The following is a 144,179-nucleotide window of genomic DNA, read 5'->3' on the forward strand; positions in this document are numbered from 1 at the left end:
AAATAGATTCTGTGTGGGTTGTATGTAAAAATACTGGCTGTCAATTTGACTGTGGCTATTTTATTGAAAATGAGCTGCCTCTGGAAATGTCTTAAAATTCATTAAAATTCATAATTTCTTGACAGTATACATAAAGGGGCAAAAGAGATAACATATTGAATTCACAGTAGAAAAATGAACCATCTCTGAATTGTCACTATCATTAACCCTCATCGCTTGTGGCTTTGATCCAGTGAAGTGTCTGGGGCAGTGGTTTCCGTATTTGAACATCGCTGGCTGACATCATGGGACCACGATTAGCATTTTAAATGATCCCCGGAACCTCCTGCCTCATCTCGGGGCTGCTCCGGGGATCATTGCTGCAGTCACACTCATTAAGGGAGCGAGAGTAAGTGGTGATGGTGTCACTTTGAAAACACTACCCAAGTATATCAATAGCTTTGGCTGTAAGGCAGGAGAAATCTTGCAGGTGCTATATGGAGACCTTTGGCAGATATCCAGTTAATGGCAGTCCACCACAGCCAATCTCTTGCCATTCATCACATTGTGCCAACACCAAATGGATAATGTTAAAAAAATGGGGGAAACACAATGCATTGTCTCCCACACATTTAAAATAAAACCTGCACACAGCACAGCATACAAGCACAAACATTGCCATTATTTTTCAGTTAATAATATAATTTTCAATAATTTTACTGTACATGAAGATTGACACTGACTCAAAGTGAAATCAAAAGTAACTAATTTATTAATGTGCAGCCACTAGGAAGGTAAGCACATCGAAACAGCTCATTGCAGTCAGAGCTAAAAATATTTCATTAATGATATGTAAGATCAATGAACAATGGTGAGCCACAACTTGGTTTATGTAGAACAACCTGAAGCCAAGATATGGCAGGAAGCATGTGATCATAACCAATAAGAACAACAGTGTCTTTGTCTGAGCTCCAAACTGCTGCTGTTTTCGAAAGGTACTTGCATGCTTGGCTGCTAGTCTTATTATTATACACATCTGAATGGCAAGCAAAACACAGTTTGTCGTTGATACAACAATAACAGAAAAATAGTTCACAACCAGCACAAATCGGTTAGTAATTTCAGCCTGGAACTGAAAACACTGCATTTTGTTATATTTCTTTGAAGTGCCATAGAATCCCAGAAATAACGGTAAAACAGCGAGAAGCACCAAGCCCCAGATAGCCAGGCTGGCAACACTCGCGTGCCACGGCTGGTAAAACTGCATTGTCTTCTTTTCTCGAAAGAAACTGATCATCCTTATGACAACTATAGTCACATAGAACACGAAGCTCAGATACATGTGAGCATGAATCATCGCACTCACCAACTTACAAAATATTGCACCGAACTTCCACTCACCGAGAGCGTAATAGGAGATGCGGAACGGCACAGTTAGGAGAAATATTATGTGCACCGATATAAGATTGATCACAGCAGTGGATGTCACTGACTTTCTGTCAGTTTTTATTTTCCAAGTCATGATGAAGGCTCCAGCAGAACCTCCCACTAACACGATGGAGTAAATTACTATTAAAGTTGCATTGTAAGCAGTTCCAGGTGAATCGCAGGTAAGTGAGACATTGGAGGTGGAATTGTTGTTTGTGAATGTTCCTGGTGAGGATGCTGTATTATTCATTGCTGAGTTGTTCATTTTTTCTCCTTTAAATCCTTTAAGAAAAAAAACGTGTTGACAACTAAAAGCAAAAAGTTCTCTGCAAAAAATAACAGAAAATTATTCACACATCTTTGGAAGGCATATAGAATAACATGGTGCTGTATAGCATGGATAATATGGTGTATGTGTTATCCAACAGGTATGAGGTTCTTGCTGCCTGTGTGGATGAAGGAAAAGCCTGCAGGCCTGTAGGAGGAGCGGCGGTAATAAAACAGTGGGAGAGAAGGCCTCAGGCAGAGCAGAACTGACGGCAAGAGGAGGAGCAACGGTACATTCAAATTCCAAAAGAACAGCAAAAGCAAGAAGTGACATCACAGACTGCAGGTAGGTGATTGGTTGGTGAGTACTACAGTATTTTTAGTCTCAAAGCTAGCTAAGAAACTGTAAATTGCTATAACTTTAAATTGCTATAACTTTACTTTATTAAATTAGTAACTAAACTAGATAAACCAATTAAGTAATAAAACTCAAATAATTGATAAAAAAATAAATAATTAATCAAATAAATAAAGAAGATTAGATAGACATGGAAGGGCAGGTGTATGCCGAAACTGCAGCATGTGGAAGTTTGTGGAGAGCATCGTAATTCTGAGAAACCACAACTCTTTTGGGGAAAACCATAATAAATTAAATCAAGTGTTCCCCGGGGACACTCCAAACACTTTTCACGTGCCCTTTTTTGGGTTTTTTTTGGGGGGTTTTTTGGTGATTTTTGTGGGGGGTTTTTTTGGGCAGTAAAACCATAATTTACAAGTGCCCCCTATAAAAGGGGAAGGGGACACTAAAACCCGGCAATTAAAACAAATTAAACTTTAAAACATATAAAATCAAATTAAAATTTGGTTGCCGGGGGTAACAATGCACTCCAGTCCCTCCGGCGCCCACCTCTCGCGGAAGGCTGCGAGCGTACTGGTGGACACCGCGTGCTCCATCTCTAGGGACACCCTGGCCCGGATGTAAGCACGGAAGAGAGGCAGGCAGTCAGGCTGAACGACCCCCTCGACCGCCCGCTGCCTGGACAGGCTGATGGCACCCTTGGCCGTGCCCAGGAGCAGTCCTACGAGGAGGCCTTCGGACCTACCCGCTCCCCTCCGCACAGGGTGCCCAAAGATCAGGAGAGTGGGACTGAAGTGCAGCCAGAATTTCAGGAGCAGCCCCTTTAAATAGTTGAACAGGGGCTGCAACCTCGTGCATTCAATAAAAACATGGAACATGGACTCCTCCAGACCCCGAGAAACCACATCAGCAATAAGTGTCTGCAGCTGAAGGAACTTACGCTCAGAGTTGTTGAGCTGGAGTACAAGGTGCAGTTATTGTGGGGTATTAGGGAGGGGGACAGTTACCTGGATACTTTGTTCCAGGAGACAGTCACACCCTTTAGTACTTTAGAGTTCATCAATGATCAGGGATAGGAGGGTATGATTGCGAGTGAGGCAGGTATGGGGACCCAGGATGTAGTGATGGATGAGTCTCAGCCCTTGACCTTGTCCAACAGCTATGAAGTACTTGCTGCCTGTATGGGTGAGGAAAAGGACTGCAGGGAGGATGTGCAAACTGACCATGGCACCGTGGTGCAGGAGGCCATTCAAGTGGTGGAAGTAAAAACGAAAGTGGTAGTGGTAGGCGACAGCATAGTCACGGGGATAGATTCTGTTCTCTGCAGCATGACAGGGAGTTCCGGAGGTTGTGTTGCCTACCCAGTGCCAGGGTTAAGGATATCTCCTCAGAGCTGGAGAAGAACTTGGAGTGGGAGGGGGAGGATCCAGATGTCGTGGTCCATGTAAGAACCAATGACATAGGTAGAACCAGGCATAAGGTTCTGCTGAAGGTGTTTGAGGAGCTAGGATCCAAATTAAAAAGCAGAACCTCAAAGGTAAGAACATTTGATTGTTACCTGAGCCATGTGCAAATTGGCATAGGGACAAACAGATTAGAGGTTTAAATGCATGGCTGAAAGAATGGTGTGGGAGGAAGGAGTTTCTGTTCATGGGGCACTGGCAGCAGTACTGAGGAAAGAGGGAGCTGTTACATTGGGACGAGCTCCACTTAAACTGGGCTGGGACCAGTGTCCTGGCGAACTGAATAACTAGGGTATTAGATGGCTTTAAACTAATGAAAGAAGGGGGGGGGTGTGGGCGGATTCAGGAAGGAGTACATTTAAAAGCAGCAAGAGAAATGTCAAGGCTCTAGAGTAGCGTTTTGGATAAAAATAAGCAGAGTGGCTCAGGAAGGGACAGAGAAAGTAACAAAGGTAATAGAGCATCAGCGACTAAAGTGACATCAGGGAAGAATAGAAATAAGTCAAAGCTAAAGGCAACTATATCTGAATGCGCAAAGCATTCGCAACAAAATAGATGAATTAATAGTGCAGTTAGAAATTAATAGGTTTGATCTAATAGCCATTACGGAGATGTGATTGCAAAGCGCCCAAAATTGGGAACTAAATATTCCAGGATACATAACTTTTAGAAGAGATAGGCAAAATGGAAAAGGAGGAGGGGTAATCCTGATACTAAAGGATGGGCTAAAGACAGTAGAGAGAAAGGATCTTAGCTCCGAAAATCAAGAAGTAGAATCCGTTTGGGTGGAGCTCAGAAACAGCAAAGGGCAGAAAACATTGATGGAATTTGTTTATTGGCTCCCGAACAGTAGTTGTAATGTAGGGCAGAGTATAAATTTGGAAATTAGAAACGGATGTAATAAGGGTCATACAGTAATCATGGGGGACTTTAATCTACATACAGACCGGGCAAACCAAATTTGCAGTAATCATGTAGAGGATGAATTCATGCAGTGTATACAAGATAGTTTTCTAGATCAGTATGTTGAGGAATCATCTAGGAAACAGGATAAGAACATAAGAAATATGAGCAGGAGTAGGCCATTTGGCCCCTTGAGCCCGCTCCGCAATTCAATAAGATCATGGCTGATCTGATTTTGACCTCAACTCCACTTCCCTGCCTCTACCGCTTTCTGGGGTAGAGAATTCCAAAGATTCACAACCGTGAGAGAAGAAATTCCTCCTCATTTGCATTTGAAATGGGCGACTCCTTATTCTGAAACTATGCCCCCTAGTTCTAGATTCCCCCATGAGGGAAAACATCCTCTCTGTATCTACCCTGTCAAACCCCCTCAGAATCTTATACATTTCAATAAGATCACCTTTCATTCTTCTAAACTCCAATGAGTAAAGGCCCAACCTGCTCAACCTTTCTTCATGACAACCCCTTCATCCCAGGAATCAATCTGATGAACCTTCTCTGAACTGCCTCCAATGCAAGTATAACTTCCTTAAATAAGGAGACCAAAACTGTATGTAGTACTCCAGATGTGGTCTCACCAAGTCCCTGTACAGTTGTAGAAATATTTCCCTACTTTTATGCTCCATCCCCCTTGCAATAAAGGCTAATATTCCATTTGCCTTCCTAATTACTTGCTGTACCTGCATGCTAACTTTTTGTGTTTTATGTACAAGGACCCCCAGATCCCTCAGTACCTCAGCATTTTGTAATCTCTCCTCATTTAAATAATAATTTTTTTTTTTATTTTTCCTAGTGAAGTAGATAACCTCACATTTTCCAACATTATACTCCATCTGCCAAATTTTTGCCCACTCACTTAGCCTATCTATATCACATTGCAGATTATTTGCGTCCTCCTCACAACTTGCTTTCCCACCTATCTTTGTATCATCAGCAAATTGGGCTACATTACACTCGCTCCCTTCATCCAAGTCATTAATATAGATTGTAAATAGTGGAGGCCCCAGCACTGACCCCTGTGGTACCCCACTAGTTACAGTTTGCCAACCTGAAAATTACCCATTTATCCCAACTCTCTGTTTTCTGTTAGTTAGCCAATTCTCTATCCATGCTAATATATTACCCCCAACCCTGTGAGCTCTTATCTTGTGCAGTAACCTTTTATGTGGCACCTTATCGAATGCCTTCCGGAAATCCAAATACACGACATCTACTGATTTCCCTTTAACCACCCTGCTCGTTACATCCTCAAAGAAATCCAGCGAATTTGTCAAATATGATTTCCCTTTCATAAAACGATGCTGACTCTGCTTGACTGCGTTATGATTTTCTAAATGTCCTGCTATTACTTCCTTAATAATCGACTTCGGCATTTTCCAAATGACAAATGTTATGCTAACTGGTGTATAGTTTCCTGCTTACTGTCTGCCTCCTTTCTTAAATAGGGCCATTACATTTGCAGTTTTCCAATTGCTGGGACCTCTCCAGAATCCAGGGAATTTTGGTAGATTACAACCAATGTATCCACTATCTCTGCAGCCACTTCTTTTAAGACCCTAGGATGCAGGCCATCAGGTGCAGGGGACTTGTCCACCTTTAATCCCATTAGTTTGCCTCGTACTTTTTCTAGTGATAGTGATTGTTTTTAGTTACCCTGCACCGCCCCCCCCCCCACCGCCAATAGCCCTTGATTATCAATTATTGGGATGCTTCTACCGTGAAGACCGATACAAAATATTTGTTCAAAGTCGGTGCCATTTCCCTGTTCCCCGTTATTAATTCCCCAGGTCGGCAAACTACAAGACAGCACGAGAGTGGGAGGAGTGGCAAACTACAAGAGAGCTGGCCGGAACAACACCAACCGACCCGGGAGGGTAAGAAGTAATAAGAAAGCCAGGTATTACGTCATAGGAAAGCAGGGAAGTGATTGGTTGGTCAGTATTTATTTTTTTTTCTTGGGCATTGGTTTATATTAAGAGTCGGGATTAAAATCTAAACATTCAAAACTTCAAAATTGAATTAATTAAATAAAGTGGTAAATTTACCACTTTGGTGGTAAAAACAGAGAGACAGACTATTCTCTGAATGGTGACAGATTAGGAAAAGGGGAGGTGCAACGAGACCTGGGTGTCATGGTACATCAGTCATTGAAGGTTGGCATGCAGGTACAGCAGGCGGTTAAGAAAGCAAATGGCATGTTGGCCTTCATAGCGAGGGGATTTGAGTACAGGGGCAGGGAGGTGTTGCTACAGTTGTACAGGGCCTTGATGAGGCCACACCTGGAGTATTGTGTACAGTTTTGGTCTCCTAACCTGAGGAAGGACATTCTTGCTATTGAGGGAGTGCAGCGAAGGTTCACCAGATTCCTGGGATAGCGGGACTGACCTATCAAGAAAGACTGAATCAACTGGGCTTGTATTCACTGGAGTTTAGAAGAATGAGAGGGGACCTCATAGAAACGTTTAAAATTCTGATGGGTTTAGACAGGTTAGATGCAGGAAGAATGTTCCCAATGTTGAGGAAGTCCAGAACCAGGGGTCACAGTCTAAAGATAAGGGGTAAGCCATTTAGGACCGAGATGAGGAGAAACTTCTTCACCCAGAGAGTGGTGAACCTGTGGAATTCTCTACCACAGAAAGTTGTTGAGGCCAATTCACTAAATATATTCAAAAAGGAGTTGGATGAAGTCCTTTCTACTAGGGAGATCAAGGGGTATGGCGAGAAAACAGGAATGGGGTACTGAAGTTGCATGTTCAGCCATGAACCCATTGAATGGCGGTGCAGGCTCGAAGGGCCGAATGGCCTACTCCTGCACCTATTTTCTATGTTTCTATGTTTCTATGTTTCGAAAATACATTAGAGATGGCAGGGGAGGCGATGTGTTACTGCTGTTGCATGTGGGAGATGGCGGACATCATTGAGGTACACGACAACCACATCTGCAGTGAGTTTTGGCTGCTCGAGGAATGTCGGTTCCGTGCTGATGAGCTGGAGTCTGAGCTTCAAACACTGCGACACATTAGGGAGGGGGAGAGTTACCTGGACGCTTTGAATTATTTAACCTCTTAGGTTAAATAATTCAAATTTGGTCTGTGGTCAGGGACAGGTGGGTGTGACTACCAGCCCAAGGCATCCAAGAGTTGTACACTTTCTCTCTGCATTGACGTATCGCTGGCGACTGCTTTATGAAAAACTATACCCTTTGGGGCTGTCTGTCATCAAACAGCTTGCTGCTACTCAATGGTCAGCAAAGTAGACTTGGAAGAAGGGACTGAGTGTAATGTAACCACATTTGCTGATGATACAAAGCTGGGAGGAAAAGCAATGTGTGAGGAGGACATAAAAAAGCTGCAAAAGGACATAGACAGGCTAAGTGAGTGGGCAAAAATTTGGCAGATGGAGTATAATGTTGGAAAGTGTGAGGTCATGCACTTTGGCAGAAAAAATCAAGGAGCAAGTTATTATTTAAATGGAGAAAGATTGCAAAGTGCTGCAGTACAGCGGGACCTGGGGGTACTTGTGCATGAAACACAGAAGGATAGTATGCAGGTACAGCAAGTGATCAGGAAGGCCAATGGAATCTTGGCCTTTATTGCAAAGGGGGTGGAGTATAAAAGCAGGGAAGTCTTGTTACAGCTGTACAGGGTATTGGTGAAGCCACACCTGGAATACTGCATGCAGTTTTCATTTCCATATTTACGAAGGGATGTGCTTGCTTTGGAGGCAGTTCAGAGAAGGTTCACCAGGTTGACTCTGGGGATGAGGGGGTTGAGTTATGAGGAAAGGTTGAGTAGGTTGGGCCTCTACTCATCAGAATTCAGAAGAATGAGAGGTGATCTTATCGAAACGTATAAGATTATGAGGGGGCTTGACAAGGTGGATGCAGAGAAGCTGTTTCCACTGGTGGGGGAGACTAGAACTAGAGGGCATGATCTTAGAATTTAGAACTGAGATGAGGAGAAATTTCTTCTCTCAGAGGGTTGTGAATCTGTGGAATTTGCTGCCTCAGAGAGCTGTGAAAGCTGGGACATTGAATAAATTTAAGACAAGAGTAGACGGTTCCTTATACAATAAGGGGATAAGGGGTTATGGGGAGTGGGCAGGGAAGTGGAGCTGAGTCCATGATCAGATCAGCATGATCTTATTAAATAGCGGAGCAGGCTCGAGGGGCCATATGGCCTACTCCTGCTGCTATTTCTTATGTTCTTATGTTCTTATGTATGAAGCAGTGTCAGCCTTGCTCAAAGGTTACACTCCCATATACGAAGTGTTGGAATCCCTGGCAACTGGAATATAATGTTGGAAAGTTGAAAAATGAAGCTCAGTTGATCCTTGACAAACTGGGTGAACTGGATTCAGCAATTCTCATTGTTATTTGGAACACAGTCTTGAAGCACTTTCACCTGAGCAATCTCTTGCTTCAAGAGACCGGCTTAAATCTGAATGTCATGGTGTCCTTAATTGAGTCCCTTGTCGATTTTGTCAACACCCAGTGGACAGAGTTTGAGTACTTCGAAGACCTAGGGATTAAACTGTGTGGTCACAACGAGTACAATTCAGCTCAGATGCGTGCCCGGGTACACAACCACCATTATGACGATGGAGATGCTGAAAACACAGTGCTGTCACCCAAGGAGAAATTCAAAATTGAAGTGTTCCTTGTTATCATCGATCAACTAATTAATACCTTGAAGCATACAAAGAGATCAACTGTAAGTTTGGATTCCTGTCCAAGCTAGCCGCTCTCTCGACTCATGAGATCAAGCAAGTCACAGCAAATCATGCCCGCTCCTATCCCAAAGATCTGGAACCTATGATTGAAAGTAAATTCATTCAATTTTCTAGCTTGGTGGCATCCTCAACAGAGCTTCAAACCTCAATTTGTATCAAACAAACTAAGTCAGCAGAGCTGAGAATATACCAATTCCTCCACATACATGCCCTGACCCAAACCTTTTCTAACATTGAAATAGCTCTTCGAATATATCTGTCGATGATGGTATCAAATTGCTATGGTGAGCGGTCCTTCTTGAAACTAAAACGCATCAATGATGAGGTCATGAAAAAAAAGGGACAAGATCGACTTAATAGTCTTTTAATTATGAGCATCGAGAGCGAAGTACTGAGAGGACTTGACTTCTCGAAAATCATTGACAAGTTTTGTCATGTATGTAACCTTCATGTAACTGTAACCTTCATGTAACAACACTGCATACCTAAGAAATGCACACCTTGGCCACAGGGGGTGAACTTGTGGGAGACACTCCTCACCTGGTCATCTAGGTATATAAAGGGAGGTCCCACGCAGGGTCATCACTTCTTGGTCCTGTGAATAAAGGTTCGGGTCACAGAGTGACCTTGTCTGCAGAATGTGCCTTGTGTGAATTTATAGAAGTGTGTAAGGACATTACATTTGGCAACGAGAAACGGGAATCAATAACTCACGAGGATGGCCACCGGTAGCACAGAGGAACGGTATTGTGTGGGTGAGGACTGGGACGATTTAGTTGAGAAGCTCCAGCAGAGCTTTGTCATGAAGGACTGGCTGGGAGATGCAGTGGCTAACAAGCAAAGGGTGCATCTACTGACCAGCTGTGGACCTAAGACGTACACGCTGATGAAAGACCTGCTCGCACCCGAGAAGCCGGCGGACAAAACCTTTGAAGAGCTCAGCAAACTGATCGGTGAGCACCTCAAACCGGCGAGCAGTATACACATAGCCCGACACCGATTCTATACACACCGACATCGGGAAGGACAGAGCATACCGGACTTCGTTGCGGACCTTTGGCGCTTGGCCAGCCTCTGTAAGTTCACAGATGCCTGCAGGGGGGAGATGTCAAGGGATTTCTTTATTGAGGGCATTGGTCATGCCGGGATTTTTAGAAAGCTAATTGAGACCAAGGACTTGACCTTGGAAGCGGCGGTGTTGATGGCTCAGACCTTCATGGTGAGGGAGGAGGAAACCAAGATAATATATGCGCGCAACTCTGCTTCCAACATGGCGATGGATCAGGGAGTTAACATTGTAAACGCAACTCAGAACCCCGCAGGCAGGCAAGGGCAATTCGACACCACCCAGGCAGCAACAGACTCTAGAGTGGGTCCTCAACAGAGACAATAGCAGGTTGAACGGACATTTATGCCATCACAGTGGATAATGCGTCCCGGGATGGGGCCATTGACACCCACTAACAGAGTGCTCAAGAGTAATCAAAGAGACAATCAGAGAGGAATGCCTGGTAACAGCTCTTTTGTTCACAACAATCTCAGCTCATGCTGGAGGTGCGGGGGCAGACATGCTGCGAAAACCTGTAGGTTTCAACAATTTATCTGTAGAAATTGTAATTTCAGTGGACATTTAGCCAGAATGTGCAGGAAGCCCACAGCGAGGCTAATTTACGAGGCAGATGAACCAGAAGAGGGTTCTGCAAGGCAGGTTGAAGCTTGGGACAAAGCAATAGACGCTGAAGTTCAGCGGGTTCATGTGGCAAACATCCACAGCTCATAAACCAAAACGCCACCTATGATGATAAAAGTCGTATTAAACGGCATCCCGGTACGCATAGAGCTGGACACAGGGGCCAGCCAGTCCAACAATTCAAGAAACTATGGCCACTCAGAGCTAGCAGACCCAAACTAGAGCACATTGACACGCAATTAAGGACGTACACCAAAGAGATCATCCCAGTGCTAGGCAGTGCAATGTTGGTGGTCACACATAATGGATCAGAGAACCGACTGCCACTCTGGATTGTCCCGGGAAATGGTCCCGCGCTTTTGGGGAGGAGCTGGCTAGCCGAGATGAACTGGAAATAGGGGGATGTGCACGCCATTTCATCTGTGGAGCGAAGTTCATACTCACAGGTCCTACAGAAATTTGAGTCACTATTTCAACCTGGTGTCGGGACTTTCAAAGGTACCAAAGTAGTGATACGCATCACCCCGGACGCCAGACCAGTGCACCACAAAGCCAGAGCTGTGCCGTATGTGATGCGGGAGAAAATTGAGAGTGAGTTGGACAGGTTGCTGAGAGAGGGCATAATTTTACCCGTTGAATTCAGCGACTGGGCAAGCCCCATCGTCCCTGTCCTAAAAACGGATGGCTCGGTCAGGATCTGTGGCAACTACAAGGCCACTATCAACCGAGTGTCACTACAAGGTCAATACCCGCTTCCAAGAGCGGAGGATCTTTTTGTCATGCTGGCAGGTGGCAAGCAGTTCACCAAGTTGGACCTCACTTCAGCCTACATGACCCAGGAACTGGCCGAAGAATCCAAGCTACTGACCACCATCACCACGCACAAGGGGCTGTTTGTCTACAACAGGTGTCCGTTTGGCATTCGATCAGCGGCCGCTACCTTTCAAAGGAACATGGAAAGCCTGCTCAAATCCATCCCTGGGACAATCGTATTTCAGGACGACATCCTCATCACGGGTCGAGACACCGAGGAACAACTCCACAACCTGGAGGAGGTGCTACGCCAATTGGACCGGGTAGGCCTGCGACTAAAGAAGTCCAAGTGTGTGTTTTTGGCCCCAGAGGTCGAGTTTTTGGGCAGGAGGGTTGCCGCAGACGGGATCCGGCCTACCAAATCCAAAACGGAGGCGATTCGTCGTGCACCCAGGCCCGGCAACACATCAGAGTTGCATTCATTTCTGGGACTCTTGAACTGTTTCGGGAACTTTCTGCCGAACTTAAGCACATTGTTGGAGCTGCTACACGTGCTCCTGCGTAAGGGTTGCGATCTGTTTTGGGGGGACTGTCAGGAACGAGCTTTCAATCGGGTGCGGAACCTGCTTTGTTCTAATCAGCTGTTGACCCTGTACACCCCTGTGAGAAATTGGTTTTGACATGTGATGCATCATCCTATGGGGTTGGGTGCGTGTTCAGAGTAATGATAAGGGCCAACTCCAACCTGTGGCTTATGCCTCCAGGTCGCTCTCCCAAGCAAAACGGGGATTTGGGATGGTTGAAAAGGAATCACTCGCATGTGTCTACGGGTGAAAAAGATGCACCAGTACCTTTTTGGCAGAAGGTTCGAGTTAGAAACGGACCACAAGCCGTTAATATCCCTGTTGTCAGACAGCAAAGCTGTCAATGCTAATGCGTCAGCTCACATACAGCGATGGGCTCTCACGCTGGCTGCGTATGACTGCACCATACAGCACCGGCCAGTCACCAAAATTTGCGCTGACACGCTTAGCAGGCTTCCACTGGCCACCACTAAGGGGGCAGCGGAGCAAAGCGCTGAGATTGGTTTTAGAGGGACTGTCAGGAACGGGCTTTTAATCGGGCACGGAATCTGCTTTGTTCTAATAAGCTGTTAGAAACATAGAAACATAGAGAATAGGTGCAGGAGTAGGCCATTTGGCCCTTCGAGCCTGCACCGCCATTCAATGAGTTCATGGCTGAACATGCAACTTCAGTATCCCATTCCTGTTTTCTCGCAATACCCCTTGATCCCCCTAGTAGTAAGGACTACATCTAACTCCTTTTTGAATACATTTAGTGAATTGGCCTCAACAACTTTCTGTGGTAGAGAATTCCACAGGTTCACCACTCTCTGGGTGAAGAGATTTCTCCTCATCTCGGTCCTAAATGGCTTACCACTTATCCTTAGACTGTGACCCCTGGTTCTGGACTTCCCCAACATTGGGAACATTCTTCCTGCATCTAACCTGTCTAAACCCGTCAGAATTTTAAACGTTTCTATGAGATCCCCTCTCATTCTTCTGAACTCCAGTTCAAGCCCAGTTGATCCAGTCTTTCTTGATTTGTCAGTCCCGCCATTCCGGGAATCAGTCTGGTGAACCTTCGCTGCACTCCCTCAATAGCAAGAATGTCCTTCCTCAAGTTAGGAGACCAAAACTGTACACAATGCTCCAGGTGTGGCCTCACCAAGGCCCTGTGCAACTGTAGTAACACCTCCCTGCCCCTGTACTCAAATCCCCTCGCTATGAAGGCCAACATGCCATTTGCTTTCTTAACCGCCTGCTGTACCTACATGCCAACCTTCAATGACTGATGTACCATGACACCCAGGTCTTGTTGCACCTCCCCTTTTCCTAATCTGTCACCATTCAGATAATAGTCTGTCTCTCTGTTTTTACCACCAAAGTGGATAACCTCACATTTATCCACATTATACTTCATCTGCCATGCATTTGCCCACTTATTTAACCTATCCAAGTCACTCTGCAGCCTCATAGCATCCTCCTCGCAGCTCACACTGCCACCCAACTTAGTGTCATCCACAAATTTGGAGATATTACATTTAATCCCCTCGTCTAAATCATTAATGTACAATGTAAACAGCTGGGGCCCCAGCACAGAACCTTGCGGTACCCCACTAGTCACTGCCTGCCATTCTGAAAAGTACCCATTTACTCCTACTCTTTGCTTCCTGTCTGACAACCAGTTCTCAATCCACGTCAGCACACTACCCCCAATTCCATATGCTTTAACTTTGCACATTAATCTCTTGTGTGGGACCTTGTCGAAAGCCTTTTGAAAGTCCAAATATACCACATCAACTGGTTCTCACTTGTCCACTCTACTGGAAGCATCCTCAAAAAATTCCAGAAGATTTGTCAAGCATGATTTCCCTTTCACAAATCCATGCTGACTTGGACCTATCATGTCACCATTTTCCAAATGCGCTGCTATGACATCCTTAATAATTGATTCCATCATTTTACCCACTACCAATGTCAGGCTGACCGGTCTATAATTCCCTGTTTTCTCTCTCCTTCCTTTTTTAAAAAGTGGGGTTACATTGGCTACCCTCCACTCCATAGGAACTCCAGAGTCTATGGAAAATGACTGTCAATGCATCTGCTATTTCTAAGGCTACCTCCTTAATACTCTGGGATGCAGTCCATCAGTCCCTGGGGATTTATCGGCCTTCAATCCCATCAATTTCCCCAACACAATTTCCTGACTAATAAGGATTTCCCTCAGTTCCTCTTTCTTACGAGACCCTCTGACCCCTTTTATATCCGGAAGGTTGTTTGTGTCCTCCTTAGTGAATACCAAACCAAAGTACTTGTTCAATTGGTCTGCCATTTCTTTGTTCCCTGCTATTACTTCTCCTGATTCTGACTGCAGGGGACCTACGTTTGTCTTTACTAACCTTGTTCTCTTTACATATCTATAGAAGCTTTTGCAGTCCGTCTTAATGTTCCCTGCAAGCTTCCCTGATAGGTACTCTATTTTCCCTGCCCCAATCAAACCCTTTGTCCTCCTCTGCTGAGTTCTAAATTTCTTCCAGTCCCCGGGTTCGCTGCTATTTCTGGCCAATTTGTATGCCACTTCCTTGGCTTTAATACTATCCCTGATTTCCCTTGATAGCCACGGTTGAGCCACCTTCCCTTTTTTATTTTTACGCCAGACAGGGATGTACAATTGTTGTAGTTCATCCATGCGGTCTCCAAATGTCTGCCATTGCCCATCCACTGTCAACCCCTTAAGTATCATTCGGCAATCTATCCTAGCCAATTCACGCCTCATACCTTCAAAGTTACCCTTCTTTAAGTTCTGGACCATGGTCTCTGAATTAACTGTGTCACTCTCCATCCTAATGTAGAATTCCACCATATTATGGTCATTCTTCCCCAAGGTGCCTCGCACAATGAGATTGCTAATTAATCCTCCCTCATTACACAACACCCAGTCTAAGATGGCCTCCCTCCTCATTGGTTCCTCGACATATTGGTCTAGAAAACCATCCCTTATGCACTCCAGGAAATCCTCCTCCACCGTATTGCTTCAAGTTTGGTTAGCCCAATCTATATGCATATTAAAGTCACCCATGATAACTGCTGCACCTTTATTGCATGCACCCCTAATTTCCTGTTTGATGCCCTCCCCAATATCACTACTACTGTTTGGAGGTCTGTACACAACTGTTGACCCTGTCCAACCCCTGCAAGAAATTGGTTTTGACATGTGATGCATCATCCTATAGAGTTGGGTGCGTGTTCAGACTTATGCCTCCAGGTCGCTCTCCCAAGCAGAACTGGGATATGGGATGGTTGAAAAGGAAGCACTCGCATGTGTCTACAGGGTGAAAAAGATGCACCAGTACCTTTTTGGCAGAAGGTTCGAGTTAGAAACGGACCACAAGCTGTTAACATCCCTGTTGTCAGACAGCAAAGCTCTCAATGCCAATGCGTCAGCTCGCATACAGCGATGGGCTCTTACGCTGGCTGCGTATGACTACACCTTACGTCACCGGCCAGGCACCGTAAATTGCCTTGATGCGCTCAGCAGGCCACCACCGAGGGGGCAGCGGAGCAAAGCACTGAGATGGTCATGGCTGTTGATGCCTTTGACAGCGCAGGCTCCCCCATCACAGCCCACCAGATTAAAATCTAGACCAATAGAGATCCCCTCCTATCCTTGATTAAGAAATGTGTCCTGACTGGGCGCCCGCACACGGAGCATGCCCCGAGGAGGTCAGACCATTTCACAGACGGATGGATGAGCTCTCCATCAAAGCCGACTGCCTACTATGGGGCAGCCGGGTAGTCATGCCCCAGAAGGGAAGGGAAGCATTCATTAGGGAACTCAACAGCGAGCACCCAGGCATCGTGCTGATGAAGGCCATTGCCCGGTCACATGGTGGCCGGGAATTGACTCAGACCTGGAACACTGTGTTCGCAGGTGCACGACGTATGCCCAGCTGGGTAATGCCCCCAGGGTGGCCCCACTCAGCCCGTGGCCCTATCCCACCAGGCCATGGTCACGTATTCACGTAGACTACGTGGGCCCATTCATGGGAAAAATGTTGCTCGTTGTCGTTGATGCGTACTCGAAATGGATCGAGTGCATCATTTTGAATTCGTGCATGACATCCACCACTGTGGCGAGTCTGCGTGCGGGATTTGCGACCCACGGCTTGCCGGACATCCTGGTTAGCGACAACGGCCCGTGTTTCACTAGCTATGAATTCCGAGAGTTCATGTCGGGTAATGGCATCAAACATGTCAGGACAGCACCATTCAACCCGGCTTCCAATGGCCAGGTGGAACGTGCGGTCCAAATCATAAAACAGGGCATGCTCCGGATTCAAGGACCCTCCCTTCAATGCTGCCTATCGCGCCTCCTGCTGGCCTATAGGTCCCGACCGCTTTCGCTCACGGGAGTCCCGCCCGCGGAACTACTCATGAAACAAACACTTAAGATTCGGCTGTCCATCATTCATCCAGTCCTATCAGACATTGTTGAGGGCAAGCACCAGTCCCAAAATGAGTGCCATGACCGTAACTCAAAGGGGAGATGTATAGAAATCGCTGACCCTGTATGTGTTCTTAATCACGCTTTGGGGCCCAAATGGCTTGAGGGTACTGTAATTGGCAAAGAGGGGAATAGGGTCATAGTGGTCAGACTTAACAATGGGCCGATATGCCGCAAGCATCTGGACCAAGTAAAAAAAAGGTTCAGCATGGACACTGAGGAACCTGAGGAAGATCATGAGATGTTGCCCACACCACCGCCTGTGAACGAGCAACAAGAACTTTCAGCAGCATGCACAGTCCCTGCGGCCAGCCCGGACAAGCCGGAATCACCACAGGTGACAGAGACGCATGCCAAGCTCAACAACCAGAGCCTCAACTGCGGCGCTCCATGAGAGAGCGTCGACCGCCTGAAAGACTTAATCTTTGACCCCATAAGATGTTTGGGGGGGAGGTGATGTCATATATGTAACCTTCATGTAACTGTAACCTTAATGTAACAACACTGCAATACTGTACATACGTAAGAAATGCACACCTTGGCCACAGGGGATGAATTTGTGGGAGACACTCCTCACCTGGTCATCCAGGTATATAAAGGGAGGTCCCACGCAGGGTCAGCACTTCTTGGTCCTGTGAATAAAGGTTCGGGTCACAGAGTGACCTTGTCTGCAGAATGTGCCTCGTGTGAATTTATAGTAGACACTACAAGTTTAGCCGACAAATATCTAGGAAAAGACCAATATAATGTTATACTTGCAGTTGCCTCTGTGGAGAAAATGGAATGCAAATGACAAATGATGGTCTTCCAAAAAATTTCGCTGTCTTGTTCTAAATTGTTGTCATTGTCAATTTAGTTTCAAAATGTAAGGATTTTTTTTATTAAAGCATTGTTGTTTACTGCTTATACAAGGTATCAGCTTGATTGTATGGAAACATAATAAAATATTAAATGAGTGTTGTCATAGTATCAATGAGAACATAATCTGAGATGTAGACCTGACCTGACCTTGACATGATGCATACTCAGTATGTGCCCTGTGACTTAGCTCACCAATGTCATTTACTGCAGGATGTGAATAGGAGTTGGGAGCCAATGGCCGGGGTACTACCCGGGGCCCGAAGCATCCTTAATCCGTCCCTGGAGTGCGACCACAACTGCAAAATCATGGCAGTTGATGCCCGGTAACCTGGCAGACCGGTGTGCCAGGCATCTTTGCTGCTCCAAACAAAGATTGAGGCTGGTTCCTTAGAGACAAGGGCTAGCCACTCTGCACTTGACTGTTGACTCCCCTTCACCACCTCAGGACTGCTGTGCAGCAATCGTACAATGACTGTCATTCAGCCACCAGGTGCACCATTGAGCAACCATCAAAATCCTTAAACTGAGGTTCCGATGCCTGGATCACTCAGGAGGAGTGCTGCAGTACTCGCCTGAACGGGTGTCTCTATTTGTCGTTGTCTGCTACATGCTTCACAACCTGGTAATCATGAGGGCACGACCATTGGAGGATGAGGCAGCAGTACCACCTGAGGAGCAGGACCAGAAGGAGGAGGCGCAGGATCATGATGCACAGGAGGAGGAGGAGGGGCAGGATGCGGGTCGCCCTTGCAGGAGGCAGCGTCACCATCCAGACACTGCAAGGGAAGTTCTAAACTGTCTCATTTCTGCTTTTTTCCGCTGAGTTCATCCGCACTTTAGCCTTCATCTGTGCATTGCCATGGGAAAACCTATGAGCCCTTTCACACATCATTTGCCACAGTGAAATGAGAGACCTGCACAGATATTGATGGACCCAGTCACGATGACAGCAGTCAGAACTCGCATGGCATCCAGCTGAGACGGCATGAGAGCAGATACAGTCTCGATGCCACCAGACACGACAGCAGTAAGGTGCTTTGTGGTCTTTGCTGAGAGTGCATGAGAGCATTCTGAGCTTCCAGGCCAGCGGCCATCCTCTCCAATAAAGCACTGAGACGTTGGTTCCCTTCCGCCTGTGCTGCAATGGCAGCTGTCACATTGCCCATGACATGCCTCATCACATCTGGAACCGCATGGTCACTCTGGGAGTCCACCATCGTCTGCACACTGGCAATGATGGGCTTCGTGGTGTGCGCAGACCTGTCCGCAATGCGGAAGGCAGACTCCGCCATGTGCCTGACCACTTGCGACAGGCTCTCGGGCAACCTTGCCATTGCCCCCAACATTTGGGAATGCATGGCCTGCACCCTTGTTTCAAAAGCCACCACATTGAGGGGCTCGTCTGGGTCCTCTTCAGCAGAACTTGCGTTTGATCTTGCCCCCCCGGAGAGCTGATACCTGAAGTTCCCTTTGTCCTTCACCATGCTGCAGCCTGTGAGTCCCCAGTGCATCATCCAGTGCAGACCCCTCTCCTAAATCTAACTGCAACGAATGCATACTCCAGTATCTGAACTGGCGCGTGCAAGTGTAGGAAGCAGTGACGCGGTGCTCACAGCAGTGTACCCCTCTTCATCGGACATGCCACCAATCTCTGCACTCGGCTCAAGTGTGTCGGTCTGACTCGGGCTCGCACTCGGCTCAAGGGTGTTGGTCTTACCCAAAGCAATGACGGCAATGGAAGCAGTGCCGCAGAAAAATCAACGCCGGGGCACTCAAAGTCACTGCCTCACTGCTAACCTGGCGACCCTTGATGACCCCAGAGACGCTTGGTCTGCCCTCCAGGCCTCCATAATCAGTGCCTGCAAAGAGATGCTCGGTCACTCAACCAGGAAACACCAGGACTGGTTTGATAAGAATGATCAGGAGATCCAAGAGCTAATAAATCGCAAGCGCAGGGCATTTCTGAACCTAAAACAATAACCACACTCGGGAGCAGCAAAGCAGCTTTACAGACGGCTTAAGGCCGAGGTCCAACAAAAATCCCACAACATAAAGAACAGATGGTGGATGGAGAAAGCACAGGAGATTCAGCAACTGGCCAATAGCCATGATGTGTGAGGATTCTTCACTGCAGTCAAGTCCATCTATGGCCCAAGCAGCCAAGGCACCATCCCACTGCTGGCCAAGAATGGGGAGACACTCATCAAGGACACCGAAGCAGTCAGGACCCGTTAGAAGGAGCACTTCGAAGATCTCCTTCATCAAGACTCTGCCTATGACAAGAGTGCCGTCGACTCCATCCTGCAGCATGCTACCTGCCGCCATCTCAGCAAAACCCCAGCCCTGCACGAGGTAGAAAAGGCCATCCGTCAGCTCAAGAACAACAAGGCAACAGGAGCGGATGGAATCCCCGCTGAGGAACTAGAGTATGGCGGAGAGGCACTATTGGCATGAATGCATGACCTCATCTCTCTCATCTGGAAGGAGGAGAGCATGTTGGGCAATCTGAGAGATGCAGTAATCGTGACCACCTTTAAAAAAGGGGACAAGTCCGACTGCGGCAACTACACAGGAATCTCCCTGTTGTCAGCCACTGGGAAAGTCATTGCTAGAATCCTCCTCAACCATCTTCTCCCTGTGGCTAAGGAGCTCCTCCCGGAGTCACAATGCAGATTCCGTCCATTACGGGGTACAACGGACATGAGCTTTATGGCGCGCCAACTGCAAGAGAAATGCAGGGAACAGCACCAACCCCTGTACATGGCCTTCTTTGACCTTATAAAGGCCTTTGACACTTTCTGCGGCTGCAAACGAGACTCCAGGATGGTATGTTGCCTCCCTGGTGCTAGGATCAAGGATGTCTCGGAGCGGCTGCAGCGTATTCTGGAGGGGGAGGGTGAACAGCCAGCTGTCATGGTGCATATAGGTACCAACGATATAGGTAAAAAACGGGATGAGGCCTACAAGCTGAATTTAGGGTACTAGGAGTTAAATTAAAACGTAGGACCTCAAAGGTAGTAATCTCAGGATTGCTCCCAGCGCCACGTGCTAGTCAGAGTAGGAATCGCAGGATAGCTCAGATGAATACATGGCTTGAGGAATGGTGCAAGGGGGAGGGATTCAAATTCCTGGGACATTGGAGCTGGTTCTGGGGGAGGTGGGGCCAGTACAAACGGGACAGTCTGCACCTGGGCAGGACCGGAACTGATGTCGCAGGCAGAGTGTTTGCTAGTGCTGTTGGGGAGGGTTTAAACGAAAATGGCAGGGGGATGGGAATCAATGCAGGGAGGCAGAGGGAAGTAAAAAGGGGGCAGAAGCAAAAGGTAGGTAGGAGAAAAACAAAAGTAGGGAGCAGAGAAATCAAGGGCAAAAATCAAAAAGGGTCACATTACAACATAATTCGAAAAGGACAAAGAGTGTTAAAAAAACAAGCCTGAAGGCTCTGAGCCTCAATGTGAGGAGCATTCGTAATAAGATGGATGAATTAACTGCGCAGATAGCTGTTAACGGATATGATGTAATTGGGATTACGGAGACATGGCTCCAGGGTGACCAAGGCTGGGAACTCAACATCCAGGGGTATTCAATATTCAGGAAGGACAGACAGGAAGGAAAAGGACGTGGGGTAACATTACTGGTTAAAGAGGAGATTAATGCAATAGTAAGGAAGGACATTAGCGTGGATGATATAGAATCTATATGGGTAGAGTTGCGAAACACCAAAGTGCAGAAAACATTAGTGGGAGTTGTGCACAGACCACCAAACAGTAGTGGGGGGGTTGGGGACAGCATCAAACAGGAAATTAGGGATGCGTGCAATAAGGGTACAGCAGTTATCATGGGTGACTTTAATCTACATATTGATTGGGCTAACCAAACTGGTAGCAATACTGTGGAGGAGGAGTTCCTGGAGTGTATAAGGGATGGTTTTCTCGACCAATATGTCAAGGAACCAACTAGAGAGCAGGCCATCAGAGACTGGGTCTTGTGTAACGAGAGAGGATTAATTAGCAATCTGGTCGTGCGACGCTCCTTGGGGAAGAGTGACCATAATATGGTAGATTTCTTCATTAAGATGGAGAGTGACACAGTTAATTCAGAGACTAGGGTCCTGAACTTAAAGAAAGGAAACTTCTACGGTATGAGACGTGAATTGTCTAGGATAGACTGGTGAATGATACTTAAAGGGTTGACAGTGGATAGGCAATTGCAGACATTTAAATATCACATGGATGAACTACAACAATTGTACATCCCTGTGTGGCGTAAGAATAAAAAAGGGAAGGAGGTTCAACCGTGGTTAACAAGGGAAATTAGGGAAAGTGTTAAATCCAAGGAAGAGGCATATAAATTGGCCAGAAAAAGCAGCAAACCTGAGCACTGGGAGAAATTTAGAATTCAGCAGAGGAGGACTAAGGGTTTAATTAGGAAGGGGAAAATAGAGTATGAGAGTAAGTTTGCAGGGAACATAAAAACTGATTGCAAAAGCTTCTATAGATATGTGAAGAAAAAAAGATTAGTGAAGACAAACGTAGGTCCCTTGCATTCAGAATGAAGTGAATGCATAATGGGGAACAAGGAAATGGGAGACCAATTGAACAAATACGTTGGTTCTGTCTTCAGTCATCATTATCATGGCAGTCCCTTGGAATCAAGGCGGACTTGCTTCCACTCCCAAAGTGAGTTCTTTGATGGCTGAACAGTCCGATACGAGAGCCACAAACACTGTTACAGGTGGGACAGACATTTGTCCAGGGAAGGGGTCGGTGGGGCTGGTTTGCCGCGCGCTCCTTCCGCTGCCTGCGCTTGGCTTCTTCATGCTCTTTGCATTGAGATTCGAACAGCTCATAGAAACATAGAAACATAGAAACAGAGAAAATAGGTGCAGGAGTAAGCCATACTTTCTCTCCATACCCCTTGATCCCCTTAGCCGTAAGGGCCATATCTAACTTCCTCTTGAATATATCCAATGAACTGGCATCAACAACTCTCTGCGGCTGGGAATTCCATAGGTTAACAACTCTCTGAGTGAAGAAGTTTCTCCTCATCTCAGTCCTAAATGGCCTACCCCTTATCCTAAGATTATGTCCCCTGGTTCTGGACTTCCCCAACATCGGGAACATTCTTCCCGCATCTAACATGTCCAGTCCCGTCAGAATCTTACACGTTTCCATGAGATACCCTCTCATCCTTCTAAACTCCAGTGAATAAAGGCCCAGTTGATCCAGTCTCTCCTCATATGACAGCCCAGCCATCCCTGGAATCAGTCTGGTGAACCTTTGCTGCACTCCCTCAATAGCAAGAACATCCTTCCTCAGATTAGGAGACCAAAACTGAACATAATATTCCAGGCGAGGCCTCACTAAGGCCGTGTACAACTGCAGTAATACCGCCCTGTTCTTGTACTCAAATCCCCTAGCTATCAAGGCCAACATACCATTTGCCTTCTTCACCGCTTGCTGTACCTGCATGCCCACTTTCAGTGACTGATGAACCATGACACCCAGGTCTCATTGCACCTCCCCTTTTCCTAATCTGCTGCCATCCAGATAATATTCTGCCTTCCTGTCTTTGCCCCCAAAATGGATAACCTCACATTTATCCACATTATACTGCATCTGCCATGCATTTGCCCGCTCACCTAACCTATCCAAGTCACATTGCAGCCTCTTAGCGTCCTCCTCACAGCTCACACCGCCACCTAATTTAGTGTCATCCGCAAACTTGGAGATATTACATTCAATTCCTTCATCTAAATCGTTAATGTACATTGTAAAGAGCTGAGGTCCCAGCACTGAGCCCTGCGGCACTTCATTAGTCACTGCCTGCCATTCTGAAAAGGACCCGTTTATCCCGACTCTCTGCTTCCTGTCTTCTAACCAGTTCACTATCTGCATCAGTACATTACCCCCAATACCATGTGCTTTGATTTTTCACACCAATCTCTTGTGCAGGACCTTGTCAAAAGCCTTTTGAAAGTCCAAATACACCACATCCACTGGTTCTCGCTTGTCCACTCTGCTCGTTACATCCTCAAAAAATTCCAGAAGATTCGTCAAGCACGATTTCCCTTTCATAAATCCATGCTGACTTGGTCCAATCCTGTCACTGCTTTCCAAATACGCTGCTTTTTCATCCTTAATAATTGATTCCAACATTTTCCCCACTACTGATGTCAGGCTGACTGGTCTATAATTACCCGTTTTATCTCTCCCTCCTTTTTTAAAAAGTGGTGTAACATTAGCTACCTTCCAGTCCATCGGAACTGATCCAGAGTCAATAGACTGTTGGAAAATGATCACCAATGCATCCACTATTTCTAGGGCCACTTCCTTAAGTACTCTGGGATGCAGACTATCAGGCCCCGGGGATTAATCGGCCTTCAATCCCATCAATTTCCCGAACACAATTTCCCACCTGATAAGGATATCCTTCAGTTCCTTCTTCTCACTAGACCTACTGTCTCCTAGTACATTCGGAAGGTTATTTGTGTCTTCCTTCGTGAAGACAGAACCAAAGTATTTGTTCAATTGGTCTGCCATTTCTTTGTTCCCCATTATAAATTCACCTGAATCCGACTGCAAGGGACATACGTTTGTCTTCACTAATCTTTTTCTCTTCACATATTTATAGAAGCTTTTGCAGTCAGTTTTTATGTTCACTGCAAGCTTCCTTTCGTACTCTATTTTCCCCCTCTTAATTAAACCCTTAGTCTTCCTTTGTTGAATTCTAAATTTCTCCCAGTCCTCAGGTTTGTTGCTTTTTCTGGCCAAATTATATGCCTCTTCCTTGGCTTTAACACGATCCTTAATTTCCCTTGTTAGCCATGGTTGAGCCACCTTCCCCGTTTTACTTTTACTCCAGGTAGGGATGTACAATTGCTGAAGTTCATCCATGTGATCTTTAAATGTTTGCCATTGCTTATCCACCGTCAACCCTTTAAATATCCTTTGCCAGTCTATTCTAGCCAATTCACGCCTCATACCGTCGAAGTTACCTTTCCTTAAGTTCAGAACCCTAGTTTCCGAATTAACTGTCAGTCTCCATCTTAATAAAGAATTCTACCATATTATGATCACTCTTCCCCAAGGGGCCTCGCACAACAAGATTGCTAATTAGTCCCTTCTCATTACACATCACCCAATCTAGGAAGGACAGCTCTCTAGTTGGTTCCTCGACATATTGGTCAAGAAAACCATCCCTAATACACTGCAGGAAATCCTCCTCCACCGCATTGCTACCAGTTTGGTTAGCCCAATCAATATTTAGATTAAAGTTGCCCATGATGACTGCATTACCTTTATTGCACACATCCCTTATTTCTTGTTTGATGCTGTCCCCAACCTCACTACTACTGTTTGGTGGTCTGTACACAACTCCCACTAGCGTTTTCTGCCCTTTGGAATTACGCAGCTCCACCCATACCGATTCCACATCATCCAGACTAATGCCCTTCCTTACGATTGCATTAATTTCCTCTTTAACCAGCAACGCCATCCCACCTCCTTTTCCTTTCTGTCTATCCTTCCCAAATGCTGAATACCCTTGGATGTTGAGTTCCCAGCCTTGGTCACCCTGGAGCCATGTCTCCATGATGCCAATTATATCATACCCGTTAACTGCTATGTGCGCAGTTAATTCGTCCACCTTATTCCAAATACTCCTCGCATTGAGGCACAGAGCCTTCAGGCTTGTCTTTTTAACACATTTTGCCCCTTTAGAATTTTGCTGTCATGTGGCCCTTTTTGTTTTTTGGCTTAGGATTCTCTGCCCTCCACTTTTACTATTCTTCTTTCTATCTTTTGCTTTTGACTCCATTTTATTTCCCTCTGTCTCCCTGCATAGGTTCCCATCACCCTGCCACATTAGTTTAACTCCTCCCCAACAGCACTTGTAAACATTTCCCCTCGGACATTGGTTCCGGTCCTGCCCAGATGCAGACCGTCCGGTTTGTACTGGTCCCACCTCCCCCAGAACTGGTTCCAATGTCCCAGGAATTTGAATCCCTCCCTTCTACACCCACTGCTCAAAAAACGTATTCATCTGAGCTATCCTGCGATTCCTACTCTGACTAGCACGTGGCACTGGTAGCAATCCTGAGATTACTACTTTTGAGGTCCTACTTTTTAATTTAGCTCCTAGCTTCCTAAATTCGTCTCGTAGGACCTCATCCTGTTTTTTACCTATATCGTTGGTACCAATATGCACCACGACAACCGGCTGTTCACCCTCCCTTTTCAGAATGTCCTGCACCCGCTCCGAAACATCCTTGACCTTTGCACCAGGGAGGCAACATACCATCCTGGAGTCTCGGTTGTGGCCGCAGAAACGCCTGTCTATTCCCCTTAAAATTGAATCCCCTATCACTATCGCTCTCCCATTCTTTTTCCTGCCCTCCTGTGCAGCAGATCCAGCCACGGTGCCATGAACTTGGCTGCTGCTGCTTCCCCCTGATGAGTCATCCCCCTCAACAGTACCCAAAGTGGTGTATCTGTTTTGCAGGGGGATGACCGCAGGGGATTCCTGCACTACCTTCCTTGCACTGCTCTTCCTGTTGGTCTTCCATTCCCTATCTGGCTGTGTACCCTTCTCCTGCGGTAAGACCAACTCACTAAACGTGCTATTCACATCATTCTCAGCATCATGCATGCTCCAGAGTGAATCCACCCGCAGCTCCAGTTTCGCAACATGGTTCGTCAGGAGCTGCAGGCGGATACACTTCCCACACATCTGGTCGTCAGGGACACCGGAGGCGTCACTGACTTCCCACATAGTACAGGAGGAGCATAACACGTGTCCGAGCTCTCCTGCCATGACTTAACTCTTAGATACACTTAAATTGGCAACAACAGTGCTAAAAGTTACTTACTGATAGAGAAAAGAAAAAAGAAAAGCTACTTACCAATCACCAGCCAATCACTTACCCCCTTGGCTGTGACGTCACCTTTCGATTTCTTTCTACTTCTTTTTAGCCTTCTTCCTGTAGCTGCACAAGCATGCCTCTCCATGCACCTCCGCAACGCTGCTCCCCGGATTCCCTGCTGTGCCTTTTATAGGCCTCTCACCGAAGTCCCGACTGCCTCTGCACGCACCTCCCAGATGTACTTTCTCCACCTCGGGTGGTCTTCGGCCAGGGTCTCCCAGGTGTCAGTGGTGATGTCGCACTTTACCAGGGAGGCTTTGAGAGTGTCCTTATAACGTTTCCACTGTCCTCCTTTGGCTCGTTTACCACGAAGGAGCTCCACATAAAGCATTTGCTTAGGGAGTCTCGTATCTGGCATGCGTACCATGTGGCCTGCCCAGCGAAGCTGATCGAGTGTGGTCAGTGGTTCAATACTGGGGTTGTTAGCCTGGTCGAGGACACTGATGTTGGTGCGCCTGTCCTCCCAGGGATTTGCAAGATCTTGCGGAGACATCGTTGGTGATATGTCTCCAGCGACTTGAGGTGCCTTCTATACATCGTCCATGCTTCAGATCCATACAGGAAGGCGAGTATTACTGCAGCCCTATAGACCATGAGCTTGGTGGTAGATTTGAGAGCCTGGTCTTCAAACAATCTTTTCCTCAGACGGCCGAAGACTGCACTGGCGCATTGGAGGCGATGCTGAATCTCCTCATCAATGTCTGCCTTTGTTGATAAGAGGCTCCCGAGATATGGGAAATGGTCCACGTTGTCCAGGGCCGCACCATGGATCTTGATGATTGGAGGGCAGTGCTGTGCAGTGGTGACAGGCTGGTGGAGGACCTTTGTCTTACGGATGTTAAGCATAAGACCCATGCTTTCATATGCCTCAGTGAATACGTTGACTATATCCTGGAGTTCAGCCTCTGAATGTGCACAGACGCAGGCGTCGTCCGCATACTGCAGCTCAACGACTGAGGTTGGGGTGATCTTGGACCTGGCCTGGAGGCAGCGTAGGTTAAACAGCTTTCCACTAGTTCTGTAGTTTAGTTCCACTCCAGCAGGGAGCTTGTTGATTGTGAGGTGGAGCATGGCGGCGAGGAAGATGGAGAAGAGGGTTGGAGCGATGATGCAGCCCTGTTTGACCCCGGTCCGGACATGGATTGGGTCTGTAATGGATCTGTTGGTAAGGATCACGGCCTGCATGTCATCGTGAAGCAGGCGAAGGATGTTGACAAACTTTTGGGGGCATCCGAAACGGAGGAGGACGCTCCATAGACCCACACGGTTGACAGTGTCAAAGGGCTTTGTAAGATCGAAAAAGGCCATGTATAAGGGCTGGCGCTGCTCCCTGCATTTTTTCTGCAACTGTCGCACTGCAAAGATCATGTCCGTTGTGCCCCGTAGGGGACAAAATTCGCAATGTGATTCCGGGAGGAGCTCCTCAGCCACAGGGAGAAAACGATTGAGGAGAACTCAAGCGACAACTTTCCCAGTGGCTGAAGCAGGGAGATTCCCCTGTAGTTGCCGCAGTCAGACTTGTCCCCTTTTAAAAAAATGGTCACAATCACTGCATCTCTCAGATCTCCCGGCATGCTCTCCTCCCTCCATGTATCCATGCCAAAAGCGCATCTCCGTCACTAAGGAAGACATGAATAACCTCCCCAAAATACTAGGGGACCGAGGATCTAGCGAGAAGGGGGAACTGAGAGAAATCCTTATTAGTCAGGAAATGGTGTTATGGAAATTGAAGGCACTGAAGGCCGATAAATCCCCGGGGCCTGATAGTCTGCATCCCAGAGCACTTAAAGAAGTAGACCTAGAAATAGTGGATGCATTGGTGATCATTTTTCAACAGTCTATCGACTCTGGATAGGTTCCTATGGACTGGAGGGTAGCTAATGTAACACCACGTTTTAAAAAAGGAGGGGGAGAGAAAATAGGTAATTATAGACCGGTTAGCCTAACATCAGTAGTGGGGAAAATGTTGGAATCAATTATTAAAGATGAAATAGCAGCACATTTGGAAAGCAGTGACGGGATCGGTCCAAGTCAGCATGGATTTATGAAAGGGAAATCCTGCTTGACAAATCTTCTAGAATGTTTTGAGGATGTAACGAGCAGAGTGGACAAGGGAGAACTAGTGGATGTGGTGTATTTGGACTTTAAAAAGGCTTTTGACAAGGTTCCACACAAGAGATTGGTGTGCAAAATTAAAGCACATGGTATTGGGGGTAATGTACTAACGTGAATAGAGAACTGGTTGGCAGATAGGAAGCAGAGTCAGGATAAATGGGTCCTTTTCAGAATGGCAGGCAGTGACTAGTGGGGTACCGCAGGGCTCAGTGCTGGGACCCCAGCTATTTACAATATACATTTATGATTTAGATGAGGGAATTGAGTGTAATATCTCCAAGTTTGCAGATGACACTAAGCTGGGTGGCAGTGTGGCAGTGTGAGCTGTGAGGAGGACGTTAAAAGACTGCAGGGTGACTTGGACAGGTTAAGTGAGTGGGCAAGCGCGTGGCAGATGCAGTATAATGTGGATAAATGTGAGGTTATCCATTTTGGTGGCAAAAATACGAAGGCAGAATATTATCTGAATGGCGGCAGATTAGGAAAAGGAGAGGTGCAGCGAGACCTGGGTGTCATTGTAAATCAGTCATTGAAAGTTGGCAGGCAAGTTCAGCAGGCGGTGAAGAAGGCAAATGGTATGTTGGCCTTCATAGCTAGGGGATTTGAGTATAGGAGCAGGGAGGTCCTACTGCAGTTGTACAGGGCCTTAGTGAGGCCTCAACTGGAATATTGTGTTCAGTTTTGGTCTCCTAATCTGAGGAAGGATGTTCTTGCTATTGAGGGAGTGCAGCGAAGGTTAACCAGACGATTCCCGGGATGGCAGGACTGACATATGAGGAGCAACTGGATCGACTGGGCCTGTATTCTCTGGCGTTTAGAAGGATGAGAGGGGATCTCATAAAAACATATAAAATTCTGACGGGACTGGACAGGTTAGATGCAGGAAGAACGTTCCCAATGTTGAGGAAGTCCAGAACCAGGGAACAAGCCATTTAGGACTGAGATGAGGGAGAACTTCTTCACTCAGAGAGTTGTTAACTTGTGGAATACCCTACTGCAGAGAGTTGTTGATGCCAGTTCATTGGATATATTCAAGAAGGAGTTAGATATGGCCCTTATGGCTAAAGGGATCAAGGGGTATGGAGAGAAAGCAGAAAAGGGGTTCTGAGGTGAATAATCAGCTATGATCTTATTGAATGGTGGTGCAGGCTCGAAGGGCAGAATGGCCTACTCCTGCAACTATTTTCTATGTTTCTATGTTTCTCTGTTTCAGTTTAGCCAGGAAAATAATCTTCAACTGTCATCAGTGACAAGCAGATCACAGGCTGCACATAATGTGAGGCAAAGCTGGTCAATCAACAATCAAAAGATGCATCTGGCAGCTTTTGCGCTGAGCAAGGCCAGCCCGAGTGGTCCAGGACTTAGGAATGACGATATGTGTCATGTATGTAACCTTTATGTAACAACACTGCAATACTGTATATACGTAAGAAATGCACACCTTGATCACAGGGGGTGAACTTGTGGGAGACACTCCTCATCTGGTCACCCAGGTATATAAAGATAGGTCCCACGCAGGGTGATCACTTCTTGGTCCTGTGAATAAAGGTTCAGGTCATGGAGTGATCTTGTTTATAGAATGTGCCTCGTGTGGATTTGTGGTATTGTGTAAGGACTTTACATTGGCGACGAGAAACGGGAATCAACGACCCACGAGAATGGCCATCGGCAGCACAGATGAACGGCACTGTGTTGGTGAGGACTGGGACGATTTCATTGAGAGGCGCCAGCAGAGTTTTGTCACGAAGGACTGGCTGGGAGATGCAATGGCTGACAAGCGAAGGGTTCTTCTGCTGACCAGCTGTGGACCTAAGACTTATGCGCTCATGAAAGACTTGCTGGCACCCGAGAAGCTGGTGGACAAAACCTTCGAAGGGCTCAGCAAACTAATCGGTGAGCACCTCAAACCGGCGAGCAGCATACACATGGCCTGACACAGATTCTATACCCACCGACGTCGGGAAGGACAGAGCATACCGGATTTTGTTGCGGACCTCCGGCGCTTGGCCAGACTCTGTAAGTTCACAGACGCCTGCAGGGGGGAGATGCTAAGGGATTTCTTTATTGAGGGCATCGGTCATGCTGGGATTTTCAGAAAGCTAATTGAGACCAAGGACTTGACCTTGGAAGCGGCGGCGTTGATGGCTCAGACTTTTATGACGGGGGAGGAGGAAACCAAGATAATATACGCGGGCAATTCTGCCTCCAGGGAGTCAATATCATAAACGCGACACAGAGCCCCACAGGCTGGCAAGGGCAGTTAACACACCCCAGGCAGCAATAGACCCAAGAGTAAGTCTCCAATAGAGACAATGGCAGGCTGAATGGACATTTACGCCCCCCCCCCAGTGGACAATTCGGCCCGGGATGGGGCCATTGACACCCACTAACAGGGTGCTCAAGAGCAGTCAAAGGGACAATCAGCGAGGAATGCCTTGTAACAGCTCTTTTGTTCACAACAATGGGAATCTCAGTTCATGCTGGAAGTGTGGGGGCAGACATGCTGCCAGTACTTGCAGGTTTCAACAGCTCGTCTTCAGAAATTGTAACCTCAGTGGCCATTTAGCCAGAATGTGCAGAAAGCCTGTAACCAGGCTAATATACGAGGCGGATGAACCAGATGAGGGGTCTGTGAGGCAGGATGATGCTTGGGGCAAATCAATGGACGCTGAAGTTCAGCAGGTTCATGTGGCAAACATACACAGCGCATATATCAAAATGCCACCTATGATGATGAAAGCCCTATTAAACGGCATCCCTGTACACATGGAGCTGGACACGGGGGGCCAGCCAGTCACTCATGAGTGTTCAACAATTCGAAAAGCTGTGGCCACTCAAAGCCAGCAGACCCAAACTAGAATGCATTGAGAAGCAATTACAGACGTACACCAAAGAAATCATTCCAGTGCTAGGCAGTGCAATGTTGGCGGTCACACACAATGGATCGGTGAACCGGCTGCTGTTCTGGTTTGTCCCGGGCAATGGTCCCGCAATGTTAGGGAGGAGCTGGTTAGCTGAGATGAACTGGAAATGGGGGGATGTGCACGTCATGTCATCTGTGGAGTGAAGTTCATGCTCACAGGTCCTACAGCAATTTGAGTCACTATTTCAACCTGGCATCGGGACGTTCAAAGGTACCAAAGTAGTGATACGCATCACGCCGGACGCCAGACCAGTGCACCACAAAGCCAGAGCTGTGCCGTATGTGACGCAGGAGAAAATTGAGAGCGAGTTGGACCGGTTGCTGAGAGAGGGCATCATCTCGCCCGTTGAATTCAGTGACTGGGCAAGCCCCATCGTTCCCGTCCTAAAAGCGGATGGCTAGGTCAGGATCTGTGGCGACTACAAGGCCACTATCACCGAGTGTCCCTACAATACCAATACCCGCTCCCGAGAGCGGAGGACCTTTTTGCCACGCTTGCAGGCGGCAAGCAGTTCACCAAGTTGGACCTCAATTCAGCCGACATGACCCAGGAACTGGCCGAAGAATCCAAGCTACTGACCACCATCACCACGCACAAGGGGCTGTTTGTCTACAACAGGTGAGCGTTTGGCATTCGATCAGCGGCCACTACCTTTCAAAGGAACGTGGAAAGCCTGCTCAAATCCATTCCTGGAACAATCGTATTTCAGGACGACATCCTCATCGTGACACCGAGGAACACCTCCACAACCTGGAGGAGGTGCTATGCCGACTGGACCGGGTAGGCCTGCGACTCAAGAAGTCTAAGTGTGTGTTTTTGGCTCCCGAGGTCAAGTTTCTGGGCAGGAGGGTTGTTGCAGACGGGATTCGGCCTACCGAATCCAAAACGGAGGCGATTCGACGAGCGCCCAGGCCCGGCAACACATTGGAGTTGCGTTCATTTCTGGGACTCTTGAACTATTTCGGGAACTTTCTGCCGAACTTAAGCACATTGTTGAAGCTGCTACATGTGCTCCTGCATAAGGGTTGTGATTGGATTTGGGGGGACTATCAGGAACGGGCTTTCAATCGGAACCTACTTTGTTCAAATAAGTTGTTGACCCTGTACGACCCCCGTAAGAAATTGGTTCTGACATGTGATACATCATCCTATGGGGTTGGGTGCGTGTTGCAGCAGGGTAACACTGAGGGCCAACTACAACCTGTGGCTTATGCCGCCAGGTCGCTCTCTCAAGCTGAATGGGGATATGGGATGGTTGAGAAGGAAGCACTCACATGTGTCTATGGGGTGAAAAAGATGCATCAGTACCTTTTTACCAGGAGGTTCGAATTAGAAACGGACCTGATGCTCCAGAGTGAATCCACCCTCAGCTCCAAGTCCGCAACGCGGTCCGTCAGGAGCTGGAGGCGGATACACTTGACGTGTCCCTGAGTTCCCACATGGTACAGGAGGAGCATATCACGTGACCGAGCTCTCCTGCCATGACTTAACCCTTAGATACGCTTAATTTGGTGACAACAATGTTAACAGGTTACTTACTGATATAAAAAAGAAAAAGAAAAGCTACTCACCAATCACCAGCCAATCACTTACCCCTTTGGCTGTGACGTCACCTTTTGATTTCTTTCTACTTCCTTTTTGCTTTTTCTCCTGGCTGGAGCTGTACAAGCTGGGCCTTTATAGGCCTCTCCACACACCCCGGACTCGCGCTGCTCGAATTGCCGCTCCTCCTCCGACGTTGGGCCTTTGTAGGCCTCTCCACGCACCCCGGACTCGCGCTGCTCGAACTGCCGCTCCTCCTCCGACATTGAGCCTTTGTAGGCCTCTCCACACACCCCGGACTCCTGCTGCTCGAACTGCCGCTCCTCCCCCGACGTTGGGCCTTTATAGGCCTCTCCACACACCCCGGACTCGCGCTGCTCGAATCTCTGTCCTTCTTGGGCAGGACTACGCAATTGCCCCACAAAATGTAGTCGGTCTGGAAGGATAACTCGTCCTTGCGCCAGTGAAATGATTTAAAATCACTATGCATCTCTCCATACGTGGTTGCCCAGTTTCCACTTAATACAGTGTTTCACCTGGGACAGCAGTAGGTCTTGGCTGGTCCAGATTCTTATCTGGCGCTCCGTTACGGGTGACCCTTCGTCCTCAGAGGCTTCCATGGCCAATACCAGTTCCACCGGCTGCTCTGCTTCACCCGGCTGAGCGCATCTGCGTAGTTATTGGTGCCTGCTCTGTGGCGGATCGTGTAGTCGTAAGCGGACAGCGTTAATGCCCACCTCTGAATGCGAGCTGAGGCTTTGGTATTAATGCCTTTGCTCTCAGAGAATAACGACGTGAGCAGCTTGTGGTCGGTTTCTAGTTCGAACCGCCAGCCAAATAAGTACTGGTGCATCTTTTTTACCACGTACACACAAGCTAGGGCCTCCTTTTCGACCATGCTGTACCCCTTTTCAGCCTTGAAAAGGCTGCGGGATGCATACGCTATAGTTGGAGCTTACCCGACACATTCGCTTGCTGAAGCACGCACCCGATCCCGTAGGATGATGCATCGCACGCTAAAACAAGATGCCTTCAGGGATCATACAGCGCCAGTAGTTTGTTTGAGTACAATAAGTTTCTGGCCTTCTCGAAGGCAGTTTCTTGATTTTTACCCCAGACCCAGTCATCGTCCTTATGGAGCAGTACATGTAATGGTTCAAGCAAAGTGCTCAGCCCAGGGAGAAAGTTACCGAAGTAGTTCAGTAGTCCTAGGAACGAGCGCAGTTCCGTCGTGCTGCGTGGTCTCGGGGCCTTCTGGATCACCTCCGTCTTGGAGTCTGAGGGTCTGATGCCATCTGCTGCGATTCTCCTTCCCAGGAATTCCACCTCTGGTGCCAAGAAGATGCATTTGGTTCATTTCAACCTTAGACCTACTCGATTTAGTCGGCGTAGCACCTCTTCCAGGTTATGGAGGTGTTCATCGGTGTCGAGTCCCGTGATCAAGATGTCGTCTTGGAAAACGACCGTTCCCGGGACAGATTTCAGCAGGCTCTCCATGTTTCGTTGGAAGATCGCAGCTGCTGAACGGATCCCGAAGGGGCACCGGTTGTATATGAACAGCCCCTTGTGTGTGTTTATGCACGTTAGCTTCTTGGACGATTTTGCCAGCTCCTGGGTCATATACGCCGAGGTGAGGTCCAATTTCGAAAACAGCTTTCCGCCCGACAGGGTCACGAACAAATCTTCCGCCTTGGGTAGTGGGTACTGGTCCTGTAACAATACTCGGTTTGTGGTTACTTTATAATTTCCACAAATTCTAATTGCCCCATCACTTTTAAGAACGAGGACAATGGGACTGGCCCAGTCATTAAATTCCACTGGCGATATGATGCCTTTGCGCTGAAGCCGATCTAGCTCGACTTCTACTTTCTCCCGCATCATGTAAGGGAGCGCTCTGGCTTTGTGGTGAACGGGTCTCACGTCTGGGCTGAGGTGAATTGTCACCTTGGCCCCTGTGAAGCTGCCGATGCCAGGCTGGAACAGTGACGGAAACTTGTCTAAGACCTGCGCAAACGTGGCTTTCTCCACCGACAATAATGCTTTTACATCGCCCCATTTACAGTTAAAATTCCATAGCCAGCTTCTGCCAAGCAGCATGGGCCCATTACCGGGAACAATCCATAGTGGTAATTTATGCACAGAACCATCATACAGCACCTGAACCATTGCACTTCCGAGGACCGGGATAATCTCTTTGGTGTAGGTGCGCAGCTTCGCGTCGATCGGGCTCAGCCTGGGCCTGTGCGTCTTGTTTGCCCATAACTTCTCGAAGGCCTTCTGGCTCATGATCGATTGGCTCGCACTCGTGTCCAGTTCCATCGGTACCAGTATGCCGTTCAGTTTAATGTTCATCATTATCGGGGGACTCTTGTTGGTAAAGATGTGCACTTCCTGCACGTGCACCCCATGTACCTCCTCCTCCTCGGTCATCTCTGCGCGATCCTCAGGATCTACGCTTGACCTCCCATCCTCCGCTACATATCGAGTTGTAGCACGCTTACACATTCGTTGGAGGTGCCCCATCATTGAGCAACTCTTGCAGACATATTGTTTGAACCTGCACTGGTTTGCGCGATGAGCCCCTCTACAGTGCCAACAGCTTGCTGATGGACTTGCATTCACAGGTACTGATCTCTTCGCATTAGTCCATTGTTGTGGTGAGTGAGTCAGCTCAGGTCGAGCAGAGGTTGCATTAGCTCAGCTGGGGGCACTTCTCCTCTCTGCCGACGAATTTAGCTTATTCATAGTGTTTGGCCCCGGGTGTTTCCGAAGTTGTGAGTAGAGTGGCTTTGTTTCTTCCTTTCTGGCCATGTATGCCTGAGCAATTAGAGTGGCTTTGGCTAGGTCCAAGTCTTCCTCCGCTAGCAATTTGCAGAAAATCCCTTTGTACCCGATTCCCAAAACAAAGAAGTTTCTTGAAATCACTTCAAGAACTGTCCCGAATTTGCTTGGCCCAGCAAGACGCCTTAGCTCAGTGATGAACGCTGCCACGTCCTGGCCTACTCCTCGCCGGTGGGTGTAGAAACGGTACCCTGCCATGAGCGCACTGCGTTTCGGCTTTAGGTGATTTCGAACTAGCTCGCACAGTTCTTCGTAACTTTCCTCAGCGGGTTTCGTTGGGGCCAGTAGGTCCTTGATCAATGCGTATGTCCGTGATCCACAGACCATGAGGAGGACGGCCCTGCGTTTGCTGCCATTTGCAGCTCCCTCTAAGTCTTTCGCGACAAAGCATTGATCCAGCCCGTCAATGAAGTCATCCCAGTCTTCCCCAATGCAATATCGCTTGATGTAGTCAACGGTGGCCATAGCTGCGTGTTAGTTCCTATTCTCGTCGCCAGTTGTTACATATGCTTATCACTATAATAAATCACACATGGCCCATGCTGGAGCTGATCAATCACCTTGTGACTTTTAGGTTTAATGTAAACTCCAAAAGTGAGCACTGCAGGGGGAGCCTGCTTTATATAGGGAGGCAGCATGAGGTGCAGTTATGTGTGCCTCCCGGGCTATTCCCATCTGTTGGCTATTACATGTAATTACATGGTACAATGCATGGTACAGAGTATGGCTGCAAATACATCACAACTTGGTTCCACACACAAAATAGTCCCTTGGCCTTCACTAGAGCACCCAGCTCTGACGTCACTGGCCACGAGCAGGTTAGTGATTTGAACAGCCCTAGCTTCTCTCACCAGGTTCTGTGGGAGAGATCTGCCCCTACGTGATTCGCCCGGCAACATGTTTCTTCCTAATCCAGACCAGCCATCTTGTGTCATAGTATTTCAAAAGTCCTTTGCAGGATGTACAACCAACAGAGATATAAACACAACAGACCAGAGTTGACTTTGTTGACTTACAGCAGTGTGTTCCAGACCCACACCATCCTCTCGATGAAAAAAAGTTCTCCTCAACTCCCCTCTAATCTTCTACCAATTACTTTAAATCTATACCCGCTAGTTATTGACCTTTTTGCTAAGGGAAATAGGTCCTTCCTATCCACAATATCTATTCCCCTCATAATCTTATACACCTCAATTAAGTCTCCCCTCAGCCTCCTTTGTTCCAAAGAAAACAACTCCAGCCTATCCAATCTTTCCTCATAACTAAAATTCTCCAGTCCTGGCAACATCCTTGTAAATCTCCTCTGTACCCTCTCTAGTGCAATCACATCTTTCCTGTAATGTGGTGACCAGAACTTTACGTAGTACAACAGCTGTGGCCTAACTAGTGTTTTATACAGTTCAAACATAACCTCTCTGCTCTTATATTCTATGCCTCGGCTAATAAAGAAAAGTATCCCTTATGCCTTCTTAACCACATTATCTACCTGTCCTGTTACCTTCAGGGATCTGTGGACATGCACTCCAAGGTCCCTCTGTTCCTCCACACTTCTCAGTATCCTACAATTTATTGTGTATTCATTTGCCTTGTTAGCCCTCCCCAAATGCATTACCTCACACTTCTCCGGACTGAATTCTATTTGTCACTTTCCTGTTCACCTGACTAGTCCACTGATATCTTCCTGCAGTCTATAGCTTTCTTCCTAACTATCAACCACATGGCCAATTTTTGTATGATCTGAAAACTTCTTAATCATGCTCCCTACATGAAGTCTAAATCATTGATACATACCACAAAAAGCAAGGGACCTAGTATTGAGCCCTGTGGAACCCCACTGGAAACAGCCTTTCAGTCACTAAAAAACCCATCGACCATTACCCTTTTCATCCTGCCACTGAGCCACATTTGTATCCAAATTGCCATTGTTCCTTGGATCCCATGGTCTTTTACTTTTCTGACCATGTGGGATCTTATCAAAAGCCTTGCTAAAATCCATATAGACTACATCAAATGCACTACCCTCATCAACCCTCCTTGTTACCTCCTCAAAAAATTCAATCAACTTAGTCAGATACAATTATCCCTTAACAAATCCATGATAACTGTCCTTGATTAATCCATGCCTTTCTAAATGATGATTAATACTGTCAAATTGGACAGCTTGTTCAAAGAGTCAGCACAAGCATGATGGGCTGAATGGCCTCCTTCTGTGATGTGGGATTCTATTTCTGTATGATTTGAATGTGATAGAATCCATTTCAGTCACAGGAATGTTTATGCCAACAGACTTATAGCAAATAATAATATTGGCACCTAACATTCTGTCCTGAGTGGCACTCCCAGTGTAACGTGCAAAATTAACGCAGTAAAACAGCGAGGTAAAGAATGAGAAAATGAGCTGGGACCGTACTATCTATTTCCTTATATCAAAATCTTCCCCTGTAAATGCTAGGTCTGCAGCTGCACCCCTTTTAACTTTCACATTTGCAGCACTTCCTGTTGATTTCTCATTCAGTTCATCAGCATTAGAAGTAGAAAAACTCACACTTTGATTTCCACATTTTACATTCAAATATTTGGCTTACCTCAAAATCTGGGATCAAAGCTGATGAGGTGAGCCTAACATTAGCTCTCTGGCAGCAAACTGGCCAAATGAAAACATGTAAATAGATCATCAGTTAAAACAGGAACAGATTTTTTGCAGTCAAGGTAAGAGGAAGTAAGTAATCTAAAAATGTGTATTGGTTTTTACACATGCCAAAATGACTATTTTTTGTAGGTGGAAGAGAGTGGTCTGAAAAGCATGATGCTAACTGTCATGTATCTCACACTACTGTATATAACTGTATCTTACCATGCTATACATGGCTTTAACTAGATATAATCTGTAACCACAAGCATACTTTACCACCAGGGGTGCACTTGCAGGAGACACTGCATACCTGTTCCACAAAGTATATAAAGGCAGGTCTCAGGCAAGTGTGACACTCGAGAGCTGTGAAATAAAAGTGCAGATCCAGAGTGACCTTGACTTCAGCATGTGCCTCGTGTAAGTCTGTACTGCAGGGTCAGGACTTTACACTAACTCTCACATTTTTACAGTGATAATATTCAGAGATACGCTGGTTCATATCAAAGAATAAAACACTGCAGCAGGTACTTCTGGAGTAGAATAATTCCTAATGGACCCTTATTGCTTTTTCTAATGTTCAATGACTGTTATAAAATTTTGACATAAATGAAGTCCTCAACTTGCCCCTGGGGGCTCGCATTGGATCTGATTACTGTAGGGGCATTCCTGGGCTCCTGTTCCTTTCTCAGATAAAGTCATAGAGTATTTGTGGCACAGAAGGAGGCCATTTGGCCCATCGAGTTCATGCCGGCTCTCTGTAGAGGAATCCAGTCAGTCCCATTCCCCTGCTCTATCATAGCCCTGCAAGTTTATCTCCCTCAAGTGCCCATCCAATTTCCTTTTGAAATTATTGATCATCTCCGCTTCCACCACCCCCGTCGGTAGTGAGTCCCTGGTCAATATCACTCGCTAACGAAGTTCTTCCTCACATCCCCCCTGTATCTCTTTCCCAAAACCTTAAATCTGTGTCCCCTAATTCTTGTCCCCTAGTCCCATCAGCTAATGGGAGCAACCTTTCACTGTCTACCTTATCCAAACCTGTTGTAATCTTGTACACCTTTATCAAATCTCTCCTCAACCTCCTTTGCTCCAATAATAACAACCCCAGCTTCTCCAACCTAACCTTGTAGCTAAAATCCCTCATCCCTGGAACAATTCCGGTAAATCTCCTCTGCACCCTCTCAAGAACTTTCACATCTTTCCTAAAGTGTGGTGACCAGACTGGACGCAATACTTGCTATATTAAATTCCATCTGCCACTTGTCTGCCCATTCTGCTAGCCTATCTATGCCCTGTTGCAGTCGATTGGTATCATCCTCACTGTTTGCCATACCTCCAAGTTTGTAGCATCAGCAAATTTTGAAATTTTACTCTGTATTCCAATATCCAAGCACTGTCCCTTGGGGAACACCACAGCTTACCATCCTCCAGTTTGAAAAACAACCATTTACCACGACTCGCTGTTTACTGTCCCTAAGCCAATTTCTTATCCAAACTGAAACTGATCCTCCTATTCCATGAGCCTCAATTTTGTTAACCAGCCTTTTAAGTGGTACTTTGTCAAATGCTTTCTTACAATCCATATAGACAACATCCACTGCATTACCTTCATCAACTTTCTCTGTTATTTCATCAAAAAATTGAATTAGATTAGTCAAACACAATCTGGGTCCTCCCGAAACGGGTCGCAACTACCGCTTTTGAAGTGATTTCGCCGCCACGGCAGATGAGGTGGCCTCTTTCACGAAATTCAGCTCTTTGTCTTTTTCTTTGAAGCGGGCTGGAAGTCGGTCATAATGGGGTCGGCAGTGCGGCGGTGAGCACTCTAGAGGGGCGGAAGTGGAGGCGGGACGGAGTCTCCGCCACAGTCAGTCATCAGCCTGGCGCTGATGACGTCGTGACGCCCGTGCATCACAACGTCTCTCCCGTTCACTTAAAGGGGAGAGCCGCTGCGAGCTCTGCCATTATTTGAATTAGGTCCACTGGGCCACCAGGGCGGGTTTCGGCAGGGCCAGCAGCCTGGCAGCCAAATGGGGGTGCCAGGCTACCTGTTGGCGGCCCGGCCGAACCCGAGGGAATAATTATCGGCCGACCTGGCAGTCGGCCAACAAAGAAAATAAAATGACAGCTGCAGCAGTGCGCTCTCCCCTTGAAGAAACATCACACACACTTCCAACACAGTGCACCGACAGAAAAAGCTGTCTGGGGCACCGCTCGGCGGCCCGAAGATTTTAGGAACTAAATTTTGCTGGAAGTGCGGGAGATTGGCGGTGCACTCTTTGATGACGCACTTAGAAGGGGTCGGCAACAGCAGGGCGGAAATGGGAACCGCCGGAAAAACCACTGAGGTGAATTTCACTAGCGGCGGACATTCGACCGCAAATCAGCAGCCACTGGACTCCGCCGCTTGGCTGCCGCTTTCTGGCGGTAGAAGGCCTTTTCGGGAGGCTGAATTTTGGCCCATCTGCTTTTACAAATCCGTGCTGGCTCTCCTTATTTAACTTAAACCTCTCCAAATGTTTATACATTTTTTCCCTGATTATTGTTACGAAAACCTTACCCACCACTGATATTAAACTGATTGGCCTGTAGTTACTGGGATTTTCCCACACCCTTTCTTGAACAAGGGTATCAGCTTGCCATAATTCTCTGACACCTCCCCCATATCTAGGGAAGATTGGAAGATTATGGCAAGCCCTTCCGCTATCTCCATCCCCACTTCCCTTAGCAATCTGGGATGTAAGCCATCCGGACCAGGTGACTTATCCACTGTAAGCATAACCAGCCTTTCCAGTACATCCTGCATATCAATTTTCACTCCATTCATTACCTCTTCCCCCAATATTTTGTCAGCATCCTCTTCCTTAGTAAACACTGATATCAAGTATTCATTAACTATTCAAGCCCAGTCCTATGCCTCTAAGCATATATGACCTTTTTTGTCCCTAATAGGCCCCACCACGCCGTTTCCTAACTGCTTACTACTTACATGCCTGTATAAGATTTTGGGGTTCCCTTTTATGTTAATTGCTATTCTATTCTCATATTTTCTCTTTGCTAGTTTTATTTTCCTCTTCACTTCCCCTCACAACTTATTGTTTTTGGCCTGATTTTCACTTGAAGAATTCACCTGACACGCACCTTACATCCTCTTTTTTGTTTCATCGTATTCTCTATCTCCCTTGTCATTCAAGGAGCCCTGGCTTTGGTTCCCCTACCTTACCCTCTTGTTGGAATGTACCCAGCCTGTACCTGAAATATCTTCACCTTAAAGATCACCCATTGTTCTGTTACAGTGTTTCCTGTCAACTTTGGTTCCATTTTACCCTAGCTTGATCCCCTTTCATCACATTGAAGTTAGCCCTCTTCCAATTTAGAAGTTCTACTTTAGATTGTTCCTTGCTCTTCTCCATTACTAATCTAAACCTTATGATACGATGATCACTCATACCCAAGTGTTCTCCCACACTTGGTCTGCTTGGCCCACCTCATTCCCCAGCACCAGATCCAGCAATGCCTCATTCCTAGATCTCCTGAACACATTTCAGAAATTCCTCCCCCTCGTTATCCCAATCGATATTTGGGTAATTAAAGTCCCCCAGTATCACCACTTTATAGTTCTTGCACATCTCTGTGATTTCTCTGCAGATTTGCTCCTCTATCTCTTTCACTATTTGGAGGCCCATAGAATACCCACAATAGCATGATTATAGATTTTTTGCTTCTCAACTCTAACCAAATGGATTCCGTCCTTGCCCTCTCAAGGAGATTCTCTCTTTCCAACACTACAATGTCTTCCCTAATCAGTACTGCCACCCCACCTCCCTTTTCTCCTTCCCTATCTTTTCTGAACACCTTGCAACCATGAATATTAAGCACCCAGTCCTCACCATTTTTAAGCCACATTTACGTTATTGCCACTACATCATATTTCCACATGAATAATTGTGCCTGGAGCTCACCAACCTTATTCACTACATTTTGTGCATTTACATATATTCATTCTAAATCAGTCTTTGTATTCTTCGTAGTCCTTTTTAGTCTGATCCTATCTAATATGGTACTACTTCCTTCTCTAGTACTATCCAACACTCTCACTCTTGTATGCACCTTATTCTTCTTTTCTACTTCTATATGCTGGCGGCCAACCCCTGTCAATTTAGTTTAAACCCTCCCCAACCACACAAGTGAACCTCCCCAGGAGGACATTGGTCTCAGTCCTGTTGAGGTGCAACCCCTCCCTTTTGAATAGGTGCCTCCTGCCCCAGAACAAGTCCCAATGCCCCAAGAATCTGAAGCCCAACCTCCTGCACCATGCCTCAAGCCACGCATTGATCCTCCTTATCTACTTACTTGTAATCTCACTGGCACGTGGCACTGGGAGTAATCCAGAGATTACTAACTTCAAGATTCTACTTTTTAACTTCCTCCCTTGCTCCTGAATGTCTGACTGTAGGACCTCAATACCTGCCATCTCTATGTCATTGGTACTGATGTGTATCACAACTTCTGACTCACTCCCTTCCCCCCTGCAGAATATTCTGCATCCTCTCTGTGATGTCCTTTACCCTGTCACCAGGGAGGCAGCACACCATGCGGGATTCATGATGATGGTTACAGAAACGCCTGTCTGTCCCCCTAACTATGGAATCTCCTATAACGACTGCTTTTCTACACTTTTCTGTTCCCGCCTGTGCAGTCCCTTGCCTACTGGTGCCATGGTCTGGCTTGCACTCCTTCAAGGTGTCGTCACTCCCAGCAGTCTCCCATGCTGAGTACCAGTTTGAGAGTGACACATACCCCGAAGACTCCCACTCTTCCGGATGACCACCCATTTACTATCCTGAACTCTCTCTACCTGTGGGATGGCCACCTCCTAGAACCTATGGTCCAGGAAACTCTTAGCCTCCCTGATGCTCCGCAGTGACTCCAGATGCCCCTCAAGCTCGGAAATCCTGAGCTCGAGCTCAAGCTGCTGGAAACACTTCCTACACACATGGTCCCCTAAGACACATGTGTTGAAGTTCCCACGTGATGCAGGAATTGCAAACAACAGATCTCAGCCGCCCATTCATGGGCCTAGAACCTCCACATTTTTTGCATGCTTAACACCCACTTAATGCCCATTTTACCGCTGAAATGACGCATAATGCCCAGATATCACCCAATTAGCCACAAAATAGAAACTGACGCCCATTTTTAGGAAACTTATTGCCGAGGTTACTTTCCCCATGTGCTTAACACCAGGGAAAAATATTACGGCCCGCCCACTTTTTTTGGGCGGAATCATCAGAATGGGCGAAATCAACGGCCACAATATCGCCCAGCGTTAATTTCTGCACTGATTTAATGCCGAGATTCAATGATACCGCCTGCCTACTTTTTTTTGTCGTGTAGAGCATATTTACCAAAACTAACGCCCAGCAGATCGCCCAGCGTTAATTTCACCACCTGCACACATATCGCCCACAATATCGCTCACCCAAAAATCCGCTCACAAAAAGTGGAACTGTTCTGAACGAATGCCAGCGGTGTGGTTGGCATTTTTAAAATCCCACTCTTACGTGAGGAGCTGATAACTGAACGATTTGCCTGAAAGAACGTTGATGTGAGTGACAACGTTGACACACTGCTGTGTGTGTGCAGTTCAGACATCAATGGTGCCCATCACCATGGTGCCAGTTAAAGTTTACGTTGATTGATGTTAAGTTGTATTTAACCCTGTCATGTTAAGGAATCACCAGTGTGTAACAGTGCAGCTTTCTGAGACAAGGCACAACAAGGTTATGTTCAATAACAAAAATTTTATACCAACATTGGTCTGAAATCATAAGTATCACAGCCAATAACACCCAACCCCCGTCCACACCCCACTTTTTCCACCGTTGACATAATCACATGTTCAACACAGAGTACAATGGCAAAGCAGGAGCGTGGTCCCAGCTCTCATACATTGCAACAAATTGCATACACCCAGAGGGAGATATACCACAGCCAACACCTGCGGACATGCGCCTCACTTTCCTTTCCCCTTCCTCTTCTTCACCCCACCTCTACCCCTTCCCCTCCTCGCTCCATGGCGCCTGGCCGAGGAGCTCCTCAAGCGGTGCCTTTCGGGGGGGATGAAGGCAGATGTACTCGTTGGACGGGTACGGGAGCGGTGGGTGTCAAGGGGGCAACATTCTCTGATGCAGAAGCAGGATCTTGGTCCTTGCTCTCATCTGTCCTTCACAGTGGTGGTGCTTAACCTACGGGTGGAGTGCCACGTCGAGGACCACTAGGAGGCCTGTGGCAGCAGTGTTCCTGGCTAGCGCATCCAGGGACTCCGCCATCCGTGGAATGTATTCGGTCATGGTGCCGGAGGTGGTGGCCAGCTGTTGGGATATGCCCCCCAATGCTTCGATGAGCTGGTCACCAATGTCTACAGTCCTCCTGGACAACTGTACCATCTCTCCATTGTCATGTGGCACTCGTGGAACAGATCTGCCGCGTCCACGGGACCTCCGCGGGGTCGGCACCATCCGGAGGACAAATGGGGTGCCCTGTGGCGAGGTGCTTGGGACCGGTACCTCCAGAGTGAAGGTGGGAATGACCAGAGGACCACTAGATGGCCTTGGGGTGGAATGGCTTCTGGAGCATGGTGATGCAGGTTCCTCGAAGACCGCGTTCTCATCCGTGGAGAACAGACCCAGTGGATTGACGGGGGAGAATCGGAGCTCATCAGCAACAGACTCCGCCGACTCCTGCCCCGCACCACCACCTTCTGGCCTCTGTAGCCTTGCCTGGGGCCGCACTGCTGGCTGAGCTGCAAAACACAAATGAGGTTATTAGAGGAGAAGGAGGTGCCAGGGTGACAAGGTGAGTCCAGCGCTACACACAGCATATGCACAACAAAAGCACCACTGCTCTCAAAATCATCGCAGACATCACATTTCATGACCGTCAACACATTTGCATTCCAATGATTTTCATTAGGCCAGCATTATTTCTAAGACAATTTTAGAAATCATCTATCATATATGATTGTTTGGATATGAGTGGGTGTGGAATCTATTGACTTTACATCACGCAATGGTGTAAGCTTTACTCACATGGCATCACTTCAGGGTCTGCAGATGCGTCCATGGCTATCCGGGTGTGCTTCCCCATGAGTGCGAGCACACGCTCCTCCATCTCAGTGATGTCGCTGGGGACTGGTGGTCCCCCACCCGTTCGCCTCTGTATGGACCTCATCGTCAATAGTTTCGTCTGTAAAAGATGACAGGACGACATGGCATGAGATCATTGCGTGATATCATTGCTAGGTACTGTCACAGAGACTGATACAACACATAACCGACAGATGTAATCATGATTATTATGATAATTATCATTCTTTACTTAAAGACATGCACCGTGACCGCAGGCTTTGAGTAAAACATTCCCGGTAAAAGTGAAAGACCTCACATCTGATGATAGTCACTCAAAACTGTTACAAATCAAATTATATAAATACATAAGTACATGTAAATCAATATTATACTTACTCTTGCGGATCCCACAAGGTCGTTCCATCGTTTGCGGCATCGGTTGCCCTCACGCACCTCGTTGGTCGCCGACGAGACCACTTCTGCTATCTCGGTCCATATCTTCTGGTATGCCTTTGGGGTGGACTTTCCACACCCTCCCTTTGTCAAATCACCCCAGCGTAACTCGACCTCCTGCAGGAGGGAGGTATTTGCCTCGTCCGAGTACCTCCTGGCTCTTTTGCACCCTCCAATGTGCTCCTCTCCCACCTCACTGCTCTCTCCAGCATCAATCTCCACAGCGTGCTATGATGCCTCCTCCTCTCTCTCCATTATAGGCCAGATTCGGTCAAATATGTCGCTGGTAACATATTTTTTGTTTGCCTACTTGCTGTGAAGCTCTAAAGTCTCCCTCCTTCCTCCCAAAGCAGCCACACCATATCCAAACACGCCTTCAATCCCTCTGAGCTCCCTCTCTCTCTGTCTCCTCATCTGCGCATGTCATGATAACCCTCGACCTCCAGAATCATGGGAATCGAGCGTTGCCATGCCGTTGCTAAGGACGGCCACACTTTACGGCAGAAGGTCAAAAAAATTTAACGCTACCGCCCATTTTATATCGCTCGTGGTAACGCCCATTTTCAAAAGTGGAAACTAGGTGCTTTGAGAATGGGTGAGAAGCCAGCGATCTGAAAACCCTTTTTTAACGCCCACGCTGGAAATAGCGCCCATTTTTGGGTGATAACCACAAAAGTGCAGGTTCTAGCCCATGATCTTAAAAATCTCTATTTTCTCTTTTAGAATCTAGTTGGTATCTTATTTAAACTATTAATTTGAATTAATGCCTCCAGACTTCAGCTCTCAGGACTTGCTATCTCACGCTCCCTCTCTCGGACCACACCTTGTTTTTTAAAATATCAGAACAGCACCACTTCCCTTAATGCACCAAATTCCCTCACTCACCAAATGCCGAGTTTAGTATTCTGTACAGTAGTACTCTATCAAATTGGACCCCATGCTACTTTCTCTGTGCGTTAATAAAAGCCTCTTGTAATTATAGTAGCAGAAATTCCAGAAAAATTCCAGATCAGCGCAATACTACTCTAATGTACAAAACATTGGGGGGGAAATTGCGGTCAGAGGCTTCCTTTGTACGAACGCCTCCGACCCGAACAAAATCTACGAATGTACCTCGTGATCCTGGAGGAACATAGGATTACAGTCAAAGGCCTAGATTCGCTGCATAGCATATAGGGAGATGTCTTTCAGGTATGTATGTACAAGCTGGAGTCACATGGGCCTGGACCACCACTCACTATACGGTATTCTTATAGATAAAAATGGGAGCTATGTTTATACGGGCTCCAATTATTATCAATGATAAAACCCCCTAAAACACCAAAACACAACATAATAAATAAATAAAACACCTCACATATTTAAAATTAATTGTTAAATGTTTTGGAAAAGAAAATTGAATTTTATTTAATGCGTTTTAATAGGGTTAAAAATAAACTTCCCTTAATGGACAGGGTTTTTAATATAAAAATGAGTGTTTAAATGTAATTTTTATACGTTTTAAAAGTGTTACGCTGGTAATAGTAGACTAGAAAGCAGCACAACAGAGGGAGAGCAGGTTCAGTTTCAAAAGACAAAAAAGAAGTAGAAAGAAATCGAGTGTGACATCACAGCCAAGCGGGTAAGTGATTGGCTGGTCGATTGGTGAGTAGTTTTTGTTTTTGATTTATCTTTTTCTTTTCTTATCAGTAAGAAACCTTTGGCATTGTAACCAATTAGGTTAATTTAGGGTTAAGTCATGGCAGGAGAGTCCAGGCCCATGTCATGCTCCTCCTGTGCTAAGTGGGAAATCACATGTGCAGGACACGTATCCAGCTGCAGCTCCTGACAGACCGCATTGCGGCACTGGAGCTGCGGATGGATTCACTGTGGAGCATCCGCGATGCTGAGGATGTCATGAATAGCACGTTTAGTGAGTTGGTCACACTGCAGGTAAATGTTACACAGCCAGATAGGGAATGGGTGACCATTAGCCAGAGCAATGCAACGAAGGTAGTGCAGGGGGCCCATGCGGTGATCTCCCTTCAAAACAGATACACCACCTTGGGTACTGTTGGGGGGGATGGCTCATCAGGGGAAAGCAGCAGCAGCCAAGTCCATGGCACCAGGGGTGGCTGTGCTGTACAGGAGGGCAGGAAAAAGAATGGGAGAGCTATAGTGATAGGGGATTCTATTTTAAGGGGAATAGATAGGCATTTCTGCGGCCACAAACGAGAATCCAGGATGGTATGTTGCCCTCCCTGGTGCAAGGGTCAAGGATGTCTCAGAGCAGCTGCAGAGCATTCTGGAGGGGGAGGGTGAACAGCCATCTATCTTGGTACATATAGGTACCAACGATATAGGTAAAAAACGGGATGAAGTCCTACAGCTGAATTTAGGGAGCTGGGAGTTAAATTAAAAAGTAGGACCTCAAAGATAGCAATCTCAGGATTGCTACCAGTGCCACATGCTAGTCACAGTATGAATTGCAGGATAGCTCAGATGAATACGTGGCTTGAGGAATGGTGCAAGGGGGAGGGATTCAAATTCCTGGGACATTGGAGCCAGTTCTGGGGGAGGTGGGACCAGTACAAACCGGACGGTCTGCGCCTGGGGAGGACCGAAACCGATGTACTAGGCAGAGTGTTTGCTAGTGCTGTTGGGGAGGGTTTAAACTAAAATAGGAGGGGGATGGGAATCTATGTAGGGAGGCAGAGAGAAGTAAAAAGGGGGCAGAAGCAAAAGGTAGGAAGAAGAAAAGCAAGAGTGAAGGGCAGAGAAGTCAAGGGCAAAAATCAAAAAGGGCCACAATACAACATAATTATAAAAGGACAAAGAGTGTTTAAAAAAAGAAGCCTGAAGGCTCTGAGTCTCAATGCGAGGAGCATTCGTAATAAGGTGGATGAATTAACTGTGCAGATAGCTGTTAACGGATATGATGTAATTGGGATTACGGAGACATGGCTCCAGGGTAACCAAGGCCGGGAACTCAACATCCAGGGGTATTCATTATTCAGGAAGGATAGACAGGAAGGAAAAGGACGTGGGGTAGCGTTACTGGTTAAAGAGGAGATTAACGCAACAGTAAGGAAGGACATTAGCATGGATGATGTAGAATCTATATGGGTAGAGCTGCGAAACACCAAGGAGCAGAAAACGTTAGTGGGAGTTGTGTACAGCCCATCAAACAGTAGTAGGGAGGTAGGGGAGGGCATCAAACAGGAAATTAGGGATGCGTGCAATAAGGGTGCAGCAGTTATCATGGGTGACTTTAATCTACATATTGATTGGGCTAACCAACTGGTAGCAATACTGTGGAGAAGGATTTCCTGGAGTGTATAAGGGATGGTTTTCCAGACCAATATGTTGAGGAACCAACTAGAGAGCTGGCCATCCTAGACTGGGTCTTGTGTAATGAGAGGGGATTAATTAACAATCTTGTTGTGCGAGGCCCCTTGGGGAAGAGTGACCATAATATGGTAGAATTCTTCATTAAGATGGAGAGTGATACAGTTAATTCAGAGACAAGGGTCCTGAACTTAAAGAAAGGAAACTTTGACGGTATGAGACGTGAATTGGCTAGGATAGACTGGAGAGTGATACTTAAAGGGTCCACCAGTGGCTAGGCAATGGCAGACATTTAAAGATCATATGGATGAACTACAACAATTGTACATCCCTGTGCAGCGTAAGAATAAAAAAGGGAAGGTGGCTCAACCCTGGCTAACAAGGGAAATTAGGGAAAGTGTTAAATCTAAGGAAGAGGCATATAAATTGGCCAGAAAAAGCAGCAAACCTGAGGACTGGGAGTAATTTAGAATTCAGCAGAGGAGGACTAAGGGTTTAATTAGGAGGGGGGAAATAGAGTATGAGAGTAAGCTTGCAGGGAACATAAAAACTGACTGCAAAAGCTTCTATAGATATGTGAAGAGAAAAAGATTAGTGAAGACTATTGTAGGTCCCTTGTAGTCAGAATCAGGTGAATGCATAATGGGGAACAAGGAAATGGCAGACCAATTGAACAAATACTTTGGTTCTGTCTTCACTAAGGAAGACACAAATAACCTCCCAAAAATACTAAGGGACCGAGGGTCTAGTGAGAAGGGGGAACTGAGGGACATCCTTATTAGTCAGGAAATGGTGTTAGGGAATTTGAAGAGACTGAAGGTCGATAAATCCCCAGGGCCTGATAGTCTGCATCCCAGAGTACTTAAGAAAGTGGCCCTAGAAATAGTAGATGCATTGGTGGTCATTTTCCAACATTCCATGGACTTTGGCTCAGTTCCAATGGATTGGAGGGTAGCTAATGTAACCCTACTTTTTAAAAAAGGAGGCAGAGAGAAAAACAGGGAATTATAGACCGGTTAGCCTGACATCGGTGGTGGAGAAAATGCTGGAATCAATTATTAAAGATGTAATAGCAGCGCATTTGGAAAGCAGTGATACGATCGTTCCAAGTCAGCGTGGATTTATGAAAGGGAAATCATGCTTGACAAATCTGCTAGAATTTTTTGAGTATGTAGCTAGTAGAGTGGACAAGGGAGAACCAGTGGATGTGCTGTATTTGGACTTTCAAAAGGCTTTTGGCAAGGTGCCACACAAGAGATTAGTGTGCAAAATTAAGGCACATGGTATTGGGGGTAATGTATTGACCTGGATAGAGAACTAGTTGGCAGACAGGAAGCAAAGAGTGGGACTAAAGGGTCCTTTTCAGAATGGCAGGCAGTGACTAGTGGGGTGCCACAGGGTTCAATGCTTGGACCCCAGCTATTTACAATATACGTTATTGATTTAGACGAAGGAATTGAATGTAATATCCCCAAGTTTGCAGATGAAACTAAGCTGGGTGGCAGTGCGAGCTGCTAGGAGGATGCGAAGAGGCTGCAGGGGGACTTGGACAGGTTAGGTGAATGGGCAAATGCATGACAGATGCAGTATAATGTGGATAAATGTGAGATTATCCACTTTGGTGGCAAAAACAGGAAGGCAGATTATTATCTGAATGGTGACAGATTAGTAAAAGGGGAAGTGCAACAAGACCTGGGTCATAGAAACATAGAAACATAGAAAATAGGTGCAGGAGTAGGCCATTCGGCCTTTCAAGCCTGCACTGCCATTCAATGAGTTCATGGCTGAACATGCAACTTCAGTACCCCATTCCTGCTTTCTCGCCATACGCATTGATCCCCCTAGTAGTAAGGACTACATCTAACTCCTTTTTGAATATATTTAGTGAATTGGCCTCAACAACTTCCTGTGGTAGAGAATTCCACAGGTTCACCACTCTCTGGGTGAAGAAGTTTCTCCTCATCTCGGTCCTAAATGGCTTACCACTTATCCTTAGACTGTGACCCCTGGTTCTGGATTTCCCCAACATTGGGAACATTCTTCCTGCATCTAACCTGTCTAAACCAGTCAGAATTTTAAACGTTTCTATGAGGTCCCCTCTCATTCTTCTGAACTCCAGTGAATACAAGCCCAGTTGATCCAGTCTTTCTTGATATGTCAGTCCCGCCATCCCGGGAATCAGTCTGGTGAACCTTCGCTGCACTCCCTCAATAGCAAGAATGTCCTTCCTCAAGTTAGGAGACCAAAACTGTACACAATACTCCAGGTGTGGCCTCACCAAGGCCCTGTACAACTGTAGTAATACTTCAATGCCTATTCCATGATCCACAGCCACCCTCTGTGCCTCCATTTGCATTCCTCGTCACATCCATCGTGATACCGGTCACTCGTTCTCCCAAAGCAGCCAGGCCAATTATTTCATTCTTGTATCCCAGGGGTTAGCCTCTCTAACTTCCGCCATGCCACCCACCCCACAATCAACAAATACTCTGCTCCACTTCACCATCACAAATATTTGTTCGCTGGCAAACAAGGCTGTCACCATCAATGACTGCATTATGGATGAATCTATGGCTATCCAAGCACTGACATATCTAAACAGGTTCACAGTTTACAGACAGCTGTAAAGCACCAGCAACAACTTGCATTTATACAACATCAGTCATTGAAGGTAGGCATGCAGGTACAGCAGGCAGTAAAGAAAGCAAATGGCATGCTGGCCTTCAAAGCGAGGGGATTTGAGTATAGGAGCAGGGAGGTCTTACTGCAGTTGAACAGGGCCTTGGTGAGACCACACCTTTAGTGTGTGCAGTTTTGGTCTTCTAATCTGAGGAAGGATGTGCCTGCTATTGAGGGAGTGCAGCGAAGGTTCACCAGACTGATTCCCGGGATGGCAGGACTGACATATGAGGAAAGATTGGATCAGCTAGGCTTATACTCACTGGAATTTAGAAGAATGAGAGGAGATCGCATAGAAACTTATAAAATTCTAACGGGACTGGACAGGTTAGATGCAGGAAGAATGTTCCCAATGTTGGGAAAATCCAGAATTAGGGGTTACAGTCTAAAGATAAGGGGTAAGCCATATAGAACCGAGATGAGGAGAAACTTTTTCACCCAGAGAACCTGTGGAATTCTCTGCCACAGAAAGTTGTTGAGTCCAGTTTGTTGGACATATTCAAAAGGGAGTTAGATGTGGCCCTTATGGCTAAAGGGATCAGTTGGGTATGGAGAGAAGTCAGGGTTGGGGTACTGAGTTTGCATGATCAGCCATGATCATATTGAATGGCGGTGCAGGCTCGAAGGGCCAAATGACCTGCTCCTGCACCTATTTTCTATGTTTCTATATCTATGTTTCTATACATCTGCTTTTACCAGGCATAAAAGCTTGAAGGACATTCGCTGGGCATGAGTTGGGCAAATAGCCCAATCTCTGCCCCATGAATGTCCTTCTCCCAGGGATGCGTAGGATCTGTATGGAGAAATATTGACACATCGGAAAAGCCAATTCTCGGCGCATGCGCATTGCATGCCGAGAATCGGCTTTTGCGAGGCCTCGCTGGGTGCATACGCATTTTGTACGGATCTGGCGAGGCCACAATTTCTGGGCCATTGTTTTATTTTCCATCTAGGTTAGGCTACATATTTATTTTTGCCAATTTTTCTCCCTTCCTGCTTCATGCTGCACTACAATTCCACCAGCCATCCAGTACCTTACCTAAGGCGCTCAGAGAAAGGCCTGGATTTTACCGGCGTTCAGAGGGCGGGTTCAGAGGCAGGTCCTCTGTCAAAATCTAAAAGATTGACAGTGAGTCCAGATCCCGCCGTGACCTCGCCTCAGTTTCAGTTTCCAAGTTCTGGGTCTGCCTGCGCTTTACAGACCTGACAAAAAGTGATGGTTGAGCCAATTGAAATAGTTAAGAGGGTGTTTAAAGGTACTTAAACAGCATTTTACCATCTACTTATCATTTTTCCAGCTTTTTGATGAGTTTCACGGTGCACGGGGATCACATCAGATTAGTAGGTCAGGTTTTCAACGACTCTCCATTGCTCTGAATAGGCTGCAAAAGTGGTATAAAATCTATCATTTCACAGCCATTCAGTTTCCAATGTCAGAAGCTCGAGCCTTCAGGCTTTGGAATACAGTTTTGAGCATTATGCAGTTTGGAAATGTTTGGAGTAAACTCTCTATCCATTGTCACCTTCTTGGAACAATCCCTCTCACCATTGACACATCACTTCTGTCATCTCAATTTCAGCTGCCATCTATTCCATCAGCATCGGTGCCTTTGAAAAAAATCTCACCTTGATCTTCAGAATCCCACCACGATCAGCCCCAAACAGCAATATCACCAGGCACAACAGCAACACCAACAACAACATCAAACTTCTTTGCAATCACCTGATGCTGGAAAGGACACAGGGCATCAGCACCTGACCACATTGCTGCCCAGGAGGTCAGGGATGCCCTCACCATAGCAAGATTTACTTCACGTGATGCCATACACTCTGGCTGTCACATGATGCGCGAGGTTGACACCACCCCATACCAGCACCATAAAGCATCCTTGCAATGCCCAAGCTATTCCTTTCACGCTCATCACCATTGCAGGGGGTACCCTTATGTGTCACCATTCACTACAACTCACTAAGCCACTTCTAAAGGTGCACACAAATCTGTCCAAGAAGGCAGTGTCGAAAATAAAGATTTCAATGTCTGACAAAAAATTAACAGAAACTTTAAATGAACATTGGGCAAAAGACTCAAATGCCTACCCTTGTGTACTGTTACTTGGTATTATTGGACAAGGATGAGGGTGAGTGTGAGGGGTGGCTAATAAGATGGGGAAGTGATAATGTAGATAGAGAGGGATGGGTGGAGGTGCAAGACAAGTTCGTGTGAGTAAGGGTGTGCAACAACAACAACAACTTTTATTTATATAGCATCTTTAATGTAGTAAAACATCCTAAGGCGCTTCACAGCAGTGTTATAAGACAAAACAGATAAATTTGATACTGAGCCACATAAGAAGAAATTACAGTAGACGACCAAAAGCTTGGTCAAAGAGGTAGGTTTTAAGGAGCGCCTTAAAGGAGGAAAGAGAGGTAGTGAGGCAGTGAGCATTAGGGAGGGAGTTCCAGAGCTTAGATCCAAGCAGCTGAAGGCACAGATTAGGGTAGGGAAGGCAGAGTGATGGGATGTGATGAGTGTAGCTTTACAGTAACGTTTCGTGATCTACTGAGGCAATTGAAAGGTTTGCGCCACTGCAGCCAGGCCTTCCTGACGACATCCCTGCTTGTGCCCTCCAGTACAATGTGCAACCAGGATGTGTTGGTGTCCTGGAGAGGTCTCTTCTACCCATTGGAAGGGAAGAGAACCTCCCTGCATGCTGTGACTGGGTGACTCCCTGTGATGGGAGAGCCTGGGTGCAGCCGTGCACCTTTGTGCAGTGTTTGTCAGTGTTTGCAGCACCTCAATGCTGTAGAACACTGACACCACAACTGTCAAAGTAAAGTTGGCCATGGTCCCTTTAAGGAAACTGGCTGATGATGCGTCATCAAATTACATCGTCAGACCCGCTTTCTTTTAATTGACCGGGAACCTTGCAGGGCGGGCCCAATCAGGGGAAAGTCGTGGGAGAAGCTGACATGGAGCCAGGAGCGGGGTTGCAGTCCGCCATGTCCCTTGGCTGCACTGGGCCTGCCTCGGTAGGTGAAGTCACAGCCAAAGAGTTTCAACAGGCCATTGAACATTCAACAGCATCACAGCTAAAGCCAATTCTGTCCTCACCGAACATCCTCACATTTGCAAAGGCGATTGTATAGCAATCAGGACCAGGAAGCTTGACTGATTCGCTACCCCAGGAGCATTGTTATATTTTTAGATTTTTCTGTTAGATATTTTCTCAGTTTCGGCATCATGGGCCACTGACTTTTCTTGCCCTACAATCCGGAATATGCTATAACATGGTATCATAGGTAAGTGACAGTCAGACCTAGGGAATACAACAGTGAATCCTTACTCTATACATGAGCTAGTGGGATGTACCACGTGATGCCACACACAACTTTGCTCTTGGCTAGAAAACTCGAACCTGACTTTTTGGTAAGCAGACTTCCAACCAAATTCCAATCCAACCCTCTATGAAGTTTCACTGAAACAAACATCTGCATCTCCCATAATCACATTAAATAATTCAAAGATAGCTACCTTTCACAATCTTCTAATCTTCCTTAGATACAGGGTTGATGACGGGAGGATCGCAAATGTTACACCCTTGTTCAAAAAAGAGGAGAAGGATAAACCTGGTAATTACAGGCCTGTCAGTTTAACATCGGTGGTGGAGAAGCTTTTAGAAACAATAATCCGGGAGAAAATTAACTGCCATTTGGACAAGCATGGACTAATAAAGGAGAGTCAGAATAGATTTGTTGAGGGCAAATCGTGTATGACTAACATGATTGAGTTTTTTGATGAAGTAATATAGAGGGTAGATGAGGGCAGTGAGGTTGAAGATGTGTGTATGGACTTTCAAAAAGCGTTCGATAAAGTAGCACATATTAGGCTTGTTAGCAAAATTGAAGCCCATGGGACAAAAGGGGCAGGAGCATCATTGATACAAAATTGGCTAAGAGATAGAAAAGAGAGTTGTATTGAATGGCAGTTTTTCGGACTGGAGGGAGGTTTCCAGCGGAGTTCCCCAAGATTCAGTACTAGGGCCACTGCTGGTTATGATATACATTAATGACTTGGACTTGGAGTACAGGGCACAATCTCAAAATTTGCAGATGACACAAAACTTGCAAGTGTAGTAATGGGCGGACACATGGCAGATGAAATTCACGCAGAGAAATGTGAATTAATTTTGGTAAGAAAAATAAGGAGAGACAATACATGCTAAATGGTACAATTTTAAAGGGGCTGTAAGGAGAGAAAGACCTGGGGGTGTTTGTGCACAAATCTTGAAGGTGGCAGGACAGGTTAACAAAGCAGTTAATAAAGCATATGGGATCCTGGGCTTTATAAATAGAGGCATAGAGTACAAAAGCCAGGAAGTTATGCTAAACTTATATAAAATATTAGTTCAACCCCAGCTGGAGTACTGTGTCTATTACTGGATACCACACTTTCTCACTCTCTCACAGGCAGTCCCTTGGAATCGAGGAAGACTTGCTTCCACTCCTGAAGTGAGTTCTTTGGTGGCTGAACAGTCTAATACGAGAGCCAAAGACTTTGTCACAGGTGGGACAGATAGTCGTTGAGGGAAGGGGTGGGTGGGACTGGTTTGCCGCATGTTCTTTCCGCTGCCTAATTTCTGCATGCTCTCGGCGTTGAGACTCAAGGTGCTCAGCACCCTCCCAGATGGCATTTGACAAGGTGCCACATAAAAGATAGAAGTTCACGGGGTTGGGGTTTCCATATTTACGAAAGGATATACTTGCTGCAGAGGCAGTTCAGAGAAGGTTCACTAGGTTGATTCTGGGGATGAGGGGGTTGACTTATGACGAAAGGTTGAGTAGGTTGGGCCACTACTCATTGGAATTCAGAAGAATGAGAGGTGATCTTACAGAAATGTATAAGATTATGAAGGGATTTGACAAGGTGGATGCAGAGAAGATGTTTCCACTGATGGGGGAGACTAGAACTAGAGGGCATGATCTTAGAATAAGGGGCCGCCCATTTAGAACTGAGATGAGGAGAAATTTCTTCTCTCAGGGGGCTGTGAATCTGTGGAATTCGCTGCCTCAGAAAGCTGTGGAAGCTGGGACATTAAATTAAATTAAGGCAGAAATAGACAGTTTCTTAAACGATAAGGGAATAAGGGGTTATGGGGAGCGGGCAGGGAAGTGGAGCTGAGTCCATGATCAGATCAACCATGATCTTATTGAATGGTGCAGCAGGCTCGAGGGGCCTTATGGCTTACGCCTGCTCCTATTTCTTATGTTCTTATGTACTTCATAAGGCGCTCTTTGGCCAGGGGCTCCCAGGTGTCAGTGGGGAGTCACACTTTATCAGGGATGCTTTAAGGGTGTCCTTGTAACATTTCCGCTGCCTACCTTTGGCTCATTTGCCGTGAAGGAGCTCCGAGTAGAGCACTTGCTTTGGGAGTCTCGTGTCTGGCATGCGGACAATGTGGCCTGCCCAGCGGAGTTGATCGAGTATGGTCAGTGCTTCAATGCTGGGGATGTTAGCCTGGACAAGGACGCTGATGTTGGTGAGTCTGTCCTCGCAGGGGATTTGTAGAATCTTGCGGAGACATCGTTGGTGGTATTTTTCTAGTGATGAGGTGTCTACTGTACATGGTCCTTGTCTCTGAGCCATACAGGAGGGCAGGTATTACTACAGCCCTGTAGACCATGAGCTTGGTGGCAGATTTGAGGGGCTGGACTTCAAACAATCTTTTTCTCAGGCAGCCGAAGGCTGCACTGGCACACTGGAGGCGGCGTTGGATCTCGTCGTCGATGCCTGCTCTTGTTGATAGGAGGTTCTCAAGATATGGGAAGTGGTCCGCGGTGTCCAGTGTGATGCCATGGATCTTGATGACTGGGGGGCAGTGCTGTGTGGCGAGGACAGGCTGGTGGAGGACCTTTGCCTTACAGATGTTTAATGTAAGGCCCATGCTTTCGTACGCCTCGGTAAATACGTCGACTATGTCCTGAAGTTCAGCCTCTGTATGTGCACAGACGCAAGCGTCGTCCGCGTACTGTAGCTCGATGACAAAGGTTGGGGTGCTCTTGGACCTGGCCCAGAGATTCCCACTGGTTCTGTAGTTTAGTTCCACTCCAGCGGGGAGCTTGTTGACTGTAATGTGGAGCATGGTGGCGAGAAAGATTGAGAAGAGGGTTGGGGTGCTGACGCAGCCCTGTTTGACCCCGGTCCGGACGTGGATTGGGTCTGTGATGGATCCGTTGGTAAGGATCATGGCCTGCATGTCGACGTGGAGCAGGCGGAGGATGGTGACAAACCTTTGGGGGCATCAGAAACGGAAGAACGTGAAGGCTTTGGAGAGAGTACAGACAAGATTTACTAGAATGGTTCCAGGGCGGAGGGATTATAGTTATGTGAATAGGTCGGAGAAGCTTGGATTGTTCTCCTTCGAGTAGAGAAGGCTAACAGGAGATTTGATAGAGGTGTTTAAAATCATGAATGGTTTAGAGTAAATAAAGAGAAACTGTTTTCAATTGCTGAAGGGTCAATAAAAAGAGGGCATAGATTTAAGGTGCTTAGCAAAAGAACCCAAGGAGACATGAGGAAAAACCTTTTACGCAACGAGTAGTTGGGATTTAGAATGCACTGCCTGAGAGGGTAGTGGATACAGATTCAATAATAGCCTTTAAAGTGAATTGCATAAATACTTGAAAGAGAAAAAAAATACAGAGATATGGGAAAAGAGCGGGGGAGTGGGGCTATCTGGATTACTCTTTGAAAGAGTCGACACAGACTCGGAGGGCCGAATGGTCTCCTTCTGTGCTGTACTATTCTGTGATATTAACTTGACATCATCAGTAAAGGTGAGGCTCATTGTCTAGTTGATATATTTGTGATATGTGGAACTAAATGGTTCTATATTCAGCCAGCATTAACACATGAGATGGGCATGTGAATGGGCAACAGATGGGCAACAGAAACTACTGCCCTGATATAGTTGAATTGAATCTTATCTGCCGTGGCATAATGTACCTTGCAGAAAACAGCTCACAAACCCACAATTGGCTTTGCCAATAATATGTGGAGTAATAAGATATTCAGGTCAATCACCTGATACAAACAAATAAGTTCGATCACCTAGATGGGTCGGAGAGGAATTTTCCCAGATCCCAGATTTTCTTTCCCCCAATTGGTCTGGGTTTTTATCTGGTTTTTGCCTCTCCCAGGAGATTACAGGGCTCCGGTTGGGGTGGAATGTAGAATGTTTTAGTGTAAGGGGTGCCGCAGTTGTGTGGGGTGGACTGATTGGGCTGGGTGCTCTTTACCTTTCCGCCATTGTTCATTGTTCACAGGTTTATATGTGACCTTCAGGGCTGCTGACCGAAGGCCCTGCGGTTCTTTGTCGGCTGGTGCGGACACGATGGGCCGAAATGGCCTCCTTCCGCGCTGTAAGTTTTTATGTTTTTATATTTCTATACTTTTCGTTCAAGCAATTACCTGAGCTGAGATCAGCTAACTCAGCACAGACTAAGAATTAAATCAGTAATTTCTGCTTTCAATGGTTTTGGACTGCACAAGACAGTGGTTGAAACTTTCAGCTTCAGCTGGTGGTGGGTTGCCTGCCCGATTTTAAACCCCAGTCAATTTTCCTTTGCATTGAATGGAAAATTGGGCTGATTGTGCAATGAATATGCTGTATAACAGTCGGGGTGTACAAGGGGGGCGGGGTCTATGCATCATAGGCATTCCCTCGGAATCGAGGAGGACTTGCTTCCACTGCCAAAGTGAGTTCTTTGATGGCTGAACAGTCCGATACGAGAGCCACAGACCCTGTCACAGGTGGGACAGACATTCATCGAGGGAAGGGGTCGGTGGGGCAGATTTGCCGCGCGCTCCTTCTGCTGCCTGCTCTTGGCCTCTTCATGCTCTTTGCGTTGAGACTCGAAGAGCTCAACGCCCTCCCGATGGACTTTCTCCACCTTGGGTGGTCTGCAGCCAGGGTCTCCCAGGGGTCAGTTGTTATGATGCACTTTACCAGGGAGGCTTTGAGGGTGTCCTTATAACGTTTCCACTGTCCTCCTTTGGCTCGTTTACTACGAAGGAGCTCCGCATAAAGCATTTGCTTAGGGAGTCTCGTATCTGGCATGCGAACTATGTGGCCTGCCAAGCGAAGCTGATCGAGTGTGGTCAGTGGTTCAATACTGGGGATGTTAGCCTGGTCGAGGACACTGATGTTGGTGCACCTGTCCTCCCAGGGGATTTGCAGGATCTTGCGGAGACATCGTTGGTGATATATCTCCAGCGACTTGAGGTGCCTTCTATACATTGTCCATGCCTCAGCTCCATACAGGAGGGCGGGTATTACTACAGCCCTGTAGACCATGAGTTTGGTGGTAGATTTGAGGGCCTGGTCTTCAAACACTCCTTTTCCTCAGAAGGCCGAAGGCTGCACTGGCGCACTGGAGGCGATGCTGAATCTCCGCATCAATGTCTGCCTTTGTTGATAAGAGGCTCCCGAGATATGGGAAATGGTCCACATTGTCCAGGGCCGCTCCGTGGATGTTGATGATTGGAGGGCGGTGCTGTGCGGCAAGGACAGGCTAGTGGAGGACCTTTATCTCATGGATGTTAAGTGTAAGGCCCATGCTTTCATATGCCTCAGTGAATACATTGACTATATCCTGGAGTTCAGCCTCTGAATGTGCACAGACGCAGGCGTCGTCCGCATACTGCAGCTCAACGACAGAGGTTGGGGTGATTAAGGGCATGGTATATTACAGGCACAGTGCATAATGGGCGGAGGTATAATTTGGGCAGGGGAATAATGGGCGGTGTGTATAATGGGCGGTGTGTATAACGTGCGGTGTGTATAATGTGCGGGATGTATAACGGGTGGGGTGTATAATGGGCAGGGTATATAATGTGTGGGTGTATAATGGGCAGGGGAGGGTTTATAATGGATGAGTATATAACAGGCGGCTGTATAAAGCGCGGTGTGTACAAAATGGTCAGATTTATAATGGGCATGGAAATAACAGGTGGGGTGTATATCAGGTGAGGTGTATAATGGGCAGGTGTATAACGAACAGGTGTATAAGGGGCGGGTATATAATTGGCGGGGTGTATGATGGGCGGAGGAGTATGACGGCAGGGAAGTATGATAGGCGGGGTGTATAACTGGCGAAGAGTATAAAACAGGTGGGGTCTATGAAGGCGGGTGTATGACGGACAGGGTGTATGACGGAGAGGGTATGATGGACGGGGTATCTAACAGGTGGTGTGTATGATGGGCAGGGTGTATAATGGGTGGGTGTATAACGTGCGGGGTGTATAATGTGCGGGATGTATAATGGGTGGGGTGTATAAGAGGCGAGGTGTATAACGGGCGGGTTGTATAACCGGCAGGGTCTATAATGAGCAGGGTGTATATAGGGTGGGGGTATAATGGGCAGGGGAATAATGGGCGAGGTGTATAATGGGAGGGGTGTATAAAGGGCGGGGTGTATAATGTGCGGGATGTATAACCGGAAGGGTCTATAATGGGCGGGGTGTATGACGGGCGGGGAATATAATGGGCAGGGTCTATAATAGATGGGGTGTATAATGGGTGGGGGTATAATGGACGGTGTGTATAACGGGCGGGGTGTATAACGGGCGGGGTGTATAACCGGCGGGCTGTATAATGGGCGGGGTGTATAACGGGCGGGGTGTATAACCGGCGGGCTGTATAATGGGCGGGTTATGTAATGGGCGGGGTGTATAACGGGCGGGGTGTATAACCGGCGGGCTGTATAATGGGCGGGTTATGTAATGGGCGGGGTGTATAACGGGCGGGGTGTATAACCGGCGGGCTGTATAATGGGCGGGTTATGTAATGGGCGGGGTGTATAACGGGCGGGAATTATGATGGGTGGGGAGTATAATGATCAGGGCCTATAATGGGTGGGGATATAATGGGCGGGGTGTATAACGGGAGGGGTGTATAACAGGCGGGTGTAAAACGGGCGGGTTATGTAACGGGCAGGGTGTATAATGGGCGGGGTATATAACTGGTGGGTGTATTGCCCCTGAGATTTTGGGGGCGATTTGCCGGTAGCGCCGTACCCCACATTTATCTCCCCGGGCCAGTGCGCAAGTCAATGACATCATCACCGTGCGCACCAACCCCTTTGCGGCCCGCGGGTGAAATTGCCCTGCAGGCCGGGAGGCCGATGTTAGCACCAGCTTCGCGGGCGCTGACATCCGTCCAGGTCGGCCTTAAAGGGGAGGCCGTGTGCGTCCCGGGCCGCCATTTTTTTTGGCGGCCGACTCTTTGGTCAGCCTGACAATGGCGGCCCCCGCCTCGACCGGGCCGCCATCATGCAGCCTGGCACTCCCTTTTGGGTGCCGGGCCACTGGCCTGGTTGAGGGTATCACTGGTAGCCCAGTGGCGGTCATCAAAGGGCCTGCAGAGGGCGCAGTGGCTCTTCCCTTTAACTTCTGCGTAGCGCATGACCTCTTCAGCGCGGTGCTGACACACCGGGGGCACCGCTCCAACAATATGAGCGACTGAGACAACGTGCCGCCTCATTTGAGGAGCGGAAATCTCAATTGCACGCTGGGGGGGTGGGGGGTGAATTCCGGCCCGGGTGGTAAAAGTTTCGGGCCCGGAAGGTTTCCACCCCTCAATTTTTTGAGACATGTTTGAAATTTTGCTTCCGCAAACATTTCCTCTCTAGTATTCACTTTACCCTGAACCAGTAACTGTGGCAGGATGCCTCCATCAAAATATCTAAAGCAATTTGTGTTATCAATTTTAATTTCAAATATATTAAAAATAATAGCCTTGAAATTGACAGTAGTGGGGTCCCTAACCCTACCCCTTATCACAGGTTCAGGCGCATTTACATATTTGGTCTGGGGAGAGAAGCTGCTGTGATCAAATGTTTTAAGGAAACTGACCATTTAAAATATAACCCACTCACACCCAGCAATGCTAGGGGAAAAGAGATATGTTGTGTGAGAGTGACACAGTTAATTCGGAAACTAGGGTCCTGAACTTAAGGAAAGGTAACTTCAACAGTATGAGGTGTAAATTGGCTGGAATAGACAGGCAAAGGATACTTAAAGGGTTGATGGTGGATAAGCAATGGCAAATATTTAAATATCACATGGATGAACTTCAGCAATTGTGCATCCCTGTCTGGAGTAAAAATAAAACGGGAAAGGTGGCTCAACCGTGGCTAACAAAGGAAATTAAGGATAGTGTTAAAACCAAGGAAGAGGCATATAAATTGGCTAGAAAAAGTAACAAACCTGAGGACTGGGAGAAATTTAGAATTCAACAGAGGAGGACTAAGAATTTAATTAAGAGGGGGGAAATAGAGTACGAGGGAAAGCTTGCAGGGAATATAAAAATTGACTGCAAAAGCTTCTATAAATATGTGAAGAGAAAAAGATTATTGAAGACAAATGTAGGTCCCTTGCAGTCGGATTCAGGTGAATTTATAATGGGGAACAAAGAAATGGCAGACCAATTGAACAAATACTTCAGTTCTGTCTTCATGGAGGAAGACACAAATAACCTTCCGAATGTACTAGGGGACAGTGGGTCTAGTGAGAAGGAGGAACTGAAGGATATCCTTATTAGGCGGGAAATTGTGTTAGGGAAATTGATGGGATTGAAGGCCGATAAATCCCCAGGGCCTGATAGTCTGCATCCCAGAGTACTTAAGAAAGTGGCCCTAGAAATAGTGGATGCATTGGTGATCATTTTCCAGCAGTCTATCAACTCTGGATCAGTTCCTATGGACTGGAGGGTAGCTAATGTAACACCACTTTTTAAAAAAGGAGGGAGAGAAAATGAGTAATTATAGACCGGTTAGCCTGACATCAGTAGTGGGGAAAATGTTGGAATCAATCATTAAAGATGAAATAGCAGCGCATTTGGAAAGCAGTGACAGGATCGTTAGTCAGCATGGATTTATGAAAGGGAAATCATGCTTGACGAATCTTCTGGAATTTTTTGAGGATGTAACTAGTAGAGTGGACAAGGGAGAACCAGTGGATCTGGTGTATTTGGACTTTCACAAGGTCCCACACAAGAGATTGGTGTGCAAAGTCAAAGCGCATGGTATTGGGGGTAATGTAGATAGGGAACTGCTTGACAGACAAGAAGCAGAGAGTTGGGATAAATGGATTCTTTTCAGAATGGCAGGCAGTGATTAGTGGAATGCCACAAGGCTCAGTGCTGGGACCCCAGCTCTTTACAATATACATTAACGATTTGGATGAAGGAATTGAGTGTAATATCTCCAAATTTGCAGATGACACGAAACTGGGTGGCGGTGTGAGCTGTAAGGGGGATGCTAAGAGGATGCAGGGTGACTTGGACAGGTTAGGTGAGTGGGCAAATGCATGGCAAATGCAGTATAATGTGGATAAATGTGAGGTTATCCATTTTGGGGGGCAAATACACGAAGGCAGAATATTATCTGAATGGCGGCAGACTAGAAAAAGGGGAGGTGCAACGAGACCTGGGTGTCATGGTTCATCAGTCATTGAAGGTTGGCATGCAGGTACAGCAGGGGGTGAAGAAGGCAAATGGTATGGTGGCCTTCATAGCTAGGGGATTTGAGTATAGGAGCAGGGAGATCTTACTGCAGTTGTACAGGGCCTTAGTGAGGCCTCATCTGGAATATTGTGTTCAGTTTTGGTCTCCTAATCTGAGGAAGGACATTCTTGCTATCGAGGGAGTGCAGCGAAGGTTCACCAGACTAATTCCAGGGATGGCTGGACTGTCATATGAGGAGAGACTGGATCAACTGGGCCTTTATTGACTGGAGTTTAGAAGGATGAGAGAGGATCTCATAGAAACGTATAAGATTCTGATGGGACTGGACAGGTTAGATGCGGGAAGAATGTTCCCGATGTTGGGGAAGTCCAGAGCCAGGGAACATAGTCTTAGGATAAGGGGTAGGCCATTTAGGACTGAGATGAGGAGAAACCTCTTCACTCAGAGAGTTGTTAACCTGTGGAATTCCCTGCCGCAGAGAGTTGTTGATGCCAGTTCATTGGATATATTCAAGATGGAGTTAGATATGGCCCTTACGGCTAAGGGGATCAAGGGGTATGGAGAGAAAGCAGGAAAGGGGTACTGAGGGAATGATCAGCCATGATCTTATTGAATGGCAGTGCAGGCTCGAAGGGCCGAATGGCGTACTCCTGCACCTATTTTCTATGTTTCTATGTATTCCCGCCTATTGCCTCGCTATAGTTTATCTGCCTGTAGTTAGGTGAACAAATCTACAGCCAATCTCACTGCCAGTGGGAAACTGCCACATGTGCCATCCAGCACAGCAGGAAGTAGATCCCTGCCTGCCCCGGCTGAATGCTAAAATCAGATAGGAAATTCAGGGCTTATATATATTATTTATTTAAGATGTATATTCGAGTAGAAAGGTACTCCTGATATCTCAGTAGCATTATTAGTCCAGCATAAAGGGATTTTTCAGCATCATAATGTGTGAACTTAAATGTTCTTTGAAAAATGTCTGGCACAGCACTCCCAGAGTTGTCAATTGGTTAATAGGTGAGATAGCTGCCATAACTGTACTTGTAGCAGCAATGATACAAGATTAAAAACAGAAAATGCTGGAACTCTCAGCAGGTCAGGCAGCATCTGTGGAGACGAAGCAGAGTTAACGTTTTGGGTCAGTGACCCTTCATCAGAACTGGATTCCAGCATCCGCAGTATTTTGCTTTTGTATTAATGATACAAGCAAGATTACCTTTATAGATTAAGAAAATAACTTGGAGACAAATGAACAAGTGTTTTTAAAAATTGCTATTTTTATAGTTATATTGGCGCCAAACACATTTTTAAAGAACAAATATTCTATGTAGTCAGTGGCGACAAATATGTTATTGGAACCAATTCTGTGAAGTCAGGGAGCAGGATTTCCTCAGGAAAAAAAAATCTGTCAACCACATCTCATTGTAGAAACATTCTTCTTCCTGACTTTGTCTGAGAACTGCCCTTGAGGTAAGTTCAGGAAAGAGGCAAAACCAGCAACCTAAAAAACTGTCAAACCTGACACTGGCCCAAACAAGCTGACAGATCAAAAGCAGCACAAAACATAGGCTGGCATTTAAAGAACCCTTCCTCCTTAAACCTCTCCAGGTGGACGTAAAAGATTCCACAGCACTATTTGAAGAAGAGCAGGAGAGTTCTCTATGGTGTCCTGTACAATATTAATTCCTCAATTAACATCACTAAAAAAATAGATTATCTAATCACTATCACATTGTGGTTTGCAGGACCTTGCTGTGTGCGAATTGGCTGTTACATTACAACAATGTCTACATTGGCTGTAAAGCGCTTTGGCACGTGCTGAGTTCGTGAAAGGCACTATATAAATGCAACTCTTTTTAAATAACTTTTATTTTGAAGTATCTTTACTAGGAGCCAGGTTGAGTCAATAGGGTTGAAGTTCACCAACTCACCGCCTGCTGCCGCTGACTACCACCCACTGTCGCCGACATTCCTCGTAAAGATCCGCCCAGTGTCACTTTGGAGGTAGCCTGGAGCGGGCGGGAGGAGGGAACTGCCGGGAACCGCCAGCTGACGCCAGCGGACAGCCGAGTGGCGCAACTGACCTCCCACCGGCCGAGCTCCCAGATTCCTGCGGGCGGGAGTCGGCGGGACTCGGCGGCAGAACAGGGGTGCACCGCTGCGAGGAGGCTGGTCTGTCCCTGGCGGTAAGTAAGAAAAACCTGAAAAAAAGCTAAGTGAACATTTTAAAAAACATTTTCAACAGTGATTTACCTGGATGGGGTCCCCTAAAAGGTTTTCGGATAGTTTTTTTCATTTTTTACCGTCGATTTTTTTTTCAGGTCTTCAACCCTCCGTGGGCCCGACTCCATCCTTGGCGGCACTTGGGTGGCAAGCGCCTCTGCCGCCGAGAATGAGACCTCCCGCCCGCTGCTTCCCAGATTGGTGGCATATGTTGTCCATTTGCTGCCCGCCGACCTTCGAGGGACCTCGGCGATGAATATCCCGCCCAAATTACCGTCCGGTACCTCAGCGGCCATCGGCGGCACTTTGGGCGGCCCTTGGGCGGGCGGAGGCCTTGTATGAAAATTGGCCCCAATATCACTGGAACAAAATGCTGGAACTAGGTCTGCTTAAGAGCCACATCCAAACACTTTTCCTCTGTTAGAAGCTGATCAACCTGCTGTGTATTTCACACATTTATTGATGGATCTTCCGCGATGTTGGACGCATGATGTTGGGCACGTAGTCTCTCTGTTACATTTTCCAGTTGTCTTTCTGCTGCTGTTTCTCTGGGAATGAAATTCCGCAAAGGTTCCTACGATCAGCTGCCATGCAAAGACCGTAAATGGCGCTTCTGGCAATTTTCTGCAGAAGATATAGTGACAGACAAGAAGAACCTTGAGAAAATGCTCAGTTTCTGTTCCTTTTCTTCTGCTTCTGTTTCTCTATTTCTCTCCTCTTTCCATAGCTGTCCTTTTTGCTTCGTTATCATCTTTTCCTTTCCATTCGGATGGGAAGTGATGTTGGGGTGTGGTGCAGTGTGGGCGCAGGGGCTGGAGGGTGGCAGTGATTGGAGCTGTTGATGGATAATGTCCTCACAGCATCCTCACCAGAGGAAACATTACAAAGACACCCTCAAAACATCCCTGATAAAGTGCAATATCCCCACTGACACCTGGGAGTCCCTGGCAAAAGAGACCCTAAATGGAGGAAGTGCATCCGGGAGGGCGCTGAGCACCTCGAGTCTCATCATCATGCAGAAAACAAGCGCAGGCAGCAGAAAGAGCATGCAGCAAACCATTCCCACCCACCCCTTCCCTCAACGACTATCTGCCCCACCTGTGACAGAGTCTGTGGTTCTCGTATTGGACTGTTCAGCCACCGAAGAACTCATGTTAAGAGTGGAAGCAAGTCCTCCTCGATTCCGAAGGACTGCCAATGATGATGCAATCCTTGCAATGTGCCACTGAGTTTTACTACATAAGGGGGCGTATCTTCGAACTGAAACTGGGATTGGCCTTGTATTTCGCCTATGCTATTTACTGCCCACAGAGGTTCGGCATCCATACCCTCTATCTGTGGGATAGCTAGAACCATACCTATCAATTTCAATTCTCTGGTAATACAATTACTTGGGTACAAGAACACTTCTGTTGTCTTACGAACATCACAGAGGGTAATACCGTCCTTAGTCCATTTGGACAACTGCTCATTACTTATCCAATCAGGTATTTTTTCCTGTTTATCTGGTTTACATTGTATCGGATGTTCCCTAGTAACCATGTGCCATACATTGCACATACAAGTTTTTTATGTGTTTCTTGGGTTAGATCATTTAGTCACACAAATTTTCTCATTGATAGTTTGAGCCTGAGGCTCTCAGATTTCCTCAACTTGCAGCATTTGTCTGGCGACCTCGTCCCCTGTTTCTGACAACTGAGAAGTCAGATCAGTTCCCCTTAGTAAAAGGGTTCTCAAACGTTGGTTCTTGAACTTCTTGGTCTATACTGGCTATGTCAAATGTGTTAACAGTTGCCACCGTCACCGCATACCGATAGTGTGTGTCGGTTGTTGTTAGACAATAGATAACACAAAAATCACACATTGCCTCGTGGTTCATTGCCGGACTATCTCGATCATATGTACCATAAGTATCACCTCAGCGTCTAGCCGTTGTGACCCTCTGTTCACCATTTCGTTTAATGCCTATTGTACTTGGTCCTCAATTGGCCCAATTAACTATCCAAATTCATTATATCTTCCCTTTGGCAGTTACACTTCTTACTCCTTTCTTACAGTAATATTTGCTTGCCTATGCAAATAAATACTTAATGAAGCCCATGCCCCAAGTCTCACAGTTTGGACTGGGATGAAACAAAATGTTCCCGTTGCGATGGGACAAGTCAGGTTGGTACCGTACTGGTATTCCCGGTGTATGGTGCTGACACAATATTCACCCTTCCCTCTTTATACAGATTGTACGGGAAAATGCTGTCCCACAATTACCTTCATGGTGCAGTTCCATGTTATCCCATCCCAATGAATCCCACATGCAGAGGCTGCATGTTCTACCACATTGTAGAGGCAAGTGATCATGTCCTGAGCTTGAGCACACCCAATTCGGCCTGGGGTTACACACGTTTTTCCCATCCACCCGGGTTACATTTCCGATGTTCATTGTATCCTAGTAAATTTTCTCAGGCATGATTGGGTAATACCATGTTATCTCTAACAGGGTGATGTCATTCTGTTCCTGTAAGTGACACTCGTGCCACCGGGTACATCTGACTTGGCATAGAGTCTTAGTAAGTTGATAAGTGGACATTGCCCTGGTCTCGATCAGTTACCCTCTGCAATATGCTGCAGGTTTCCTTGTGCTTGTTCCACTAACCAAGATCCATGCATTACTTCGAGCCGTTTCATTGAAAACAATTTGTTCCCCTTCTATAAACTGGTTTACCCCCTTTTTAGCATTAAACCAATTGCAACATATTAATCAGGACTCACCGCCTTCTGTTATGATTCTCCCTAATAGTCTCGGCACCATTCTTGTCAAGGTACGATCAAGCCCATCACTCTCCTTGAATTCAGTGCAGGTTGTACTGGCCCTCTGCCAAAATCCCTTGATCATTCTCCCATGCAGCCGCGCTGTTTTAGGCTTGCACCACCCAGGAAGTCCCACTTTGGTTAGATTCAATATTACAGGTAGCACTTCGTGATGCACTTCATGGTACAATATCATCTGAGTTGAGATTATCATTAGCCCATTTGTTGGCCCTGGGATGTGTTTATGACAAACAATTCGCTTTTCCCACAAATCTGTTTATTCATTGGAGAAGTAGCCTTTGGATGAGTCTTTTTTGAACTCTACTGCTTGTACAACCGTGCTCCCGTCCTTGTACCCCTTGATATGATGGATGGTTACAATGGTATGATTACCATGCCACTGTAATGTACCCCTATCCTATACCTTCAGCCGTCCCTACTTCTACCATTCACGATATGTCTCTTACTACTTCGTGCGATTGGCGGGGTTTGCGAGGCACGTATGTGGACAGGTGGTGGTTCCAGATGTGGGACCCGAGGAGATTCTTCCAGCTCCCGTGTCCTGTCCACTTCCCTTTGGATCATACTGTACCTGATTAGGTGTGAGTACCCATTGGGCAACCCTTCTTCCTCGTACCCCTGGAGAGGATGAATCCAGCTCCCAATGTTCATAACCGGTTCCTCTTGTCTCGGTACCTGCTGGTGAACTGAAAAAGACTTAATCTGGTTAATATAAAATAATTTAATTCTCCTAGGGAACCGGGCTGCATATACCATGGGATGAGCTTTATCTATGATATTATACAGTCCCTTGTACAGGAGTTCAAAACTTCCACGCTGGCAAAGTTTTGTTCCATTACCTGGCCCCCCACCTCCTATTCCTGAGATGTTCTCAGGGCCAGATGTAATCACTCAGGCACAATCCACTAACCCCTTTAAACAACATAGCTTCTTCCCGATGGTCACCTACTTGAAACAAAAGAAACATATAATCTCTGGTGATTCTCTTCAAATTCAAAAATTTCCAATATTCAAAAGGTATCACCCAATGAATTAAAACAGAGTTCACAGCTGCCTGTGAAAGAGTTAACTTCCTTTGTTTCAAAAGCCACAAACACAAACACCATCAATCAATGTCGACTTCAGTCCCACAGCCTGCAGCCTTTTCAATTTAAACTCTCCAGTTAAAAATATTTTACTTTTGTAAAGTCTCTGTGCTTTTAATATCAAAATAAACATTCAGAAAAACAACTTTGCACACAATAGCATTTCATCCATTTCTCCCCAGTTACACATTAATCAGAATTTTAAAAAAAAACAATACCAATTATTGATGTGAAATGCCTTATGTCCGCAACTAAAGGCTCTCCACACAATTTACACCAACCAGAATGTTATCATGGCCATAATAAGTCTGATTCTTTTAATAGGTTAATTAACCTCAGTAATTCCAATCCTTAACTTCCCAATGCCACTTTGAAAAAGGGGAGGAGCCACAGCCACAGCCACACAAAGGAATATGCCTTCCCCCAAACTTTAAACACCAAAGAAACATGATCTTCTCTTTTCTCCTTTTTATTGAATCATAACTATCCATTATTCCTTAAACCAGTTTCAATTTCTGATTCCTGTACACTCTAAGTGCACCTCCAATTACCTTTTAAATGTGGTGAGGGTTTCTGCCTCTACCACCCTTTCAGGCCGTGATTTCCAGACTCCCACCATCCTCTGGGTGAAGAGATCTTCTCTAAACCTCCCCCAATTACTTTAAACCTATGTCCCTTATCGGTTTTAGCACTTTTTTCTGCTGTATGCATCCAATTTCTTGGTTTGAATTCCCCCGAAACATCTCTTTTTTTAAAGATTCCTTCCTGCTTTTTTTTAAATGGTCACCATAGCAACTAACTTCGACCCTTATCTCTTATACAAAGGGCCTCTCTCTCTCCAAATTCCACACATCACTTTTGTCCAAGTTTGTTGCAGTTATAACAGACTTCGGGTTTTCCTACCACCATCACTGTTTCTAACCAAATGGGGGCTGCTGGCAGTTGTTCCTTTTCGTGTGTCCTGACAGGTGCTGTCGCCATCACACCTACTATCAATTTATTTTGTCGCTTTCTCAGTCAATAGTCTAGTCCATCTACTTAATTCATAATAAGCGCGAGTGACTAAACCGAGGGCTTTCTCTTCCTTTTATTTCTTTTCCGACTCCCACCATTTTCTTTGTTCAGCGGGTGGGTCGTCTGGTTTCCAATTTTGTTTAATCATTATTTCAATTAGTTTTCAATTTTGTCTGCTAGGTAGTGTGTCAGAGACCTCTCTGGTCCCCACTCGAGTTTTTCACTTCCCATGGCTATTGGTTGTCAGCAATACGTCCCTTACTTACTCGCCCTGAGTGAGACTGTTACTTGCAACCTGCTTGTTGTCAGCGGTATGTCCCTTACTTACTTCTCACGAGTAAGACTAATACTTGCAACCTATACCAATTATCAATCGCAACATTACACAGACACACTTCTATATAACTGACCATAATTGTTTCACCTGGGATCTTCCGCTGACTACTTGAAGTCTCGGCCAGACCTGCAGATTCAGATCTCTCAGCCAGCTGACACCAGACAGATTTCTGCCCTTGTCCGAACTGTGCGTGGTAATTAAAACATACTCACGACTTTGACATGGCTTCCATCTGTCAGTGTCCCTCAGCTGCTTGAGATCCTGCCAACTATACTAATTGTAGTGGAGTGTTTAAAATAAACACTCAACACCAGGTCTGGGTCGAAGATTCAAGTAGTCTTTATTTTGCACCAATGGGGAGCCTGCCTGCTGGTTGTTTGTAGCCAGGCTTCTCCAATGATACAAAGTTCCAAACAATCTTTTATACACTTAATGATGCATGTCAGCCTCGTGCATGCCTCCCCCACCCCCCCTCCATGCTGTTTAATTGGTCCAAAGGGGAGGGCAGCAGCAGCCAAGTTCATGGCACTGTGGGTGGCTCTGCTGCACAGGAGGGCAGGAAAATGAGTGGGAGAGCTATAGTGGTAGGGGATTCTATTGTAAGGGGAATAGATAGACGTTTCTGCGGCCTCAATCGAGACTCCAGGATGGTATGTTGCCGCCCTGATGCAAGGGTCAAGGATGTCTCGGAGCGACTGCAGGACATTTTGGAGGGGGAGGGTGAACAGCCAGTTGTCGTGGTGCATAAGGGTACCAACGATATAGGTAAAAAAAACGGGATGAGGTCCTACAAGCTGAATTTAGGGAGCTAGGAGTTAAATTAAAAAGTAAGACCTCAAAGGTTGTAATCTCAGAATTGCTACCAGTGCCACGTGCTAGTCAGAGTCGGAATCGCAGGATAGCTCAGATGAATACGTGGCTTGAGGTGTGGTGCAGAAGGAGGGATTCAAATTCCTGGGACATTGAAACCGGTTCTGGGGGAGGTGGAACCAGTACAAACCGTTACAAAGTTCCAAGCAACCTTATATACACTTAATGATGCATGTCAGCCTCGTGCATGCCCCCCCACCCACCCCCCCCCCATGCCGTTTAATTGGCCCAAAGCCCGTGTGCATGATTGCTGCTTGACAAATTCCCTTTGGCATCACACAATCAGTTGTCTATATCTCATACCAAATGGAGCTTTTTCAACGTGTCACTTTTGACTGCTTGCCCTGTTTAGCTGCCTCTCTGGGCCTCCTGTGGTTTAACAGTTTGGCCTCCTGCAGTTGTCCTCAGGTTACACAGCTTGTAAAGTTGACCACTACAAAAGCCCTTTTTGGTTCTGAGAACCATTCTTAACCTTTTAATTATAACAGAGTTCGATAGCCCCACTTCATTCATAATCTTACCTTTAAACTTCCGTCCAGGGAGAGTTTGTTCAACTTTACATTATTTAGCTCTGCATATGGAATTGTGCAGCCATCAAGCTCTTTGAGGTTAGTGACTTCAGCATAACTTATTGCCAGAAAAAAAACATGCATGTGTTACATTTTATGTCATTTAGTATGAATAAATGCAGGCATTGAGTCAGTGAGGCTATGGCTGCTGATCTGTGCATGGAGTAGAGAGATATGGTTGAGTGCAAATTTGATGGCAGAAGAGATTTTAATTTTTCTGACTTAATGGAAGGAGTGGGAACAGAAGCAAAAATATTTCCTTCCTGGGCAAGTTCATGGCCTGCTCTTTGACCCAGGTGGTTCAAGAACATGGGGCAAAGGAGGCAACTCTGGATCTGACTGAACAAGTTAAGTTTAGTGCACATCTTGGAAACAGTGACTAGAAGATAATGGCCCTGAATTTGCAGCCAATGGTGCTGACCTCGTAGAATGCTACCCACAAAGATCTTGACTTCTGTGGAGAAAACAAAAGCTTTCTCTATGTTAAATTGATTGTAACGCTGTCAATAGGGGATCCCAGAAGAGAGCAATGATGCCATTAACAGGTATAAGCAGCCAATCACATTGATGAATTCTCAAATAGCAAACGAGGAAATAAAAAGCACCGATTCTATTAATTTAACTATTTTCTTTTTTTAAACAGAGTTTGAAATAAAGATTAGGATATACACATGGGGTTAAGGTAGAAGCTGAAATATCAAACTTAAATCTAGTAATTTTCTTTTATAAGGAAGAAATTTGACACAAGGAATCTGCAAAGGGATATAGATAGGCTAAGTGAGTGGGCAAAAATTTGGCAGATGGAGTATAATGTGGGAAAATGTGAGGTTATCCACTTTGATAGAAAATATAAAAAAGCAAATTATTATTTAAATGGGGAGTGATTACAAAATACTGCGATACAGAGGGATCTGGGAAACCTTGTACGTGAAACTCAAAAAGTTAGCATGCAGGTACAGCAAGTAATTAGGAAAGCAAATGGAATGTTGGCCTTTATTGCAAGGGGGATGGAGTATGAAAGTAAGGAAGTCTTGCTACAACTGTGCAGGGCATTGGTGAGACCACACCTGGAGTAATGCGTACAGTATTGGTCTCCTTATTTAAGGAGGGATATACTTGCATTGTAGGCAGTTCAGAGAAGGTTCACGAGATTGATTCCTCATATGAAGAAAGGTTGAGCAGTTTTAGCCTATATACTCATTGAAGTTTAAAAGATTGAGAGGTGATCTTATTGAAACGTATAAGATACTGAGGGGGCTTGACAGGGTAGGTGCAGAGGATATTTCCTCTCGTGGGGGAATCTAGAACTAGGGAGCATAATCTCAGAATAAGATGTCGCCCATTTAAAACGGAAATGAGGAAGAATTTCTTCTCTCAGAGGGTTGTGAATCTTTAGAATTCTCTACCCTAGAGAGCTGTGGAGGCTGGGTCATTCAATATATTTAATGTTGTGAGACAGATTTTTGAAAGATAAGGGACTCAAGGGTTATGGGGAGGGCAGGGAAGTGGAATTGAGGCCAAGATCAGATCAGCCATGATCTTATTGAATGGCAGAGCAGGCTCGAGAGACCAGATGGCCTACTCCTGCTCCTGTTTCATATGTTTTTATGTTCTTATAAAATTAAATTTTCAGGGGAAGAATGGTCGTTCAGCAGTCACTAAGCTGTTAATCCCAGTTACACCTGTTCCAAGAAGGCTTAACTTTTGAATGGTGTGTTTAACATTGATATTACAGTGAAAAAGCTTAAGTTTATCAGTTTGATCTTATTTCACTGCTTGCCAGCTCTGGGGAGTTCCACAGCACAGCCTGTGGCCGAGCAGGGAATGACTGACCGCAACTTCAGGATTTCCACATTTAGCTGCACACGTGCTAAATCCAAAAGTTACAGTTACGGACAGTTTCAGAGCGGTAATGATGGCGACTGCTGACAGTTCACTGGCATTTCCACGACAAAATCCAGTCTATGTAGTTTTGGGCAGGCTCACCATGTATAAGAGGAGTATAACAGAGATTTAGATAAACAGATTGGGAAAGTGGAGCAGGACTGGGAGAGATTGTTAGAGGGGGAACAGGCGAGATGATCGACTCCCAGCATATTCGGCGGGTGGTTTGTGGCGGCGATATGGCATTGTGGCCCGATCTCCTTCACCCGGAGATCGTGATGTCGCTGCCATTTGCATTGCCTCGGATTTAAACTTGCGTTCCGCCCCCTGTTGCATCGCCGGGCAAAAACACCGGCAGCTGCAGGAGGCGTTCATCGGGAGGCCAGGCGCTTCAGGGGCAATGCGTCCGAGGTAAGTACTCCCCCTCACCGCTCTCCTGCCCCTACCGCTCTCCTCTCACTCCCGCTCTTCTCCACCTCCCCCTACCCCTCCACGCTCTCCTCCCCTTCCCCCTCCTCTCCACCGGCCCTCCTCCCCCTGTTCTCCCACTCCCCCTCTCCTTCCCCTGTCCTCCCACTCCCCCTCTCCTTCCCCATCCCCTCCCCGCCTCCATCCCCCTCTCCTCCCTCCCCCCATCTCTTCCCTCTCCCCTCCTCCCTCCCTTCCCCCCCTACTCCTCCCTCTCCCCCTACTCTCCCCCTCTCCCCCTCCTCCCTCTCCCCCCTACTCCTCCCCCCTACTCCTCTCCCCTCTCCTCCTTCCCCCTCCCCCTCTCCTCCTCCCCCCCTACTCCTCCCTCTCCCCCCTACTCTCCCCCTCCTCCCTCTCCCCCCTCCTCCCTCCCCCTCCTCCCTCTCCCCCCTACTCCTCTCCCCCCTACTCCTCTCCCCTCTCCTCCTTCCCCCTCCCCTCCCCTCCCCCTCTCCTCCTCCCCCCTACTCCTCTCCCCTCTACTCCTCTCCCCTCTCCTCCTTCCCCCCTCTCCCCCTCCCCTCTCCTCCTTCCCCCCTCTCCCCCTCCCCTCTCCTCCTTCCCCCCTCTCCTCCCTCCCCTCTCCTCCTTCCCCCCTCTCCTCCTTCCCCCCTCTCCCCCTCCTCTCCCCTCTCCCCCTCCTCCCCCTCCTCTCCCCCCCTCCTCCTCCTCTCCCCCCTCCTCCTCCTCCTCTCCCCCCCTCCTCCTCCTCCTCCCTCCCCCCTCCTTCTCTCCCCCCTCCTCCTCCTCCTCCTCCTCCTCCTCCTCTACCCCCTCCTCCTCTCCCCCTCCTCCTCCTCCTCTCCCCCCTCCTCCTCTCCCCCTCCTCCTCTCCCCCCTCCTCCTCCTCCTCCTCCTCTCCCCCCTCCTCTCCCCCCTCCTCCTCCTCCTCCTCCTCTCCCCCTCCTCTCCCCCCTCCTCCTCCTCCTCTCCCCCCTCCTCCTCCTCCTCCTCTCCCCCCTCCTCCTCCTCCTCCTCTCCCCCCTCCTCCTCCTCCTTCCTCTCCCCCCTCCTCCTCCTCCTCCTCTCCCCCCTCCTCCTCCTCCTCTCTCCCCCCTCCTCCTCCTCTCCCCCCCCTCCCCCTCCCTCCTCTCCCCCCTCCCCCCTCCCTCCTCCTCCTCTCCCCCTCCTCCTCCTCCTCCTCCTCTCCCCCCTCCTCCTCCTCCTCCTCTCCCCCCTCCTCCTCCTCCTCCTCTCCCCTCTCCCCCCTCCCTCCTCCTCCTCCTCCTCTCCCCTCTCCCCCTCCCTCCTCCTCTCCCCTCCCCCCTCCTCCTCCTCCTCCCTCCCTCCTCCTCCTCTCCCCCTCCCCCCTCCTCCTCTCCCCCCTCCTCCTCCTCCTCTCCCCCTCCTCCTCCTCCTCCTCCTCTCCCCCCTCCTCCTCCTCCTCCTCTCCCCCCTCCTCCTCCTCCTCCTCCTCCTCTCCCCCCTCCTCCTCCTCCTCCTCTCCCTCTCCCCCACTCCCTCCTCCCTCTCCCCCTCCCCCCTCCTCCTCCTCCTCCCTCCCTCCTCCTCCTCTCCCCCCTCCCCCCTCCTCCTCTCCCCCCTCCTCCTCCTCCTCTCCCCCCTCCTCCTCCTCCTCTCCCCCCTCCTCCTCCTCCTCTCCCCCCTCCTCCTCCTCCTCCTCTCCCCCCTCCTCCTCCTCTCCTCTCCCCCTCCCTCCTCCTCCTCCTCCTCTCCCCCCTCCTCCTCCTCCTCCTCTCCCCCCTCCCCCCTCCCTCCTCCTCCTCTCCCCCCTCCCCCCTCCCTCCTCCTCCTCTCCCCCCTCCTCCTCCTCCTCTCCCCCCTCCTCCTCCTCCTCTCTCCCCCTCCTCCTCCTCCTCCTCTTCCTCTCCCCCCTCCTCCTCCTCCTCCTCTCCCCCCTCCTCCTCCTCCTCCTCTCCCCCCTCCTCCTCCTCCTCCTCTCCCCCCCTCCTCCTCCTCCTCCTCTCCCCCCTCCTCCTCCTCCTCCTCTCCCCCCTCCTCCTCCTCCTCCTCTCCCCCCTCCTCCTCTCCCTCCTCCCTCCTCCTCCTCCTCTCCCCCTCCTCCTCTCCCCCCCTCCTCCTCCTCCTCCTCTCCCCCCTCCTCCTCTCCCCCCTCCTCCTCTCCCCCCTCCTCCTCCTCCTCCTCCTCCTCCTCCCTCCCCCCTCCTCCTCCTCCTCCTCCTCCTCTCCCCCTCCTCCCTCCCTCCTCCTCCTCCTCCTCCTCTCTCCCCCCTCCCCTCCTCCTCCTCCTCCTCCTCTCCCCCTCCTCCTCCTCCTCCTCCTCTCCCCCCTCTCCTCCTCCTCTCCCCTCCCCCCTCCTCCTCCTCCTCCTCCTCTCCCTCCCCCCTCCTCCTCTCCCCTCCCCCCTCCTCCTCCTCCTCTCCCCCCTCCTCCTCCTCCTCCTCCCTCCTCCTCCTCTCCCCCCTCCTCCTCCTCCTCCTCCGCTCCCCTCCCCCCTCTCCTCCCCTCTCCCCTCCTCTCAGGCATGACCCATTCACCACAAGGCGCGAGCGGTACCTCACATGATGAGGGAGAGTGTGGAAATCAAGCTGGACAGGCTGCAACGCGAGGGCATCATCTCCCCAGTGGAATTCAGCGAGTGGGCCAGCCCGATTGTTCCAGTACTCAAAAGTGATGGCACGGTGAGGATTTGCAGCGATTATAAAATAACTATTAATCGTTTCTCGCTACAGGACCAATACCCGCTACCTAAGGCAGGCGATCTATTTGCGACGCTGGCAGGAGTCAAGACGTTCACCAAGCTCGACCTGACTTCGGCCTACATGACGTAGGAGCTGGAGTAGTCTTTGAAGGGCCTCACCTGCATCAACACGCACAAGGGACTGTTCATCTACAACAGATACCCGTTTGGAAGATCGCTGCAGCCGACCAAATTCCAGAGAAACATGGAGCCTACTCAAGTTGGTATCACGCACGGTGGTTTTTCAGGATGAAATATTGGTCACAGGTTGAGACACCGTCGAGCACCTACGAAACCTGGAGGAGGTCCTTCAGCGACTGAATCGCGTAGGGCTGCGGCTGAAGAGGTTGAAATGCGTCTTCGTGGCAACAGAAGTGGAGTTTTTGGGGAGAAAGATCACGGCGGACGTCATTCGGCCCACAGACGCCAAGACAGAGGCTATCAGGAACGCGCCCAGGCCACAGAACGTCACGGAGCTGTGGTCGTCCCTGCGACTCCTCAACTATTTTGGTAACTTCCTACAGGCCAGGCACCGAGAACTGTGCGGATGCTCTGTCGGCTACCATTGCCCACCACGGGGGTGGAAATGGCGCAGCCTGCAAACTTGTTGATGGTGGCGCAGCCCGCAGACTTGTTGATGGTCATGGAAGCGTTTGAAAATGATAAATCACCTGTCACGGCCCGCCAGATTAGGACTTGGACCAGCCAAGATCCTCTGCTGTTCCTAATAAAAAACTGTGTAGTGCATGGGAGCTGGGCCAGCATCCCCGTTGAAATGCAAGAGCTAATCAAGCCGTTCCAGCGGCGAAAGGATGAGCTGTCCATTCAGGCAGACTGCCTGTTGTGGGGTAACCACGTAATGCTACCAAAAAGGGCAGGGAGACATTCATCTCAGATCTCCACAGCACCGGGTATGGTAATGATGAAAGCGATAGCCAGATCCCACATGTAGTGGCCCATTATCGACTCTGACTTAGAGTCCTGTGTACAGCAATGCAGCGTGTATGCTTAATTGAGCAACACGGCCAGAGAGGCACCACTAAGTTTGTGGTTCTGGCCTTCCAGACCATGGTCGAGGATCCATGTTGACTATGCTGGCCCATTCCTCGGTAAAATGTTCCTGGTGGTGGTGGTGGTGGTGGTGGATGATTTTTCAAAATGGATTGAATGTGAAATAATATTGGGAAGCACCGCCACCGCCATCATTGAAAGCCTGAGGGCCATGTTTTCCACCAACGGCCTGCCTGACATTCTGGTCAGTGCCAACGGGCCATGTTTCACCAGTGCCAAATTTAAAGAATTCATGACGCGCAATGGGATCAACCATGTCACCTCGGCCCTGTTTAAACCAGCCTCCAATGGGCAGGGAGAGCGGGCAGTACAAACAATCAAACACAGCCTTAAACATGTTACAGAAGGCTCACTCCAAACCCGCCTATCCCAGAGTACTGCTCAGCTACCGCACGAGACCCCACTTGCTCACAGGGGTACCCCTGGCTGAGCTACTCATGAAAAGGACACTTAAAACCAACCTGCATGATCAGGTAGAGAGCAGGCAGCAGCAACACAATGTAAATGATGGTCGTGCCACCGTGTCACAGGAAATTGATCTGAATGTCCCCATGGATATGTTAAACTATGGACATGGTCCCAAGTAGATCGCAGGCACGGTGATAGCTAAAGGGAGTAGGGTGGTTGTATTCGTCAAACTAGACAATGGACAAATTTGCAGAAAGCACTGGACCAAACGAGGCTGTGGTTCACAGACTGCCCTGAACAACCCTTAGCAACACCACCTTTCAAGCCCACAACACACACCCAAAGGATCAACGACATCATGCCAGACCAGGAAATTGAACCCATCACACCCAGCAGCCCTGCAGGGCCAACAACACACCAGAACAGACATTTGTACCGAGGTGGTCCACCACAGAAAGGCTCCCGACCGCCTCACCTTGTAAATAGTTTTCATTTTGACTTTGGGGCTCGGGGGGGGGGGGAAGATGGTGGGAGAGAAGTGATGTGTATTTGTAAAGCATGCACTCCCATGTTCTGCCACCAGGGAGCACATCCCCTGAAGTCCCAAGGGATCCCAGCATCCCTTGGGAGCACTGTATATAAGCCAGCCCCCAAGGCCTGTTACACACTCTGGAGTGTCTAAAGACTGAGGTCAGTTACTTTAACCTCATCTGTGTTAGGAACACAACAGAAATGGAGATAAATTTATAGAGAAGGGAATAATCAAAAGCAAATCAGGACCATAATTTCTAGCTGGAGAAGCTTGGCTTGAAACTTTAGGAAACTTGTTTTAAGTGCCATTTGTAAATTACTAGTTAGCTAATGGGTTGAAACCAGATCAGAAATTATAGATTCCCAACCAAATAATATGCACTACTGATGCACCATTCAAAAGTTTATTGTATTTGCTCATTTTCTCAGGTCGAGGTATTGGTTAGACCCAAAGCCAAATTGTAAAAGGAAAAAAAGCTAATGCAATAACAGTTCAGAGTGCTGTAATGTGGAGGGAGTACTAATGAATCAGTGGGAGAAATCAGTCTTACCCACCTTTAATGCAGCAAACAACCAGCAGCAATACTTCAACTTCAAACCATGTACCCAGAAAGCTATTTTCCAGTGTACAGATGCTAATAGAGAGCAAGGTTATGAGTCTCACCCTTGGAGCATAAAGTAACCTCTCCTTCCAGAACCCAAAGGATTATAAAAGGAATACTTGCATCACAATTACTGCAAAATGTGCTGTACAAGGAAGTGTACATTGCCGATATGGAGTAAAGCCTAGACAAAATCAGTTTATATCCCCTACAGCAGGCAACCTATGTGAAGCGCATCAAGCACAGACAGGTAGTGGCTCCCAATGTGGGTGGTGAGCAGGAAGGTTCATTAGACTTTTGAAAGCCATTACATTGGGGAAGGATACCCAAATGGTATTAACACTGAAGAGGCCCTTCCAAAGCTCCCAAGATATCTGCCCAATGTTCCTAACCAGTCAGAAAGCTACCCAAACAGAAAATACAAATTTTAGAAAAATGTTGAAGGTATAGGAAATAGAACCTGTTCCAGGATCTGTTTATCTACTGTGATTCTTTAACTGTGGTTACTAGGGACCAGTAACCTAAGATTTTTCACTCATCTCACAGGCCATCCAAAACACAAATTTTTCATAGAAATGTCATGTTACCAAGAAGTAACAAGCCACAACTACTCTATAGACAGTTAGCAAATTGCCATGCAATTGGCTGCAACCAATGAGATTGCTGGGGAAAACAGAATGGCCACATCACTAGTGGCCAATGAGATAGCTTAAAAGTAATGTTGGCATGTTTTCAGCAATCACCAATTGGTTTGAGTTTGAAAACCTAAAGATATATGTCCAAAACCAGTAATATTGTGAAGATGGAGATGGTTGAAAAAATGTTTAATATACACAAGCTCTCTGCTATAGAATTAATGGACATGTGATTTAGTACATTGTTATTCAAACTTAAATATTTCATCTCAACTTTGAATGCATTTTGGAATCACACCACAAATGGAAGTTTAAATATAGGACAGGACACTGTATACACTGCATTTGCACCCATTTATTCTCTTCAACCAGTGTTTAACCACTCCACATTGTGAAAGCACTTAAAATGATTTGGAAATTTTTGAATTGTATTCAAGTGCTCTTTGTTGACCTGGGTGCATCAAAGGTGTGAATTTTTTTGCATCTTTTTTTTAGTCCTTCCTCTCCTCAGTGCATTCCCTAGAACACAGGGGAAAAAGGTGAGGTTTTACAGATGGTTTACACTTCACTCTGATTCAACATTAACAAAAGATCAAGTCTGTTCTTAAAAAATAAACCTCCAAACCGTTAGAATATTGCCATTTGGGAACAGAAAAGTTGACCACTCGAACCAAATTTTAAAGTTATTTGTGAAGCCCCAAGGAATTGTCATCTTTTAGACACAAATACAACCATTAATGTAGATCCCCCTTAGCAATGAACTTCCATCACATGAACAAGTTTACTACCTAGACTCTGATGGTGTTCAGAATGCCAATGTATATAATAGGTCACAGGTTGATCACCTTGAAAGCCGTGCAAACAGGATGAATCCCAGGTCTCCATTTCATTAAACTCCCGTGTGCCTCTCTTATTAGCAACTGATTTGCAAATGGTTGTGACTTTTTGTTGCAGTTTATCTATTTAAAAAAAAGAGACAATCTCTTACATCCTAGTTTATGGGCATCATTCAATTGCATCATAAAATTCCACTTGTGCAATAATCCACTAAAAATGTTCCTCAATTGGAGGATAATTGGCTATATTCTTCATTGTGACCATCAGGCATCACAGACCACAGAGCCAGGAGGTAGGTGTCACAGCCACTCATTTCCATAATCCCAACTCACCAAAACAATGGCAAGGTAGAGGGACAAACCAGAAAGCCAATTAAAGAAACCAAATGGTTTTTAAAGATTGTTCCTACAAAATGGGAATAGGAGTTTTATTGCTCAGAATAATGCTTTGGTCACTCACCTAGGCATGTACAGTGCCAAGATATGTAGAAAGCCAAAGTTAGTGTCCCAAAATAGCCCTTCCTTTAATTTCTCCCACTCCCAACCACTTTGGATGGAATCAAGATATGAGAGAAAGGAGGATACAAAAGCTGCTGCAAACTAGTTAACCAAATGGGAATAGTGTTCTAAACTATACAATTCAACTTTACCCACAACCTTTATTTTGCATAAAGTGTAAGCAATTTGAACCAATTAATCTTTCACAAAATAAAATCAATCAGTAGGTTACATACCATACATGCTGGAGGACTCATTTATAGGATTTGTTAATAAGTTCAGTCAACAGTAAATTTTAAAAACAAGGGTTATGGGGGTGATGATTTATTCTGGATAGTTTAGATACTAAAAAGCCTGAGGTGGCCAAGATGGGGTCTTAAATTGCAACACTGGTTTAACTCAAGTACAGCACCATTGGCGAGGCCTATGGCAATTTAAACAGAATGGCAGCAGCAGAATTGATAGCACATAAAATTGTATAAAATAATGAGGGAACCTAGATAGTGGATAGGAAGGACCCATTTCCCTTCGAGAGGTCAATAACCAAGGGCATAGATTTAAGTAATTGGTAGAAGGATTAGAGGAGAGTTGCTGATTTTTTTTTAAATTCAGGAGGTTGGTGGGAATATGCCTGAAAGGGTGCAAGAGGCAGAAACCCTCAATCACATTTGAAAAGTACCTGGATATGCACTTCATGTGCCATAACCTACAAGGCTACAGACCAAGAGCTGGAAAAAGGGGGGTGGGGGAGGGATTAGGTTGGATAGCTCTTTTGGCCGACAGACAATAGGATGAATTGCCTCCTTCTGTGCTGTAAATGTCCATGATTTATAATAAACACCGAGGGAATTTGAGAAAGTTAGACAGTACACATGGAGGAGACAGGGCAAGCTACAGGTAAATATCTAGTATTGTGCAATGAGACAGGATTAATTAACAACCCTGCAATAAAGGAACCTCTGGGGAAAGTGTGATCATATGATTTTTTTTGGGGGGGGGGGGTGGAGAAAGAGGGGGAGTGGAAGTCAAGGGTTATGGCGAACAGGCCGGGAAGTGGAGTGGAGGCCAAAATCAGATCATCCATGATCTAAATGAATGGCGGAGCAAACTCAAGGGGCCAAATGGCCTACTCCTGCTCCTATTTCCTATGTTCTTATGGGAAGGGGTTCAACAAACTTTTGTTGCATAAGCACTTGTAAAGAAACCTTCCAGAATTAATTTAATATAAAAGCAGCTTAAAGTATGCAAGACATTCAAGATCAGAAGGGATGGTGGTTTATTTTAAAGAGTGATCTACCATATAACCCTTTCAAATTGTTAGGACAACATTTGAATTCTCAAAAGCTGCATTGCATATCTAAACATTCCCATTTCCTTGAGAGTCTGGACATGTACCAGGAGCAGCTTTAGCTATATGAATTTTTACTGTTGAACAACAAAGTGTAGAACTGACTCAAGACCAATTAATGGATTTTCATATAATGCATAAAATAAGTCCAGTTACATATTAAAATGTGAGCATATGCTTACCATGTTCTGCATCACCAAGTGACAGAGTAGCTGACTTGGGCTTTGCACCAACTTTATTCCAATACTCATCCACAGACTCTTCACTTTCATTTTGTACTTTCCACAAAAACAAAAAAGACACAGGTTAATGAATCAGTATTGAAAACATCTATAATCTTGAGCTAATTATTTTCCATTGATTTTTGGACCACTAACCAGCTTCCAATCTATAGGAGGAACTTCTAAATGAATAGAATTTAGACAAAAAGATCTGGATCCACTTAAGAACCTATGCTTTTGCATGGTGTAATGTTGCTCTGTTTAGTGTATCCTCAGACCTGCTATCTGTTAGTTGTATTCTGCTTTATATAACTCATTCAAGACTGTGTCCAACTATAGCAATTCACCGTTAGTCTTTATATAGCCTTGCGCTAATGATTAAAGCACAGCAAGCCATTTTTAAAAGAATGTTTCAGTCTCAAGTCTGCAATCCAACAAGTTTAAATACATATGTACTTTTACAAACTCAACAAATGCACAAATCACAATCAATTTGAACAATATTTCTGTGGCAATGAAAATTAGATGAAATTTTAACCTGCTCAATTGAAAATGCTCCAGAAACAGATTTGATCAACAGCAATAAACTGCTCTGAAATAGTCATGAAAGGGTTCTATAATCCATGCAAGGATTAATGAAAACTTAAATTAAAAAAAAAAGACACATTTAAAAAAAAAAGTGTTGCCAAAACCCCTGAAGTAAATCTATAGATTCATTGAAAATCACGCTGATTGAATTATGAGGATAGGTCACAAGTGATCTTATGGATTTTTGGGTTGTTGCCCTGATGTTAGACCTGCAGTGAAAGAAATGAGTGGGGGCTCAAAAGTTCACTTTCGCAAGGTTATCCTGTAGACAAGGAAGAAAACCAAAGACTGAAGATGGAGGAGAGGGTTGGCGTGATGGAATGAACACATCTCCATATAATTCCTAGATAGCTCTCAGTATTATGAAAGAAAGACTTACACTTATATAGCACCTTTCACAACCACCAGACATCTCAAAGCACTTTACAGCCAATGAAATACTTTTGGAGTACAGTTACTGTTATAATGTAGGAAATGCAGCAGTCAATTTACGCACAGCAAGCTCCCACAAACAATGTGATAATGACCAGATAATCTGTTTTTGTTATATTGATTGAGGACACCAGGGATAACTCCCTGCTCCTCTTTGAAATAGTGCCATGGGATATTTTACATCCACCTGAAGAGAGCAGACAGGGCCTTTGTTTAAATTTCATCCAAAAGACAGACAAGTGCTACAAAAAGTGCTGGGTTGGTCAGGATTATTGATGCAGCAAGAGCTGCTCAGAGAATATGAAGCCATGAAGGTTAAGAGATTCGGGACCGGTGAGTATCACCGTTTTATTTTTGTATGTTATCTTTTAGTCTTTAACAAAGGGCAGAGGGGGTATACTAAAAACTGTAGTTAATTAATCTAATAACTAGAGGCACGACAAGTAGCTCAGTCCTGGGGCGTGAACATCCTGTGCATGTGGGAAATCCTGCATGATTCATGTGCAGGAAATGTTGCCAGCTACACAACCCGAGCTCTGGGTTTCAGAGCTCGAGCAGCAGCTGGAGTCACTTTGGAGGCTGATAACTTAAATGGATAGCACATTTCTAGGTGGCCACCCCGCAGCTCAAGAGGGTGCAGGCAGAGAGGGAATGGGTGACCGCCAGACAGAAGGGCGGATCAGGCAGGTAGTGCAGGAATTCCCCCATCCCCCCAAATCTCGCTAGCCAACCAGTATTCTGTTCCACATACTGGTGGGAGCAATGGTCCTCTGGGGAGTGTTGCCAGAGCCAAGTCCACAGCACCGAGGGGGAGGGGGAGGGGGAGCATGGTAAAGCAATAGTGGTAGGGGATTAGATAGTTAGGGGAGCAGACAGGCATTTCTGCAGCCATAGGTGTCTCCAGGATGGTATGTTGTCTCCCTGGTGCCAGGGTCAATGATGTCACCAAGAAGGGGGAACAGTCAGACGTTGTGGTCCATTTTGGTACCAATGACACAGAAAGAAAGGGGGATGAGGTCCTACAGGCAGAGTTTAGGGAGCTAGCAGAGAGATTAAAAAGCAGGACCTTTAAGGTAGTATTCTCTGGATTTCTCCCAGTGCCAGGTACTAGTGAGTACAGAAATAGGATAGAGATGATGAATGTGCAGCTGGAGAGATAGTGCAGGTAGGAGAACTTTAGATTCCAGAGCATTGGGACAGTTTCTGGGAGAGGGGCCTGTACAAGCCAGATTGGGTTGCATCTCAATAGAGCTGGGACCAATATCCCCTTGGCGGGGTGGGGGGTTGCTTGGGCTATTGGGGGAGGGTTTAAACTAGTTTGGCAGGGGGATTGGAATAGATTCAGAAGGGAGAGAAGCAAAGTTGAAATTGGAAAGCAGAAAAGTAGAAAAATAATTTGGAAGACAGATGAAACAAGGGCTAGAAAATAAACAAGGGAGTTTGGTAGTGCTAAATGGTATATACTTCAATACAAGGAGTCTAGGGAATAAGGCAGATGAGCTGAGAGCACATTTAAACACTGGATATTATAGGTATTACTGAGATATGGCTGAAAGAAGGGCAGGTATGGCAGCTCAACATTCCAGGTTAGAGTTTTCAGATGGGCTAGAGGGAGCTAAAAAAAAGGAGGGGTGGGGGGGGTCGGGTCGCAGTATTGTTAAAGAAACAATTACAGCTACGAGGAGGGATATGATGTTTGAAGGATCATTGAATGAGGCCACCTGGGTTGAATTGAGAACAAAAAAAAAAAGGGGGGCATGTCCCATAAACCACTCAGAGGGAGATAGAGGTGCAAATATTTAGGTAATGAGAAATACAAAAACTATAGGGCAGCAATAGGAGGAGATTTCAACTACCCAAATATTAACTGGAATAAAATTAGTGTGATAGGTTTAGAGTGCAGAATTCCTAAAATGCATTCAGGAGAACATTTTTAGCCAGTATGTAACAAGCCCAAGGGAGGGATGGTTCTGAACTTAATTTTAGGGAATGAAGCTAGGCAGGTGGATGGGGCATCAGAGAATGAGCATTTTGGTGCTAGTGATCATAATTCAGTTAGATTAGGGTAGTTATGGAAAAGGAAAAAGATACATCAGGAATAAAAGTGCTCAATTGGGGAAAGGCCAATTTTGCTAAGTGGAGATGGGATTTAGCCAAAGTAGACTGGAAACAGCTACTTGAAGGTAAATCAGTGTCAGAGCAGTGGGAGGTATTCAAGGAGGAGATCGTGAGAGTTCAGAGCAAGTATGTTCCCTTAGTGAAAAAGGGTGGGACTAACAAATCTAGAGCCTCCTGTATGTCAAGGGACATACAGGGTAGGATAAAGGGAAAAAAGGGAGGCTTATGAGATACCGAAGGCGCAATACTGCAGAAACTCTAGGGAGTATAAAAAGTGCAGGGCTGCAAGTAAAAAAGTAGGAAACAAAGAGCATGAAAAAATATCAAGTAAAAAAAAAAAATCAAGGAAAACCCAAAGATGTTTTATAAATACATTAAGAGCAAGAGGATAACTAAAGAAAGAGTAGGATCTATTAGAGACCATAAAGCTAATCTATGTTTGGAGGTGGAAGACATGGATATGGTTCTTGAAGACTTTGCATCTGTTTTCACAAAAAAAAGAGGCGATGCAGACATCACAATCAGGGAGGAGGGTGAAATATTAGATAAAATAAATAAAAATAGTGAGATTGGAAGTATTAAGCAGCTTAGCAGCTTTGAAAGTGAATAAATCCCCGAGTCCCAATGAAATGTATCACAAGCTGCTGAGAAGCAAGAGGAAATAGCAGAGGCTCTGACCATCTCCAGCACTACATCTATAGCCAGAGGACTGCTAACCTTGGTTTAAAAAGGAGAAAAGGATAGATCTAGTAATTGCAGCTTAGTCAGCCTAACCTTGGTGATGGGAAAATTGGAAAAAATTCTGAGGGACAGGATAAATCTCAATTTAGAAAGACACGGATCAATCAAGGACAGTCAACACAGATGCGTTGAGAAGGTCTTGATTTAATTTTGAGGTGGTAACAAGGAGGGTCAATGAGAGCAGCGAGTTTGATCTAGTGTATATGGATTTTAGCAAGGCTTTTGATTAGTCTGCCATGGTGGGACCTTGTCACAAAAGTAAAAGCCAGTGCAAAGTGGCAAGTTGGATCTAAAATTGGTTCTGAGGCAGGAAGCAAAGGGTAATAGCTGATGGGTGTTTGTGACTGGAAGGCTGTATCCAATGGCTCAGTGCTGGGTCCTTTGCTTTATGGTATTTAATCAATGATTTAGACTTGAATATAGGGGATATGATTAAGAAGTTTGCAGATGATACTAAAATCAGCTGTGTAGTTGATAATGAAGAAAGCAGTAGCTTGCAGGAAGATATCAATGAACTGGTCAGGTGGGCAGAACAATGGCAAATGGAATTTAATTGGGACAAGTGAAGGGGAATGCATTTGGAGAGGGCTAAGGCGGCAAGGGAATGCACATTAAATGGCAAGACACTGAAAAGTGTAGAGGAACAAAGGGACCTTGGAGTGCAGGTCCACAGATCCCTGAAGGTAGCAGGCCAGGTAGACAAGGAGGTTATGGCAGCATACTTGTATTCCATGCTTCAGCTAATAAAGTCAAGAGCAGGGAGGTCATGCTTGAAGTGTATAAAACACTAGTTACACCACAGCTAGAGTACTGAGTGTAATTCTGGTCACATTACAGGAAAGATCTTATTGCACTCTCGAGGGTACAGAGGAGATTTATGAGGATGTTGGCTGGACTGGAGAATTTTAGCTATGAGGAAAAATTCAATAGGCTGGGTTTGTTTTCTTTGGAACAAAGGCAGAGGGGAAATCTTATTGGAGGTGTATAAAATTATGAGGGGCATAGTTAGAAAGGACCTATTTCTTTTAGCAAAAGGGTCAACAAGGGGGCATAGATGTAAAGTATTTGGTAGTAGGTTTAGAGGGGAAAGTTTTCACCCAGAGGATGGTGGGGGTCTGGAACTCACTGCCTGAAAGGGTGGTAGAGGAAGAACCCCTCACCACATTTAATTGGATGTGCACTTAAAGTGCCATAACCTACTGGGCTACGAACCAAGAGCTGGAAAGTGGGATTAGGCTGGATAGCTGTGTCAGTCGTCGCAGACACAATGGGCCGAAATGGCCTCCTTCCAAGTTGTAAATTTCTATGATTCTATGATGTTGAGGCCTTAGAGGGTACATTAGAGATTTACTGGAACGGTACCAAAAATAAGGGACTTCAGGTTATGTAGTGAGACTGGAGAAGCTGGGGTTGTTCTCGACTAGAAGTCGAAGAGAAGATTTGAGATGTTAAAAATCCTGAACAGTTTTGGAAGGTATAAGGAAGGAGAAACGGGTTCTAGTGGCAGAAGAGTTGGTAATCAGAGGACATAGATTTATGGTTATTGGCAAATAACCAGAGTTGACAGAAGGAAACTTTAAAAACACAGCGTTGTTGTGATCTGGAATGCATTGCCTGAAAGAGTGATGGAAGCAGATTCAATAACTGTCAAAAGGAAATTTGATAAAATACTTGAAGGGAAAAAAAGGCAGTGGGACTAACTGAATAGCTTACCGAAGTGCCGGCACAGGCACGATGGGCCGAATGCCTCCTTCTGTGCTGTATCATTCTATGATGCTAGAAGATAACAAATGGCTTTACCCAAGTTTCTTTCTGGCAAATTGAAGCCGGATTCAATTGGGCTAGTGGCCAGTGATTACGCTACAATGTTACATAAAGTACATTACAAGGAAGAATGAACCCTTACCACTCATAGCCTTTCGTGTACATTTTCGCCTCTTTTCCTCCTCTTTGCGTTTTCGTTCCGGTTTTGCGGTTTGCCCCGATTTCTGGCGCTCGTTGTGTTCATTCCCCACCCTATTTTGCTCTCGTTGGTTAACGGTATACTTCGCCACGTTCTTCTTCCCCTTTGGTTTGTCCTGTTGCGGCCGATTGGCTATCTGGAGTGCGGACATTTTTGATGGCCTACGAACTATTTTCTTCCGAGAAGATCCATCCACTTTCAATTTTTCCGAGACACCTGCCCTGGAATGATTGTCTTGATCTTCTGAAGGCTGTTCGGAATCGGAGGAATATCTAGTTTTCTTCTTGTTGGAACTGCAGGATTCTCTCGAGATCCTGCGACATTTTCGCCGCTCACCAGCCACTGAATTCCCACAAATTAACTGATCTTTGCTCAAATAGTCTCTCTCAGAAAGGGCGTCGCTACCAACATTCCGATTAGCCGAGTGATTTCTACAGACAACATGTTTTTCGCTCTTTGCTTTTAAAAGAGTTTCTTTTTGACAGGCACTGCAAAATATCTTCTCTCTCTCAGGAACATGTTGATTCTCCAAACTTTTGCTGCCAATTTGCGCACTGGAAGCAGAGTGCGCCTGGCGGGAGGGTGGAGGGAGAGTGTTACACATCAAGTGAGAGTAGGACACCTGGTTTCTGGCAGGCATGGCATCAAAGAAGTCAAAAGACGATTCCTCATCCTTGGAAGACATTTCCTCAAAAGATCCATAGGGGACTCCTGGTCGATCTCGCATGGTTTGAGGAAGACCATTTTTCCAGTGATGGCTTCGAGCTTGATTCTGTAGCCAGACCAGCACACTGGCAGAAGGCACGTATTCTTCAATAGACTCGAGAGAACCATCACTTTTTAGTACTTCACACATTCTCTCTTCATTCAGTGACTCTAGTGACATAATTTGGCGGTCATTTTTTTCGTTCCTGGTTTCATTCTTCTCTTCAATTCCATGTATATGAACAACTCCACTTGGGCTGCTTTGCCGTGAAGGTTTCTCAGATGCCTCGTGTAGGAATTCATGTGTTGGAAGCTTGCGGCTCTCATTGGATTTATATGGCAAGATGTCCTCTTTGCCGAGCGTGGTTGCGCAACACGGAACCGGGTCTCCTTTTGCTCCAGATTCACGTCCTCTTTCTGGACACTTGTTGGAATCCAGCAGCATCACTTGTGGAGTGGGGGAAATTGTACATTCTTGCGGAACGTCAGTTTTCTGACTCACTTTGTCTGCCTCGAACGAACCATAAAAGGGCACTCCACCCTCACAGGCACTCACAGACCATACTTCGCATTGAATACGATCTTCTGCCTTATTATTAGGTGTAGTGTTATATATGGGAACTGTGGCTTCAAATGACCGCCATACATTTATAGAAGGTGCTCCTTCACTGCACTCGATTCTTATCTTTTCCTTTTGGAAGGCATAGCCAGCTGGCTTGGCACTTTTAACTACACTGGTGTCTTCTGTCTCATTTGGTTCATCCCGAATTCCTTTGTGCAAAAGTCTTTCTTGGACAAGTACATCTGCATTGCCCGATGCAGATTCAACACCAGAAGACTTCTGGACTCTCACCTCGGCCGTTTGACGACTACGCGTCTCAGTTTCAGCAACCACCTCGGCACTTTTAGTGTGGTCTGGATGGGTCTCGGTGTCAGTTTGTACTTCTGTATTGGTCACATTTCTTCGAAAGGGATAGTTTCTGAATCGGGTAGAATGATAAAATGTTGGGCGAGCGACAAAAGAATTAAAATATGGTCTTCTATAGTTTGTGTGGGTCATTGGTGACTGTGGGCCATAGCTTCTTGGATATGGCATAGGACACACCGGATAATATAAACCTCCACCAAATTCTAAACAGAAAGAAAGGGACTCGTCAGTATTGTGCATACTTTTAGTATGGCCGGCAGCTGATTATCCATTTAAACACACGATTTATAAAAACACTAGATCATAAAGTAAACTAACACCACAAAAGCAAGTACAGCACAGTACCCGGATAAGTAAACATTAGGTTAACTTTGGATCAGAGCAACTATTCCCCTTCTGACCAAGAGCGAGAGCAGACGGCAGTTTCCTCCTGCCTTGTGGATCACGTTACAATGAAGACCCGAATTTTGAAAGCTCTACGAACAGGTTTAAATGAGCAATTACAGCGACAACGGCTTTAAGAGGGGACGGAAACATTCTTGCTACAAAGGCCAAGGTATTGATATTGAGTAGCAGAATTCCGCAATTAATTGGAATTGGAGGAGACGTCAGGTTGGCGGCTTTTGATGCGCGTAACAAATGCAAATCAGCACAGTACCTGCCACAAGTCAGCATATTGCTTGCCACGGGAAGAGAGCTCTTCCCCCTTGCTATTGAGGAAAGCAAGTTATTCTTCAAAAGTCAATGTTTCAAAATTAAACTGCCCCCAAAGGCAGCCGCCCACACAGACTATGCATACCATGGCCGTTCGGGGGCGATTATTCAGAGGGGAGGAACGGGACATCAGCAGGCACAAACGAGATCCCAGGACCTCCACCTCACCAACACGAGTGCTCCAACTGGCATCAGTAGCTGAACACAGGTCAGAATCTAACCTGGAGCACTGGTGAACTGAATTAGGAGAACTGGGTCACTCGGCCAACCATTTACCTATCGAGTTATCAAATGGAGCCTATTGGCAATGAGAAGACGTTGTTTAAACCGCCAAACTTAAACTAAAAAATAAATAAGCCAAGCGGCCAGCAAAATCAAAAGATACAAAAAAGTGAAAGCTGGTAAGTGAGATGCTACTTAGAAGCAGCCACTAACCTCTTGGTGCTTGTGGAATTGTATGACAGTGGTGCTGCTGCTGCTTACCTACTGTTGGGTAGAAATACGGATGGAAGGCGGGAGGGTGCATGAAGTGGGACATAGGAGGTGCAAACATATGTGGTGTTGACATTGGTTGGAAAAAGAAAGGCCTGTTGTGGTTTGGTGCGTGACCATCTTCTGCTCTGTGGCCGCTTGGTGAAGAATTCATCGCGATTGGCAACAAGCAAAGGATTAAAATAAAAATGCAGCTCTCTAGTATCGGTGGCAGATTCATCGGAGCTCCAACTGGAAAACAAAGTCAGAACATTTACAAAGCTTGCTCTACAAACATACCACGTTGCACATAACAGGTCCGTTTCTTATCGGAAAATAAACGTATTACAGCAGCTAGAAGTTTTCAACGCCATTTTAAAACTTTGAAATCACCCATAAAAGGGTTACATACCTATGTTACAAGATCCCTATTTAATCCAAAGGTTGGGGAGGAAAAAAAACGCAGTAACTTTGAAAATTTCCATGAGCCGAGTCTTTACATTTGCACTACTACCACACCCTTAGTGAAACCACCTGCCTTCTCTCCCATCGGTCCCCCGAACAGTCCATTTATCAATTAGTGGCGACCAGGCAGCCAGTCAGGATAAGCCGCTAATTTCACGCTGACAGCACCAACTCTCAAAGCTCCACTCCCTCCTTATTGGGCTCGGTTTTAGAGCCTGTTTAATGTAGTATTTTTGGTTTGGATTTCGTTATTTATGTAACATCCTCTCGCCTCACTTTTAGCACGAAAACTATATGCTGAAAATATTCAACATTTTATGAGATTAAAATAATCATCCTCCACGTGTCGATGCTTTCTCCAATGGAAACTCCTTGTGATCAAAGTTTGACAATGGCAGTAACCTATATGATTAAGTCAAAATAAGGACAATTAGCAACGCACTGTGATGCTTGTATCAGTTACGCCCCCAGTTTGCTCCTTCCGTGTATTCTCAGCTCAAATGAACTGAAATGACTCTCCCGTTGATTCTCTGTGACAACAATCTATCGATAAAACGGACAAATCCAGGCCTAAAGTTTTAGCCTGTGATAGGAAGCAACTTGCAGTCGTCCACCTGCATTCCAGGTATCTGATGAAAATTTACACAGAAACTCTAGTTCTTCAGAACATCAAGTACATCTTTCGTCAATATACGGAAAGTAACTGACACAACGGAGTACAGTTCATAAGTCACTAATACACCCCAATTAATAGGTAACTTTTTGATAAGATCAATACCTGATGGCCTGGGACATTAATGTTGGCTAGCTTCTTCCTTGACTGAAGAACAGCATTGTATATATATATAAATTCTACTGAGTAAAGTACAATGAATTTGAATTGAAGAGCTCTGTGAATTGAACAAAATGAATGCTGCAATATTTTTGCTCCAATTAAGCTTGAAAATCCCAAAGCTGTGATGTTCTTGAGATAAATCAGATTGGCGTAGAACAGATTAGCTACGAATGTAGTCAAGAAATTGCTGTTGGTCTGCTACTAAGGGGTTCACTGAGTGATAATTGGGTTTTTGGGGAGGTTACAAACAAAACTGCTTAACACCCGAGTTTACCGACAAAAAGCGAAATACCGCAGATACTGGATATCTAAAAAACAGAAAATGCAGGAAACATTCACCTGAGCAGGCAGTTAACGCTTCCGGCCGATAAACTTTCTTCAGAACCAGGAGATGTTACAGATGAACAGCTTATAAAGAGGAACAGAATGAGCGACCTTCCTCGCCGGAATTACCTGGCGCAATGGGCATGGAGGCAGATAAGCAGAAAGTGTCCAGAGCCTGAGTGGTGAAAAAACTATCTAGAAAAATATGTTAATCTTAAGAAAGCCACTGAGGTCAACCACCAGTGCTAATGTGACCAGTAACAGACCCAATATGTAAAAAATATTCTTCTCTGATAACGTTTAATCCTTTGATGCTGAAAGACGCTAAGTAGTAGATGTAGTACTGTCATAATTGATTCACAGTGAAGAATGTTTTATTTCAATGGGGTTATTTGGGATGCATGATATAGTTACATTTAGGATGTACTTATGACAGAGAAGTTTACAACAACAAGGAACGTCACATCACACAAGGAATATACCTCTAAACTTGTGTCATACAGTGTGTCTCTGAAGCAGTGCAGATGTAAAAATTGTCACTGTTCTATGCATGTTCAATCCCTTTGTAATATTTTTGTTGCCGTTGATGAGGACAGTGGTTGGCCTCTCCTCCTCCTTCAGTGATGACTGGACCTTTCCTTCCCCACTGGTGACCTGGCCTCTTCTCCTCCTCTAGCACGTGGTGAGTACCGTGGCTGTGACACCCCCCCGCCCCCGATCTTCCACTCTGAACCCCAGTGGGCTACTGACCCTCCTAATGTCTGACCCCAACCAGGCCTCAGACCACCTACCATCAAGGGCGCTACTCAGTGCCAAGCCTGCAGCCAACATCTCGCCGTAGGCAACTAGGCTCATACAGCAGTGCTTGGTCTCCAGTCGTCTTGGACCCCCTTGCCACTGGACCAAGACCTTGCTCAGCTAAGCCCGTGTGATTGCCGGTGTGCAATGGCCACCCCACGTTAAAAGAACCCACGCACAGGCATCTTCCACTCCTTAATATTTTTGTGCATGCCTGACAAGATCATCTTTAAGCAATGAGAACAGGCATGATTAGTAGGTGGCCTGAAAAACTTTATGTTATGCTTTGAATAAAGCAATGTGACTGAGTACTGTAGACGTGAGTAAGTGTGACCTTAGTATCTTTATTCTAACTCCAGAGTGCAAGTACAGCATGGGAGGCCTGCTTATATACAGTGCTCCCAAGGGATGCTGGGATCCCTTGGGACTCCAACAGATACGCCCTCTGGTGGCGGTAGAACGCTGGTTACATAGGGTTGCATACATAACATCACTCCCTCCCAAAGTCAATAGTACACTTATTTACAGGGTGAGACGATCTGGGGCTTTCCGCTCCCTAGTCGATCGTCTCGGTACAAATGCAGATGCAGGTGAGTTGGTTGGTTCTTCGCTGGGCTGCTGGGGATGATGAGTTCAGCTTTGTGGTCAACCATGCTGTCGGTTGCCATTTGTGTGTGTCGGAGAGTCGAAGTTGATGGTGTCCTCTTCAGGTTGCTCGTGGCTGTCTGTGAATCGCAGTTTGGTTTGGTCCAAATGCTTTCTGCAAGTTAGTCCATTTGCGAGTTTGACCTGAAACACCCTATTTCCTTCTTTGGCTATGACACTGCCAGCAAGCCATTTGGGACTATGTCCATAGTTGAGTACAAATACAGGGTTATTGACTTCAATATCGCGTGACAAATTTGTGTGATCATGGTACATGCTTTGTTGATGCCGCCTGCCCTCGACGTGATCGTGGAGATCAGGATGGATGAGAGAGAGCCTTGTTTTGAGCGCCCTTTTCATGAGCAGCTCGGCTGGGGGAACCCCGATGAGCGAGTGTGGTCTGGTGCAGTAGGGGAGCAGGACTCTGGACAGGCAGGTCTGCAGGGAGCCTTCCAACATGCATTTCAAGCTTTGCTTGATGGTTTGGACTGCCTGTTCTGCCTGGCCGTTGGATGCGGGATTGAACGGGGCAGATGTGACGTGCTTGATCCCATTGCGGGTCATGAATTCCTTGAATTCAGTGCTGGTGAAGCACGGCCCGTTGTCGCTGACAAGGACTTCAGGCAGGCCGTGCATGGCAAACATGGCTCATAGGTTTTCGATGGTGGCAGTGGATGTGCTTACAGACATTATTACACACTCAATCCACTTTGAGTAAGCATCCACAGCAACCAAGAACATTTTGCCTAGAAACGGGCCAATGAAGTCAACTTGGATCCTAGATCACGGTTTGGAGGGCCATGACCACAAACTTAGCGGTAACTCCCTGGGTGCATTGCTCAGTTGAGAGCAAGTGTTGCATTGGCGCACGCAAGACTCCAAATCTGAGTCGATGCCGGGCCACCACACATGGGATCTGGCTATAGCTTTCATCATTATATGCCTGGGTGGGTACTGTGTAGGTCGCGTATGACTGTTTCCCTGCCTTTCTTGGGCAAAACCACGCAATTACCCCACAAAAGACAGTCCACCTGTATGAAAATTTCATCTTTATGCCGCTGGAACGGCTTGATCTCTTCATGCATCTCTGCTGGGATGCTGGACCAGCTCCCATGGAGGACACAGTTTTTTTTACAAGGGACAGTAAAGGATCCTGGCTGGTCCAGGTGCTGATCTGGCGGGCCGTAACGGGTGACTTTTCGTTTTCAAATGCATCCATCACCAAGAGCAAGTCTGCAGCCTGTTCCATTTCCACCCTGGTGGTGGGCAATGGTAGCCGACTGAGGGCATCAGCGCAGTTCTCTGTGCCTGGCCTGTGGCGAATTACATAGTTATAAGCAGACAGCATGAGCGCCCATCTTTGGATGCGAGCAGAGGCATTGGTATTGATTCATTTGCTCTCTGAGAATAGCAATATGAGCGAGCGGCTTATGGTCAGTTTCTAACTTGAACTTAAACCCAAACAGATACTGATGCATTTTTTTTACCCCGTAAACGCATGCCAGAGCTGCTTTTTCAATCATGCTGTGGGCCCTTTCGGCCTTGGACAAGCTCCTGGACGCGTAAGCGACCAGTTGCAATGTTCCCGATTCCTAAGCTTATTGTAACACACACCCGACCCCGTACAAAGACGCATCGCAAGTTAGCACTAAATGTTTACAAGGATCATACAGGACAAGCAGTTAGTTGGAACATAACAGATTTTGGGCTTTCTCAAAAGCTGTCTCTTGTGATTTCCCCCATAACCAGTCATCTCCCTTGTGTAGCAACATGTGTAGAGGTTCTAGCAAGGTGCTTAACCCGGGTAGGAAATTACCAAAATAATTGAGGAGTCCCAGGAACGACGGCAGCTCCATCACGTTCTGTGGTCTCGGCGCGTACTTAATGGCTTCCACCTTGGCATCGGTGGGTCTGATGCTGCCTGCCATGATTCTTCTCCCTAAGAATGCAACCTCTGGTGCCAGGAAGAAACAGTTCGAGCATTTCAACCTGAGTCCCACATGATCTAGCCAACTTAGAACCTCTTCCAGGTTCTTCAAGTGTTCGATGGTGTCCCAACCTGTGATCAATATGTCGTCCTGGAAAACCACGGTGCATGGAACTGACTTTAACAGACTCTCCATGTTCCTTTGAAAAATAGCCGCGGCCGATCCAATCCCAAACGGGCATCTATTGTCGATGACCAGACCTTTGTGCGTGTTGATGCAAGTGAGGTCTTTCGAAGATTCCGCCAGCTCCTGCGTCATGTAGGCCAAGGTCAGGTCCAACTTGGTGAACGTCTTTTTTCCTGCCAGTGTCGCAAATAGGTCGTCTGCCTTGGGTAGCAGGTACTGGTCCTGTAGCGAAAAACGGTTAATCGTTACTTTATAGTCCCCTCAAATTCTGACCGTGCCATCGCCCTTGAGAACCGGAACAATCGGACTGGCCCATTCGTTGAACTCCACCGGTGCGATGATGCCTTCTCATTGCAGCCTGTCTAAGTCGATCTCCATTTTCTCTCACATCATGTATGGTACTGCACGTGTCTTGTAGTGGATGGGTCGTGAACCGGGAATCAAGTGGATCTGCACCTTCGCCCCCGAGAAACTTCCGATGCCTGGCTCAAACAACGACGGAAACTTGCTCAGAACCTGGGCATGAGGCGTCGTCGACGGACGAAAGCGCTCGGATGTCGTCCCAGTTCCAGCGGATTTTTCCCAGCCAGCTTCTGCCGAACAATGTGGGGCCATCTCCTGGTACTATCCATAGTGGGAGTTCGTGCACCGCTCCATCATAGGAGACTTTTACTGCTGCGCTGCCAATTACATGGATCAGCTCTTTAGTGCAAGTTCTCAGCTTGGTATGAATAGGACTCAGCTTGGGCCTGCATGCCTTGTTGCTCCATAGCCTGTCGAAGGCCTTTTTGCTCATGATGGACTGACTCGTACACGTGTCCAATTCCATGGATACTGGAATTCCGTTCAGTTCAACTTTTAACCTGATCGGTGGACATTTTGTGGTGAAGGTGTAGAACCCGTACACTTCTGCCTCCTCGGTTTGAGTCTCTAGTTCAGTTTGATCCACCATGGATCGGTCTTCCTCTGCAACATGGTGGTTTCCAGAATTTGCAGCACGCCTGCACATTCGCTGGAGGTGTCCCATTGTTCCATAGCCTTTGCACGCATAGTGTTTGAAGCAGTATTGACGTGCTCGATGATCACCTCCACAGCGCCAACAAGGTGTCAATTGCCTTGCATTAACGCTTGATCGCAGACTCTGAGTCATCTGAGGTTGTGCAGCTGCAGGCGTGTACGTTCTGCCATATACATTCCTGCCTGAAAACGACATTACTTTTGTTATGTATGCAACACCTTGTAACCAACATTCTACTGCCACTAGAGGACGCATCTGATGGAGTCCCAAGGGATCCCTTGGGAGCACTGTATATAAGCAGGCCTCCCATGCTGTGCCAGCACTCTGGAGTCAGAATAAAGAGACTAAGATCACACTTACTCAAGTCTACAGTACTCAGTCACATTGCTTTATTTGAGACATAGCAACTTTGTGTACAGTACTTGCCGAAACATCTTGTTGCTGCGAAATTTGTTTGGTGTTATCGCTGGTGGACATAAATGGCTGTGTTATCGTTATGGCTTTGCTCAGATTCGGTGTTTCAGCAGTCAATATTAGCGAAGAATAACCTCATGGCCAATGTCAAGCACAAAAAAGGCTCTTAGCATTTTCTCCAGGAATCCATCGAATTCACAATGTCCTGCAAGGTGCCTTAGTTTGGCGACGTAGCTCGCCACTTCCTGGTCTTCAGACATTGACATGTGTAAAATCGATACCTTGCCATCAGAATGCTCTCCTTCGAATTTAGGTGCTCCCGGACCAGCGTACACAGTTCTTCATAGGATTTGGTTGTTGGTTTCACCGGAGCAAGAATATTCTTCACGAGGCCATAGGTTTTTGCCCCACAGATGGTGAGGAGGATCGCCCTTCGTTTGGCAGCTTTCACACTCCCTTCCAGCTCATTGGCCATGAAGTATTGGTGGAGTCGCTCCACGAAGGCCTCTCAATCGTCCCCTTCTGAGAATTTCTCCAGGATACCAACAGTTCTCTGCATTTTCGCGTGATGGTTCGTTATCTCGTCGCCAGTTGTTATGTCTTGAATAAAGCAATGTGACTGAGTACTGTAGAAGTTAGTAAGTGTGATCTTAGTCTCTTTATTCTAACTCCAGAGTGCAAGTACAGCATGGGAGGTCTGCTTATATGGAGTGCTCCCAAGGGATGCACTGGGAGCACTGTATATAAGCAGGCCTCCCATGCTTATATACAGTGCTCCCATTGCATCCCTTGGGACTCCCAACAGATACGCCCTCTGGTGGTGGTAGAATGCTGGTTACATAGGGTTGCATACATAACACTTTAAGCCATTGAATCCTTTTGACAAGATCCCGCACAAGAGATTGTTGTGCAAAATCAAAGCACATGGTGTTGGGGTAATATACTGACGTGGATAGGGAACTGGTTGGCAGACAGGAAGCAGAGAGTCGGGATAAACGGGTCCTTTTCAGAATGGCAGGCAGTGACTAATGGAGTACCAGGGCTCAGTGCTGGGACCCCAGCTCTTTACAATATATATAAACAATTTGGATGAAGGGTTAGAGTGTAATATCTCCAAGTTTGCAGATGACATTAAACTGGGTGGCGGTGTGAGCTGTGAGGAGGATGCTAAGAGGTTACAGGGTGACTTGGACAGGTTAGGTGAGTGGGCAAATGCATGGCAGATGCAGTATAATGTGGATAAATGTGAGGTTATCCATTTTGGGGGCAAAAACATGAAGGCAGAATATTATCTGAATGGCGGCAGATTAGGAAAAGGGGAGGTGTAATGAGACCTGGGTGTCATGGTTCATCAATCTCTGAAAGTGGGCACGCAGGTACATCAGGCGATAAAGAAGGCAAATGGTATGTTGGCCTTCATAGCTAGGGGATTTGAATATATAATCAGGGAGGTCTTACAACAGTTGTACAGAGCCTTAGTGAGGCCTTACCTGGAATATTGTGTTCGGTTTTGGTCTCCTAGTCTGAGGAAGGACGTTCTTGCTATTGAGGGAGTGCAGCGAAGGTTCACCAGACTGATTCCAGGGATAGCTGGGCTGTCATATGAGGAGAGATTGGATCAACTGGGCCTTTATTCACTGGAGTTTAGAAGGATGAGAGGGGATCTCATAGCAACATATAAGATTCCGACGGGACTGGGCAGGTTAGATGCGAAAAGAATGTTCCCGATGTTGGAGAAGTCCAGAACCAGGGGACATAGTCTTAGGATAAGGGGTAGGCCATTTAGGACTGAGATGAGGAGAAACTTCTTCACTCAGAGAGTTGTTAACCTGTGGAATTCCCTGCCACAGAGAGTTGTTGATGCCAGTTCACTGGATATATTCAAGAGGGAGTTAGATATGGCTCTTACTGTTAAGGGGATCAAGGGATATGGAGAGAAAGCAGGAAAGGTGTACTGAAGGAATGATCAGCCATGATCTTATTGAATGGCGGTGCAGGCTCGAAGGGCCAAAAGGCCTACTCCTGCACCTATTTTCTATGTTTCTATGTTAGAGGCCATCATCAAAATTATTGACTATATTTAAGGTGAAGATAGAAAGATAAGGGAGTCAAAGGTTATGGGGAAATGGCATGGAAGTGGAGTTGAGGTCAAGATCAGATCAGCCATGATCTTATTGAATGGCAGGGCAGGCTCGAGGGGCTAGATGGCCTACTCCTGCTCCTATTTCTTATGTTCTTATGAGAGCATATAGAGAGTAGGAGATGGTGAAGCTAGTGTCTTCCCCATAGAACATAATATCTAATGTATGATAATGTTATGCTGCCTACCAACTGGGCATTCATGAGATGCTGTGGGCCATCAGCAGCAGCAGAATTGTATTCCCCCATAATCACGGCCCAGCATATCCCCTACTCTACTATTGCTATCAAACCAGGCACCAACCCTGGTTCAATGAGGAGTGTAGAAGAACATGCCAGGAGCAGCATCAGGCATATCTAAAAAATGAGGCACAGCACAGGACTACATGCATGCTAAACAGTGGAAGCAGCATGCTAAAGACATTTCAACGATCATAAAATAAATGGATCAGATCAAAGCTCTGCAGTCCTGCCACATCCAGTCATGAATGGTGATGGACTTCATGGACAATTAAACAATTAATGGGAGGAGCAGGCTCCATGAACATTCCCATCCTCAATGATGGCAGAGCACATTGAGTGCAAAAGACAAGACTGAAGTGTTCGCAACCTTCTTCAGCCATAAGTGCTAAGTGGATGATTCATCCCAGCCTCCTCCTGAGGTCTCCACCATCACAGAAGCTAGTTTTCAGCTAATTCAATTCGCTCCACATGATATCAAGAAATTGCTGAGCACACTGGACACAGCAAAGACTACGGGTCCCAACAACATCCCGGCTGCAGTGCGAAAGACATGTACTCCAGAACTAGCCACGTCTTCAGCCAAGCTGTTCTAGCACAGCTACAACACTGGCATCTACCTGACAACATGGAAAATTGCCCAGGTATGTCATATCCACAAAAGACAGGACAAATCCAACCCAGCCAATTAACGCCCCATCAGTCCACTCTCAATCATCAGCAACAGTTCTATCAAGCAACACTTACCAATAATCGGCTCACCGATGCTCAGTTTGGGTTCCGCCTGGACCACTCGGTTCCAGACCGCCTTACAGCCTTGGTCTCAATATGGACAAAAGTGCTGAATTCCAGAGGTGAAGTGAGAGTAGCCGCCCTTGAATCATTTGACCGAATGTGGCACCAATAGTAAAAGTGAAGTTAATGGGAATCGGGGAGAAATCTCTCCAAACGTAACACAAAGGGAAGATGGTTGTGGTTATTGGAAACCAATAATCTCAACTCCAGGACACTGCTGCAGGGGTTCCTCAGGGCAGAAATCATCTTCAGCTGCTTCATCAATGACCTTCCATCCATCATCAGGTCAGAAGTGGGGATGTTTGCTGATGATGGCACAGTGTTCAGTTCCATTCTCAATTCCTGAGATAATGAAGCAGTCTGAGCCCATATGCAGCAGGACCTGGACAACATCCAGGCTTGGGCTGATAAGTAGCAAGTAAAATTTGTGCCACAGAAATGCCAGGCAATGACCATCTCCAAACGAAAGAGTCTAATCACCTCCTTTGACATTTAATGACATTACCATCATCAAATCCCCCACTATCAACATCCTGGGGGTCACCTGTGGCCAGAACCTCAGCTGGACCAGCCACATAAATGTCATGGCTACTAGAGCAGGTCAGAGGTTGGGTATTCTGTGGCGAGTGGCTCACCTCCTGGCTTCCTAAAACCTCTCCACCACCTACAAGGCACAAGTGAAGAGTGGTAGGTCCCACTGGGGTGCTGATGCAACTGCATTCGGTCCATATTGGACAGAATAGTCTCCATTGCTCTGTGCAAAGCCTTGAGACAAGTTGGAGCTGGAATCCTCCCTGCTTCGCGCAAGTTCTCTGGCAGGCTACATAATGCACTATGCATTTCCTCGTGTTTGTCCATCAGCCTTCTTTGCTAGCCTAGGTCCTTGAATTCAGCATCTGAGTTCTCTGCAGCACAATGACACACCTGTGGTGTCCTATCTTCTGTTCTGGCTCCTGCGCACTTGTACCCAATGAGTCACCAATTGCAACTCCCTCCTTTATCCTAATCTCTACAGTCTGTATTATGTCAGTATTTGAGCTGCTGCTTGTGAGGGTGTGATCATGAAGGCTGAGTTCCTCTATCTCCACTAGCTGATGGGAATCAACATTCTCAGCAGCTGAAATGAAGGAGAAGGTTAAGGTTTAGCTTGTGATGTGAGGGAGAGCAGAGAGAGAGAGGGGGGGGAGAATTGGGTGTTGAAAGCATCCGCAGCTTGTCATACATTGTGTGTGGGGTGAGGGAGAAGTCAGAAGAGACAAAGTGGGAATTAGTGACATCTCATCTCGCATCACCAGTGGCCACAGCCTCCACTGTAACCCAATTTGTTGGTTTAATGTTCACTAGAATCAGTCTAGGTGCACATGGGCGCTCACAGTATCAAGCACAAACAACGAAGGCCTCACTGTTGCCCACCGTGCATCCACTTAATCTGGAGTATAAATTTACTGCCCAATATCGAGTTAAATAATAATGTGATGCAGGGGTCATTAAGAATAAGACTAAAGCCTAAGACAAAGTCGAGTGCAGTATTATTCTGCCACCTGATGAAGATGAGGAGGATCCCATAAATGCACAGGGTGGAACTAATAGCAGGTAATCTGAAGAAGAGTTCCCTATCGGAGGCGGGAGCTCGAGGTGTGGGGTGAGGCCGACAAAAGACCCAGCGGCTGCGAGAGGCAGCGGCAGATCAGAGGCGGGAGCTTGAGGTGTGGGGTGAGGCCTACAAAAGGCCCAGCGGCTGCGAGAGGCGGTGGTAGATTGGAGGCGGGAGCTCGAGGTCTGGGGTGAGGCCTACAAAAGGCCCAGCGGCTGCGAGAGGCGGCGGCAGATCGGAGGTGGGAGCTCGAGTTGCAGGGTGAGGCCTACAAAAGACCCAGCGGCTGCGAGAGGCAGCGGCAGATCAGAGGCGGGAGCTTGAGGTGTGGGGTGAGGCCGACAAAAGGCCCAGCGGCTGCGAGAGGCGGTGGTAGATTGGAGGCGGGAGCTCGAGGTGTGGGGTGAGGCCTACAAAAGGTCTAGCAGCTGCGAGACGCGGCGGCAGATCGGAGGTGAGAGCTCGAGGTGTGGGGTGAGGCCTACAAAAGGCCCAGCGGCTGCGAAAGGCAGCGGCAGATCAGAGGTGGGAGCCCGTGGAGTGAGGCCTACAAAAGGCCCAGCGGCTGGGAGAGGCGGCGGCAGATCAGAGGCGGGAGCTCGAGGTGTGGGGTGAGGCCTACAAAAGGCCAGCGGCTACGAGGGGCGGCGGCAGATCAGAGGTGGGAGCTCGAGGTGCGGGGCGAGGCCTACAAAAGGCACGGCGGCTGCGAGAGGCGGCGGCAGATCGGAGGCGGGAACTCGAGTTGCGGGGTGAGGCCTACAAAAGGCACGGCGGCTGCGAGAGGCGGCGGCAGATCGGAGGCGGGAGCTTGAGGTGTGGGGTGAGGCCTACAAAAGGCCCAGCGGCAGCAAGAGGCGGCGGCAGCTCGGAGGCGGGAGCTCGAGGTGTGGGGTGAGGCCTACTAAAGGCCCAGCGGCTGCGAGAGGCGGCGGCAGATCGGAGGTGGGAGCTCGAGGTGCGGGGTGAGGCCTATAAAAGGCCAGCAGCTGCGAGAGGCAGCAGCAGATCAGAGGCGGGAGCTCGAGGTGCGGGGTGAGGCCTACAAAAGGCCCAGCGGCTGCGAGACGTGGCGGCAGATCTGAGGTGAGAGCTCGAGTTGCGGGGTGAGGCCTACAAAAGGCCCAGCGGCAGCGAGAGGCGGCGGCAGATCGGAGGCGGGAGCTCGAGGTGTGGGGTGAGGCCTACAAAAGGCCCAGCGGCTGCGAGAGGCGGCGGCAGATCGGAGGTGAGAGCTCGAGGTGCGGGGTGAGGCTTATAAAGGCCCAGCGGCTGCGAGAGGCTGCGGCAGATCGGAGGTGGGAGCTCAAGGTGCGGGGTGAGGCCTACAAAAGGCCCAGCGGCTGCGAGACGTGGCGGCAGATCTGAGGTGAGAGCTCGAGGTGCGGGGTGAGGCCTACAAAAGGCCCAGCAGCTGCGAGAGGCGGCGGCAGATCGGAGGTGGGAGCTCGAGGTGCGTGATGAGGCCTACAAAAGGCCCAGCGGCAGCGAGAGGCGGCGGCAGATCGGAGGTGGGAGCTCGAGGTGCGTGATGAGGCCTACAAAAGGCCCAGCAGCTGCGAGAGGCAGTGGCAGATCAGAGGCGGGAGCTCGAGGTGTGGGGTGAGGCCTACAAAAGGCCCAGCGGCTGCGAGAGGCGGCGGCAGATCGGAGGCGGGAGCTCGAGGTGTGGGGTGAGGCCTACAAAAGGCCCAGCGGCTGCGAGAGGCGGTGGTAGATTGGAGGCGGGAGCTTGAGGTGCGGGGTAAGGCCTATAAAAGGCCCAGCGGCTGTGAGAGGCAGCGGCAGATCAGAGGCGGGAGCTCGAGGTGTGGGGTGAGGCCTACAAAAGGCCCAGCGGCTGCAAGAGGCGGTGGTAGATTGGAGGCGGAAGCTCGAGGTGTGGGGTGAGGCCCACAAAAGACCCAGCGGCTATGAGGGGCGACGGCAGATCGGAGGTGGGAGCTCGAGTTGCGGGGTGATGCCTATAAAGGCCCAGCGGCTGCGAGAGGCGGCGGCAGATCGGAGGTGGGAGCTCGAGGTGCGGGGTGAGGCCTACAAAAGGCCCAGCGGCTGCGAGAGGCAGCGGCAGATCAGAGGTGGGAGCTCGAGGTGTGGGGTGAGGCCTACAAAAGGCCCAGCGGCTGCGAGAGGTGGCGGCAGATCAGAGGCGGGAGCCCGTGGGGTGAGGCCTACAAAAGGCCCAGCGGCTGCAAGAGGCGGCGGCAGATCGGAGGCGGGAGCTCGAGGTGTGGGGTGAGGCCTACGAAAGACCCAGCGGCTGCAAGAGGCGGCGGCAGATCAGAGGCGGGAGCTCGAGGTGTGGGGTGAGGCCTACAAAAGGCCCAGCGGCTACGAGGGGCGGCGGCAGATCAGAGGTGGGAGCTCGAGGTGCGGGGCGAAGCCTATAAAGGCTCAGCGGCTGCGAGAGGCGGCGGCAGATCAAAGGCGGGAGCTCGAGTTGCGGGGTGAGGCCTACAAAAGGCACGGCGGCTGCGAGAGGCGGCGGCAGCTCGAGGTGTGGGGTGAGGCCTACAAAAGGCCCAGCGGCTACGAGGTGCGGCGGCAGATTGGAGGCGGGAGCTTGAGGTGTGGGGTGAGGCCTACAAAAGGCCCAGCGGCAGCGAGAGGCGGCGGCAGATCGGAGGTGAGAGCTCGAGGTGCGGGGTGAGGCCTACAAAAGGCCCAGCGGCTGCGAGAGGTGCCGGCAGATCGGAGGCGGGAGCTCGAGGTGTGGGGTGAGGCTTATAAAGGCCCAGCGGCTGCGCGAGGCTGCGGCAGATCGGAGGCGGGAGCTCGAGGTGTGGGGTGAGGCCTATAAAAGGCCCAGCGGCTGCGAGAGGCAGCGGCAGATCAGAGGCGGGAGCTTGAGGTGCGGGGTGAGGCCTACAAAAGGCCCAGCAGCTGTGAGAGGCGGCGGCAGATCGGAGGTGAGAGCTCGAGGTGCGGGGTGAGGCTTATAAAGGCCCAGCGGCTGCGAGAGGCTGCGGCAGATCGGAGGTGAGAGCTCGAGGTGCGGGGTGAGGCCTACAAAAGGCCCAGCGGCTGCAAGAGGCGGTGGTCGATAGGAGGCGGGAGTTCGAGGTGCGGAGTGAGGCCTACAAAAGGCCCAGCGGCTGCAAGAGGAGGCGGCAGATCGGAGGCGGGAGCTCGAGGTGCGGGGTAAGGCCTACAAAAGGCCCAGCGGCTGCAAGAGGCGGCGGCAGATCGGAGGCGGGAGCTCGAGGTGTGGGGTGAGGCCTACAAAAGGCCCAGTGGCTGCGAGAGGCGGCGGCAGATCAGAGGCGGGAGCTTGAGGTGTGGGGTGAGGCCTACAAAAGGCCCAGCGGCTGCAAGAGGCGGTGGTAGATTGGAGGCGGGAGCTCGAGGTGTGGGGTGAGGCCCACAAAAGACCCAGTGGCTATGAGGGGTGACGGCAGATCGGAGGTGGGAGCTCGAGTTGCGGGGTGATGCCTATAAAGGCCCAGCGGCTGCGAGAGGCGGCGGCAGATCAGAGGTGGGAGCTCGAGGTGTGGGGTGAGGCCTACAAAAGGCCAGCGGCTATGAGGGGTGGCGTCAGATCGGAGGTGGGAGCTCGAGGTGTGGGGTGAGGCCTACAAAAGGCCAGCGGCTGCGAGAGGCGGCGGCAGATCGGAGGTGGGAGCTTGAGGTGTGGGGTGAGGCCTACAAAAGGCCCAGCGGCTGCAAGAGGCGGCGGCAGATCGGAGGCGGGAGCTCGAGGTGAGGGGTGAGGCCTACAAAAGGCCCAGCGGCTGCAAGAGGCGGCGGCAGATCGGAGGCGGGAGCTCGAGGTGAAGGGTGAGGCCTACAAAAGGCCCAGCTTGTGCAGTTCCAGCCGGGAGAAAAAGCAAAAAAGAAGTAGAAAGAAATCAAAAGGTGATGTCACAGCTAAAGGGGTAAGTGATTGGCTGGTGATTGATGAGCTGCTTTTCTTTTTCTTTTTTATATCAGTAAGTAACCTGTTAACAGTGTTGTCGCCAAATTAAGTGTATCTAAGGGTTATGTCATGAAAGGAGAGCTCGGTCACATGATATGCTCCTCCTGTACCATGTGGGATCTCAGGAACACTTCCGGTGTCCCTGATGACTACGTGTGCGGGAAGTGTATCCGCCTTCAGCTCCTGTGGAGTTGAAACTGAAGGTGGATTCATTCTGGAGCATCCACGATGCTGAAAATGACGTGAGTAGCACGTGTAGCGAGTTGATCTTACCGCAGGTGAAGGGTCCACAGCCAGATAGGGAATGGAAGACCAGCAGGAAGAGCAGTGCAAGGAAAGTAGTGCAGAGGTCCCCTGCGGTCATCCCCCTGCAAAACAGATACACCGCTTTGGGTACTGTTGGGGGGGATGACTCATCAGGGTAGGGTAGCAGCAGCCAAGTTCATGGCACCGTGGCTGGCTCTGCTGCACAGGAGGGCAGGAAAAAGAGTGGTAGAGCGATAGTGATAGGGGATTCAATTGTAAGGGGAATAGATAGGCGTTTCTGCGGCCGCAACCGAGACTGCAGGATGGTATGTTGCCTCCCTGGTGCAAGGGTCAAGGATGTCTCGGAGCGGGTGCAGGACATTCTGAAAAGGGAGGGTGAACAGCCAGTTATCGTGGTGCACATTGGTACCAACGATATAGGTAAAAAAAAGGGTTGAGGTCCTACGAGACGAATTTAAGGAGCTAGGAGTTAAATTTAAAAAGTAGGACCTCAAAAGTAGTAATCTCGGGATTGCTACCAGTGACACATGCTAGTCAGAGTAGGTATCGCAAGGTTTGCTCAGATGAATACGTGGCTTGAGCAGTGGTGCAGCAGGGAGGGATTCAAATTCCTGGGGCATTGGAACCGGTTCTGGGGGAGGTGGGACCAGTACAAACCGGACGGTCTGCACCTGGGCAGGACCGGATCCAATGTCCTAGGGGGAGTGTTTGCTAGTGCTGTTGGGGAGGAGTTAAACTAATGTGGCAGGGGGATTGGGAACCAGTGCAGGGAGACAGAGGGAAACAAAATGGAGACAGAAGCAAAAGACAGAAAGGAGAATAGTAAAAGTGGAGGGCAGAGAAACCCAAGAAAAAAACAAAAAGGGCCACTGTACAGCAAAATTCTAAAGGTTCAAAGTGTAATAAAAAGGCAAGCCTGAAAGCTTGGTGCCTCAATGCGAGGAGTATTCGGAACCCAGGAGAGAGCTCTGAGCTAGTTAGAGTGGGTGAGAGCTCAAATGAACAGGACCCCAAGAAAGAATGCAAAAGGCAGGAGGCAACAGAGCAGAGTAGCACTGGGGTAAGTGTAAATCACAAGGTGATAGGAAGGGACAATATGTATGAATATAAAGGGGCTGCAGGAGGGGTCAAAACTAAAAATCATGGTTTAAAAACTAGTATTAAAACACTCTACCTAAACACATGCAGCATTCGAAATAAAGTAAATAAGTTAAAGGCACAAATCATTACAAATGGGTATGATTTGGTGGCCATTACAGAAATGTGGTTGCAGGGTGGCCAAGACTGGAAATTAAACATACAGGGGTATCTGACAATTCGGAAAGATAGACAAGTAGGGAAAGGAGGTGGGGTAGCTCTGTTAATAAAGGATGATATCAGAGCAGTTGTGAGAGACGATATTGGCTCTAATGAACAAAATGTTGAATCATTGTGGGTGGAGATTAGAGATAGTAAGGGGAAAAAGTCACTGGTGGGTGTAGTTTATAGGCCCCCAAATAATAACTTCATGGTGGGGCAGACAATAATCAAGGGAATAATGGAGGCATGTGAAAAAGGAACGGTAGTAATCATGGGGGATTTTAACCTACATATCGATTGGTCAAATCATATCACACAGGGTAGCCTTGAGGAGGAATTCATAGAATGCATACGGGATTGTTTCTTGGAACAGTATGTTACAGAACCTACAAGGGAGCAAGCTATCTTAGATCTGGTCCTGTGTAATGAGACAGGAATAATAAACAATCTGCTAGTAAAAGATCCTCTCTGAATGAGTGATCAGAGTATGGTTGAATTTGTAATACAGATTGAGGGTGAGGAAGTAGTGTCTCAAACGAGCGTACTATGCTTAAACAAAGGGGACTACAGTGGGATGAGGGCAGAGTTGGCTAAAGTAGACTGGGAACACAAACTAAACGGTGGCACAATTGAGGAACAGTGCAGGATTTTTAAGGAGCTCTTTCATAGTGCTCAACAAAAATATATTCCAGTGAAAAAGAAGGGCAGTAAGAGAAGGGATAACCAGCCGTGGATAACCAAGGAAATAAAGGTGAGCATCAAATTAAAAAGCAATGCGTATAAGGTGGCCAAGGTTAGTGGGAAACTAGAAGATTGGGAAAATTTTAAATGACAGCAAAGAATGACTAAGAAAGCAATAAAGAAAGGAAAGATAGATTACGAAAGTAAACTTGCACAAAACATAAAAACAGATAGTAAAAGCTTTTACCGATATATAAAACGGAAAAGAGTGACTAAAGTAAATGTTGGTCCCTTAGAACATGAGAAGGGGGATTTAATAATGGGAAATGTGGAAATGGCTGAGACCTTAAACAATTATTTTGCTTCGGTCTTCACAGTGAAAGACACAAAAACCATGCCAAAAATTGCTGGTCACGGGAATGTGGGAAGGACCTTGAGACAATCATTATCACTAGGGGGGTAGTGCTGGACAGGCTAATGGGACTTAAGGTAGACAAGTCCCCTTGCCCTGATGAAATGCATCCCAGGGTATTAAAAGAGATGGCGGAAGTGATAGCAGATGCATTCATTATAATCTACCAACATTTTCTGGATTCTGGGGAGGTACCAGTGGATTGGAAAGCAGCTAATGTAAGGCCTCTGTTTAAAAAAGGGGGCAGACAAACGGCAGGTAACTATAGGCCGGTTAGTTTAACATCTGTAGTGGGGAAAATGCTTGAAGCTATCATTAAGGAAGAAATAGAGGGACATTTAGATAGGAATAGTGCAATCAAGCAGATGCAACATGGATTCATGAAAGGGAAATCATGTTTAACTAATTTACTGGAATTCTTTGAGGATATAACGAGCATGTTGGATAGAGGTGTACCGATGGATGTGGTGTATTTAGATTTCCAAAAGGCATTTGATAAGGTGCCACACAAAAGGTTACTGCAGAAGATAAAGGTACGTGGAGTCAGAGGAAATGTATGAGCATGGATCGAGAATTGGCTGGCTAACAGAAAGCAGAGAGTCGGGATAAATGGGTCCTTTTCGGGTTGGAAATCGGTGGTTAGTGGTGTGTCACAGGGATCGGTGCTGGGACCTCAACTGTTTACAATATACATAGATGACCTGGAAGAGGGGACAGAGTGTAGTGTAACAAGATTTGCAGATGACACAAAGATTAGTGGGAAAGTGGGTTGCGTAGAGGACACGGAGAGGCTGCAAAGAGATTTAGATAGGTTAAGCGAATGGGCTAAGGTTTGGCAGATGGAATACAATGTCGGAAAATGTGAGGTCATCCATCTTGGGGTGAAAAAAAACAGTAAAAGGGAATATTATTTGAATGGGGAGAAATTACAACATGCTGCGATGCAGAGGGACCTGGGGGTCCTTGTGCATGAAACTCTTTTTGGAGTTCACCTGCAAAAACATAAAACATTAAACGGTGCCACCCGACCTGGGTGACACTCCAGACATTTACAAGGCCCTTTTTTTTCCCCCCTTTTTTTTTTGTGTTTTTCTTTTTTTGGTTTTTTTTTGGGCACTAAAATCACAATTTTCCCCAGTGCCCCCTATAAAAGGGAAGGGGGACACTAAATGCACCAGCAATTAAAACAAATTAAACTTAAAAAACGTAAAATCAAATTAAAATTTGGTTGCCGGGCGTGATGATGCACTCCAGTCCCTCCGGTGCCCACCTCTCGCGGAAGGCCGCGAGCGTACCGGTGGACACCGCGTGCTCCATCTCCAAGGACACCCTGGACCGGATGTAAGAGCGGAAGAGAGGCAGGCAGTCAGGTTGAACGACCCCCTCGACCGCCCGCTGCCTGGACCGGCTGATCGCTCCCTTGGCCGTGCCCAGGAGCAGTCCTACGAGGAGGCCTTCGGACCTACCCGCTCCCCTCCGCACAGGGTGCCCAAAGGTCAGGAGAGTGGGACTGAAGTGCAGCCAGAATTTCAGGAGCAGCCCCTTCAAATAATAAAACAGGGGCTGCAACCTTGTGCATTCCATAAAAACATGGAACACGGACTCTTCCAGACCGCAGAAATTGCAGGCGGCCTGGGAGTCCGTGAACCGGCTTAAAAATTTGTTGCACGGCACTGCTCCGTGCACCACCCTCCAGGCCAAGTCCCCGATGAATAGTGGGAGGACCCCTGCGTAGAGTGCCCTCCATCGGGGACGCCCGCCTCCTACGGACGGCAAGATGGTACGCTATGGCGTGTCCGGACGGCTAGCGAGGATGGCAAAGTTGAGGGTGTGCAGGAGCAGCCCGTACAGGAAACCTCTCCACGCGGAACTGAAAGGCACGGAGGGGATTTCCCCGAGGCGGCTCAAGTTGTGAGGCGCCGGCCCCCGAGGGAGGTTCCGGGGTTTGGCGCCGATGAGGAATTCCGTCCGGACGGGGGTCAGTTCGGACGGGATCTCCCCACGTGCTTGAGCCTCCTCGATGCACCTAACGGAGTCAGGGCCCAGAGCTGTTTTTAGCGACTCGATGGCATCGGCCGCGTGGCGGACGTTGGCAGAATTTAGGCACCGCGCCAGTGTGTCTGGCGCCATCCAGCCCGCTCCTCCGCCATCGAGCAGGTCCCTGACCCTGGTCACCTCACCAGCCACAGCCCTCTCTTCCGACCGCCACATAAAACCTCGGTCGTGGAGGTACGGATTCCCGAGCAGCGGCTCCTGCAGGACGGCCGCCACTCCAGCCGGCGGAGAGCTGCGCTTGGTGGAGACTTTGTTCCAGACCCTGATGAGTTCCCTGTAAAAGACAGGCAGCTCCCGGAGGGCGGTCCTGGCACCCCCCAAGTTCACAAACAGGAGCTGCGTGTCATAATTGAGGTCGCGCTGCTGGCGGAAGAAATACCTCACCAGAGCGCGCCACCTAGGAGGGGGCTCGACGTAAAGGTATCTCTGCAGGGTCTGAAGACGGAAAGTCGCGAGCTGGGCGCTGACGCACACCAACGACTGACCGCCCTCCTCAAGCGGGAGACTCAAGACCGCGGCAGAGACCCAGTGCTTCCTGTTGTTCCAGAAGTCCACCAGCTTCTTCTGTATCTTGGCGACAAACGCAGGGGGAGGGGTCAAAGTGACCAGCCGGTACCACAACATTGCGGCCACCAGCTGGTTTATGACTAGCGCTCGACCCCTGTAGGACAGCACTCGGAGCAGTCCTGTCCAGCGCCCTAGGCGAGCGGTGACCTTGGCCTCCAGCTCCTGCCAGTTCGCCGGCCAGGCTCCCTCGTCGGGGCTAAGGTAGACTCCCAGATAGAGGAGATGGGTCGTGCTCCAGGCAAAAGGCCTGAGCTCCTCCGGCAGGGAGTCCACCCGCCACTGACCCACCAGGAGTCCGGAACATTTCTCCCAGTTGATCCTGGCGGAGGACGCGGCCGAGTAAATCTCCTGGCACTCACGCATCCTCCGCAGGTCAGCGGGATCCTCTACCGCGAGGAGCACGTCATCGGCGTAAGCCGAGAGGACGACCTCCACGCCCGGCCCTTGCAGAGCCAGTCCCGTCAACCTCGTCCGCAAGAGGCGCAGGAAAGGCTCCACGCAAACGGCGTATAACTGGCCGGACATGGGGCATCCCTGGCGCATCCCCCTCCTAAAGCGAAGGGGCGCCGTCAAGGACCCGTTAACCTTAATCAGACACTCCGCGGCAGCGTACAAAAGTCGGATCCGGGCGACGAAATGCGTCCCGAACCCGAAAGCGCGCAGAGTTCCGAGCAGATAGTCGTGATCCACCCTGTCGAACGCCTTCTCTTGGTCGAGGGATAGGAAGGCGACCGACAGACCAGCCTCCTGGGAACAATGGATGAGGTCCCGGACCAGATGGATGTTATCGTGGATTGTCCGGCCCGGGACTCCTTGTGCATGAAACTCTTTTTGGAGTTCACCTGCAAAACATAAAACATTAAACGGTGCCACCCGACCTGGGTGACACTCCAGACATTTACAAGGCCCATTTTTTTTTCCCCCCTTTTTTTTTGTTTTTTTTGTGTTTTTCTTTTTTTGGTTTTTTTTTTGGGCACTAAAATCACAATTTTCCCCAGTGCCCCCTATAAAAGGGAAGGGGGACACTAAAAGCACCGGCAATTAAAACAAATTAAACTTAAAAACGTAAAATCAAATTAAAATTTGGTTGCCGGGCGTGATGATGCACTCCAGTCCCTCCGGTGCCCACCTCTCGCGGAAGGCCGCGAGCGTACCGGTGGACACCGCGTGCTCCATCTCCAAGGACACCCTGGACCGGATGTAAGAGCGGAAGAGAGGCAGGCAGTCAGGTTGAACGACCCCCTCGACCGCCCGCTGCCTGGACCGGCTGATGGCACCCTTGGCCGTGCCCAGGAGCAGTCCTACGAGGAGGACTTCGGACCTACCCGCTCCCCTCCGCACAGGGTGCCCAAAGATCAGGAGAGTGGGACTGAAGTGCAGCCAGAATTTCAGGAGCAGCCCCTTCAAATAATGGAACAGGGGCTGCAACCTCGTGCACTCAATAAAAACATGGAACACGGACTCCTCCAGACCGCAGAAATTGCAGGCGGCCTGGGAGTCCGTGAACCGGCTTAAAAATTTGTTGCACGGCACTGCTCCGTGCACCACCCTCCAGGCCAAGTCCCCGATGAATAGTGGGAGGACCCCTGCGTAGAGTGCCCTCCATCGGGGACCCCCGCCTCCTCCGGACGGCAAGATGGTACGCCATGGCGTGTCCGGACGGCCGGCGAGGATGGCAAAGTTGAGGGTGTGCAGGAGCAGCCCGTACAGGAAACCCCTCCGCGCGGAACTGAAAGGCACGGAGGGGATTTCCCCGAGGCGGCTCAAGTTGTGAGGCGCCGGCCCCCGAGGGAGGTTCCGGGGTTTGGCGCCGATGAGGAATTCCGTCCGGACGGGGGTCAGTTCGGACGGGATCTCCCCACGTGCTTGAGCCTCCTCGATGCACCTAACGGAGTCAGGGCCCAGAGCTGTTTTTAGCGACTCGATGGCATCGGCCGCGTGGCGGACGTTGGCAGAGTTTAGGCTCTGCGCCAGCGTGTCTGGCGCCATCCAGCCCACTCCTCCGCCATCGAGCAGGTCCCTGACCCTGGTCACCTCACCAGCCACAGCCCTCTCTTCCGACCGCCACATGAAACCTCGGCCGTGGAGGTACGGATTCCCGAGCAGCGGCTCCTGCAGGACGGCCGCCATTCCAGCCGGCGGAGAGCTGCGCTTGGTGGAGACTTTGTTCCAGACCCTGATGAGTTCCCTGTAAAAGACAGGCAGCTCCCGGAGGGCGGTCCTGGCACCCCCCAAGTTCACAAACAGGAGCTGCGTGTCATAATTGAGGTCGCGCTGCTGGCGGAAGAAATACCTCGCCAGAGCACGCCACCTAGGAGGGGGCTCGACGTAAAGGTATCTCTGCAGGGTCTGAAGACGGAAAGTCGCGAGCTGGGCGCTGACGCACACCAACGACTGACCGCCCTCCTCAAGCGGGAGACTCAAGACCGCGGCAGAGACCCAGTGCTTCCTGTTGTTCCAGAAGAAGTCCACCAGCTTCTTCTGTATCTTGGCGACAAACGCAGGGGGAGGGGTCAAAGTGACCAGCCGGTACCACAACATTGCGGCCACCAGCTGGTTTATGACTAGCGCTCGACCCCTGTAGGACAGCACTCGGAGCAGTCCTGTCCAGCGCCCTAGGCGAGCGGCGACCTTGGCCTCCAGCTCCTGCCAGTTCGCCGGCCAGGCTCCCTCGTCGGGGCTAAGGTAGACTCCCAGATAGAGGAGATGGGTCGTGCTCCAGGCAAAAGGCCTGAGCTCCTCCGGCAGGGAGTCCACCCGCCACTGACCCACCAGGAGTCCGGAACATTTCTCCCAGTTGATCCTGGCGGAGGACGCGGCCGAGTAAATCTCCTGGCACTCACGCATCCTCCGCAGGTCAGCGGGATCCTCTACCGCGAAGAGCACGTCATCGGCGTAAGCCGAGAGGACGACCTCCACGCCCGGCCCTTGCAGAGCCAGTCCCGTCAACCTCGTCCGCAAGAGGCGCAGGAAAGGCTCCACGCAAACGGCGTATAACTGGCCGGACATGGGGCATCCCTGGCGCACCCCTCTCCTAAAGCGAAGGGGTGCCGTCAAGGACCCGTTAACCTTAATCAGACACTCCGCGGCGGCGTACAAAAGTCGGATCCGGGCGACGAAATGCGTCCCGAACCCGAAAGCGCGCAGAGTTCCGAGCAGATAGTCGTGATCCACCCTGTCGAACGCCTTCTCTTGGTCGAGGGATAGGAAGGCGACCGACAGACCAGCCTCCTGGGAACAATGGATGAGGTCCCGGACCAGATGGATGTTATCGTGGATTGTCCGGCCCGGGACTCCTTGTGCATGAAACTCTTTTTGGAGTTTATCTGCAAAACAAAACACATTAAACCGTGCCACCCGACCTGGGTGACACACCAGACATTTACAAGGCCCTTTTTTTCTTTTTTTTGGGTTTTTTTTTTTGGGCACTAAAATCACAATTTTCCCCAGTGCCCCCTATAAAAGGGAAGGGGGACACTAAAAGCACCGGCAATTAAAACAAATTAAACTTTAAAACGTAAAATCAAATTAAAATTTGGTTGCCGGGCGTGATGATGCACTCCAGTCCCTCCGGTGCCCACCTCTCGCGGAAGGCCGCGAGCGTACCGGTGGACACCGCGTGCTCCATCTCCAAGGACACCCTGGACCGGATGTAAGAGCGGAAGAGAGGCAGGCAGTCAGGTTGAACGACCCCCTCGACCGCCCGCTGCCTGGACCGGCTGATCGCTCCCTTGGCCGTGCCCAGGAGCAGTCCTACGAGGAGGCCTTCGGACCTACCCGCTCCCCTCCGCACAGGGTGCCCAAAGATCAGGAGAGTGGGACTGAAGTGCAGCCAGAATTTCAGGAGCAGCCCCTTCAAATAATGGAACTGGGGCTGCAACCTCGTGCACTCAATAAAAACATGGAACACGGACTCCTCCAGACCGCAGAAATTGCAGGCGGCCTGGGAGTCCGTGAACCGGCTTAAAAATTTGTTGCACGGCACTGCTCCGTGCACCACCCTCCAGGCCAAGTCCCCGATGAATAGTGGGAGGACCCCTGCGTAGAGTGCCCTCCATCGGGGACCCCCGCCTCCTCCGGACGGCAAGATGGTACGCCATGGCGTGTCCGGACGGCCGGCGAGGATGGCAAAGTTGAGAGTGTGCAGGAGCAGCCCGTACAGGAAACCCCTCCGCGCGGAACTGAAAGGCACGGAGGGGATTTCCCCGAGGCGGCTCAAGTTGTGAGGCGCCGGCCCCCGAGGGAGGTTCCGGGGTTTGGCGCCGATGAGGAATTCCGTCCGGACGGGGGTCAGTTCGGACGTGATCTCCCCACGTGCCTGAGCCTCCTCGATGCACCTAACGGAGTCAGGGCCCAGAGCTGTTTTTAGCGACTCGATGGCATCGGCCGCGTGGCGGACGTTGGCAGAATTTAGGCGCCGCGCCAGCGTGTCTGGCGCCATCCAGCCCGCTCCTCCGCCATCGAGCAGGTCCCTGACCCTGGTCACCTCACCAGCCACAGCCCTCTCTTCCGACCGCCACATAAAGCCTCGGCCGTGGAGGTACGGATTCCCGAGCAGCGGTTCCTGCAGGACGGCCGCCACTCCAGCCGGCGGAGAGCTGCGCTTGGTGGAGACTTTGTTCCAGACCCTGATGAGTTCCCTGTAAAAGACAGGCAGCTCCCGGAGGGCGGTCCTGGCACCCCCCAAGTTCACAAACAGGAGCTGCGTGTCATAATTGAGGTCGCGCTGCTGGCGGAAGAAATACCTCGCCAGAGCGCACCACCTAGGAGGGGGCTCGACGTAAAGGTATCTCTGCAGGGTCTGAAGACGGAAAGTCGCGAGCTGGGCGCTGACGCACACCAATGACTGACCGCCCTCCTCAAGCGGGAGACTCAAGACCGCAGCAGAGACCCAGTGCTTCCTGTTGTTCCAGAAGAAGTCCACCAGCTTCTTCTGTATCTTGGCGACAAACGCAGGGGGAGGGGTCAAAGTGACCAGCCGGTACCACAACATTGCGGCCACCAGCTGGTTTATGACTAGCGCTCGACCCCTGTAGGACAGCACTCGGAGCAGTCCTGTCCAGCGCCCTAGGCGAGCGGCGACCTTGGCCTCCAGCTCCTGCCAGTTCGCCGGCCAGGCTCCCTCGTCGGGGCTAAGGTAGACTCCCAGATAGAGGAGATGGGTCGTGCTCCAGGCAAAAGGCCTGAGCTCCTCCGGCAGGGAGTCCACCCGCCACTGACCCACCAGGAGTCCGGAACATTTCTCCCAGTTGATCCTGGCGGAGGACGTGGCCGAGTAAATCTCCTGGCACTCACGCATCCTCCGCAGGTCAGCGGGATCCTCTATCGCGAGGAGCACGTCATCGGCGTAAGCCGAGAGGACGACCTCCACGCCCGGCCCTTGCAGAGCCAGTCCCGTCAACCTCGTCCGCAAGAGGCGCAGGAAAGGCTCCACGCAAACGGCGTATAACTGGCCGGACATGGGGCATCCCTGGCGCACCCCTCTCCTAAAGCGAAGGGGCGCCGTCAAGGACCCGTTAACCTTAATCAGACACTCCGCGGCGGCGTACAAAAGTCGGATCCGGGCGACGAAATGCGTCCCGAACCCGAAAGCGCGCAGAGTTCCGAGCAGATAGTCGTGATCCACCCTGTCGTGCGCCTTCTCTTGGTCGAGGGATAGGAAGGCGACCGACAGACCAGCCTCCTGGGAACAATGGATGAGGTCCCGGACCAGATGGATGTTATCGTGGATTGTCCGGCCCGGGACTCCTTGTGCATGAAACTCTTTTGAGTTTACCTGCAAAACATAAAGACATTAAACGGTGCCACCCGACCTGGGTGACACCCCAGACATTTACAAGGCCCTTTTTTTTTTCCTCCCCTTTTTTTTTTGTGTTTTTCTTTTTTTTTTGGTTTTTTTTTTTGGGCACTAGAATCACAATTTTCCACAGTGCCCCCTATAAAAGGAGAGGGGGACACTAAAAGCACCGGCAATGAAAACAAATTAAACTTTAAAACGTAAAATCAAATTAAAATTTGGTTGCCGGGCGTGATGATGCACTCCAGTCCCTCCGGTGCCCACCTCTCGCAGAAGGCCACGAGCGTACCGGTGGACACCGCGTGCTCCATCTCCAAGGACACCCTGGACCGGATGTAAGAGCGGAAGAGAGGCAGGCAGTCAGGTTGAACGATCCCCTCGACCGCCCGCTGCCTGGACCGGCTGATGGCACCCTTGGCCGTGCCCAGGAGCAGTCCTACGAGGAGGCCTTCGGACCTACCCGCTCCCCTCCGCACAGGGTGCCCAAAGATCAGGAGAGTGGGACTGAAGTGCAGCCAGAATTTCAGGAGCAGCCCCTTCAAATAGTGGAACAGGGGCTGCAACCTTGTGCATTCAATAAAAACATGGAACACGGACTCCTCCAGACCGCAGAAATTGCAGGCGGCCTGGGAGTCCGTGAACCGGCTTAAAAATTTGTTGCACGGCACTGCTCCGTGCACCACCCTCCAGGCCAAGTCCCCGATGAATAGTGGGAGGACCCCTGCGTAGAGTGCCCTCCATCGGGGACCCCCGCCTCCTCCGGACGGCAAGATGGTACGCCATGGCGTGTCCGGACGGCCGGCGAGGATGGCAAAGTTGAGGGTGTGCAGGAGCAGCCCGTACAGGAAACCCCTCCGCGCGGAACTGAAAGGCACGGAGGGGATTTCCCCGAGGCGGCTCAAGTTGTGAGGCGCCGGCCCCCGAGGGAGGTTCCGGGGTTTGGCGCCGATGAGGAATTCCGTCCGGACGGGGGTCAGTTCGGACGGGATCTCCCCACGTGCTTGAGCCTCCTCGATGCACCTAACGGAGTCAGGGCCCAGAGCTGTTTTTAGCGACTCGGTGGCATCGGCCGCGTGGCGGACGTTGGCAGAATTTAGGCGCCGCGCCAGCGTGTCTGGCGCCATCCAGCCCGCTCCTCCGCCATCGAGCAGGTCCCTGACCCTGGTCACCTCACCAGCCACAGCCTTCTCTTCCGACCGCCACATAAAACCTCGGCCGTGGAGGTACGGATTCCCGAGCAGCGGTTCCTGCAGGACGGCCGCCACTCCAGCCGGCGGAGAGCTGCGCTTGGTGGAGACTTTGTTCCAGACCCTGATGAGTTCCCTGTAAAAGACAGGCAGCTCCCGGAGGGCGGTCCTGGCACCCCCCAAGTTCACAAACAGGAGCTGCGTGTCATAATTGAGGTCGAGCTGCTGGCGGAAGAAATACCTCGCCAGAGCGCACCACCTAGGAGGGGGCTCGACGTAAAGGTATCTCTGCAGGGTCTGAAGACGGAAAGTCGCGAGCTGGGCGCTGACGCACACCAACGACTGACCGCCCTCCTCAAGCGGGAGACTCAAGACCGCGGCAGAGACCCAGTGCTTCCTGTTGTTCCAGAAGAAGTCCACCAGCTTCTTCTGTATCTTGGCGACAAACGCAGGGGGAGGGGTCAAAGTGACCAGCCGGTACCACAACATTGCGGCCACCAGCTGGTTTATGACTAGCGCTCGACCCCTGTAGGACAGCACTCGGAGCAGTCCTGTCCAGCGCCCTAGGCGAGCGGCGACCTTGGCCTCCAGCTCCTGCCAGTTCGCCGGCCAGGCTCCCTCGTCGGGGCTAAGGTAGACTCCCAGATAGAGGAGATGGGTCGTGCTCCAGGCAAAAGGCCTGAGCTCCTCCGGCAGGGAGTCCACCCGCCACTGACCCACCAGGAGTCCGGAACATTTCTCCCAGTTGATCCTGGCGGAGGACGCGGCCGAGTAAATCTCCTGGCACTCACGCATCCTCCGCAGGTCAGCGGGATCCTCTATCGCGAGGAGCACGTCATCGGCGTAAGCCGAGAGGACGACCTCCACGCCCGGCCCTTGCAGAGCCAGTCCCGTCAACCTCGTCCGCAAGAGGCGCAGGAAAGGCTCCACGCAAACGGCGTATAACTGGCCGGACATGGGGCATCCCTGGCGCACCCCTCTCCTAAAGCGAAGGGGCGCCGTCAAGGACCCGTTAACCTTAATCAGACACTCCGCGGCGGCGTACAAAAGTCGGATCCGGGCGACGAAATGCGTCCCGAACCCGAAAGCGCGCAGAGTTCCGAGCAGATAGTCGTGATCCACCCTGTCGAACGCCTTCTCTTGGTCGAGGGATAGGAAGGCGACCGACAGACCAGCCTCCTGGGAACAATGGATGAGGTCCCGGACCAGATGGATGTTATCGTGGATTGTCCGGCCCGGGACTCCTTGTGCATGAAACTCTTTTTGGAGTTCACCTGCAAAACATAAAACATTAAACGGTGCCACCCGACCTGGGTGACACTCCAGACATTTACAAGGCCCTTTTTTTTCCCCCCTTTTTTGTTTTTTTTTGTGTTTTTTCTTTTTTTTTTTGTTTTTTTTTTGGGCACTAAAATCACAATTTTTCCCCAGTGCCCCCTATAAAAGGGAAGGGGACACTAAAAGCACCGGCAATTAAAACAAATTAACTTTAAAACGTAAAATCAAATTAAAATTTGGTTGCCGGGCGTGATGATGCACTCCAGTCCCTCCGGTGCCCACCTCTCGCGGAAGGCCGCGAGCGTACCGGTGGACACCGCGTGCTCCATCTCCAAGGACACCCTGGACCGGATGTAAGAGCGGAAGAGAGGCAGGCAGTCAGGTTGAACGACCCCCTCGACCGCCCGCTGCCTGGACCGGCTGATGGCACCCTTGGCCGTGCCCAGGAGCAGTCCTACGAGGAGGCCTTCGGACCTACCCGCTCCCCTCCGCACAGGGTGCCCAAAGATCAGGAGAGTGGGACTGAAGTGCAGCCAGAATTTCAGGAGCAGCCCCTTCAAATAATGGAACAGGGGCTGCAACCTTGTGCACTCAATAAAAACATGGAACACGGACTCCTCCAGACCGCAGAAATTGCAGGCGGCCTGGGAGTCCGTGAACCGGCTTAAAAATTTGTTGCACGGCACTGCTCCGTGCACCACCCTCCAGGCCAAGTCCCCGATGAATAGTGGGAGGACCCCTGCGTAGAGTGCCCTCCATCGGGGACCCCCGCCTCCTCCGGACGGCAAGATGGTACGCCATGGCGTGTCCGGACGGCCGGCGAGGATGGCAAAGTTGAGGGTGTGCAGGAGCAGCCCGTACAGGAAACCCCTCCGCGCGGAACTGAAAGGCACGGAGGGGATTTCCCCGAGGCGGCTCAAGTTGTGAGGCGCCGGCCCCCGAGGGAGGTTCCGGGGTTTGGCGCCGATGAGGAATTCCGTCCGGACGGGGGTCAGTTCGGACGGGATCTCCCCACGTGCTTGAGCCTCCTCGATGCACCTAACGGAGTCAGGGCCCAGAGCTGTTTTTAGCGACTCGATGGCATCGGCCGTGTGGCGGACGTTGGCAGAGTTTAGGCGCCGCGCCAGCGTGTCTGACGCCATCCAGCCCGCTCCTCCGCCATCGAGCAGGTCCCTGACCCTGGTCACCTCACCAGCCACAGCCCTCTCTTCCGACCGCCACATGAAGCCTCGGCCGTGGAGGTACGGATTCCCGAGCAGCGGCTCCTGCAGGACGGCCGCCACTCCAGCCGGCGGAGAGCTGCGCTTGGTGGAGACTTTGTTCCAGACCCTGATGAGTTCCCTGTAAAAGACAGGCAGCTCCCGGAGGGCGGTCCTGGCACCCCCCAAGTTCACAAACAGGAGCTGCGTGTCATAATTGAGGTCGAGCTGCTGGCGGAAGAAATACCTCGCCAGAGCGCACCACCTAGGAGGGGGCTCGACGTAAAGGTATCTCTGCAGGGTCTGAAGACGGAAAGTCGCGAGCTGGGCGCTGACGCACACCAACGACTGACCGCCCTCCTCAAGCGGGAGACTCAAGACCGCGGCAGAGACCCAGTGCTTCCTGTTGTTCCAGAAGAAGTCCACCAGCTTCTTCTGTATCTTGGCGACAAACGCAGGGGGAGGGGTCAAAGTGACCAGCCGGTACCACAGCATTGCGGCCACCAGCTGGTTTATGACTAGCGCTCGACCCCTGTAGGACAGCACTCGGAGCAGTCCTGTCCAGCGCCCTAGGCGAGCGGCGACCTTGGCCTCCAGCTCCTGCCAGTTCGCCGGCCAGGCTCCCTCGTCGGGGCTAAGGTAGACTCCCAGATAGAGGAGATGGGTCGTGCTCCAGGCAAAAGGCCTGAGCTCCTCCGGCAGGGAGTCCACCCGCCACTGAACCACCAGGAGTCCGGAACATTTCTCCCAGTTGATCCTGGCGGAGGACGCGGCCGAGTAAATCTCCTGGCACTCACGCATCCTCCGCAGGTCAGCGGGATCCTCTATCGCGAGGAGCACGTCATCGGCGTAAGCCGAGAGGACGACCTCCATGCCCGGCCCTTGCAGAGCCAGTCCCGTCAACCTCGTCCGCAAGAGGCGCAGGAAAGGCTCCACGCAAACGGCGTATAACTGGCCGGACATGGGGCATCCCTGGCGCACCCCTCTCCTAAAGCGAAGGGGCGCCGTCAAGGACCCGTTAACCTTAATCAGACACTCCGCGGCGGCGTACAAAAGTCGGATCCGGGCGACGAAATGCGTCCCGAACCCGAAAGCGCGCAGAGTTCCGAGCAGATAGTCGTGATCCACCCTGTCGAACGCCTTCTCTTGGTCGAGGGATAGGAAGGCGACCGACAGACCAGCCTCCTGGGAACAATGGATGAGGTCCCGGACCAGATGGATGTTATCGTGGATTGTCCGGCCCGGGACTCCTTGTGCATGAATCCCAAAAAGTTAGTTTGCAGGTGCAGCAGGTAATCAGGAAGGCGAATGGAATGTTGGCCTTCATTGCGAGAGGGATGGAGTACAAAAGCAGGGAGGTCCTGCTGCAACTGTATTGGGTATTGGTGAGGCCGCACCTGGAGTACTGCAGTTTTGGTCACCTTACTTAAGGAAGGATATACTAGCTTTGGAGGGGGTATAGAGACAATTCTCTAGGCTGATTCCGGAGATGAGGGGGTTACCTTTTGATGATAGATTGAGTAGACTGGGTCTTTACTTGTTGGAGTTCAGAAGGATGAGGGGTGATCATATAGAAACATTTAAAATAATGAAATGGATAGACAAGATAGAGGCAGAGAGGTTGTTTCCACTGGTCGGGGAGACTAGAACTCCGGGGCACAGCCTCAAAATACGGGGGAGCCAATTTAAAACCGAGTTGAGAAGGAGTTTCTTCTCCCAGAGGGTTGTGAATCTGTGGAATTCTCTGCCCAAGGAAGCAGTTGAGGCTAGCTCATTGAATGTATTCAAATCACAGATAGATAGATTTTTAACCAATCAGGGAATTAAGGGTTATGGGGAGTGGGCGGGTAAGTGGAGCTGAGTCCACGGCCAGATCAGCCATGATCTTGTTGAGTGGCGGAGCAGGCTCGAGGGGCTAGATGGCCTACTCCTGTTCCTAATCCTTATCTTCTTACGTATGTTCTAAGACATGACCTTTTTATGAAGTCATATTGGGTGACCCAATATCTCCCTCTCTATTTAAGCATTCATGTATTGCATCCCTAATGATTCCGTCAAACATCTTACCTATTACTGATGTTAAACTAATGGGCCTATAGTTACCCGGCCCAGTATTATAAACTTTTTCTGAGAAATGTGTTCAGTATCCTGAGGGGAGACTCATTACATTTTTGGGGGGCTATGAAATAACATGAATAAAATCTGTCTGTCCCCTGATCAGGGCAAATTTTCTTTTTCACTGAGGACAGAGGTTTTTTCAGTCTTCAGTACGTCTACCAGTTGAGCATCCCTATACTGCCAGATTTTATGATTCCATGATACCATGGAGGAATGGTACAAAACTGGAGAAGATACATCCTTGCTGATGATATTGCAAACCCAAGTATCAACATTTATCCCTTTCTATAATTTTTTTTTTAGCATGAGTTAAGGGGATGAATTGGTGTGTATATGTTTGGTGGGGGGCACCAGGATGCAGCAGCAGAGAGAGACAAGGTACATTGAAAACTAGGAGGGACAAACAGCAATGGAACAAAGAATAGTGTAGAAAGAGCAGGTGTCGATGGAGGAAAAAAGCCAAGTCAACTAGCATGCTGTTGGAATGCATTTGTGTTAATACTTGGAGTGTTACAAATAAGGTTGGCGAGCTACAGTCACAAGTTGCCACATGGGGTTATGATATAGTGGCTATCATTGAGACCTGGCTTCGATATGGATAGGAATGCTAAACCTTTACAAATCTCTGGTTAGGCGTCAGTTGGAGTATCGTGTACAATTTTGAGCACCGCACTTTAGAAAGGATGTCAAGGCCCTGGTGAGGGTATAGAGATGATACCAGGGATCAGGAACTTCAGTTATGTAGAGAGATTGGAGAAGCTGGGACTGTTCTCCTTAAAGCAGCGCAGATTAAGGGGAGACCTAATCGAGGTATTCAAAATTATGAGGGGTTTTGATAGAGTAAGTAGGTTCCAATGGCAAGTGGGTTGGTAACCAGATATCATAAATTGAAAGTATTTGGCAAATGAACTAAAGGGGAAATGAGGAGTTTTCGTTTCCAAACAGAGGGTTGTTATGATCTGGAACACACTACCGGAAAGGGTGATGGAATCTGATTCTATAGCTATTTTCAAAAGGTAATTGGATATGTATTTGGATTGAACAGGACTAATTTGCAGGGTTATGGGGAAAAAGTTGGGGTGTGGGATTAAATTGGATAGCTCTTTCAAAGAGGCATCACAGACATGATGGGCTGAATGGCCTGCTTCTCTGCTGTAAGATTCTATGATTAGGTCCTTCTTTCATGGAGGTAGCACTCTATTTATAGGCCATATCAGGACACCAACCTGACCCCGCCACACAGCACTGCCCCCAGTCATCAAGATCCACGGTGTGGCCCTGGACAACGTGGACCACTTTCCATACCCTGGGAGCCTATTATCATTAAGGGCAGACATCGATGACGAGGTTCAACACTGCCTCCAGTGCGCCAGCACAGCCTTTGGCTGCCTGAGGAAGACAAATTTGCGCGATCCCGGTACATGCTTTGTTGATGCCGCCTGCCCTCGATGTGATCATGGAGATCAGGGTGGATGAGAGAGAGCCTTGTTTTGAGCCCCCTTTTCATGAGCAGCTTGGCTGTGGGAACACCGGTGAGCGATGGAGGTCTGGTGCGGTAGCTGAGCAGGACTCGGAACAGGTGGGTCTGCAGGGAGCCTTCCGACACGCATTTCAAGCTTTGCTTGATGGTTTGGACTGCCCGGTCTGCCTGGCCATTGGATGCAGGCTTGAATGGGGCAGATGTGACGTGCTTAATCCCATTGCGGGTCATGAATTCCTTGAATTCAGCGCTAGTGAAGCATGGCCCGTTGTCATTGACATGGACATCAGGCAGGCCATGCGTGGCAAACATGGCTCGTAGGTTTTCGATGGTGGCAGTCGACGTGCTTACAGACATTATTATACACTCAATCCACTTTGAGTAAGCATCCACAACAACCAAGAACATTTTGTCTAGAAACGGGCCAGCGAAGTCAACGTGGATCCTAGGCCACGGTTTGGAGGACCATGACCACAAACTTAGCGGTGCCTCCCTGGGTGCATTGCTCAGTTGAGAGCAAGTGTTGCATTGGCGCATGCAAGACTCCAAATTTGAGTCGATGCCGGGCCACCACACATGGGATTTGGTTATAGCTTTCATCATTACTATGCCTGAGTGGGTACTGTGTAGGTCACGTATGAATGCTTCCCTGCTTTTCTTTGGTAAAACCACGCGATTACCCCACAAAAGCCAGTCCGCCTGTATGGACATTTCGTCTTTACGCCATGGAACGGCTTGATTGCTTCATAGATCTCCGCTGGGATGCTGGACCAGCTCCCATGGAGGACACAGTTTTTTTTACAAGGGACAGTAAAGGATCCTGGCTGGTCCAGCTCCTGATCTGGCGGGCCGTAATGGGTGACTTTTTGTTTTCAAATGCATCCATCACCAAGAGCAAGTCTGCAGGCTGTGCCATTTCCACCCCGGTGGTGGGCAATGGTAGCCGACTGAGAGCATCAGCGCAGTTCTCTGTGCCTGGCCTGTGGCAAATTACATAGTTATATGCAGACAGCGTGTGCGCCCATCTTTGGGTGCGAGCAGAGACATTGGTATTGATACATTTGCTCTCTGAGAATAGCGATATGAGCGGCTTATGGTTAGTTTCAAACAGATACTGATGCAATTTTTTTACTCCGTAAACGCATGCCAGAGCTTCTTTTTCAATCATGCTGTCGGTCCTTTCAGCCTTGGACAAGCTCCTGGACACATAATCGACCGGTTGCCATGTTCCCGATTCCTTAGCTTGTTGTAACACACACCCGACCCCGTACGAAGACGCATCGCAAGCTAGCATTAAACATTTACAAGGATCATACAGGACAAGCAGTTTGTTGGAACGTAACAGATTTTGGGCTTTCTCAAAAGTTGTCTCTTGTGATTTCCCCCATACCCAGTCATCTCCCTTGCATAGCAACACGTGTAGAGGTTCTAGTAAAGTGCTTAACCCAGGTAGGAAATTACCAAAATAATTGAGGAGTCCCAGGAACGACCGCAGCTCCATCACGTTCTGTGGTCTCGGCGTGTTCTTGATGGCCTCCGTCTTGGCGTCGGTGGGTCTGATGCCGTCTGCCGCGATTCTTCTCCCTAAGAACTCGACCTCTGGTGCCAGGAAAACACACTTCGAGCGTTTCAACCTGAGTCCCACACGATCTAGCCGACTTAGAATCTCTTCCATGTTCTGCAAGTTTCGATGGTGTCTCGACCTGTGACCAGTATGTCATCCTGGAAAACCATGTGTGCGGAATTGACTTTAGCAGACTCTCCATGTTCCTTTGAAAAACAGCCACGGCCGATCGAATCTCAAACGGGCATCTATTGTCGATGAACAGACCTTTGTGTGTGTTGATGCAGGTGAGGCCTTTCGAAGATTCCGCCAACTCCTGCGTCATATAGGTCAAGGTCAGGTCCAACTTGGTGAACGTCTTTCCTCCTGCCAGCTTCGCAAATAGGTCGTCTGCCTTGGGTAGCGGGTACTGTTCCTGCGGCGAGAAATGGTTAATCGTTACTTTATAGTCCCCGCAAATTCTGACCGTGCCATTGCCCTTGAGAACCGGCACAATCGGACTGGCCCACTCATTGAACTCCACCGGCGCGATAATGCCATCTCCAGCTCGATCTCCACTTTCTCTCACATCATATATGGCACCGCCCATGCCTTGTTGTGGATGGGTCGTGTACCAGGAATCAAGTGGATCTGCACCTTCGCCCCCGAGAAGCTTCCGATGCCTGGTTCAAACAATGATGGAAACTTGCTCAGAACCTGGGCACATGAGGCGTCGTCGACGGACGAAAGCGCTTGGATGTCTTCCCAGTTCCAGCGGATTTTTCCCAGCCAGCTTCTGCCGAACAGTGTGGGGCCATCTCCTGGTACTATCCATAGTGATAGTTCATGTACTGCTCCATCATAGGAGACTCTTACTGCTGCACTGCCAATTACAGGGATCAGCTCTTTGGTGTAAGTTCTCAGCTTGGTGTGAATAGGGCTCAGCTTGGGCCTGTGTGCCTTGTTTGCTCATGATAGACTGACTTGCACCCATGTCCAATTCCATGGATACTGAAATTCCGCTCAGTTCAACTTTTAACATGATCGGTGGACATTTTGTGGTGAAGGTGTGTACCCCATACACTTCTGCCTTCCCGGTTGGAGTCTCTAGTTCAGTTTGATCTGCCATGGATCGGTCTTCCTCTGCAACGGGGTGGTTTGCAGGGTTTGCAGCTAGTCTGCACATTTGCTGGAGGTGACCCTTTGTTTCACAGCCTTTGCACACATAGAGTTTAAAGCGGGATTGATGGGCTCGATGATTACCTCCGCAGCGCCAACAAGGTGTTAACTGCCTCGCATTAACGCTTGATGGCGGACTCTGAGTCATCTAAGGTCGTGCAGCTGCAGGCGTGTATGTTCTGCCATATGCATGCCTGCCTGAAAATGACATTACTTTGTGTATAGTACTTGCCGAAACAGCTTTATGCTGCAAAATTTGTTTGGTGTTATCGCTGGTGTACATAAATGCCTGGGCTATTGTTATGATTTTGCTCAGGTTCGGTGTTTCAACAGTCAATGGTTTGCGAAGGATAACCTCATGGTCAATGCCAAGCACAAAAAAGTCTCTTAGCATTTGCTCCAGGAATCCATCAAATTTGCAATGTCCTGCAAGGCGCCTTAATTCGGCGATGTAACTCGCCACTTCCTGGCGTTCAGACCATTGGTATGTGTAAAATCGATACCTTGCCATCAGAACGCTCTCCTTCGGATTTAGGTGCTCCCGGACCAGCTTACACAGCTCTTCATACAATTTGGTTGTTGGTTTCACTGGAGGAAGAAGATTCTTCATGAGGCCATAGGTTGTTGCCCTGCAGATGGTGAGGAGGATCGCCCTTCGTTTGGCAGCCTTCACACTCCCTTCCAGCTCATTGGCCATGAAGTATTGGTGAAGTCGCTCCATGAAGGCCTCCCAATCGTCCCCTTCTGAGAATTTCTCCAGAATACCAACAGTTCTCTGCATTTTCGCGTGATGGTTCGTTATCTCGTCGCCAGTTGTTATGTCCAGAATAAAGTAACATAATTAAGTACTGTAGACATGAGTAAGTGTGACCTTAGTCTCTTTATTCTAACTCTAGAGTGCTGGTACAGCATGGGAGGCCTGCTTATATACAATGTTCCCATGGGATGCTGGGATCTCTTGGGACTCCAAAAGGTACGCCTTGTGGTGGTGGTAGAATGCTGATTACATAGGGTTGCATACATAACACATGGTCTGAGCTATACAGGAGGGTGGGTATTACTACAGCCCTATAGACCATAAGCTTGGTGGCAGATTTGAGGGCCTGGTCTTTGAACACTCTTTTCCTCAGGCGGCCGAAGGCTGCACTGGCGCATTGGAGGCAGTGTTGAATCTCGGCATCAATATCTGCTCTTGTTGATAAGAGGCTCCCGAGGTATGGGAAATAGTCCACGTTGTCCAGGGTTGCGCCGTAGATCTTGATGACTGGGGGGGGCAGTGCTGTGCGGTGAGGACAGGCTGGTGGAGGACCTTTGTCTTACGGATGTTTAGCGTAAGGCCCATGCTTTCGTACGCCTCAGTAAATACGTCGATTATGTCCTGGAGTTCAGCCTCTGTATGTGTGCAGACACAGGCGTCGTCCGCTTACTGTAGCTCGACGACAGAGGATGGGATGGTCTTGGATCTGGCCTGGAGACAGCACAGGTTGAACAGGTTCTCACTGGTTCTGTAGTTTAGTTCCACTCCAGCAGGGAGCTTGTTGAGTGTGAAGTGGAGCATGGCAGCGAGGAAGATTGAGAAGAGGGTTGGGGCGATGACGCAGCCATTTGACCCAGGTCCAGACATGGATTGGGTCTATAATGGATCCGTTGGTAAGGATCGCAGCCTGCATGTCACCGTGGAGCAGGCGGAGGATGTTGACGAACTTTTGGGGGCATCCGAAACAGAGGAGGACGTTCTATAGACCCTCGCGGTTGACAGCGTCGAAGGCCTTTGTAAGGTCGAAGAAGGCCATGTATAAGGGCTGGCGCTGTTCCCTGCATTTTTCCTGCAGCTGTCGTGCTGCAAAAATCATGTCCGTTGTGCCCCATAGGGGACGAAATCCGTACTGTGACTGCCAGGAGGAGCTCCTCAGCCACAGGGAGAAGACGGTTGAGGAAGACTCTAGCAACAACTATCCCAGTAGCTGATAGCAGGGAGATTCCTCAGTAGTTGCCACAGTCGGACTTGTCCACTTCTTTACGATCACTGTCACGATCACTGCATCTCTGAGATCTCCCGGCATGCTCTCCTCCCTCCAGATGAGAGAAGTGAGGTCATGTATTCAAACCAACAGTGCCTCTCTGCCATACTTCAGTGCCTCAGCAGGGATTGCATCCGCTCCCGGAGCCTTGTTGTTCTTAAGCTGTCTTATAGCTTTTTCTACCTCGTGCAGTGTTGGGGTTTTACTGAGATGGTGGTGGGTAGCATGGTGGGACAGATAGTCGTTGAGGAAAAGGGTGGGTGGGACTGGTTTGCCACACGCTCTTTCCGCTGCCTGCGCTTGTTTTCTGCATGCTCTCGACGATGAGACTCAAGGTGCTCGGCACCCTCCTGGATGCACTTCTTTCACTTAAGGCGGTCTTTGGCCAGGGACTCCCAGGTGTCAGTGGGGATGTTGCACTTTATCAGGGAGGGTTTGAGGGTGCCCTTGTAACGTTTCCTCTGCTCACCTGGGGCTCGTTTGCCGTGAAGGAGTTCCGAGTAGAGCGCTTGCTTTGGGAGTCACGTGTCTGGCATGCGAACTATATGGCCGGCCCAGCGGAGCTGATCAAGTGTGGTCAGTGCTTCAATGCTGGGGATGTTGGCCTGGTCGAGGACGCTAATGTTGGTGCGTCTGTCCTCCCAGTGCCTTTCCTACATTACAACAGTGACTACACGTCAACAGTACTTCATTGGCTGTAAAGCACTCTGAGATGCCCAATGATCGTAAAAAGCGCTGTGGAAATGCAAGTCTTTCTATATCTGGTAAGGAACAGAATAAATACAGGGTGTGCGGGGAGCAGCATCCGCCCCCGCGGAGTCCCTGGACTGCTGAGCCGCTCAGCGCCATCAATTCACACTTCACTGGCGCCCCCTGGCGATTGCGCGCCTCCACAGCGGCCGCTTTCTTTCTGTGGGCATTGCGCGGCCCCGCGCTCCGGCTCAGCGCGCTGCGGTTCAGTGCGCGGCCCCGCGCCCCCTGTGATTACCGGTCGCCAGTTGGGGCGGAGCGATCGGAACATGCGATCCGCCTCCTGCGTGGTGATGCGGCGGCGTGACGCGACCAACGGCTGTCGGGCCTGTGATGGCGGCGAGCCCGGGGGTCTGGGTGCCGGTTCTCTATCGCACAGACTGAGCATCAATGCGGAGGGGTGGAGGCCCGCCGGGAGACGCGTGTCACGGCCAGTGAAATCTCTATGGGGGGGCGGGGGGGGAAAGTTGGTGATCCGTCTCGTACAAAGGTAGGCCTCGAGGCGGCCCTGGCAGCGGCCAGCGGACCGGGTTAGCGCGGCGGCCCGGGGGTGGGGAGAAAGGCAACTCGGCCCGGCTGGGAGCGGCCGGTCAGACCCCTCTACCCGGCTTGGCGCCCTGAGCCCTGTTGGGGAGGCGGCGGCCAGCCGAGCTGCACCGTGAGGTCGGGACGGGCGGTGGGAGCTTTGCCGCCGGCCCGGGGAGTTACTCCGCTTCACTCCCTGCGCGGCAGGAAGTTGTGGTTCAGCCATTTCCCGCAGAAAGGCCGTTTCTGACTCGCCTGAGATTGGGAGCTGGGCCTCGGGACATTGTGCCCGCCCGCCGCCGGCCCGTTCACGCTCGGAGGTTGTGAGCCTGCGTGTGGGGCAAACTGCAGACTCATTGAAATCTCGAGTCGGGACCGTTTCAAGGGCACGAAACCGTTTCCTGATAGAGAAAGTAAAGATAATTCACCGGTTTTTTTGTATACGAGAAAATCAGCAAAACTGTACAGTGTATTTGAAAAGAATACCGACTATAATCTAGCAACGTTCACGTTAAAATTGATCACTTTTTGCACATCAGTGAAGGGAAACTTTTTACTATGTTTACACTATATGCAGCAGCTTCGAAGCAGTAAGCTTGATTATGGTGTAAGAGCGGTGCTGTGAAGTGGAAACTGGCTAATTTAGCTTCAACCACAAATGCTGTGCCTTCCAGGAAATGGGTCTTGGTTTACGTGAAATAATATCCACCCTCTGCTCCCTTAAAAACGTAGGCCATTCAGCCCCTCCAGCCTGTTCTGCCATTTAATTAGATCGTTGCTGATCTGTATCTTAACTCTTTACCCACCTTGATTCTGTAACCCTTAATACCCTTGCCTAACAATCTATCATTTTGGTGAATCTGCACTGCACCCCCTCCTTCCTGAGGTGCGGTGCACAGACCTGAATGCAGTACTCCAGATGGGGTCTAACTAGAGCTCTGTACAGGTGTAACAGAACTTCCTTTGAATTAATCATTGTAATTCTCTACCCCAGAGAGCTGTGGTTGCTCAGTCGTTGAGTATATACAAAACAGCGATTGATAGATTTTTGGATATTAAGGGATATGGGGACCCTGTGGGAAGGTGGAGTTAAGATAGGAGATCAGCATGATCTTACTGAATGGCGGAGCAGGCTTGAAGGGCTGTATGGCCTACTCGCTCCTGTTATATTCCACCCTTTGTATTCCATTGACAGGCCAACATTCCATTAGCCTTTTTATTATTTTTTGTACCTGTCCACTAGCTTTTAGTGATTTCTGTATGTGGACTCATCTCTGCTCCTCCACAGTTCCTAGGTTTTCACCATTTAGAAAATATCTTTTTCTCAGGTCTGGAGTGGATGACCTCATACTTCACCACCTTGACCTCCATCTACCACAGTTTTGCCCCTTCACTTAATTTATCAATGTCCCTTTGCAACTTTCTGCACTACTGTGTCACGTAACTTGGTGCCGTCAACAAACTTAGATATACGGCTCTCCATTCTTTCCTCCAAGTCATTTATAAATATATTTAAAAGCTGAGGTCCCAATACAGATCCTTAAAGAAAGACTTGGATTTATATAGCGCCTTTCACGGCCACCAGACATCTCAAAGCGCTTTGCAGCCAATGAAGTACTTTTGGAGTGTAGTCACTGTTGTAATGTGCTTAACGCTGCAGCCAAGTTGCGCATAGCAAGCTCCCACAAACAGCAATGTGATAATGACCAGATAATCTGTTTTTGTTTTGTTGATGGATAAATATTGGCCAGGACACCGGGGATAATGCCCCTGCTCCTCTTTGAAATGATGCCATAGGATCTTTTACATCCACCGGAGGGGGCAAACGGGGCCTCGGTTTAATGTCTCATCCAAAAGACAGTGCAGCACTCCTTCAGCACTGCACTGGAGTGTCGGCCTAGATTTATGTGCTCAAGTTCCTGGAGTGGGATCTGAACCCATGACCACCTGACTCAGAGGCAAGTGTGCTACCCACTGAGCCACAGCTGACACTGTCAAAGATAGTAATGCTACCTATTATGTCCATGATCTGCATGAAGTCACTGAATGTGAATCTGACCATAAATAGCAGCCAAGTGATTGTTAAATGTCCCTAGGGACACTATTAGTCACTTCATGCCAATTTGAGTACATACCTATTATCCCTACACTCACTCCTGCCTCCTAACCAATTCCCTATCCAAGCCAATGGGTTATCCAATTGCATGCGCTCTCATTTTTGTTAACAATCTGTAATGTTGAACCTTGTCAAATACCTTCTGGAAATCCATATAACATCTATCGACATTTCTTATCGACGACATTTGTTACCTCATCAAAAATTCAACACTGATCAGTTTATATTTGTCCAAATGCTCAGTCACTTTGTCCCTCAGAAATGACGTTTGACTAATAGGCCCATAGTTTTAGTTTATCTCCTACCCTTAAATAGCAGAGTGGTATTAGCAGTTTTCTAATCCAAGGGGTGAATCAAGAGAGCTTTGGAAGATCATGACTAAAACACCAACAATTTTCTCTCCTACTTTTAATACCCTAGAATGGAAACTGTCAGATCCTGGGGATATATCTTACAGCATCAAGCAAGAAATAAGGGATGTGTGCAATAAAGGTACAGCAGTTATCATGGGAGGCTTTAATCTACATATTGATTGAGCTAACCAAACTGGTAGCAAAGCGGTGGAGGAGGATTTCCTGGAGTGTATTAGGGATGGTTTTCTAGACCAATATGTTGAGGAACCAACTAGAGAGCTGGCCATCCTAGACTGGGTGATGTGTAATGAGAAGGGACTAATTAGCAATCTTGTTGTGCGAGGCCCCTTGGGGAAGAGTGACCATAATATGGTAGAATTCTTTACTAAGATGGAGAGTGACACAGTTAATTCAGAAACTAGGGTCCTGAACTTAAGGAAAGGTAACTTCGATGGTATGAGGTGTGAATTGGCTAGAATAGACAGGCAAATGATGCTTAAAGGGTTGATGGTGGATAGGCAGTGGCAAACATTTAAAGATCACATGGATGAATTTCAACAATTGTACATCCCTATCTGGAGTAAAAGTAAAACGGGAAAGGTGGCTCAACCGTGCCTAGCAAGGGAAATTAAGGATAGTGTTAAATCCAAGGAAGCGGCATATAAATTGGCCAGAAAAGCAGCAAACCTGAGGACTGGGAGAAATTTAGAATTCAGCAGAGGAGGACTAAGGGTTTAATTAAGAGGGGGGAAAATAGAGTACGAGAGGAAGCTTGCCGGCAACATAAGAATTGACCGCAAAAGCTTCTATAGATATGTGAATAGAAAAAGATTAGTGAAGACAAACGTAGGTCCCTTACAGTCGGATTCAAGTGAATTTATAATGGGGAACAAAGAAATGGCAGACCAATTGAACAAATACTTTGGTTCTGCCTTCACGAAGGAAGACACGAATAACCTTCCGGATGTACTAGGGGACTGAGGGTCTAGTGAGAAGGAGGAATTGAAAGATATCCTTATTAGGCGGGAAATTGTGTTAGGGAAATTGATGGGATTGAAGGCCAATAAATCCCCGGGGCCTGATAGTCTGCATCCCAGAGTACTTAAGGAAGTGGCCCTAGAAATAATGATCATTTGTGATGCATTGGTGATCATTTTCCAACAGTCTATCGACTCTGGATCAGTTCCTATGTACTGGAGGGTAGCTAATGTAACACCTCTTTTTAAAAAAGGAGGGAGAGAGAAAACGGGTATTTATAGACCGGTTAGCCTGACATCAGTGTGAGGAAAATGTTGGAATCAATCATTAAGGATGAAATAGCAGTGTATTTGGAAAGCAGTGACAGGATCGGTCCAAGTCAGCATGGATTTATGAAAGGGAAATCCTGCTTGACGAATCTTCTGGAATTTTTTGAGGATGTAACTAGCAGAGTGGACAAGGGAGAACCAGTGGATGTGGTGTATTTGGACTTTCAAAAGGCTTTTGACAAGGTCCCACACGAGAGTGGTGAGCAAAATCAAAGCACATAGTATAGGGGGTAATGTACTGATGTGGATAGAGAACTGGTTGGCAGACAGGAAGCAGAGAGTCAGGATAAACGGGTCCTTTTCAGAATGGCAGGCAGTGACTAGTGGAGTGCCGCAGGGCTCAGTTCTGGGATCCCAGCTCTTTACAATATACATTTAATGATTTGGATGAAGGAATTGAGTGTAATATCTCCAAGTTTGCAGATGACACAAAACTGGGTGGTGGTGTGAGCTGTGAGGAGGACGCTAAGGCTGCAGGGTGACTTGGACAGGTTAGGTGAGTGGACAAATGCATGGCCGATGCAGTATAATGTGGATAAATGTGAGATGACTTTGGAGGCAAAAACACGAAGGCAGAATATTATCTGAATGGCGGCAGATTAGGAAAAGGGGAGGTGCAACGAGACCTGGGTGTCATGGTTCATCAGTCATTGAAAGTTGGCATGCAGGTACAGCAGGCGGTGAAGAAGGCAAATGCTAAGTTGGCCTTCATAGCTAGGGAATTTGAGTATCGGAGCAGGGAGGTCTTACTGCAGTTGTACAGGGCCTTGGTGAGGTCTCACCTGGAATATTGTGTTCAGTTTTGGTCTCCTAATCTGAGGAAGGACGTTCTTACTATTGAGGGAGTGCAGCGAAGGTTCACCAGACTGATTCCAGGGATGGCTGGACTGACATACGAGGAGAGACTGGATCAATTGGACCTTTATACACGAGTTTAGAAGGATGAGAGGGGATCTCATAGAAACGTATAAGATTGTGACAGGACTGGACAGGTTAGATGCGGGAAGAATGTTCCCAATGTTGGGGAAGTCCAGCACCAGGGGACACAGGATAAGGGGTAGGCCATTTAGGACTGAGATGAGGAGAAACTTCTTCACTCGGAGAGTTGTTAACCTGTGAAATTCCCTGCCGCAGAGAGTTGTTGATGCCAGTTCATTAGATATATTCAAGTGGGAGTTAGATATGGCCCTCACGGCTAAAGGGATCAAGGGGTATGGAGAGAAAGCAGGAAAGGGGTACTGAGGGAATGATCAGCCATGACCTTATTGAATGGTGGTGCAGGCTTGAAGGGGCCGAATGGCCGACTCCTGCACCTATTTTCTATGTTTCTATGTAATCTCATTTTCTCCATCAATTTTTTTTTACTTGTATTAAATCTAGTTAGTTCCCTTGATTTATTTTTAGATTTCCTTGTATCTGTGTTTTTTATCCTCATACTCTACTGTGAATACTGATACAAAGTAGTTATTTAGTAAGTCTGCCATTTCCTGATTTCCAATTACAATATCACCTGTGTCTATCTTTAAGGGGCCCACACGACTCTTAGCCACCCTCTTTCTCTTAGTATATTTGTAACAACCTTTGGTGCTGTCCTTTATCCCTCATAAGCTTTTTTTCAGATTCCCTTTTTGCAGCTTTAACTATTTACTTTGTATAACTTAGTCTCTCCAAGTCTGTGGGATCACTACTGTTCTTTGCATTTGCCCTTTCAGTTTTATACTACCTTTCACTTCCCTTGTTGACCAAGGTTGTTTAATTACACAAGCAGAGTTATTGACTTTTAAGGGTATATACAGGTCTTGTATTGTACCAGATACCTTTCTGAACACCTCCCACTGTTCATCTGTAGTTTTATCAGTTAATAGTTCTGCCCTGTCTACTGTGGTCAATTCCTGCCTCTTCGCTCCAAAGTTAACCTTACCTAAATTTAAAAGCTTGGTTCGTGACTCATCTTTCTCCCTCGCAAACCTAATATTGATTTCAATCATGTTATGGTCACTGTTAGCTCAGTGTTCCTTTACCGTTAGATTATTGATTAATTTAGGCTCATTACTAAATCCAAGATGGTCTGTTCTTTTGTTGGTTCAAGAACATAATTTTCCAGAAAACTGTCTCAACTGCACAAGAAATTGTCTGCCTTTGGGACTTGAATTCTGCTTCCACCAGTCTATGTGAAAATTAAAGTCTCCCATTCCATTATAACTACACTTTTTTTGCAACAAGCTTCTCTGATCTACGTGTTTATGTATCCTGCTACTTCACTGCTATCTGGAGGTTTGGAGTTTTGCATCCTTTTTTATTCCTCAATTCTACCCAGAGTTTCAGCTGCCTGCTCATCTTTATTGACGCCTTCTATTACTGTAAGTTATATGGTGAGCATCAATGTTTCCCTAAGCTGTGCAGTCGTGCAGCAATCCGGAGGTCCCGCGCAGGCTGCTCACAAGCTGGAAGAGACACCGCGTTTGCGTGGCGATGCAGCAAATTTAACAGGACTGCACATGGAAAAAAAAATTAGAGGGAACATTGCTGAGCACAAAGTTGTACTCAGCCCTCTTCTGAATGGTGATTTGATAATTACTTATCACTAGTCGAGAAAACTTTATAGTTTTAACAATAGTCCTCAAAGCAAAGTAAGTTGCTAATAAAGATAGGGCAAACAGCTAGCTATATGTTTACAGCATTTTCTAACATGTCATCCTTGAATGTTAGAGGTAGTTTCACCTCTATTACTATTGCTAAGCTTATTTTGGAGCAGAAAGCATAAAAGTATTTAAGTGAAGAATATAAAATTGAATCAAAAGCCTTTAATTAATTATAAATACCATACTTGCTATCTAATTATATGGGTGCATTATTGGGTCATTGTAACCAAGTTTGAGCTCTGGGCAGAGCAGTATTTTAAGCAGTGGAAAGTGCATCATAATACAAGTTGTTGCATGTTTTTCTACCCTCAGCATCCTTAGTTTTTTAAATCCATTTCCAGCATGTTAACATCCATACGCAAAGTATAAGTGTGTATTGCTCGTTTTCTAATTTTTTTATTGTGAAACATTAACTTTTGTACGCTGTTGGTTCTTGTGGTTCTCCAGCTTTGATTTTGAATCCTATTCCACACAGGTGAAGTTGAATGTTTGCTTCGTGCTTGAATTAGGTGACTGGAGAGGATAGCAAAGTCCCTTTGACTAATTCAGGCTCATTACTTGTCACTAAATCCAAGATGGATTTTTGCTGGCCAATATCTCCAACCTTACATTGCTGCAAGATGTACAATATGATCATGGATATAGATTCAGGAATATTCAAACTTTTTGTCTTGTCCTCGTGAAGGCTGCACAAAGTTTGTCAGAATTCTCAGCCATTTGCAGTTCCTAAGATTTGGATACAAACAGATCTTGGTGTTCTGATTTAGTATTTATCCACAAATAAAGCTACGTTATTAAGGATACACTCATTCTAAATCTCCAGGCTCATAAAGTCAAATGGCAAACCCAAGTAAGGAATACAAGATAAATCCACCGTTCCCAAGCTTCAACTGGGAGTTATGCTCGGTGAATGTGGGTCAGAGAATAGGGGTTATAGTGTTGATTCTCCTCTCTTCTCTCCTTTCCGCTCCGCCTCTCCCCCCGCCCTCATTCAAGTTTCACCAGCCTCTGTCCCCTCGTGTTCCTCCCTCGTATCAATGATGGCTTCATCCATTCATCATTCAACCCTGTGTACTATTTTGGCTGATCCCACTCAAAATCCCTTTCAACATATGAATCACTACGTCTTGGTCTTCATTTCATGGAGGCAGCTAACATAAAAGGGAATTGAACTATAGACATATAAATATTAAACATGTTGTAAGAAGGGTGGGGCCGATTATGGATCAAAAAAGAAACATGCGCATGGAGGCAGAGGGCATGGCGGAGGTACTAAATGAGTACTTTGCAACTGTCTTTACTAAAGAAGATTCTGCTGAAGTCATAGTGAAATGTAAGGTAGTTGAGATACTGGATGGGATTAAAAATTGATAGAGCGGAGGTACTAGAAAGGCTGGCTGTACTTAAAAGTAGATAAGTCACCAGGACCAGATGGGGTGCATCATAGGATGCTCAAGAAGTAAAGTTGGAAATTGCAGAGGTACTGACCATAATCTTCCGATCCTCCTTGGAAAAGGGGGTGGTGCCAGAGGACTGGAGAATTGCAAATGTTACACCCTTGTTCAAAAAAAAAGGTGTAAGGATAAACCCAGTGAATACAGGCCAATCAGTTTAACCTTGGTAGTGGGGAAGCTTTTAGAAACGATAATCCGGGACAAAATTAACACTTGGGCAAGTGTGCATTAATTAAGGAAAGCCAGCATGGATTTGTTGTACGAAAATCTTGTTTGACTTGATGGAGTTTTTTGATGAGGTAACCGAGAGAGTTGATGAGGTTGATGTGGTGTAGATGGACTTCCAAAAGGCGTTTAATAAAGTGCCACATCATAGACTTACCAGCAAAGTTGAAACCCATGGAATAAAAGGGACAGTGGCAGCATGGATACGAAATTGACAGGAAACAGAGTCGTGGTGAACGGTTGTTTATCGGACTGGAGGAAGGTACACAGTGGTGTTCCCAGGGGTCAGTACTAGGACCACTGCTTTCCTTGATGTATATTAATGACTTGGACTTTGGTGTACAGAGCACAATTTCAAAATTTACAAATGACACAAAACTTGGAAGTATCATTAACAGTGAGGAGGGTAGTGATAGACTTCAAGAGGACATAGACAGGTTGGTGGAATGGACGGACACGTGGCAGATGAAATTTAAAGCAGAAAAGTGTGAAGTGATGCATTTTGGTAGGACGAAAGAGGAGAAGCAATATAAATTAAAGACTACAATTCTAAAGTGAGTGCATGAGCAGAGAGACCTGGGGGTATATGTGCACAAATCGTTGAAGGTGGCAGGACAGGTTGAGAAAGTGACTGTAAAAGAAAAAGCATACTGGATCCTGGGCTCCATACATAGAGGCATAGAATGCAAAAGCAAGGAAGTTATGATGAACCTTTATAAAACACTGGTTTGGCCTCAACTGGAGTAGTGTGTCCAATTCTGGGCTTTAGGAGGATATGAAGGCCTGAGAGAGGGTGCAGAAAAGAGTGGTTCCAGGGATGAGGGACTTCAGTTACCTGGATAGACTGGAGAAACTGGGGTTGTTCCCATTAGAGCGGAGGAGATTTGATAGAGGTGTTCAAAATCATTAGGGGTTTAGACAGAATAGATAGAGATAAATTATTCCCATTGGCAGAAGGGTCGCGAACTAGAAGAGAGAGATTTAAGGTGATTGGCAGAAGAATCAAAGGCAACATGGGGAATAATTCTTTTACGCGGCAAGTGATTATGATCTGGAATGCACTGCCTGAATGGGTGGTGGAGGCAGATTCAATCGTGGCTTTCAAAAGGGAATTGGATAAGTATCTGAAGGAAAAACATTTGCAGGGAAAGAGCGGGGGAGTGGGCCTAGCTGAAGTGCTCTTGCAGAGAGTCGGCACAGTATTGACAGGCCGAATGGCTTCCTCCTGTGCTGCAATCATTCTATGATTCTAACGTCTTTGCAGTTTCTTGTCTCTTGCAAGGCTAATAAAGTTCCCATCTCTTCCCTTGGCTCCATGCTTTCTTCTTCATCTCTCAACATTCTTCACATTGTCATTTTCCTCTGGCCTCAAATGAAAGCCCTAAATTTCCTTCATTACTTCAGCTACCACCAAGAAGCTCAGCTTTTATGCCAAGCACTTTTATGCACAACTCATTTGAATACTACTGATACGAGAGATTCTATTAACACCCGTCTTGCACTTCTAGACAGAATGAGAAAAGGCTGAGATTAAAAACTATTTGGACTAATGCGTGTGGTATTTGACTTTCAAGGGGTGCAGAACTTGTTGCTTGACCATCTGTGCTGGTCTTATGAGTTAAGAATATTCATCGTCAGTGATTGATCTCTCTCTTAATCCTTAGTTTAATTCTGGTTATGATCCTTGTCTTGCCTCAATAACCTCTACCTAGATTGGCTATACTACTAAATTGCTGTTTTTCAGCTCGGTAGTGACGATGCAGGGAACAGCACCAGCCCTTATACATGGCCGCCTTCGACCTTACAAAGGCTTTTGACCCTGTCAACCGCGACAGCCTATGGAGCATCCTCCTCCGTTTCGGATGATCCCAAAAGTTCGTTACCATCTTCCACCTGCTCCATGACGACATGCAGGCCGTGATCCTTACCAACGGATCCATTACAGACCCAATCCACGTCCGGACCGGGGTCAAACAGAACTGTCATTGCCCCAACCCTCTTCTCAATCTTCGCTGCCATGCTCCACCTCACAGTCAACAAGCTCCCCTTTGGAATGGAATTAAACTACAGAACCAGTGGGAACCTGTTCAACCTTAGTCGACTCCAGGCCAAGTCCAAGACCACCCGAATGTCTGTCGTGGAGCTATAGTACACGGACGACGTCTGCGCACACGCAGAGGCTGAACTCCAAGTCATAGTCAACGTATTTACCGAGGTGTACGAAAGCATAGGCCTTACGCTAAACATCCGTAAGACAAAGGTCCTCCACCAGCCTGTCCTCGCCGCACAGCACTGCTCTCCAGTCATCAAGATCCACGGCGCTGCCCTGGACAACGTGGACCATTTCCCATATTTCGGCAGCCTCTTATCAACAAGAACAGACATTGACGACGAGATTCAACACCGCCTCCAGTGCGCCAGCGCAGCCTTCGACCGCCTCAGGAAAAGTGTTTTTGAAGACCAGGCCCTCAAATCCACCACCAAGCTCATGGTCCAAAGGACTGTAGTAATACCTGCCGTCCTGTATGGCTGAGACATGGACCATGTACAGTAGACACCAAGTCGCTGGAGAAATACCACAAATGATGTCTCTGCAAGATCCTACAAATCCCCTGGGAGCACAGACACACCAATGTTGGCGTCCTCGGCCAGGCCAACATCCCCAGCATTGAAGCACTGACCACACTTGATCAACTCTGCTGGGCAGGCCACATTGTCAGCATGCCAGATACGAGACTCCCAAAGCAAGCGCTCTACTCGGAACTCCTTCACGGTAAAGGAGCCAAAAGTGGGCAGAGGAAACGTTGCAAGGACCCCCTCAAAGCCTTCCTGATTAAGTGCAACATCCCCAGATGCACTTCCTCCATTTAGGGCGGTCTTTGACCAGGGACGCCCAAATGTCTGTCGTTTCGAGGGCTGCGCCGTGGATCTTGATGACTGGGGGCAGTGCTGTGCGGCGAGGACAGGCTGGTGGAGGACCTTTGTCTTACGGATGTTTAGCATAAGGCCCATGCTTTCATACACCT

At 48.2% G+C, this 144,179-nt stretch overlaps 2 protein-coding genes across 2 annotated transcripts in view; one reads left to right on the plus strand and one right to left on the minus strand.

The window, feature by feature from the left end:
• Positions 1–751: 751 nt before the first annotated feature.
• On the minus strand, positions 752–90,647 carry gpr141 (G protein-coupled receptor 141). Its single transcript, XM_070881498.1, has 10 exons — positions 90,527–90,647; positions 84,703–84,798; positions 82,684–82,797; positions 53,486–53,489; positions 38,491–38,549; positions 34,647–34,774; positions 33,694–33,756; positions 18,560–19,045; positions 12,600–12,685; positions 752–1,689 (listed from the first exon to the last, which is right to left on the minus strand). The coding sequence occupies exons 2-10, from the start codon at positions 84,790–84,792 to the stop codon at positions 752–754; spliced, it is 1,968 nt and encodes a 655-aa protein (XP_070737599.1). The 5' UTR covers positions 84,793–84,798; positions 90,527–90,647.
• Positions 90,648–132,855: 42,208 nt separating this feature from the next.
• The window catches only part of kbtbd2 (kelch repeat and BTB (POZ) domain containing 2), a 40,184-nt gene continuing 28,860 nt past the window's right edge, over positions 132,856–144,179 (plus strand). The window contains exon 1 of the mRNA XM_070889385.1: positions 132,856–133,021. The gene's annotated coding sequence lies outside the window, so the exon portion shown is untranslated. The remainder of the gene's footprint in view (positions 133,022–144,179) is intronic.

The sequence above is a fragment of the Pristiophorus japonicus genome, chromosome 1, assembly GCF_044704955.1.
Source record: "Pristiophorus japonicus isolate sPriJap1 chromosome 1, sPriJap1.hap1, whole genome shotgun sequence".
Taxonomy (NCBI): Eukaryota; Metazoa; Chordata; class Chondrichthyes; family Pristiophoridae; genus Pristiophorus; species Pristiophorus japonicus.

What these genes read in the sequence shown, in the direction of transcription:
- gpr141 (XM_070881498.1), bottom strand. Translation starts at nt 84,792, where the DNA reads ATGAAAGTGAAGAGTCTGTGGATGAGTATTGGAATAAAGTTGGTGCAA. An exon ending in CAGAGCAGCCGGTGGAACTG is followed by an intron (nt 19,046 to 33,693) that starts GTATTGGCCATG and finishes CACAGGCTGCAG; the next exon opens with CATGGTGAAGGACAAAGGGA. An exon ending in TGCAGTCATACGCAGCCAGC is followed by an intron (nt 1,690 to 12,599) that starts GTGAGAGCCCAT and finishes TTTTTCTTAAAG; the next exon opens with GATTTAAAGGAGAAAAAATG.